This window comes from Cheilinus undulatus, linkage group 15 (genome assembly GCF_018320785.1).
Source record: "Cheilinus undulatus linkage group 15, ASM1832078v1, whole genome shotgun sequence".
Lineage (NCBI taxonomy): Eukaryota > Metazoa > Chordata > Actinopteri > Labriformes > Labridae > Cheilinus > Cheilinus undulatus.
The window spans coordinates 3,825,759-3,969,937 of record NC_054879.1 but is presented as its reverse complement, the minus strand read 5'-3'; positions in this window follow the sequence as shown (position 1 = coordinate 3,969,937).

Here is a 144,179-nt window from a genome sequence, read left to right as displayed (position 1 = left end):
ATTAAACCCTATGGATTAAGAATGGGATGTCACTTAAGTTCATATGCAAGTCAAGGCAGGTGAGTGAATACTTTTGGCAATATAGGGTAAGTCCACTGGGTCGAAATGTCTAACGCCATCCCTTACAATTCCTCTGTGGTATGTTAAGCAATGCATGTTGTTAAACGCTTGTTTAATAGTTTCTCCTCTATCTCTGATGTCCATCCAAACTTTATGCTGTTTATTTCTATTTGCTATCGTTGCCATGGCATAATTTTTGTTTACTTGCTCCTTCAGTCAGCTTGCTTCCTGATTGGCTATTGCTCCATACGATGCTTGTGTCTGCTCAGCTGTCCTCACACAAATCCCACTATAATGGTACAAGATAATCTTAAGTACCATCCAATAATCAGGCTTCTGCTGACGTTGGAAGAATTCAGCATGGAAATTCTCTTGGCAGAGAAATGACAGAGTAGGTAAGAAGGTGCTTTTAGAAACTAAGGAATGTTATCTAATAAGTATAGGACAGATAAATATTATCTTGGTTACATGCTAAACATGGAAAACTATGCATGAAAACGTTGAGCGCTGCAATCTGATCATTTCAAGCCTTTCACAGCTGCTGCCATCCATCTTAAGAAAGGCCGATATGAAATGTTCCAGCCAGCTCATGATTTATTTTTTAACTATGAGCTTATTAAAAAACACTGGACTCTCGTAAGATGTCCTCATTAAATATGCAGATCAATATGAAATATTCTCAGAATGGCATGGTTGCCCTTTTATGAATATGTGCTTGGATGCAAATATTTCAGTGATATTTGTTTCAAGCTAGAATAAATGGCATGCTTTTTGTCAAAGGGGAAGTAGCTGACATTTTCACACGTGGGCTAAAATTCATTTCTAGCCAGCGTATAAGCTCTGCAAACTCTGTCGATTGATCAAAGGTCAAGAAAGAGTCTGGTGTGGCCTGTTGGGTGTGATCACCCCAAATTTAATGGTCCGTGTTTGCAGCTGTCCGACATTACAGTACAGCAGTGGTTTACTACTTGGTTTTCCACCAACACCTTCTTAATAACAAAAAAATGTCAGAAAATATCCTACCACTACGATTTATTAAATGAAAACGTTGAATTTTGGACTTTAGAAAAAATATGAATTTTTAAAAAGGACGAAACAAACTCAGTATATCATCACAGAAGCCTTGGAAGGACATGCATGCGTATATGATTTTAATCCTTTTTCATAAAAACATGCACATTTCAGTTCCAAAATATCTCAAGAACCTTAGATATTATCACAGGAAATTAGCTTTGTCCTCCCAAGATGAGATAAATAAACCAAGATCTCTAAAACACCAACAAAATTTACTCATTACCACTGCAAAATGGACTGAAATAAAATATAGGCTACTGACCTGCTTAGGGCTTCTGTGCAACAGTTTCCTTTCTGGCATACATTTATGACCCACTTTTGGGTCCCCACTAATAGAGTACCATTCAGTAGACCACATTTTTCCCCTGGCATAATTAAGTACGTACGCTAAAGTTACTTTAAATGAAGATAGAACTGCAGAAGCTTGGCTGATCTCAATAAACCGTCATCTTCACAACCGTCTATAAGTTTCTATTACCTGTAAATGAAAGCAGCATAATTAAATCCCTGTGATATTGTGATGCTATGGCTTAAAATAAGTATAAAAAATATGAACAAAACCCAGTATTTTCTAATCATGTTAGCATGTGGAGTATAGAGATGACCTTTGTCACACATTCCCTGTTGGATTATCCCATTTTAAACCTTTGCCTCACACATAGCATCACAGTCCAATGTGATCTCTGACCCTAAAGATGTTAATATCATTCTCAGTGTTACTTGCTTGGAAGGCCAGGAATAAATTACTGTGATTCTCAAGGTCAGATAAAATACAGCTTTCCATATGAAACCCTCTAGAGTCCTTGATTCATCACCACTGGGAAATCTTTGAAAAATAGCCCAGAGGTCTTTGGCTGGTGACAGTCTCACAGAGTCCAAACCAAATGAAATGATGTCTTCCTGTGGTCTGATATCACTAAAAAAATGACTGCAAGACTTGGCTCATCTTTGCTTCTCTCAAGGCAGAGTCTCTGTTGTCTTAGTTTTCCTCGAGTCTTTGTTGAAAATCTCAGTGTGTTTCTTTTGAGTTTGAAACGTGATGATCAGACTGAGTGGGTTTGAGGTTTTGACCTTTTGTGTTGTCAAACTGTAAATTTGATTCTGATGAATAAAGAGACATTACATTAGCAAACTGTGAAGTCTTCATCAGTGTATTTATTTAGATGCCTAATTGTTTTGATATTCACATGTCCAACAGTGTCGTAAGAGCTGATAATGTAACGATGATGATGCATAATGTAAGAAAAAAATGTAATAACTGTTAGTGTAACAGAACGCTGAGCAGTTAATGTAACAACTGCATAATTTAAAGACCCTTTAAAGTGAAAATGAATCTGTATTTAGGTTTGTTGTTTGACAGGTCACTGTGTTATGAAGCCCTAAATCAAATTTCAGTCAAATAAAACATCTCTAAGTTTATAAAATAAAGCTTCTCCATTACTCCACTCAGAAGTAATAGAGTGGTGCAGGAATGAGTCCTAAAACGTGGAAGTAAGTTAGCATTTTAGCACTTCCGGTTCCCTCGTCTGAATGTAAAGTGCCAATCTGTGGGCTCGTGACATCATGAGCCCACAGATTGGCCACGCCCACATGAAACCAAGCCAGGAAAGAGTTGAAAGACTTTCTAACAGTCTCAATCCAGAATTCAGTGTCATATAGATCTCAGTAATTTCACATGTTTACAGCAACCATATTCCAACATATCTAGTGTGTTAAGACACAAGCCTTGGTTTTCACTTTACAGAGTCTTTAATAACGTATTAAACTTTGCATCTGATGTGACATTATGAAGAGGCAAAATATTTTTCTCCCAATAGTGTAATAATTTATTATAGAGTTTATAGAGTGAGTCAGTAATTTATGGATTAACATGGCTCATGGTAGCATGTTTCTTCAAACAATAAAGTATTTCTTTTTTATATAATTAATGGCATTAAGTGTGCTGGGCTGACCTATTATTATCCTCATCTTTTGTTGTATTTCTTGTATTTTATTATCACTGGTACTGCTGGGACATTGAGGACACTGTTTAGCTTTAATAAATCCCCTTTAATCCTGTTTGCAGACTTCTCTTCTTTCCTCAGTATTGTTTGTTAGTCCGGCACCTGTTTTACTTTCTCAGATGAGTGTGCATTTCTCCGTTGCATTGTTGTAACACATACCTCAGTATCAGCAACTGCAATTCAACTGCAATGCAAAAGCTTTCATTAACAACAGAAAGTAAGTGGATAAAACTGCTTTGTGTTACTCACTCATAAGAAACTGACATGTTAGTGTGGAGTGTGTACTTTTTAGCTTTGATTTCAGTTAATTCTCCATCCATCCATCTTTTTCTGCTTATCTGAGGTCAGGTCCCAGGAAGTAAGTCAACCCAGATGTCCAACTCCCCTGCAAAACTTTCCAGTTCCCCCGTGGGATTCCAAGGCACTCCCAGGCCAGATGGGATCCCTCCAGAGAGCTCTGGGTCTGCCCCGGGATCTCCTCCCAGTTGGATATGCCCAGTAGACCTCCACAGGGAGGCAACCAGCAGGCATCCTGACCAGATGCCTGAACCACCTCAACTGACCCCCTCTCGATGTAAATGAGCAGCGGCTCTTCTTCCACAATATCTGTCCCAACATTGATGTGTTTCATTGAAGGATGCCTCAGCGGCCATGGCGGCCCTTTGGATATGTCAATTTGAGAAAGGAAGTTGGTGTAACTCTCATATGAAACGTGATTTGCTTCACATTTCACTTACATGATCAGCGTTGAAGTTTCCACTCAGCCAGCTCTCACTGACTGATTAAAAGGTTTTTAGTGTTGTTGCCCCATGGTTGCTAAGATACTGCAGGGACTCGCCTTTTAAAAACCATAGCTGACAGGGAGACCACTCCACAGGTAGCCAAGAGGAGAAAGCTTCAGAGGAGTTATTTCAAAGTTTCTATGATATTTAAGTCCCAGTGTTTTTGTTCACAATCTTTAAATATTTTTTGCACTTATGATTTTCATTCCAAAGGTAATTCAATGAGATCCTTTATTTTATTAATATTCTTATTTTGCACTTTAAGTTTTGTATGTGTGCTGAAAGTGTTAACAGATTAAATAAAATTCTGTCAGTGCTAATGCTAATGCTAATGTTATCCATCTGATAACAATGCATGTCCTGTTCCTTATTTTATTTCTGGGAGCTTCTCCAGATCGCATTTTTTAAGGCATGGTGAGCTATAAAGAGCACCTTTGTGACACTAGATATCCCAAACACTAGATTCAATCTCAATACAGACTTTTACTAAATTCTCCTCTGGAATAGCTTTAATAATAAATGACACTTCAATCTATTGTTCCGAGGGTCCAAAGCTAATGTTGGTGCGTCAGTGTGTTTGCCTTCTCTCTCTCTCTCTCTTGCTCACTCACACACTCACCGTGACTGTTGGTGTGTGTGTGTGGGAGTCGATAAGATAAAGTATCCCTACATGCACTGAAATGGTTTATGTGAGGACTATGAAATTTAATCCTGGAGGCAACACAAAAAACTCTTTCTTAATCTTTGCTTCAATCCTACAGGGAAATATGCTGTTAAATGATGAACAGCAGTCAATACTATGCAGTTTTACGTTGCTTGATTTCTTATTCAAGAGGTAAAAATGTGTGGATAGGCGCGATGAGTCTTCCTGATCTTCTAACTGATAGAAAAATCTTTATTAGAACAAGTGTGCTGAAGATTTGTGCCAAAGGGCCAGATAGGTTTGGGTTTTTTCCTGCCTTAAAAACTTAAAGAATCATTCAGACACTTTATTTTGTATTTACTTGGGTTGTCTTTGTGAAATATAAAAACTGGTTTGATGATCCGAAACATTTAAGTGTGATAAATATGCAAAAAGTCAGGAATCAGGAAGGGGGCAAATATTTTTTCACGGCACTATATATGTCATCCTCTAGAAATCAGAGCTTAAGCCCTACATATGTGAGAAACACTGCTCTGTTGGCAGCTTAGTTTGGTTTTCTTTGTCAACAGAAATGGTTGTGGATGCACAGAGAAGCATATGAACCAGAAACAGTCTGAATAACAAGGGCATTATGTTGTATGCTTAAGGTCTGGTCCCACTGCTGTAACTGTGTTAAAGCATTATACCTAGAAAAAACAAACATTTAAAGGCTTTATTTTCATGTCAACCAAATTAACAATGGAAATTTAAATACCAACACGTTGTTTATCGGATCAAAAGGTAGAAGCACGGAAGTTGAGTTATTTTTGTCTGACTGCTGAGATCAGCTCTACACACGTGTATCTGTAGCTGGGTTTCCATTACACTTGGAAATGCACAAAATATAAATAGCGCAATAAAAAACTGGTAATGGAAACACCTGAATTTTGAAAAACCTCTAAAATATTATTAAAAAGTTTTTACGCTTTCATGAGGAGGTTTTTCAGGCGTTTCGATGTAGAAATAGATCGCAAAAGTGTAATGAAAACACTTTTTCCCCATTTACACGTCACGGGACGTGACGTACGATGTCACATGACCAGTCACTGCAAGACAGCATGGCACGGTACGTGTGGACAGAAGAGGAGACGAGACTTTTCTTAAAGGAATGATTTAACATTCTGGCAAATTCACCCATTGCCATAACTCCTATAGTCTTAGTAATAGGTTTGTTACCTTTAGTTGTCTGTGCAAGCTATTTTTAGATCCTCGCTGCCGAGTTGGGAGCTGCTGCCCTAACTCTATGGAGTCTTTCGGTATTCCGGCTTTCCCTCATCAAACTCATCAAATACACAATCCATCAATTCCAAAACGCTCTCATGGACAAGTTTTAACCTGCATATTCACCACGCTATGAAATAATCATGGAACATTATGAGACGGAGATGTTTTAAAGTTAAATGCAAAGCCAGAACTACATCCCAGATGCACTGTGTCACTCCGCCCAGTGGTTTACTCGGAAAGTAGTTCCGAGTATTTGCTTCATGTGTTGTAATGTTACATAATTATACGTTATTATTTCATAGCGTGGTGAATGTGCAGGTCACAACTTGTCCACAAGAGTGTTTTGGAGTTGTTGGATTGTGTATTTGATGAGTTTGATGAGGGAAAGCCGCAATACCGTAAGACTCCATAGAGTTGGCAAGGCAGCTCCACACTCAGCAGCGCTGATCTAAAAATAGCTTACACAGACAACTAAAGGTAACAAACCTATTAGTTAGACTATAGAGATTATGGCAATGGGCGAATTTGCCTAAATGTTGAAGTATCCCTTTAACATCATACTTACACCCTTATACGTGGCTTTTGCCATACATACGGTCTTTACCTCTGAACTAGCATCCGTTGCTTTCGTCTTTTGTTCAAAATTATCAAGGCCCCCACCGTAGATGTAACCAAAAACGTACCAACACGCAACAGGTTTGAGCGTCAAGCTTCCCTGCAGCAGATTCACACGAGATGAGATTTTACAGGAATTGCAAGGCCTATGCCCAAAACTCCCTTCAATGGAAATGCATTCAAAGTGAAATTGTACTTAATCGAAATTGAAGAATTATTGCTTTTATTTTGCAAAAAACTGTAATGGAAACCCAGCTTTAGTCTCTGAGTGACTGAGTGAATGAATGTTACTACTGTTAGAGTAATAGCATACAGCTGGGTTTGCTTGTACTGAAAGCTGTCAGTAATAGCTGCCTCCACTGCTGAAAATACCTCAGATATAGCTTTAGCATTGCATCTTTTTGACTAGAACTGGACCATGTTCCTGTATGAACTAAAGAAAAACAACAATCCTTATGCTTCTCATGTTGGGAAAAGTGTTTTCACTCTTCTGCTGTGTGTTTGATAGGGGAAGAGGGCTTCTTGTTGTGTGAATGCTTGTATTCAAGGCCTGCTAGTGGAGCAATTAGCCTTCAGATTAGCTACAGCTGCACTTTTGTCAGAGCTGCACAGCATTTCTTCTTTAAATCAAGCACAGAGGACATGCATGAGTATGTGCCTGTTCAGGGGGAAAGGGTTACTTGTAAGAATGGTTGTATTGAAGGCCTGCTAGTGGAGCGATTAGCTCCGACTAGCCTCAGTTTTGTCTGACTTGGACAAGGGTCTTTAAAGGGATACTTCAACATTTTGGCAAATTCGCCCATTGCCATAATTCCTATAGTCTTAGTAATAGGTTCGTTACCTTCAGTTGTCAGTGCAAGCTGTTTTTGATCGCCGCTGCTGAGTTTTGACCTGCTGTGCCAACTCATCGTAAGCAGACAATATTCCAGCTTTCCCTCATCAAACTCATCAAATACACAATCCGACAACTCCAAAACGCTCTCGTGGACAAGTTGTGACCTGTACATTCACCACGCTATGAAATAATAACGTATATGTATGTAACGTTACAACACATGAAGCAAATACTCGGAACTACTTCTTGAGTAAACCACTGGGCGGAGTGACACAGTGCAGTAGCCGTGTCTGGAGTGTAATTCTGGCTTTGCATTTAACTTTAAAACATCTCTGTCTCGTAATGTTCCATGTTTATTTCATAGCGTGGTGAATGTACAGGTCACAACTTGTCCACAAGAGCGTTTTGGAGTTGTTGGATTGTGTATTTGATGAGTTTTATGAGGGAAAGCCGGAATACCCTTTGGTGACTCAGTCTTCATATCTGGCACGGCTTCTTCAACAGGACAACAAAACAAGTCTATGAGGTCTCACTAATAGAATAATAAAGGAGAGGTCAAGGTCATATAGAGTTAATTCCATGCTGTATCAGGTGGTAAGGTATTATCAGTGATAAAGAACTGAGGGCTAAGCCCTCTCAGTTCTTTTTATTACAGCTGGGCATTCAGAAATCATTCTTGGCATATGATGACATTTACGATATGGCCCACAGGGATACTGAATATTCTAAGTTAAACCTTTGGCCAGCCTCTCCTGTGGATTCAGTGTGAAGCCCCAAATGAGATACAATGACAGTATTCCTGCCAACATTTTTACAGCGAATGTAGAGCTTTGTGTGAAACTGTGGCTGGATCAATACTACCTCTCCTAGGATTTCTTCCATTTTCAGATAACCTCATCCCAGCAGAGAGGGCACCCCCACCCAAGCACCAGATGTGAATGACAAGGAGGCAGAGCCTTTATTTAAAAAAAAAAGAAAAAAGAAAAGAAAGGCTTGGGTCTCTTTGGCGTGGTTACAAGACAAGAAAGGATTTATTTTTACATTTAACATGTCTAACCGCCCTACTTGTTTTTCATTGTTTCTCATTTGATTGTTAACAATCTTAAACATTTATCAGCAGGATGTTTTCTAGAATTATATCTAAAACAAACACTAGTTTAGCTCCAGAGATCCGTGCCCATATTTACGAACAGCACAGTTTATTTAAAATGTCCTTTTTTTGTACAGATAGCAATTACGATTTGCACACCATATTAATTAAATAAGTGGGCTTTTTGCTGCTTTTTTACTTTTTTTGGTGGTAGTGGGGGTTTGTGTGTGTGTGTGTGTGGGGGGGGGGGTATCATATTCCTTTCAAATTTGTTAAGTGACAAGTTTAATTTTTGAAAAATGTTTGTAAATTGCATGAAGGTCATTGTGTCTTTATTGTACAGAACCAGTACTGTACGAATATTCGCACCATTACACCCCTAGTGGAAAGTAACTTGTCACAGTTACTGAGATCACTAATTGAATGGTTTTTGTACACTTGAAATCAGTACTTTTAAATAAGGTTTAACCAGAATAGCTGTTTTTTTTTTTTTACAAAAGTACAATACTCTTGTACCTTTCCTCCTCTGTTGATTACACAGTAGCACACAGAGAATGATTCCACATCACAAAACAGTTAAACTGGAGCGTTGATTTCTCAGTGTGAAACTTTTCTGAGTTGATTTTAACTCTAAAGTTTAATTTAACTTTATTCTGAGTGAACTGGTCTGGAGTTTTTTGACAGTGGTGATCGACAAGCTTTAGTTCAACTTTGTAAAGAGTCAATTAAATAAGCTTCACCCACTTTGATTTCAAATCTGGGGGGAAATGTGGGGTGGAATTACCCATAATGCCTTTGGGCAGAGTATTCAGATGTGTTTTGATGTTATCTGTTGTACAGTGATCCGTTTGTGTTTTCTTTGCTCATATTTCTGATGTTTTTTGGTTTTTTTTTGATGTGAGACATATTTGCATCATGAGTGAAGTTATCCAGTGAGTTAGAGTTCCCATCTGACCTTGCAAAGCAGATAGATAAGCCCGTTTCCGTGATTCTCACTGGCAAATACAACTTGCAAAGCTCCCATCTGAACCGTCTGGGCCCGGTTAGAAAGTGACAGGACCAATCAGCATCGAGGGGCAGTGCATGGCGGAGTAATGACGTAAACGAGCAGCATCAAGAGGCTGGTGCAATTATGGTGGAAGACATTAGTGTGGATGCTGCTAAAGCGCCAATTTTATCAGAACTTGATGACATTTCTTCGTTATAATAAGAACAAAGAACAGCAGTGAGTTGACAAAAGTCATGTACTGACATGTCTAAAGTCACGATGATTCACATAACACAGTTCTCTATGGAGTTTACTCCTCTGTAGCGGCGCAACTCAATTAAGGGCTATCACCATCTACTGATAGTGACATCAGCAACAACCTCCAGAGGACAGGAGTGAAGGTATCACCATCTACTGTTAGTGACATCAGCAACGACCTCCAGAGGACAGGAGTGAAGGTATCACCATCAGCATCACTGTTAAAAGAAGACTTCATGAACAACAGTACAGAGGCTACACCAGAAGATGCTAACCACTCATTAGCAGGAAGAAGAGGAAGGCCAGGCTGGAATTAAAGATCTACTTATGATCTCAAACATACAAGCTCGTCTGTGAACCACAGTGGAGGTTATGTCATGGCTTGTGCTTGCGTGGCTTCTTCTGGGACGGGCTCATTAATCTTCACTGATGATGTAACACATGATTGAAACAGATATGAACTCAGAAGTCCACAGAAACATGCCGTCTGGCTATTTAAGGAAAGATTCAACCAAACTGATGGAGAGATTCTTCATCATGCAGTAAGATAATGAGCCAAAACACACTGGCAAAACAACAAAGGAGTTCATCAGGGGCAAGAAGTGGAAGGTTTTAGCCTGGCCAAGTCAATCTCCAGACTTAAACCTTAATTACTTTTTTACATAGGGCTAGATAGGTTTGGATTTTTTTTCCCCTTAATGACCACAAAACAGAGGTACTAACTGAACCGTGAGCGTCACACCTGTCTTCATTCGTACAGTAGATAGGAGTGCTGCTTTTCTGCAGCCAACAGAAGCCCTGCTACATACATGTAGTATGGGTGCTGCATTGAAACAGCCAGGGGTGCTGCTGTTATACAGTTAATAGAAGTACAGCATTTATATAATAATGAGGAATGTTGCTTTCATACCACCAAAGGCTGACTGCCTTTAAAGAGCCAGTCTGAGCACTTCATTCATACAGCCAATAGGAGCAATACAATAAGGCTGACAGGAAGTTCACTTTCAAAGAGCCAGTTAGACTCTAGAACAGCCTTAAAGTAGACACTAGAAATGCTGCTTTTGTACAGCCAATAGGAGTGCTGCATTCATATAGCAAAACAGTGCTGTGCCATAATTAAGCCAATACAAGAGCAGCCTACAGTTTTGGCATTATCACTCTCACTTATAAAATTTGAAATCAAATGCCTTGGGAAATCTATAACTAGAACATTTCACATTTTTGGTTCATTATTCTTTTCTAATGTGACCTGTGTGTGTTTCTGTGTGTGAAAGCTGTCAACCAAGATAAGATGTCCTTTAAATGAACCCACTCACACATGGCCTACTATCTCATCTAATGTAATCTCTATCAAAGGAAGGATGAAGGCTTCTAACGAGGGGCCTGCTCATCAATAACGAACCCTGTATTTGTTGCTTTATCTCAATTGCTCCCTCCTCCTGTTGCAAAATGAAGAGCTCAGCACACTCCATCAGCTGATGATCATTTAATGGCTGTGGTAACAAAGTCTTCATTACGGTTATGGTGGACTTCTGATAGAGATGGCTGACATTTCAATCTCACAGTGTGACCTCTCTATGTGAAGGTTAATGTCTGCCACATCCCCATGGCTCCTCTTGTGAACAGGAGACCTCACATAAAGTCATGTGTGGCTCACTCCCTGCCAAAACAGCTTTAGAAGAAATAGAGAAAAAGACGGCTCTTATTCCTGTAAATATGTCAGTGGTAATTCTGACAGCTATTTTGAATTTAGTCTTAGTCTTTAGATTAAAATGAATTTTAGTTTGGCCACATTTGATGTTGTAAGTGAGTGATGAGATAACATATTAAAACCCCCATCAGGTAGTAGCTGGGGTGGAGGTTGTTATGACTCAGTCATAATTTACTGTACTGTTTATTTAGTGTATTGTTGTTGTTGTAGTGGAGCGTAGTTTTTCCTCCCTCTCTGTGTCTGCGTGTGTCCTCTACTTTCTGCCGTGCTGCAGAAGTGGTGCTTTCTAATTGGATGGGAGCTGAATGCACGTAGAAGCCGCTGACTGGAGGAGAGCTGTTACACATGAAATTAAAATTGAAAAATAATGTTTTTTTAATGGCAAATATATTAGAAAGAAAGTCAAAATCATGATTTTAAAAGGTCAAAATATGAAATTAAAATTGAAAAATAGTGTTTTTTTAATGGCAAATAATTTTGAAAGAAAGTTTGGAGTTGAAAATATGAGGTAAAATACAAAGTAGTTTGTTTGAAAGGTCAAAATGTCACTTAAAAATTAGAATTATGAATCTTAAAGCTCAAAATATTATTTGAGAAGTCAAAATGATCCCTAATCCTAAGTTTGAGTCCTAATTGTGAGAAGCTAAATTGAAATTTTACTCCTTAATTTTTCAGATTTCGTGACTTTACAAGGATTTCTTAAATCATCAAGGATAAGTTCACATTTTCATACTTGAGGAAAATCTGCAGACCTCAGACTGATGGACCAGTTAGAACAGAAATATGAGGTCATCTTGCCGGCTGGATTTAACTGTTACACATGCCGGATTTGGCCCCCGGGCCTTGAGTTTGACACCTGTGCTATAGTAAGGCATGTAAGTGGCGCTGCCACAGAAATGCACCAGAGACAAAGAGGAAAATTACTGAGCAAGCTCAGCCACAACTTTTCTCTTACACCAAACTTTCTTCTGGCTGCCCTCTGTGATGGATCTGCGGACTTGTGGCACATGTTCTCCATGACCGTTTGTGGCTCATGGTGGTCGTAGAGGAGCAGAAGATTTGGCTGTCATATCTGTCACAATCAGGTCCTGTTGAACTTTGAACCATGTACTCATGGCTCTAGAAACATGGAGAGGGGGTACTGTCATCTATACAAGCCTTAAAGCCTCTGACAGCATCAACAATAGTAAACAATGCTGGTCTTCTTTGAACATTCTTTTTTGGCCATAGTTCAACTGCATGAGAAACTTTTACCTGACTTCAGTCAGTAATCATAATCATATGTGGGTGTTCCTGCAATCCTTTGTACCCTGTTTCACTTTTTCTGCTCTTGGGTCACCTCAGGAAGAGTCTTAAGAAAATCCAAAGTGCAAAACATCATTATGGCAGTTTTTGTTGGGGTTAAAGATTGAAATGAGTCCTGTTTGACCCCGCCATGACAAGTGTTAGAGAAGAAAAGGTCGTTGTTTCCTAGATCTAACCATGCTGATCGCACATAAAAGTAGCAGTCAATCTCTTTCTAAGCTTCAGTTGTGAAAAGCAAACTGCAGTCAACAATGAATCTCAGCCCTCTCACCTGCATGTCAATCAAACATGCCATCCTTGGAGCTTGGATTTTAAAGACCCAACTGAGGTGTTTGAAGCAAAAAAGAAGAGAAGAAAGCGCCTCTGAAGGTGAGACAATTATACGCTTCATTGGCTGATATGTTGGCAGGTTTATAATTGAAAAGCCTGATCACCTGTGCTGCGGAGCACATAGGCCACTTTTGGCTGATAACTTTACTTTGATCGTTGCTCGTTGTTGAAGTCTGATTATTTTCCTAAAGAGGTGTTAAGTGTCGTGTCTGTATCTGTAAGGTGCTGCATTTGTCACTGTCTTTTGATGGGAATGAATAAGTGTTAAAGTGACAGGCTGTGAAAGAAGAACGCAGAAGGCTACTGAATAAAATACACAAGAGCCTCAGTATTTACAGAGCAGGGGTGTCAGACTCAGTCACAGCAGGGGCCGGATTCTGAATTTAAGGCTCCGTCCACACGGAGACGAAAATGATATATTGCTGTTTCGTTTTGAAAAAGTTTTCCGTAAAGACTGAAGCATTTCAGGAACCACTGAAACAACTGAAAACGCTGTAGTGCGTATGCCAAGCCTGTATGTGGCGCTGTAACTCTGCCACGGAAATGCACCAAAGGAGAAGAAGAGCATCAGAGAAAACTGACACAAACTTTCTGCTAGTTGGCCTTCTGGTTGTTCTCTGCGTTGGATTTAAGAACATCTGGTGTATGCGTTTCACGGTGGTGATAAAGGAGCGTCAGATTTTTCTGTAAAAGCCATAACAAGCTCAGTAGCTTCTGCAGCACCAACACAACCCTGTAATCCGCCATTAATGTTTTGGTCGGACGCATGCAGGCGCCTTAAGGGAGATACGCTGTGTGTGACGTAATTGTTCCAAGAAAGATGTGGACAGCCGTCCACATGGAGACGAAACAGTAGTATTTACGGATTTATGCACTCTGGGACCCGTTTTCGAAAAGTATGGTTTACAGTCACCCGAAACCCGAAATTTCAGTGCGGATGAAACGCCAGTCCAACAAAAACTTTTGCGTATACACCTGAATTCGTTTCCGTGTGGACGGAGCTTAAGTGTAACCTGAGAGCCTAACAGGGTCAACATTTAACCATAAACTTTCAACCGCATTTTCAACAGTAATGAATTACTGATGTTAATGATTTGACAAAATAAAGTTTAAAGGCTCAAAATCTGAAATAAAAAGTCAACCTTATTAGTTCAGAAGGTCAAAACGAGAAATTGAAGGTCAAATAATGTTTCTAAAAGGAAAACATATGAGATAGAATGGCAAAATCTAGAGATCAAAAGGTCAAAATAGGAGATAAATTTGAAAATATAAGTTAAAAGGTAAAGATATGAGTTAAGATTTTAAACTGGGAGTTAAATGAATTTATTTATTTATTCATAATTTTTATTTTACAAGAAGTGAAATTGTGGTTTTGATCTCTTAAATTTAAATGGACATCATTTATAAATTATGTGGCTTATTTCTTGTCAAATGTTTAAAAATCCTCTCGTAACGGTAAAAACTACACTATAAGTGAACATTTTATCCTAATCTGGACACAGACTGCCCTATGACATGAGAGGTCGGCATGTTTGGTCTTGGTGCAGCACTAAAAGGCTCCAAAATTACGCACAGGCGCCACAGTTTCTGACGCGTGCTTGGAGGTCAGATAGAACGGACATGCAGAAGAAAGACTGTCGGATCCTCCTCTCGCTCTCTCTGGACTCTGAACTGATCCCAGACCAGGAGAAATAATCTCAGGGTGAGATCAGATATTGTGGACAACAGGTTGCTGTGTTTCAGACTGAATGTATTTTCATAATGAATATTCCAGCCCTAAGTTTAAATCAGTTTGCTGCTGTATGATCAATTCTTTCAGTTATTCTTATTAATAGGCAAAGAAGAGAACAGAGGGTGGCAGAGATCAGCAGATGACAAGAAGTAAACATTACACTGCTGATTAAACTGTCCTATGAATTATAGGACAGCTTTTTCTAACAGATCTAAATACAATGTTAACACTAATGTAAAACTTGTTTCCAGTCATTGTTATTAAATGTTCAATAAGAGCAGACCTGCATACATGAGATATGCATGAAGGAACAACGTGCAAAAACTTAGCAGGTTTTCAGAAAGGCGCCCACAGTTTATAAAGCAGCATCAAGGTTTATTATCCAAATATTTCAAAGCCTAAAAGCCCTTGGGCATTAGGCATTTCACAAAGCCCTGTGCAAGAAACTCAGTGGGAATGTTCTCCCACCTCTCTTTGGTCCATCCACAGTGACTCCTGCATGTCCATAGGGTGTCCACTGGATGGAAGCAAGTCTACCAATAACGCATCCATCAGCAGATTCACCAGTTTCCCCCTAGAAGTGCATCTCTAACCTTGCAGAGCAGATGGATTTGTCAGTCTGTCATCAGGCAAATCCATCTTGAAAAGCTCCTATCTACATCGTTCTGCCACATCAAACTTGTTTTGGACCAATCAGTGACATTTGAGGAGAAGGAAGTGGTAGCTATGGGCGGGGTTTATTTGAACCGAAGGCCAATAGCAATGGCTAATGCTAGTGTGTGGCAAGTGTAGTTTCTGTTTTGTCGAGTTTTCTCTCCTCTCCCTCCTGCAGAGCACGTGTGCATGGCAGGGGGCGTGGCTAGCTTCCCCTGCTACTCAGACATAAATGCCTGGTCTTCACTCCACTTCTCTGATGGGTAATTCTTTCCTGTTTTTGTAGTGCCATCACACTTTTCACTTCATGAAACTTTACGATACTGACCCACCTTTCTATTTGTTTTAGGCATACTGCTGGTGGCATCTTGCCAGTGTTTATTCTTAGAGTTTTGTCCTTGAGCTTGTACAAACTAGCCTGCTCCCTATCTCCACTGCCTTGTTTTCTATTGTCTTTTTGGAAATAACCTTTTCTTTCCTTGAGGGAGTCAGTCTACTGCCTTTGGATTTTGATTTACCAGAACCTAACACCAGCAATGCCACAGACAGTAATTTGTGCAATTAGTACAATTAGTGTTGAGTGCAACACAACAGTTTTCCAGAAGGCTGACATTTCTGTTCTGATTATATTTCAATAGTTTTTATTGTGTACAAATCATAGAATAAGCATTAAATATTGATTTCTTTAACACCAGAAGAGATGGTTTAGCATACATGATATTATACCAGATGGTATCACTTTTTGTTGTGTAGTGTGGTGAAATGTGCACCTGCATGCCCCTTCTTTATTTACTTGGTGTTCAACATTTTCTGTTTAAAACCTTTAACAGAACCAGAGGCTTCCATTTTTATGTGAAATCTATTGTAGAGAATATATTTTTGTATCTCAAATGATAAAATATTTGTATTTAAACCACTATTTTGTCCTTCAGTATTATGAAACTTTATCTATATCTAAACAAATCTCTGTCAGATCTTGCACGAGTCTTTAAAAGCATGGCCACAGCTTTTGGTTCAGGCAAAGAGAACTGCACAGACAAACCTGAATCCTGCATTCTCACCACGTAGTGTGAGAAAAGCAAATGCTGAATTCAGCCAAAAGATAGATTACACATAAGCTGCTGCCACACAAACATTACTGAACTGTTTTCTGTGTTGCTACATTTGGAGCAGGTCTGGTTTGAAGATGATCACTATACCATGACATCAGGATCAGACCTAACACACTCTAACAATAATCTCCATAAACGTGGCATATCTGCTGCTCTGAGAGAGCTGCCAAATTACTGTGAGATGCTCAGAGATCCTGTTCCCATTCAGCCCGTCAGATTGCTGAAATCCCTGCTCTGCTTGTGTGACACAGACTTAATGGAGGAGATCTCTCAATTTTGCAAAAGCACTGCCAGACTTTAAAACAGTGAGGTGATGTTTCCAGACTGAAAGGAGAACAGCAGCTTGTTGGTTTGCTGCTTTCAGGATATTTTCTACCGTGCACACACTTTATTTTTCTCATGTAAAGTCAGCAGCTCTGTCCACTGCCAATGAGTTTACTGCCCCCAAGTCAAGAAAGAACCAAAGTCAAAACCACTTGGGCCATGAAAGAGGAATAGTCAAGGAAGGCCTTTATGGAAATTACAAAGAAGCACACGATAGCCATGAGGACTGAACATGTGAGCTTTCTCTCAAGTGGGAGCATCAACAGATGGCAAACTGACTTCCAGCATCACGAGTGTGCCAAGCTCACCTTTCAGAAAAGAAAGAAGTGACTCCTTGTGGAGTAGCTGGATGCAGTTAAGGTCATTTACTTTCCGACTTTGTTCTTGGTTTGGAAATGTTTGTGTCCTTGACTTAAGATTGAATGATGCTTACATAAACAGCTACAAATCAGCCCATAATAGCATCAACCTTATTCATATATGTCCCGACAAACTGGTGCAGCATAATGGCACCAGACTTTGCTCTCAGTGGCCAGCTCCACATCAAAGAGTTCACAACATTAACCTGTAATTTTCTAGAAATTTAGCCTGGGGACCTACAAGTTGATTTCAAATATTTGATCTTTTTGGGTATAAAGCAGTGTTTCTCAAAGTGTGAACAAAGGCCCTCTGGGGGTCCCCGGAGGTGAATGAGGTAACAGAACTTGAGATTTTGTTCATTTTATTTTAAACCACATTTATTAAGAGAAATTCAACATATAATGTTGCGTACATTACTTTAGTTAAACCTGAAGTGATTTTTCTCAGTTGATTCTTTAAATGAGTTAAACTAGACTCATGTATTTGACCAGTGTGTATGAACTGTCTATTTAGTCCACTGATGATCACCCCTGTATATAATCATAGTGGTATTAGATTCACATTCTGGGCCCACTGGCATGCATGCAGTAAACCCAGCTGTGAGCTGGACTGTTATGAGTATGGAGAGGACTGTGATTGTCTCTGGGAGATCCTCCACTCCTCTGTCTCTGCTGGGATGTTCTGGGTTTCACCTTTATGCACACAGATGAAGAAGGTTTCCTGTCTCCTTTTTTTCTGGACTGTCTGTTAGGAGACAGCTGTGAAGAAGTCTGTAGGAGTGGACATTTGTGAAGGAGACAGACTTCTTCCTCTTTTTCTTATCTGCCAGTTGTTTTTTTGGAGACCCTCCTCATCAGCATTCATTCAAACTAAAAAAAATATATATATTTTTTTATATGTGTAAAAGGTAATAACATATTTATGTACAAAACACACCGAAATCAGGGGTGGAAAGTAACTAATTACATTTACTCAAGTTATTGTAATTGAGTAGTGCTTTTTTATTGAGTGATTCAAGAAAGAACAAAGATAAAAGTGTCTGCTAAATGACATTGAAACATGTGTAAGATGTCATGACGCTGATCTCACAAACACTGTAACACCGTGGAGGCAGGTGTTGTTCAGATTGAAGCATTTTATTGTTAGGGTGTTGTCAGTCTTTGCTTAGTGTCCCATAATCTAAGCAAGGATGAGAGATGCAGCCTTTTTCTTCAAACAGCCAAAGACCAGCGTCATCTTAACCGAACACCCATGATGACTGTAAAGAGAGAGCACAGGGGGGTTACTACTTAACTACTATTCATTCACTGACTGCCAGTCATAATCCAAGTCCAGACCCCAGATCTGAAATATTAGATGCTTCACTGTCCTGTGTATTAATAAATGCATGGAGCTGTCCATGGTGCTGAAGCGGCAAACACATCAGTGATTGTGCTTTCAGTCGCTCTGTGGTTCCTCTCTGGTCAGTCTCAGTCTGGATCTATTGTATCCTCTTATCTTTACACTATATTAACTATATTACACTGTACTGAAGGGCTGATATGGAGAGGGCAGTGGTGTTCTAAAGGTGAAATACTCAAAATAAGGCTGAACAATACTGGGGAAAAGGGCATTGTTATATCTATTTCCTGTCATGCACACTCATCTGCCCTCATATTAGGTACATTTGATCTACTGCTTATTTCAACACTCTAATCAGCCAATCACATGGCAGTGACCAGTGCATTTAAGCATGTTGGTGGCAGGAGACCACAACAGGTGCCAAACGTCCTTGTCAACTTTTAAAATTTATTTTGTAAGTTGTGTTAAATATTCTCCTGCAGCACATCAGGATTATAAGAAATTATCAGTGCCATTAGAGAATAAAAGTTTCAAGGAAAGCATTTGTTGGGTCACAGAGTTTGTTTATAAAGATGAACATTAGATAAGAAAATACTGTTGATGACGAAAATCATAACTGCAGAACATAACACACCCCAGGGGTTTGTTAATTGTACTATGTGATTCTGCAAATTATTTTCTGTTGCAGTTAATGTCTCTATAAATAATGATCTTTTATGAAGTAAAAATATGGCGTTAAATGCTATGTTTTGGTGGTTGATTTTTCAGGTTCATTTATGCTGTGGCATATTCAAGTTTAGAATAAAGCTGGTACAAAAAGTCATCTTAAAGTTAGGGATGCAACAGAGGACTCAACTGTCTTCTCTGTTGGACCAGCTAGTGCTGTTTGTTTGAGCCACAATCACATTTATGCCATGACAGGCAGGGTGTTTAGTGATAAAAAGTGAGTTTCATTTGCTCGTCCTACATGTAAACACTTCAGTCTTCGTAATGTTTAATTTTCTAAGTCCATTCTGCATTCAAGTTCCTGATATTGCTTTTCAAAATAAAAGTCTTCCAAGAAAATGAAAGAAGCAGATTGCTGTTCAACACAAGTCTCATTTAACTTAAGATTTTGCCTGGGTAAAGGCAGATTTTCCTTTCCACTGTAACTTTTCTAAATGTTGCTTAGTGCTGAGCTCCATCACCCACCCTCCACTTGGGGTCCCAGGGGGGCTGGTGCCTATCCCAGCTGTCACTGGGTGAGAGGTACACCCTGGACTGGTCGCCAGTCAATTGCAGGGCTGACGGACAGACAACCAGGCATGCTCACATTCACACCTATGGCCAATTTATAGTGCTCATTTCACCTAATGAGCATGTTTTTATGGAGGGAGGAAGCCGGAATACTCGGAGAGAACCAATGCATGCACGGGGAGAATGTGCAAACTCTGTACAGAAAAGCCCAGACCTGGGAGTGAATCAGGAACCTTTTTGATGTGAGGCAGCAGCGCTAACCGCTGCTCCACTGTGCAGCCTAGTGCTAAGGTTGGTGGATTAATGCTGGGTCTCAGTGAAGAATAGAACAAAGAGTCCAGTCTATTGCTGCTATCTTTACAAAGTGTCTCGAGATAACACTGGTTATGAATGGGCACTACACAAATATACTGCATTCTAAATTATTACGTAGGCATGATTCCAGGTAAACCAACGTTTGATTTTTAGTTTTCAATTACAGTTTTCAACTGTGCTGCTTCTCCTGTTGGTTTACATTACTTACATCAGTCTCAGGTTTGGTCATTAGTTTGTTAGGTGAGTCTAATTAAAGGTAAACTACTGTAGGAGGTTGTTCCACGTTATTTAGCAGGTCACAAGTTTCATATGCAATTTAGAGAAAAGAGATGTTTTTGCAGATGGAAAGCCTGAAATAGTGCAATATGTTGCAAGAGGTTTGAAAACCCTGGATATTTCAGAAAAAATGAAGAGAGCTGCTGCTGAAGTCCCAAGAACCTCTCAATGCAGGGTCCTCCAGAGGCTTGTTGATGTGTGTAAAGCTGTATTTCATACACCCTTAACTATGAGGAGAAACAACTGCAGTGGGCTCAGAAATACATGAATATGAAGACTAATTTTCAAACCATGGTCCAAATATGGATGGAGTTCTGGACGGTTGGTGGATGCCCACCATTGTGCCAACGAGGCTGCAAAGTCAGCGAGGAGGTGGTGGAGAGATGTTTTGGGCTGGAATTATAGGAAGTGTGTTGGTGAGCCCCTTTAAGGTGCCTGAAGGTGTGAAAATGACCTCAGCAAAATATAGGAGCTCCTCACTGCTCATTTCCTGCCGTGGTATAAAAAGAAGAACTGTGCCTTATGGTGTAAAATCACTTTCATGCAAGACAACGCACAATCCCATTCTGACAAAAATCCCACTGAGGCCTCGGCTGCTATGGGCATAAAGGGAGAAAAAGCCATGGTGTGGCGACCATCATCCCCTGACCTCAACCCTGCTGAGAACCTGTGGACCGTCCTATGAGGAAGCTCTATGAGGGTGGACGGAGGGCAGTTTACCTCCAGACAGCTCTGGGAGGCAACTTTGGCATGGTTAAAGGAAATACAGGCAGAAACTACACAGGGACTTACAAGTTCAGTGGTTGAGAGAGATATTAAGGAAGAATCAAAGAAGGGCTCCCATGTTACTATGTACAGTGGCTTGCTATAGTATTCACACCCCTTATAATTTTCCCCATTTCTCACTAACAGCCACAAACGTAAATATATTTTATTGGGATGTTGTGTGATAGACGGACATAAAGTGCACACCACACTTTTCAGATATGTATTTGTAAAAACATTTGACAGCCATGTATAATGCTCCTTTCACTGCACAATTATGCACCACTTTATGTTGATCTATCACATGAAATCCCAATTAAGTATATTTATGGTTGTGGTTGTAACATGAATAAATATGGAAAAGTTCAAGGGTTATGAACACTTTTGCAAGCCACTGTAACTGGATCTTTAAGAAGTTCTGATTGAAATAGCTTTGATATGAGAAAATCACCTCCTGCTATAAATTAGAACAGATTTTTGTTTTCAATCCTTTTGAAACTTTGAGTGTTATGAAATTATGTTTTGCATAATCATTTGGAACACTGCATTTTAAATTATTTTGCCATCATTGTTAATTTTGTTGAATAAAATCTAGATTACATTTCAGTTATTGATGAATGAAAAATCCTAGTGACTGCCGGTTATGTGGACTACTTAGGAAAAATAACCAGCAACAAAAAAATAATTTGAAATGGAGTGTAAAGATTGATCAATATCAAACATTACACTTTTTTATGGTTCCTTTTTCATCCACTAGTTCTGCAGTTTCTTTCAAAATAAAATCAGGTTTTTATCCACATAAGTGAAAACCTTTGACTGGGTTACTCATACGAGGTAAGTTACTAAACTGGTACTGATGAAAAGCACAACTCTTGTCACACTCAGTGCTCAAAAAATAGAATAAGAAATAAAAAACAGCCTTGAACAGTAAAAACTGTAAATGCAATGATAAATGTAATTATTCACTCTACAGCAGTTTTACTCAACGCTGCTCAACCAAAGAGCCAAACTGTTGAAAAACACATTTGAAAGAGCCACAATGTAAAAGGTGAAAAGTGGCAATTAAAAGAAGTTATAGGTGGCAAAAATGGTCGAAAAGCAGCAAACACTGGGAGAAAAGTGATGAAAAATGGATGGGAAGTGACGAATAAAGGGGTTAAAAGTGGAAAAAACGTTGCAAAAAATGAGTGAAAAGTGACTAAATGGGCAAAAATCAGAAAAAGGTTGGGAAAATGGGCAAAAAGTGGCATTTAATTGCAAAAGTGAGCATAATTGGGTAAAACATGGCACAAAGGGGCAAAGAATTGCAAAAAGCAGGATGAAAGTGTCAAAAAGGGGAGAAAAGTGAAAAAAATAACTGGAAAAAATAGGCTTAAAGTGGAAAAAATGGGTGAAAAGTGGGAAAAAAATGAGTAACAGCTGGCAAAAATGGTCCAATAGTAGCAAAAACATGGAGAAAAATCAGTGAAAAGTGACTAAAATGAGCAAAAAAAAAAAACAAAAACAAAAACAAAAAAAAAACAGAAAAAGGTGGGAAAAATGGGCAAAAGCAGGAAAGAGCAGCAAAACGGGAAATTAGTGGCATTTAATTGCAAAAGTCAGCTTAAATGGGCAAAAAAGGCAAGGGGGCAAAATTGATTAGATTAGATGAATTAGAGTTGCAAAAAATTGCAAATAAGGGCAATGGAAATATACAGACAAAAATAGAGATGACAATTACAGCCTACTGTGTAAGTGTGGGAAACAAACTGATTAATGTGACTCACAGTGGATCATTTCTGAGGTCAAATTTTCCTTTTAGAGGTTTTTGGGGGAAATAATATTTCAAATTAAGATACAAAGAGTGACAAATCATCACAAATGAGCCACACGTTGAGTATCACTGCTCTACAGTAAAACTTAAGGGTTAGCTGTGACTTAGCAGCATTAAGCTTGTTAAAAATGATCAGCTGTTTATAATAAAAGACTACATTGATTCTAAGAGTGTTTTCACTTTGAATTCATTGTCTGTGGACACAGTCCATGCAGTCATTATATATCCTTACAAGAGAAGAAAAGCAGTCAGATCATATTTGTTAATTCTATCAACTAGTTTTTGTAAAATTGACCTTTTCTTTCTTAATCATAAAACATTAAGTGCACAAAGACAACAGGGATTAGAAGTGACTGCCTTTTTGGTTTTCTTCTCATGAAGAATCAGGTTATGTTTTTATAGGTTTTGACAAATCTTTCCTACAGAGGTGGCGTTTGAATCTGGGGAAAGGTTCCCCTGGGAGCCCTAAAAAATATACCATATCTAAAGCAGGAGATGTTTGCAACATGACTGAGCATGAAATCCACAGAGACTTAGGGAAATCAGGAAATTAGTCCAGGACTCTACTCAAACAATGAAAGACGGAGAATTATTACAGTACACGTTTCTGCAGGAGAGTCCAGAATAACGTTGCTCAGGTAAATGGTCAAACATGCTCTAACAGTGAATGGGTTAGGTTTTAAAAGCATTATAAAAGTTAACATGACAAATGTAAACAACATGTAAACAGGATAAATGGTGTATGTTGTCTTTTCTGTGTTGATCGGCCTCCTCCACACATTAATATTGGAAAGGCCGTTTGACAAGTCTGGCTGAGTACAGCCCTCTGCAGTGATGAGCCATTCTCCAAACACAGGCAGGAAATGGATGAATCTGTTCATAGGGCTGTCCTCATATTGTAACACCATCTGCTCCATGGCAGACTGTCGAGGGGTTTGCCATCAATTTGAGTTTGCAGACCAGATTTTGCATCCAACCTTTAAATCTTACTCTGTTGCATCTTAGAGAGTCGTGTGTTCACACTGACACATTTAACACTGGTGTTAAGAGTTTCTGCTATGCACTGATGTGAAAAACAACATGAGAAAAGGAAGGTAGAGTGATTGTCTTTGCGTTAGATATCTACATCCATAGAGTTTCAGTGGCTTCATTATTTATTGCATACATTTTATTTTCCCTGAATTATTTGGAAAAAAGCAAGACGCGTTTAAAACTTACATAGCATTTCCTTGATGCAGGGTTATTATACAAAGCTCATTTTAAAAGTAAAAACCCTTTAGAGCAGCATGTTTGTTACCTATTGTGAGCTATTAAACACCCATTATTATACCTGAACTGAGCAGAGGTCATTTATCTCTCCTTTTATATTGAATTAAAAACAACCAGATAATAAATACCCACCACACCTTCCTATAAACATAATTTGTCAACAGGAAAAAGGAAAAGTTTCTGCATGCAGAGGGATAAATAAAAGCTCTGTTATTACAAGATTACACCAAACCTATCAATAGGTCGTCTGACCTCATCCTGGGAGGAAATACAGGGAGGATTTTAATGCTCAAAAACATCTCACACTCTCATTCCTTACTTTTACCAGCCCCAGTGGGTCATCACTCGCTTTGTCCAAGCAGCTTTGTCTTCCTGTTTCAGCTGTCTCACAGAAGTCTGCTGGTTGAACTAAAGCAAAGCCAACAGCAGAGGAGACAGATGAACTTTGTGGCAGAGATGGGACTGGAAAAGTCAAGTGGGTTTCAAAAGTGCCCAGGAACATGGCCAAAGGTTTTCAAGGACTGCTTCAATGTCATGATTTGAAACAAAGATAGATGCGTATCTGAAGCCTGAAACAAGGCACTGATGATTCAAGTCAGTCCTGCCGAGAAGGCTTAGAGACCGTTTAAAAAAAGAAAGTAAAAGAGAGAACTAAATGAGTGGGGTAGGGATGGAATGAACGTTGTTGAAGAAATCCAGTGAGCAAATTTGTCACAGACGTATCTAAGTAACATGTTACTCTCCAAGTCTCCATTATTATTCAGAAGATTGATCAATTTGATGATTGAAATATTCTTGCATGTAAATGAATGTATGGTACAGTGTATTCGTGTGCATTTGTGCTGTAAAAGATAAGATTGATGACGTTTGTGTTGAATATGTTATGTGTGGTGCTGTCCATGGTGCTGAATGACATCCGTCACTTCTGTCACCGCCATTGCTGCGGTGGACTCTCACCACTTAATCCATGCTTTCTAATGAAAGTTGACTTGTAAAGTGAACGTTTGGTCTTTGAAAAAAATGTGGGACTGTATTTAAAACAGATTCTAATCACACAGGAAGGCACAGATCTTTTTGGCTTGTAGGACAGCACAGACTTGTTTACATGAAGCTGGTTAGCATGCTCAGGGCTATCCAGGCTAAGAGCAGTGAAGACGTAACTTCAGATGGATTAACAAGAAGAGGACAACACTAAACTATCAACTGTGGGCATTTTTTTTCTTTCTTCAACTACTTCAAGAACCAGGGTGGTTGGATTTTAAAGTCCTGGAGTCATTTTGCTCGGCCGGCCACTTCTGGGAAGGTTCACCACTGTTCCCAGTTTTGTCCATTTGTGGATAATGACTCTGACTGTGGTTCACTGGCGTCCCAAAGCCTTGGAAATGTCTTTGTAACCTTTTCTAGACTGATAGGATTCAATCACTTTGTTCCTCATTTGTTCTTGAATTTCTTTGGATGGTTCTTTCTGAGATCTTGTAGCCCACTTCACTTTGTCTGACAGCTTCTATTTAAGGGATTTCTTCATTCAACACATCTGACGGTAATCAGGCCTGGGTGTGGTCAGTGAAACTGAACTCAGCTTTCCAAAAACTGTGGTTAATCACAGTTAACTCATGATTTAACAAGAGAGGCAATTACTTTTTCACACAGGGCCAGATAGGTTTGGATTTTTTCCCCCCTTGAAAATGAAATAATCTTTCAGACACTGCATTTTGTATTTACTTGGAATGTCTTTGTGAAATATAAAAAGTGATTTGATGATCCAAACGTTTCAGTGTGATAAATATGCATAAAAATCAGGAATCAGAAAGAGGGAAAATACTTCTTCATGGCACTGTAGTTCTATTTTAACCCTTGTTAAACCTTTATTAACCTTCTTTAATGTGACAAATTCACACGGCACGGCCCTCTACTTTTATATTATGTTGTATAAACTGTCTCAGATTGGCTGCATTCACTTCATGAAGTACTCATGGAAATAACCTCAGTACAAAATAGAAATCAGGTCAATTTATAAAGACTGTTTTATTTAATCAGTGATAAATGCTGATGGGCTTGACTGTTCTTTGGTCTTTATTTAAAAAAACATCAGCTGTGTTAATGACATCACAGGAGTACGGCTGTGAAACCCTTCCCTAAACAACTTGTTCCCTTAGATATTATTTTACTGTATGCTTAAGCTGCTGAAATTTAAAGTCTTCATTTCCCTTTGAGGTCAGAGGAAGGAGAACGGGGTAGTTTAGACTGTGATTATCACTAAATAAATGATTGTTATAGCCCAGCCTTGCTCTGTGTATTTATAAATGTTCCATTATGGCTTCAAACATTTCTATAAACATGATCTGTCAGCTGAGGATCTCTACTGACCGCAGTGAGCATCATCAAGATGTAGTTATTAAAAAAGACCACTATTTTCACCTGAAGTAACACTGTTTGCTGCTAACTGTCCTCTGATCTCTGTCAACAGCTCATCCTGGAGCAGCAGAGACTGCATACCCCCTGCATACACATGCATACCCTCCATAGGTGTAAGTGTAACATCGAAAAAAGGAAGTTTCTGTTTTTAACCCTTAGAGCTCACAGCTATGATTTTCACCATCAAGTCTCGTCTGGACTTTTTGTCTTTAAAAGCTTGTAAAACATCAACACTGTGGTGCACAGTCAAGCTCTATACATCCTTTTTTTCAGGACAACCTGGACTTTAAGAATACATCTACTACAGTAATGTCACTTGAATTTTTAAAAAGTTAAAGGCTAAAAATACAACAAAAAACTAATCGTAATTTGAAACTTTTTTTATCTATAACACACAGTGACTAAGCCTTTTCTCTGCACAGACTTGTTCTCCATCTCTCTGGGACACAACGCTGAAAAAAATTCACATTCTGTGACTAACGGTTTTCAAAATACATACATATATACAAAGAAAAAGTCCATGCAGGGTTTTTTTGTAGTTAGATTCATTTGTGCCATTCCTCAAAGCAGTAGACTGGTCGACTGTCCCTCCCACAATGCATTGTGGTAAACAACATGGCAATGCCCTGGACAAAAAGCTGAAGTAAATGATTGAAAATGGATAAAAAATGGATTGAAAGACGCTTATTATCAGATCTAACAATGTGGATTCAATCTGTAATGACCCCAAAAAGTCACTGAAGTTTGGGGCTCGCTAGAACGGCGTCCTTTAGGGCTACGGAGACATCAAGGGTAACAAACAAACAGGAAATTATGTTTCAAAAGTTAACAGCGTTTTTCATAAACTTGTCACTTCTTGTTATTTACGACAACACTGTCCTCAGAGACCCCAGAAAGTCAGCTAAGTTCTGGGCTCACTACAAAATGTTCCATAAAGGCCGGCTCACACTACACGAATTCAGCCAGATTTAAGCCCGACTGCAATGTCGCAGCCCGTCGTCAAAACTCAGGCCCGATTTTGAGAGTCGGGAACGACAGACGGTCTTGTAGTGTGACATAATGAACGACGCGTCCAAGACTCCTTACGATTCCTCACGACCACGATTCAACAAGACAAGCATGTCAGAAATTTTCGTACATCGTTGTCTAGTTTGATACCCTGACCTGACGTTAACAACGTGAATCCTGACGTCTACTAACAGGAGAACATTTGCTCCTTATCTTTGCATCATCATTTACAAGATTTACCACTTTTATCCCCTTTTATTCCCTAAAACTAATGTGTACATTTTATTTTATTTTATTTGTGTTATCACATGCATACCTTAAGTTGTATCTGAAGGAGAGCCAGTCCATATTGTCCTCCTTTTGATACATCCATACATCTTATCCATAATCCAATCCATAACTGTTTCTTTTTTTCCATTTTTTTTTTAGCAAAAAGACCAATCACACAGAGCGCTTCTGTTGTAGCGTGATTGACACTCTTTGGCCCGCCCCCCAACAACCTGTGAACTCGCACTTAGTCGAGGAGGCAGTGGTGACGTCAGCATACGCTGAGCAGTCCGGACCACTCTTGCAGTGTGGCCAGGCTGTTGGCCAAGAAGGGACAAGATTTTGGTCGCATGGTCTGACATGGTGCCATCGTGAACGACCAAATGAATCGTGTGGTCTGAGCCAGCCTTAAGAGCTACAAATGCATGCACAACATGATTAGAAATGCACAACAGAGAGATTTTAGACATAACAAAATTGTGTACGACCTACTGTTCAAACGTTACCAAGTGATTTATGAAGGGATGTGCCAGCAGCACGGATCCGTGCCTGGAGAGCTCTAAAGAATAACTGTAACTTGAATAAATCTAGTTGTGAGGATGAGAAATATGCATGCTTTTTCAGCAATATTGCATATCACTTCAATAACAGCTATTAAGTAAATGCTGGAAAACCTGCAGGCACAGTCGACTGTTTGCTTCAACAGTCGGTGACTAGTCGACCAAAACTGTCGTTAGTTGCATGCCTATTTTTGGGTTCACTTTCACCGACTCCCCCTCAGGGCAGTGGTGTATATTTGATCTTGTGGTAACATTCAGTTGTCTTTTCTTTCACACCTTACATCTTATTACCATCTATGTGATGATACAGCACAGTCACAAGTCAACAAGAGTTGAATTGAACGGTATGATTTCTGGATTTTTTTCTATCCTGGTTTCTGGTTGAGGCTCTGCTGGTAAAATTAATTGCACCGTCTCAGTTTCTTTTGACACGAGGAGGAATATTGTGAGTGGGAGCAATGGACTGTGTCATTTTAATGCCCAATTTCAGCTTGAGCTCAGACCTCCTGCCAAGCAAATCAATTGCTTTTTTACTGCTGGGCCTTTGTTGATGAATTATGTCAGACAGAAGAAGCAATAAGCTTTAATCAAGGCCACAGTGTGTTCATCTCTGACATATGAAGACAATTAGAAGTGTGTAGACAAAGTCTTAAGGTAAATGTAAGGCTGTAGAAATGGCCAGCCATAATACCAGAGTTACTCATCTGTTCCTCCACTGCACCAACATATAGCCAGCTTTTTTACCTATTCTTTTTAGGTACACTATCTTTGTCCGTTTCTATTTTGTTGTCAGTTGTGTTGTAAGTGCTATTAGTACTTAGACCAACCTATGAAAGGATTTAAAATCCATACTGCGTGTAAAAGCTCCACAGCATAGAAACAACAGATCAAATGGTCTTCACTTACTGTGGTATTGTTCTGTCCTGTTTTTCCTCATAGAGTTTATGATGCAACAACATCAATGCCTGCATAGTTAATGACATGACAAGAAAACTCTGACACATCAAACTGTGTTATTCAAGTTCTCTAATGAAATTAAACTGATCACATACTCCAGAGCTGACTTCCTGCTGTGCAACCACAGCCAGCTCAAACTTCACTCAGAATCTCTCATGTGTACAGTCAGCTTTAATTAGTCTGCCTATTTCTAAAGGAGGAGCAGCGATAGCGCTGTGATTTTTGTTTTACATCCTAACAGTGTCTCACTGGCCAGTGCAGATTTAGTGCAAAGTTGATGCGTTTCATTGTTTGGAAACTGGTTTAGCTCAGCAAGAGCTCATGCAGGTCATTCTAGTACTCTGACTCTTTTATTGTGAAGCCATGCTGTTGTAGCCCGTGTAAGGATGTGGCATTGCATTGTCTTGCTGAAGTAAGCAGGGATGCCCCTGAAAAAGACGTCTCTTAAAGGAGGCACATTTTGCTCCAAAACCTTTATGTAACTCAGTAATACTGGTACCTTCACTGATGTGTCGCCCATGATAACAGATGACGGCTTTTGAAATCTGCAATGATAACAACCTGGATGAGTCTGTTCCCTGTTAAGTCTGAGCAACACAATGGCTATTATTTCCAGAAATAATCTGAAATATGGACTCATCAGACCACAGAACACTTTTCTTCTTTAGCCAGTCCATCTCAAATCCATCCATCCATCTTTTTATTAATCCAAGCATCCATCCATGCACCCATCCATCCGCTCATCCAACAATCCATGCATCCATCCATCTAAGCATCCATCCATACATACATACATACATTCATCCATACATCCATCCATCCATCCATCCATCCATGCATCCATCCATCCAAGCATCCATCCATCCATCCATCCATCCATGCATCCATGCATTTTTTGGGGAAAAAGTACAAAAAACCTCTTTAATGTCAAAGTGAAAACATATTCCTAAAAGAAATGTCAATTAAATAAAAACATACAAGGTAAAATAAGTGGCTGCACAAGTATTCACCCCCTTTAAAGTGACTGATCTAATTCAATAGCGGTCCAGCCAACTGGAGTTAGTAGCCTCCAATGAGTGAAATGGGGATTACCTGAGTGCAGTGAATGTGTCTGGCACTTGTGTCTGGAAGAGAAAAGGTTATTGAAAAGGTATAAGTCAGAGGATGGAAAAAAAAACATCTTCAAAGTATTGAACATCCCCCAGAGTTCATGTAAAATCCATCATCAAGAAATGAAAGACTATGTCACATGTGTAAATCAGACTAGATCAGGCCGTCCTCACAAACTGAGTGAGCGTGCAAGAAGGAGACTAGTGAGAGAGGCCATTGAGACACCTATGACTACTCTGAAGGAGTTCCAAGCTTCAGCAGCTGAGATGGGAGAGACTCTGCAGACAACAACTGTTAACCAACAGTTGTTGTCTGCAGTCAAAGTTTTATAGGAGAGTGGCAAAGAGAAAGCCACTGTTGAAGAAAACTTAGATTCAGTCTGGACTAGAGTTCACCAAAAGGCATGAAGGAGACTCCATGGTCAAGAGGAAGAAAGTTCTTTGGTCTGATGAGACCAAAATGATACTTTCTGGTCATCAGACAAGATGTTGTCTTTGACAGATTTCCAACACTGCACATTGACACAAACACACCATACCCAGTGTGAGGCATGGTGGCAGCATCATGCTGTGGGGATGCTTCTTGACGGCCAGCCCCAGAAGGCTTAGGATAGAAGAGGAGGCAAGAGGATAAAATGAATGCAGCAAAATATAGGAAAATCCTGAAGGACAATCTTTTTCAGTCTGCAAGTGAACTTGGTCTTGGGAGAACATTAAAGGTCACATATTATGAAAAAATACACTTTTTCAGGCTTTTCTAACAAAAACATGCCCCTAGCCTGCCCACCGGAGTGTCTAGAAACTCTAGCTTGGGGTGGTGTGTGGTGGTAGCAATGGCTGCAATATATTTGACAACAGATATATAAATTCAACATATTTGTCATGTTATTTGTGTCTTTCTACTGTTTATACAAAGGAAAACTTTATGCATCAGCTCTTACAAGAAATCAAAATGGAGCCATGTAACACTTTAAAGGTTGTCAACGCAAATTATCAATTCTTAATGAAACTTCTAAAGTCTGCAGGAAGTCTCCTGGCAAAGAGGAGTCTAAGACCAGACAATATTGGGGTTCTTGGACTGCTTCATAAAGTTTTATCCCAATTATCAACTGAACTGGCCCAGGGAACATAAGTAGGCCTCATGACCACATTCCTAACACCTCACAACAGACCACTGTCTCTGTGTGTTGTGCAGTAATGGAGAAGTCTGGAATCCAGTTTTTCATTGCGCTGTAATATCAACACACATTTCTTGACAACACCATAGAAATGTTAACCTTTTAAAATGTTATTCTGAGTCATGAGATATTACCTCAGTGGAGGCCTTTCAGGAGTTTCATAACTGTCTAAATGACATCAGTGCTTTTACTTCATAAATCTGCTGATGTAACTCTGCTGAAAGAAGCTCTATTTCTACTGTTCAACCAATCAGCATGCAGATCTTACCAGGCCTAAGATCTGCACAGTAGAGCTGGACCAACTCCTTCCAAACAGGAGTGCCTTGTTGGTTTGGAAACACTGACCTTGAGACAATTTTCTCTTTTTCTGACACGACTGTGGACACAGGAACAAGTGGGAGCATATCAGTGTTCATTTTGACAGCTATTTTTAATTGTAGTCTCAGTCTTTAGATTAAATGTCTTCAAGCTTTAGTCACATTTTAGTCATTTCTAACCTTTACAGTTTTAGTCTAGTTTTAGTCAACAAAAACTCAAAATGTTTCTAGTCTAGTTTTAGTCCATAAAAAGTCCTCACATTTTAGTCTTTACTATCAGTTCAAGCATTTATTCTAAGTCTGTAGGCCATCCAAATGGGAGGCCCATGGAGGTCAGGAAATTCATGGTCAATCATAAAGTTAAGCTAAGATAACCATATTTGTTTTGTTTTTTTCTTACGTGAATAGTAACCAACCTTATAGAAACAACACATAATCTATTAATTTATTCATGCCATAGTATAAAACCTTCTTAAGACAGAATATAAATGGGTTAAATGTGGTAAAAATGTGTTGCAAATGCAGAATAAATGGTGGAAAGTGGCAAAAATGGATTATAAATTGTTAAAAGAGCCAAATAAAAAGGTAAAAAGGGGTTAGAAGTTGCAAAAAAGTGTAAGAAATGGTGAAATGCAGTTAAAATTGACAAAGATTGGCATAAAAGTGGTAAAACGGTTCAAAAAGTGAAAAAATGGGGCAGAATGGATAAAATGGAATTAAAGGGGGTAAAAAATAGGTTTCAACTGGCAAAAACTGGTTAAAGGGGAAAAAAAGATAACAGGCAAAATAGGTTGAAAGTGGCAAAAAATGGGTTAAAAGAGACGAAATGGGTTTTAAATGGCAAAAACTGCAGAAAAAGTGGTGTAAAATGGCAAAAACTGGTCAAAAGTGGTAAAAATGGCAGAAAAAGGGTAGAAAGTGCACAAAACTGATGAAATGTGGCAATTAAAAAACTGTATATCACACATTTGACCCTATTATAGCTTGAAACACTTTTTAGCTCCCAGTGAAGTAACTGTTAGCCAGGATAGCTAGCACCAATGCTGCTAATCCAGTACACATTAATGAAGTCAATAAAGCAGAACTGGGGAGGGTCCATTCTCTGGGTTTGTCAGGGGCCGGTCAAATATGTGGGTGGGCCGGATTTATTTTCCATCCTAAGTCTGGTCCCAAACCATGGTTGTGTGTTCTCTGGCAAACCTGGGGTCCCTGCTTTCTACAGCTGAGAGGCAGAAGAGCTACAGATGCATTGTTTTGTTAAGATTCACCCACAGTGATCCTGAATGTCCAACAAAAACTAAATTACATTTTAGTCTAGTTTCAGTCATCTCGACGAAAAAATAAACATACTTTTTTCCATGTTGGTCATCAGAGATCTGTTCATTGGCTAGCCTTAGTCTAGTCTTTCTGTCGACGAACATTTTCAGTCATAGTTTTAGTCAACAAATTTAACACGTGGGAGGAAGAGACAAAGATGCAGTGGGGCTCAGATCTCCATTTGTTTATGTTAATTCTTTTAATAGAAATCTTGTGAAAAATTTTCATGTAACAATAAAAAACTTGAGGAAAAAAGATCAACACCCTTGCAAGCAACACAATAACTACTTTATTGATGTAGTGAAGGGATGTTTTGATGAAATGACTGAAAATGCAAAAACAATGTATTCATAAATTAACATTCACAGGAGAATTGCTCACTGTGCAAATTTTTTTATGTATTTTTGATATTTTATGTGTTTATGATTAAATGAATCCTGTCTGCAATGCTTGTTTCAAGATCAACTGGCATGACTGCAGTCCTGACAGGTGCACTATGCAGACTAACCCCGGTTTGTCCTGTTGTCACCTGCAAAAGACAACAGCACACCTGCAAAAGAAGGACTTCAACCCTCTCCTCCTGGGACAGCTGTTATAGCTTTTATAAATTAAGCAACACACATTGTTGGGATTACCAGGGTTAAATTAAAGTGGACTTTTCTTTCCAACCTGCACCTCTGTTGTCCTCACAACAGTCAGCTAAGCCACCTTCTGTTTGTCCTCCTCACTGTCAGATCCACCTCCTGCTGTCTCTCCTCTCCATTCTCCTCCCCCTGGATTGTTAGTCAGCGCTTCCTTCTTCTCGTAACATAACCATTAAAAAAGATAATACTGTGCTTTCACAAAGTCAGCGACGCTGATGTGTTTCCACCACAGCTTATTTTGCTAACGTTTCTGAGCGTTGGTGAGTCATTGTATCATGCTGAGACAGCATTTTTTTCAGCGCTGTGCTAGGCCGAACACTGATGAGGCTTTCTCAATCTAACTATCGTTTTTCCCCTATCTCCAGTGTATCAACATTCATTATAATGCTTGGTCAGAACTCGAGGTCAAATACAGTTTATTTCCAAATAAGTAATTCTCCAAACTATAAACAGAGAAAAGTGTCACATCTCTGACCTCCTCTGAAATCATGACACCTGTATATCACGTTTATCTCCCGTGTATCAGAACCCAGCTGGGGATTCTCTGTTATTGATACTGGTGGAGTTCACCTGACAGCCATGATGTCACTAATGTGTGGTATTTCTGAGGGTTACATATAACCCCCTTGAAATTCTGATCTTTTAATCGCTTGGGGAACATCTAATCTCCCTGCCTCGTGATGCCAGAATAAGGACTGACAACAAATCGACTCTTCACCCATCGCTCAGTGCATTCAGAATAGCTGGACTCAGTACAAGCCATGTCCTGCAGGATGTTTGTTTCATGCAGCATTATTTTTCCTGAGATATAAATCTTTGATGCAGTGCTGTTTATCAAGTTATCCCAAAATCCTTTAACCCATGCAGCATAAATCCTGTCCATCATAGCCTGGATCAGTCCAATCAGATACGTTCTAGGCCTTGACCATATGCATCCATGTGTGCCACGTTCATCCACGCTGCACACTCTGAAGCCAATCTCACTCTCCAGTCAAGTGCGTGTGTTTCTACTGTATGCACAGTTGCTTGATCAGGCCAGTCCCAGATGTGCCACTCCACTCTGCTCTGCTGGAAATCTATCGAGTTACTGAGTCCAGCTGCTTGGGGCTGAGCTCAGAAATGGTTCCAGTAGAGTATGGAGCACTGTCAGAAGGAGCACACACAGAGCAAGGCACACACAGACGGATGCACTGTTGTCTCAATAGTAGGAATTTGTAAGCAGGAGTTAAATAATCATTTTTATCATAGCAACCCTAGAGAATGTATCGTAGGTCCTCTAAAGCTTGCCCACACACATAAAGATTTTTAAACTTATTTTTCCAGTGAAAGAGGCCCTACACATGGTGATGAACAATCACAGATTTCCCTGTTTTGTTCACATCATGTGTACAGGTACATCTCAAAAAATTCATGAAAAGTTCACTATTTTTTGTCACTTGTTTCAGAAAGTGAAACCCATATATTATGTAGACTCATTACATGTAGAGTGAAATATTTCAAGCCTTTATTTCTTGAAATGTTGATGATTATGGCTTACAGATAATGAAAACCCAAAAATTAGTGTCTCAGAAAATTAGAATATTACATAAGATCAATAAAAAAAGGATATTTTAAACAGAAATGTCAGGCTTCTGAAAAGTATGTTCATTTCTATTCGCTCAATACTTGGTTGGGCCTCCTTTTGCATGAATTACTGCATCAATGCGGCGTGGCATGGAGGTAGAAGCTGCAGTTGCTGAAAAATTCTTCGTTCCATTGATTTTATTTATAGTATCATGAATATATTTCAATCAGGAGAGACTGACTGATTTAAAGATAACATTTCATTTTACATATGTGATGATGAATTATATTTGTTAACATAGATGTGATACTGAATTGTTGTCAGAGTCTCTTTGGTGCTTGAACTCCACAAGGACATAGCGTGATCGAAGGGTGTCCGCCCTGAGTGGCGGATAGATCTATCCCCCTGTGGAGTCCAGACACTGGTGGTGGTGGTGACGGCTGAAGATGTCATCTTAGTCCATATGAATGTTGATGGACTTGTAGACTTGGCGGTGATGGGGGAGTGGGGGTCGCCCAGAACCACGCCATGAATGAACTGATGGAGGAGAAAGCCACATTTAAAAGGGCCAGCAGTGATATGATTGGCTAACAATGAGGCAGTGGAGCTGTGCCAAAATATAACCAAAATTATATAAAAAGGCCTAAATAAACAAATTAAAGACAAACTCCACAACCAAATCAGTGTAAGCGCCAGCTATAAAACATAGCAAGCAGTTAATATGTTAATGTTTTATGTTAATGTAACTAGTTTTTTATCACTCACCAGTTCCGTTAATTTCTGAATAGGAAATTGTTGCTCCTTGTGGCTCTCCGTTTTATGAACTGGTCTGCGATTGCATCCAGGTTCCTCTTCCTTGACAAAGTCTTGTGACAGTTCAGTAGCGCGACGTGGTTCAGTCGTGCTTGTTGACCACAGAGAGGTTTTCAGGCGCCGTAGGACGGAAAATGACCGCTCTGAACTGCATGAGTTACAGGGACAGTCAGTGCCAGTCTCAGAAGTTTGGTGACCTCTGGCAACATGGTCCTCAAGTGCTCTCCCTGATCCCCTTTTAGAAAGTCCACAACATCCTGGAAAGAAGTTAAGGAAACTCCGTGCTGTTTTGCAACATCCGTGCAAATATCACGATGCAGAGTGAGCCTGACTTCATCTAAATCATTCCCGTGGAACTGAATGATGTCTTGGCAGTGGCCTTTCCCAGTCACAAAATCCTCAACATCTTGCATGTATCTGAATACAGAAGGACTAAATCTGCAGTCCAGAGATGCTGATGCTACATCCATGATTTCGAAGTACTGTTTTTGGTACAGTTCTTCTGGTATCCTAAAGCTGTGCAGCAGCACATCTCCGTCTTCGAGCCGGCTGGGTGTTTTTTCTTGGACGAGGCAACACTGGGCTTTCTAACTTCAAGTCATGGGCTGCGGCAGTCGTGCTTTTCCAAAAGTCTTCGAATCCTTCACGAAGACCTTTAATGTCTCTTCTTACTGTCTCAATCATCTCCCTCGCACTCTGGATGTGCAACTTGCACTTTTGGAGAGCAGTGTTGACAGTTTCCAAGCGAGAGAAAAAAGTAAGCATGACTTTCAAAGATAAAAAAGTTCTGAATTTCTGCAGGTGTACGTACAGTCTGCTGGCTTTACCTCTGGCATCACTTTTTTCACTATACTGAGGTCCTCTAGAAAATCCATCAGCGCACTGTAGTTGGAGGCAATGGACTGTTAGGAGGCCGACTTTACAGTCCAGCGCGTCGGACACAGAGGCCTCAGAGAGGGTGCTTCTTTGCCTTGAAACTCGTGGAACCAGGCGAGGCGCTTTGGAGAATTTTGGATGAGGGTTATCAAGTCACAGATAAGTGCCGTGAAGTTGTGACATGCTGGGCTGTTTTGAGCAACATCATGCACAACCAAATTAACACTGTCCTCTACATTTCTGAATTGGCATTGAAAATCTAATCAGAACATCTTTTAACAGTTGATACAGGGCGTCTGCTGATGTTTTTGATGTCTCATAAAATCCAATGAAAGTTCCTCTGGCTCCAGATTTCAGCCACAAAACAGACACCTGCTCTCTGACTGAAATGTCAACTGTCTCATCCATTATCACAGAAAAAAACTCTGCAGACCTTATTTCTTCAATCAGTATTCTCAGCACATCACAGGCCATGATTTCACTTGTTGGCCACTTGTTCTCCTTAAGAGCGAGCCAGGAGTGTAACTCTGGGATATCTTGAGCATGTAAGTTTAACAGCTGGGTCAAGTTGGACTTCTCAGTGCTAGCTGCAGCGCAATACAGATTGGACTTTTCGTGGTTCTGAAATCTCTCCAGTCCTATGTGCCCAGCAACCACCATCAGTTTTCAGGTGCTTAGAACACACACACGACAACCTGGGGGTTGTGGCAACCCTTCTACCTGCCAGATGGGGCCCTCAGGTGCACTGCAAATTTGAAACTGCAAATTTAACACCCTCAGAGTTAAAATGAACACTCCACCAGGGTTTATATGGGAACCACTGATAGAGTGTTAAATTAACACTAGCAAAGTGTTAACTAACAACTCTTACAGTGTAAAATATTAACACTATCATAGCAAATCATCAGTATTGATTTAACCCCCATGGTGTTAAATTTAACACTATTCCTGAGTTTCCATAGGTTCCCTTGAAGGTGTTAAATTAATATTTCTCATAGTGTTAATTTTTAACACTCACAGTGGTGTTTTTGTACACATTGCAAAGTAATTTATATTCATTATAAATTGCCAGCTCACATCAAACTTCTCAGATAATGTGAGGTATCATAGGCAGGTACAGAGCAATAATGCACAGTATCTGTGTATGTCCTGAGTTTAAGATTTGCACTGCCACTTTCAGTTAGCAGATGTGACCGACTGAATAGACAGCTACACTCATGGTGCAGAAGTGTCTAACATAAAAAAAACAACAATAATTTACCAGAAACAGTTATAGCTGCACAACAGGCAAATCTAAACACAACTAAATACATCTAAAACTTCTAAAATTCATCTAAAATACATCTAAACACTCTGCACCAAGGCATGATGGGAAAACTCTGCCCCCCAGATTTGAAATAACAATGGGCAAGGCTGAGATCAGTTAACTCTCTTAAGAGTTAAATTAACACTGCACAGATCAACACTGTCAAATAACTCCAACCCTGAAGGCCATTTAACTCTGAATGGAGGTACAATTAAAATCAACACTGAAATTTTTAACACTGAGAATTCAACACTCCAGTTTTTGTTGTGTGGGCATACTCACCATTACACGCCTTACTTCAACCTCATATATATATAAACAAAGAGGGATAAAAAGAGTGTTAAAGAAATTAAATCACATTTTATTCCAATACAGTTCATAACTAGTAAATAATAAAATGTAAAACTTAAAAACACTTGCCCTACCCTAATGATATGACACATTTTTTTTCTGGTAGAATTTAGTTTCAGTTAAAATCAGACAGTCATCCAGGTCACAGGACATTTTTAAGGACAGTCAGTGTTTTATTATGGACATAAACTGAACATTCATTAAAGAAAAAGTCAAAAAAAAAAAAAGTAAAGAAAAAAGCTTTCTGGTGTTAACAGTTTTAAGGAGAAAAACTAGCATCACCTAAAACCTTTATCAGGAGGTCAGAGCAGGAAATGGTTTGACATTAGAGCACAAACTGCACAGAGATAGTTTCAGCCTGTTTATACTGCCCTCAACGTGTACTTGATGTTATTACCTTTACAATATACTAATTTTTCTGCCCCTCTAGAAAGGTCAGAGTGTTCATGATCAGAATGGTACCAGTCTGAGCCAGGAAACCCTGCTGTTATGCCTGTAATCCCTAATCTAGTTGGTAAGCAGATAAAGCAGGTTTCTTAATGAAAAATGTACCCTGTTGGATATACAGTAGAATTACATATATTTTTTCCTTTAATACATACGCACATTGGAAAGTTGGTGCTTGAAGCTCTGGAATGTTCTGTGTCTATATTTGTGAGTTAGATTTTATTAGATGCCTTTTTGAATGATTGAGTTGATAATTGATAGCTTCTTCATCGTTTATTTTTCTCCCTGTTTTAGATGGGCCACTAGTTTGCAGCATATATATAAATAAATGAATAAATAAATAAATAAATGTGTCATAATGCCCAGTTGGTAGTGCATATTTGACTGGGATTTGTTTTCTTGCCGTAGGAGATAAAAATTGGGCCTTCAGTGGATAACTCAGTTAATTTAATCTAGGAAAACAAATATGATCCCAAAACGCATGTAACAGAAAAAAAAATTAGCGTCCAATTATATTACTCATTTCCCATTAGTGTGTCTTACTAGAGGGCATGGGTGCATAAAACATAAATTATAGAGATTTCCTCAGTTTGGTTAAAGCCTGACCTCCCACACATCCCCTTGGTGCCTTGTTGCAGTAAAATTTGACAGCGCAGTGTGTTCATGGACCAGGATCAGTAACACATGACTGCTCTAACTGCTTAGAGCCCCCCGAGGACATCAAGTCTGGGGAACTGTATAGAAGTAGAAGTGTTTTGACTGGGAAGGCCAGGAAATGGGTCAGATGTTTGAGAAAAACAGCATCTGTGAATCTTGTTAGTGAACAGAAGCTCCCCTAAAACAGAAAAAACAAAAACAGCACATGCAAACTCACACCCTAGCACTGTAAGTATGTGGGCTGACTTACTTGATATGAATATCCCTGTTTTTAGTGTTTTTAGTGTTTATATTAGTGGTTAAAGAATAGGCACGACAAAATAGGCACATTTCAGGTGCTTCACTTATTCAGTTGTGTATGTGGTCTTTCAGGTTTGACTGAATTTTTTTAAAGATTTTACAACACACTTCATACAAATTTTATTATTATTATTATTATTATTATTATCATTATTATTATTATTATTATTATTACTCTTATTATTATTATTTTTATAAGCCATTATTGTTGGATAACATTACACTTTGCATTAGATGTTGCTTTTCACAGAGTAAAAAACTGTTTTCCCTCGGGTCAGGTATGGGAGAATATGCCAGTTCGGCACTCTGCTACGTCAACCTTAATCCTGCTCTGGCCCCCTGATGGCAGATGTCCAGGCCTCTGCCAGGTATCTCCCCAGCTGACTCCTTCACAACACATGTGGCGACCCCGGCATCTGGACCAGGCCACCCAGTCAGACTTGCCCACTGTACCCTAAAAAGATCCAGGCCTCACAAAGGTACAGTCAGACCAGGAGGACCAAGGACTGAAAGACTGATCCTCATGCTCAGATGTCAGGAACGCCACATTGTCTTGCTCAGTGAACCCATCGCTTTTATTTGTTTTCAGTTTTTCATTGGATCTCAATTTAAAGTCCCTGTAAAGTGATAAAAAAAAATTGTTTTAAGTTTGTTTTATGACAGGCCAGTGTGTTAGGAACCACCAGGCCAAATATCAGTCAGTAAAAACATCTCTAAATTTATCAAATTAAGCTTCAAAATCATGAAAATGAGGCAGCAAAATTTGCTTTAGAATGAATGAGTGTGAGGCCCATATTTTGAGTTTTGTGTAAAATTATATCAATTTTGTCCTTTTTCTTTAGATTTTTTGTGTTGCTCCAATGCACATAAAGCCAATAAACATGGTTGTACCAAAACATTTGTAATTGCAAGAATTTCTGGGAGAAATGGTGTATTTTCTGAAAAAAATTTCATGGGTGCCAATACTTTCATCCATGACTTTAGCATATAAAGTTGTCTGTAAGATCTGTTCTTTGCTGGAAATAAGTCCCATTGTGTAAAATGGTACAGCTCCACAACATTTTATATAATAACTATTAAATACTGTCAATCTGATATACAAAGTAAAGAGCTGTGAACAATAAACAGGAAAGGAATGAAGCAGCAGAACGTGCTGTATTCCCATAGCTGCTCAAATGGATCAAAATCGTGTCTAAAACATTTCCAGGTCAACAGTGCCAGACATTTGCATGTTAACATGCAGCCCCCCTGGGTAATGTGGGTATTTTCAGAAGTACAATGCATGCATGACAGTTTTTACATATGAGCTCTGAAGAATTAGCGTGCAGTTGGGCTCTAATGTGAGCTTATCTCGCCTGTTCTGATGGAACAGACTGATGTTCAACTGAAATACTTTGGTCTGAGTAAAGGGATGATGCCTGGGTGGAAGTGGAGAGACAGAGTCTTATGATTTTAATTGACATTTCCAGTATACTTCAGGTTGTAACTGCAGTATATGAAAAAGTGGAAGAAAATAAACAGGCGAGTCAGCAAGAAAAATTCTACTTGCAACGTCAGCATTAACTCGCCCATTTGTCTGCTCTAAGTAGCCCTGACAATTACCTGCTGTGTTTACACAGCGGCTCATCTGGAGAGTAAACAGGCTGATGGCTAAAGAGCCGGCAGGTTAGAGAACTTTTAATTTGGGTTAATGAATTAAGACGTTTGCTTTCTCACACACAACCCTCAGAGAAATATCCAGACTTTTTCAAGGATGCATGCTGGGAATAAAGACCCTGGTGAAAAGGGCTGTTTATTTTAAATGATGGTGGTTCAACACTAGAGCCACCGTATATACCTAAATCAGCCAACGGGTCAAATGTACCTGTCATTTAAGTGGCTTGATTTTCATAAATAGCACTGATCAAGGACTGTTAATTAACCACTAACACTGAACAGCTCATTAACCACAGAAAGCAAACTAGATCACTGTTAAAAGACGATCCATCACATAGAAATTGGACTGATTGCTAATCCCGAAACTTCCTCATCACTGGATTCTTCTTCATTAAAAGCACTGAGATTACCTTTTGACATTTAACAATGGTAAATGTCAAATGCCAAAAAGTTTGATTTTTATTTTAAATGACAGATGGTCCCTGAACTCTGAGATCCTGCCGACCAGTCCAGGGTGCCCCCCTGCCCCTCACCCACAGTCACCAAGTCATTGCAGTCTGTAGTCAGTGAAGTCTTTCTAAGGCATTCTACTAAAGGGATTTGTGGATCTTTGTGTTTGTCTTAAAGTCAGTGAACTTCTCAGACTGACAAAATCCCAACCTCTGAAAAAGTCTCACCTGTCCTGCAGCTTATCGACAATCCTCAAAAAAGTTTGTGATTTGTTTAATTTTTGAAAAAAAATGCAGAACACTGAACTACTGCAAAAAAGGATAAGTTTGGTGGAAACTACGACGTCAACTGGGAGAGCTCTCACCCAAGGAAGGTAAAGGTGGCTAACACCTTAGAGCAGGAGAGACCACCTCAGCTATCGAGTTAGTAAGAGAGGGGGAAAAGCCACCAACCACAGCAACGACAAGAAACAGTCTGCTACAAAAGGCCCAATCATGGGAAATGAGAGTCTATCTGGGAGGAAGACTGCAGTTCCCCTGGACTGTCCAGACAACCCTGAGGCCAGATGTGGTACTATGGTTAAAAGAGGCAAAGAAATCATCCTCATAAAACTTACAGTCCCATGGGAGGAAGGGTGTGAGCAGGCCTTTGAAAGGAAGAGAGCCAAATATCAAAACCTTCTGCACGACTGCAGGGAAAAACAATGGCAGGCGGGGCTGTTCCTGGTCGAGGTCAGCTTTAGAGGATTCAGTCAGTGTGGAGTATGCTCATAGCTGTTGGAGTGACAGGGAGGGAGAAAAAGACAGCAGCTCGCAGGATGGGGGAGGCAGCAGAAAGGGTCCACAGAAGAGAGGAGCTAAGCTGAAAACCAGGAGGAGGAGATGGGCACTGATTTAGCTGCCACTACTGGGAGGGTGTTGCGGTTCAGGGTCAAAACACCCAATGAACGGTGGATACCGCCTGATGACATCAACTCCTCCTGGCCAAGGCTGCATTCACCTAAGGTGAATGAAGAGGAGGCATCTTCAGATGTACTTAGAATCTGTAATCTTGCAAGGCAGATGGGTTTTTCAGACTCTGGCATCTCTGTCATCAGACTAATCCATCTTGAAAAGCTCCAATCCACAATGTTTATGCCGTACTGAGCACTGTTCGGACCAATCAGCTTCATTTGAGGAGAACAGGGTGGTAGCTGGGTGGGGTTTATTTGTTTCAAAGACATTTGCAATGGCAACCTTGGCTTTATCACTGCATCAATTTTACTAGAACTGACCACGTTTCTGTATGAAATAAGAATAAAAATAACACCAAAGGATATCATGATGTGAAGGTGTTTTCACTCTTCTGCAGACCTGCTTCAGCACGGGTTTGTGAGAGTTACGGGGGAAGGGTTAGTTGTTGTGAGTGGTTGTAAATGATGGCTGTTAGTGGAGTGATTAGCTCAGACGTAGCCACAGCAGCAGTTTTGTCAGAACTGGACAGCATTCCTTTATTAAACCAAGAGCAGAGCAACACTGAAAGCTTGTAATGGCAGAGAAGATGTTTCGCTCTTCTCCTGGTATACTATTTGCCATCATTATGGGTGGGGGTTGCTGATGTATCCAATGACTGCTGCTGTGTTAGCTCTCAGCTCAGATGTAGCTGTAGGAAAGCTGGAGTTTATAGGAACTGGTCCACGTATCTTTTTAAAACAAGAGCAAAAGGCCACAACGAAAGCTTGTTTTGGCAGAGAAGATGTGTTTTCACGTCTCCTGACTGGCCTTGACATCACTTCAATTTAGAGAAAAGCGGTAGCCTGTCAGCTTAACAGTAGCGCATGCACACAACGTCATTTTGTCTTGTCGCTCTGATTGGCCCGTCATGAATGTGACAGACTGAACGTACCTCCAATCACCTGTTGAGAATATTTTAAAATGTCCTTCCCTTCCCAAACCCTTTCCATGGTAGCTTTCCCAGATGAATGTGAGATAAATCCACACAATGGAGATATGAAACCGTCAACTAGCTCACTGATCATCAACTGGCGGCCCGGGGGCCACATCAGGTCCCCCAAAGCTTCCTGTCTGGCCCCTGAAAGATCATTAAATTCAAAAAAGGAGGAAAAGAAGATGTTTTGATTTTTATCCTTTAGCTTTAAATGTCTGCAACTGTTAAATCCATCTCACAAACAATTAACATTGAAATAGTTTGATCATATTTACAGAAATTTACTGTCATTATTAGTAGATATTTAAAAAAAGGGTCAAGGTTGGCAGAGGTGCTGCAAAAATGACCAGATAAAGTGATGAAAAGGGGTTAGAGAGTAGCAAAATGTGTGATAAGTAGCGTAATGGGTTGTGGAGTGGCACAAAGGGACAACAATTGGCTGAAAAAGTTGTGAAAAGAGGTTAAAATGTGGCCAAAAAAAAAGGGAGAAAAGGGAAAAAAGCAGCAAAAGGTATCAAAAATTGGTTAAAATGACAAAAATAGTGCATATATATATACAAAAAGGGATAAAACATGCAGGAAAAGTTGTTCAAAAGGGGTAAAATCGTGCAAAAATTGGGGAAAGAGGCAAAAGGTATCAAAAAGGGGTTAAAAGTGTGTTAAAATGGGTTAATATTGGTGCTAAATGACAACTGGGGAGGGCCCATTCTCCTGGCCTGTCTCCTCCTGCTGCATTATAGATAATAGGACAGATCCCACTGGTAATTCTGAAAAATGTCCTGTGTTTTGAAAGAAAATACAAACACCACTACAAAAATATTTCAGTCACATAAAATATGTATTTAATTTTTGTGTATTTGAAAGTCCGGCCCCCAGAGTTTCTGTTGAGACTAAATCTGGCCCTTATGCAAATAGACTTGATGACCCCTGATCTAGCGTGTCAGGTTAGGCTCATTCTGGGTCTTAGCAGAATTTATGTGGAACGCTGGGATCCTAATATTTGAACTATACACAGTGTGTCCAGGCCTTGTCATCTGGACCTAAATCAGAGCCTTTATGGGAGTCAGTCTTTGTGTTGTTGTAAATCTACTTCATACAGATGCATTTGACCATGCTGTGTGTTTCTGAAGCAGGTGACTGGATTCCTGTGTAATAATTCTTCCAGTTCCTCTAAAGAGATGGAAAAGAACACTTCAGTAAATATGACATGTCTGATTCTTTTTTAAAGTATGTGAACATTTTCTCGTGCTCTTCGTTATAAATCCAGTTGGCACTCCTGGCGAGTCACTGGTCCAGCATCTCATATAGATGATTGATCGTTGTGATGCAGTTTAGGATCAAAGCAATTGTGATTCTGCTGCCAAGAGGCAATAATATTCATCAGGATGGTTGATTGATTTCTCATTTTAACGCCCCAGTTCAGGTCTTCATCTCAAGGTAAAATTTTGTGGAGAGGTAAAACTATGGAGGAGAGCCAGGGCTGACATATCTGCACTCCTTCTGGGGGCAAAACATCATTTGTGTCATTACATTACTGCACATAATGGTTTTACTGACAAGCAGCTTAAAACCTGCCAGCAGAGATATGCAATATGTGCTTTTTTCCTTTTTTGTTACAGTAATAGTGTTTCAGCAAAATTAACTGGAACTTTGATGTCACAAATTCAACCTTTATTGCTTTATTTCAAAGAGGAACTTTGAAAATAAGTTCTCCTCGTTTCAAATGCTTTTATTTCCTTAAGACACTGAGGGCAAAACTACTATTCATGATTTATTACAAATCACACCTGTCAGGATCTGAAGCCTGCAGTGTTGGAAAAGGCATGTTAGACAGCTTAAAAGCTAATTACTCTCAGGATTTGTGACTTTAGTCATGTGGCTGCCCAAGCCTGCAGACCATTCTCTCTCTATTGCTTTCAGTACATTCACCTTCATACAAAAGCTTTAATTATGGCATCTAAGCCCTCTTCAATCAACACATTTGCAGGACAACCTGTAATTCTCCTGTCACTCTGTCTACATAATCAGGAACTTTTACAGTAGTAATGGTACGATTTGTGCTATAGCATCAGTTTCAGCCTGTTAACTGACATATTTTGGCTAACTGAATCATTTGGTGACGTTTACAGTATGTTGTATTAGCATCTTTCTTTGATGGGGAAGGCTGATGTGAGCTTTCAGCACTTTGTGTTAAAAAAGAGGTTGCAATTTTGTGAAAATATAGAAAACTGTATATCACTTATTTGGAGGTATCTGATTCCAAATCTACTCAAGTGTAAAATTTATGCAAATATAGTTGTTACACAGGGGAAAAAATAAAGACGAGTAAAAGATTCAGACCACAAGTCTTTTGCATATAAATAAGAAGGTCCGACAAAAAGAAACTTATTATAAGGAACAAGTATATCAAGAACCATGAAAATCATGTAATTGTGCTCACTTTGGTCGTAACAAACTGATTTCTGTTACAGCTTCATTTCTTTAACCCCATGACGTCTGAAAACTTCTGGGTTGTAAATTTCATAGATGAATTTGTTTATACAGCACCTTTCAAACAGGTTAAAGCACAGGTAGACAAGGTAGAGCTGGGCAGTTAATGGAAAAATAATTGAAGCCAACATTTAGAGCATCTAAGCGACGTAAACCTGCAGTATCAGTTATTTCATTTTTTTCCTCTTTTCTTGGAAAACTTTGACTTTTTAAGAAAAACATTTTCATTCCAGCTGATGTGTTTCAATGAAAAACCAGAAATTGTTGATCTGTGCCTGTTCCTTTCAGTTATTTAGTGTAAAATTAAACAAATGTTTACAGAACAAACAGAGTTGGAGGTTGGGGGTGGAATAATCGATCATTAATCATAATCGAGGTAAAAAAGTTCAATTAATCGTGATTTTTATTTTTGCCATAATCGCCAAACCCTAGCACAAGGTTAAAAAAAATAAATCACAAAATAAACAGATTAAGAAAAAGCAAGTTTAAATGTGGCAAAGCAGTGTTTTGATGTGTGAACAAGTCAAGAATTTGCACCAACACCTCCACCAGGGGACTTCTCCCCCAAATAAATAAATGATCAGTGGGCAGAGATCACGGACGAACTGTGAGTTCACGCAGGAATAGTATGTCAACGGAGGACTATTTTACCTTTTCGGGTTAATTTATCATCCTGTCTGGTATAAGTCCATGATATTATTGCTTCCACCATTGGGTGAGTACATTAGTTAAAAGTTTGCTTAAAGGATCTGTGGTTTTATGCAACATTTTTTGCCTCAGAATTTAACTTTTCCTTGTCAGTGGTGCCATTGTAGCTCTGTGACCCACTGACCTCTCGGTGACCCTTTGCTCTCTCCCCAGGATGAGACGTAATGTTATAGTGATGATTTACCATCAGGAGTCCGTGCATTGTGTTGTATTTTGAAAGAACAGGATATTCTACACTTGTGACTTCCTGTTTGGAGCTTTCTGATGGATGGGTATTGACACGGTTTGGCAGTGGCCAGTGCTGAAAATAGACCTGCAGTGTGTCTGGAACAAAGCGGAGCAAAGTGGTGCTCCAGGGACGTGCCACTGCCGGACTGGAGTGCCGGCTGTGGAAATGCTCAGATAGACTAGAGAGGGAGCGATGTGTTTAGTGTTACACCTATGCAGTGTTAAAACAGTAGTTCATTCACACGGTGCTGAGCAGTAAACCAACACTGTTGCTGAGTTCATTCCCAGCTGCTCTGTTGCCTACACTGCAAAACCCAGAGTGTTGAAATCTCAGTGTTTAACATTTCAGAGTTGATTTCAAGCCCCTAAGTGTGATTTTAAGTCCATCCAGAGTGAAAAGGCCTTCAGTGTTGGAGTTAGTTGACGGTGTTTATGCATTCAATGTTAGTTCAACTCTGAGTCAACTAATCCAAGTACTGCAGATTTAAAAGATCAACTCCCAGTTACTTTTAACTGAGCTCCAGCGTTTATTGGATGGTCTCACATGTACACTCAGACTGAGTTGATTTTAAGCCACACTGAGTTTATTCCAGTATTTGAATTTTCTGTGTACATGTGTGGAAGCAGCATGTTCCTCCTTGAAACATCAATGCATTAAACTAAATGAAACAATTACTGGTGATTTTACTTCTATGTTCATCTCTAATTTCCTGACTTTCAAAAAGGCTCCACTTCATTACCAATCTGTACAGACCGCCATTGATCTGACAGTGCAGATGCACAATACACACTTCAAACTCTTTTCCCATTGGCCTCTGCTGGTGCAGCCTGGGATTAGCAACTCTTCTGATGCTTTATTTTTGTATTCTTCATGTTTAAAATGTTCCACCAATGTAAATTTGTAGTTAGTCCGATGTTTGACAGACTGACTTAGAAAGCTTAGAAACTGAGACATTGTACCTGGTTATTTTCTGGCTAGATCTCAAACCACGACTGATCATAAGCTTTACATCTGCAGCACAATTTGAATACAATCCCTCATCTAGATACCGAAAGGCCATTCGTGGTTACGAGTTTGCTTAGAAGTTCACATTACCAAATCTGTAATGTTTAGGTTTTCTACATGTGGAACAGCCCTCCATTTCTGACGAACATTTTGGATATGGTGCAGTGCTCACCAAACTTCCATGGCTCTGTTCCCGTCCTCCTCCAGCATGTGACCCAGGGGGACTAGAAACCCATCCCATCCCCAAAGCTCCAAAATCAGATCCTAGAAGCTTCTGAAACTTGTATGCCGCCATAAAAATTTAGTACCAACGGCTCTTTGAAGCATGCTCCTAGCTAAAGGCTCCCTGACAGAGTTCTGAAATTACAAAAGTTGCTCAATGCGCTGTTTGAAGATATCGTCATGCAACCTGTGAGGCAGAAAGAGAGAAAATGAAAGAGGTGTGAGAGAGAGATGAAAAGTCAGATCAGGCTGTAGCGCAACATGGGACCAGTCTGGTCTGCCCCTTGAAAAAGAATAAGAAAGCCCTATCAACCTCCACCCGCATCTGTTCCGGAAAATTCATCCCCATGGCCTTTGTGATCTGGGGCTGATAACTGACACCGGGAAAAAGGAGAAGTGTTAGAAGAATTTAGGTCCCAAAATAGGATTTCTTGTTTTTCAAACTCAGAATATCACATCCAGACACTCCTGAGAGCCATCCCTGTTGTACCAATTAAGACTGATGGAGTCACAGATCATTCTGGGTTTAACATTTGTTATACACCTCTTGACTTCGTTGACACAGCATCCCGAGAGTGTTACAGAGGATAAATTTAAATATGAGTGTGGAAGTAAAAGTTCACTTTAAATGAAAAATGAACCCAACACTGACATCTTCTCAGAAAAGGAGATAAATAAGCTATTTAAGATGATGAAATGTCTTCAAAGGAGAAATACCCATTTATGAACAATATTGTATAACTTTCCAGCAGTTAAAGTTGTTCTGTTTACATTACCTTAAGTGGTAGGTGTATTTTATTTTATATATGTTTATCAAACCAGAACGAAGGTCATTATATTATTTCTCATTTGCTTTTGAGGTTTGTTTTGATTAGAGTTTCCCGATCTCCCAACTGTGTGTGAAGTGGACAGGGTTTGCTACAAAAGTAAATTTAATCCTTAGGTTTCATTTTCACTATATTGTTCATCAGGACTGGTATGCCTTGTCAGTTTACAACCTAACTAAGGTCTAACTACTTTTGTAACCATCAAGCAAATGCGCGGGCGTTTGTTGTATGTGTGTGCAATAAATGTAAAAGGAGAGACCTGAGTTGTATCCGCCGTACTTGTTCTGATAACCCTTCCAGAGGGGAGTTTGTTAAGCTATAGCAGGTAGCTTAGTAAAAGTCTGGACAAATATATATGATTGATACATTTACACTTAGAATTTGGTCAGACCTTAAAAGTTAAACTACCAGTGTATTAATGAACTGAAATGCATGGCTGTTGTTGTGATATATACTTCTATCATCATAAAACTGATACTTATCAATAGTCACATTGTTAATGCCCTCCATAATTTACAGCAAATATCTGAAATAAAAGTTGCTCTGTGTCAGCCTGAAAGCAAGGATTGTGAACAAGCAAATAAAGTTTGGATCAATAAAATCATAAAGGGAAGGATCAGAAACTGACAGCTACATTTAGCTTTAGTTAATCAACAGTTTATCAACATTTCAGTCATAAACCTGTCAGAATGAAGTTTTTATAAAGTATTCATCACAGATAACTATCTCTTATTCCAACAGAAATTAACTTTAAAGGGGCTCTATGCAAGATTTAGAAAAATATCAGTGTAGCGACACCGCTGGCCATTAGGTGAACTACAACAACATTGTGTTGCTCGTCCACGATGGCGTGCTCCTTGCTCATGAACGAGCCTCCGGTTTATCAGCTGATACACATCAATCAATCAATCAATCAAACTTTATTGATAAAGCACCTTTCAAACAAATTCAATTGCAGTTCAAAGTGCTTTCCAGGGTTGCACAAAAGTGACTGACAAAAAGGTAAAATGGTAAAAAGGTTTAGAGACTAATGCACACACAAGTACTTTACTAAAACAATTAAAAAGATGAAAGAAAAGAAAAGAGACAGAGATAAAAGACAAATCAGAAAAGGGAAGAATTTATGAAAGAAGAAACATTAAAATTTGCATAAAACAGTAAAGGTTGAAATAAAACAATGATAAAAGGTTTAACATCCCAAATAATTCAAAGCCTATAGAACTGGAAAATAAAACATAGATGATCATAACTAGAGTTAAATAAAAGCCTAAAAACCCTAAAATTAAGATTTAACATTTCTGTAAAAAACTGAACAAAAAAAAAGAAACAATGATTGTGATAATCTGCATAGTCATGAAAATTATAAAGTACGACATAAAAGCCAGACTGAATAAGTGTGTTTTTAGCTTGTGTTTAAAAATCTCAATATTCTCAGACCCTCTGGCGGGCTGTTCCACCGACTTGGAGCATAAAAACTGAACACATGCAGACCGAGGTGATTTACCAGCATCATGTATACAGAGGAGGTAAGTGAAGTAACACTTTAAAGTTCCAAGAACTAAAAATGAAAATGAATAAAGTATATCTGAACCTCTAGTGCGGACACCGTGCAAAATTAAATATTGGTTCATATGAGGCGATTAAAAGAGGGACGATATTTCTATGAATGAACAACTTCAGTACTTAGTGCAGCATTGACCAGTTTTATTGTCTTTTTATGTGTGTAATGTGTATTGAATGGGATGCGTTTTAGAGCAGAAGCTACAGGGCATACGTTGCTTAGCTCTGATAATGGTGCCTCGACTGCAGATATCAGATAGCTGACGTTATGTGTTGAAGGTATTTTACAAACTAAGTATCAAAACATAAACTCAGTAAGTTGAGTCCAGTGCCAAGAAGCAAGAAAAGAAGCAGTATTATCTGGAAAACACTAAATGAGCAACGTGACAATCTCTTTGTTTGGACAGCATCTTTGTAAGCAAGCTAACGTGATGTAGCATATGGTTTATACAACATAAAACACTACATTGTATTTCATGGTCTGGAGTGATGCCTTACCTTTTCAACAGAAAGACGGCCATCTCTGGATCGGTATTTATCCCGAGCGCCGAGCGTTGCTCCCTCCATTTCTCAAATGCTCCTGCGATATTTATCCTCAATTTCCCCCTGTGTCGGTCACACTCTCTTTTAGCTTGACGGGCTTCAGCAGATAAAACTATCTTAGTTTTTTTATGTTTTTACAGAGTTTGAGTGGGTGTTTGGGCTGAGCTAGCTGGTCATTTATTCGCTGAAGCAGCCTTCTCCATTCAACACGCCGTTGTCAGGTATAAAGAGAGCGAGGGGGTGCGCGCATTATGTAGTACCCGACGTCACTTATGTTGAGATTTTGTGTAAAATTCAGCCCCAAATTCTTCACTGAGAAATGACTCCACAGGCTCATACAGGCAAACAAGGCAGACATAAAGAGCCTCATTCTTCACATCATGATAAAGTGTGCACCATTATATACTCAAAAGCAGGAAGTTTTAAAGCAAATATCTTACATAGAGCCCCTTTAAATTGTTTAGCACTACTCAATCAAAAGCATTCTTATGCAAAGATGACATATCACTGGACTTTAACAGACTATATTACATAAATATAACAATTTAATAGGCTACGAAGATGGCGAGAAAGAGACAGAGAGAGAAAGGACAGATAGATTCAGAAATGACATAATGCACTGTGCTCTGTGTAACCCTTAGGTCTGTCAGTAACGTGGGCGGTGATTCAGTGGGTGCTGGGTATTAAAAGGACACGTCCCTGTGCTGTCCTTTCTCAAATCTTCACCCTTGATATTTCCATTACCGCCTGAAAATACAAAATATTATTTCATACAGTACAGCTGAGGTTTTTAATCGCGCTGCAATCTGACATCATACAACGGACCGCTGTCCAAGGTGCTGAAAGCACCTTGAACAGCTTAAAGGCCCAGCAAAGTGAAATCTAAAGTTTTTGTCTTAACACACTAAATATGTTGGAATATGGTTGCTGTAAATGTGTGAAAACACTGAGATCTACATGTGTCTGAATTCTGGATTGAGACTTTTAGAAAGTTTTTTCACCTCTGTCCTGGCAGGATTTATTTGAGCGGGGCCAATGTGTGGGCTCATGATGTCACAAACCCACATTGGGGAATAACCCCGCCCCTCTAACACTATAACATAAAATCACAGAGCAGTTCATCTCAGTCCAGTCTGTTGTTAGCTGATTGAAAGTTAACAGCCAGTAAATGCTGTTTTTCTGTCCATTGACAGGTAAATTTGTCAAATCTATCAGCCACAGTGGTCTATGGATCATTTAAAGCATCATAACAGAGATTTGAGCAAGAAAACTGACTATGGCTCTTCTTCTAAGGTCAACAAAAGGTCAAGGCAGGCAGGAAAATGAGCTGAAGCCAACCCCAATCTGAGTGGGCGTGGCTTCAGCTCATTCAACAGACACACCCACTCCATCCTGGAGCAGATTTTACTGCCTCATTTTTCATGATTTTGGAGCTTCAATTCATAAACTTAGAGATGTTTTAGTCGACTGAAATATGACCTAGAGGTTCATAACACAGTGATCTGTCATATAACAAACCTAAATACAGATTCATTTTCACTTTACAGGGTCTTTAAAGAGAGTTCTCAGCACACAGCTGGTATAATGACTCTATCTATATAAGAATTTTAAACTCTAATTTTTCCAAACAATCCTGAATCTGAAGCTTAAAGTAAATTTCATGTTGACCTATGTCAGGGGTCAGGATTGTTTTCTATCCAAAGAGCGAGTTTTACTTGTACCGCCCTCTCAAAATTGTGTCTGGAGCCATTAGCTCCTTAGTACCTCACAGTGAAGATAACACAGCCTACCAAGTTCACACCTACCGCCATGACTGACTGAGCTACAGTTTCTATCCATATATTGTTGGGCCTAGTTAGTGGGAGACTGCCTGGGAATACAAGCTGCTGTTAGCCGTGGGACATCTGTGGATCAGTGGAGAGAGTCAGTTATCTGAAAGTTGTGGGTTCGATCCCCAGCTCCTGCAGTCACAGGCCGATGTTACCTTGGTCAAGATTGACCCACTGCTTCATTGGGAGTGTGTAAATGTGTGTGTGTTTGACTGGCATAAGCTGATACTGATGGCCAGTTCTCCATAGCAACTCTCATCATCAGTGTGTGAATGCAGAGTGAATGGTGTGGAGTGCTATGAATGGAAGGTGTGACCTGCAGTACGATAGGGCTGAAGTCAGATGACTCACGCTTCTGATGGTACACACTTTACCAAATAACATAACTCTACAGTTAGTCATGTTTTTTTCCTCTTACTTAGCTTTGATTTCAGTTAATGTTGTATTTATGGATTTAAAATTACAATAAATACAACTGTGCACATATTAGATCAGTATAAGTGCAAATATCAACATCATTATTACAATTTCTTTGTTCACCCATACACACTCATAACTCAAATTTTGAGAGTTAATGCAGGATATTGTGGTAGAATAAAGCTCACCTTTAGCTGCCACCACCTCTGCTTCATCTCTTCCGCCTATCACGCTCTGCTGTCTCTCTGCATGGCATACAACCATGTAGTGGGAAAGACACGTACTGGCCTGGTGAATAAACAACAGAATCAATAATCACTGGGTCATGGGCTGCACTGAGAATACTCAGTCCTTCAGAAACACCAGTGCAATCACAATAATCCCTCAAAATGTCCTGGAGAGGATGGAGCACAACCAGCTGCTCACAGTGTCTCTATCACTCTCTCTAAGTGACAGCCGTCAGTCAGCTGTCTTCAGCGCTACCAACACATTTACACACATTCACAAACATCAATCATTCTATCTTTTACAACACACTTGTACACTGTGCATTACACAAAAGTGTTTAGACACCAAAAGCTTTTAACTACCTAGTTGCATCCACCTACAAATGTGGGTGCATGCTCTAATTTCTTATCCTGGTTGTTCATCTTGAATTAGCACCATTAAATTTGTCAATCTTCTAATTACCTCCACCAAGGGGGTTATGTGATCGGGTGGGTTTGTTAGTTTGTTAGTTAGTTTGTTAGCAACATAACTCAAAAAGTTGTGGATGGATTTTGATGAAATTTTCAGGAAATGGCATAAGGAAGAACTGATTAGAGTCTGGGAGTGATTCAGATCAATGTCTGGATTCAGAAATTTTTTAAAGGATTCTGTACTATTGGGAGATAGGGCTAATGGTGGAGCTCTGTGCTGTTACCACTGTACACCAGGAGATGGCGGACATGAGTAACTTCAATCCCAGCAGCATGTTTTTGGTGTTTTTCTATTCAAAGTTTTGGAGTTTATAGAGTTTGAAAGATGCACGCCTGGTCGAGGAGACAAGTCAAGCGTGACAGAGAGAAAGACAGCGAAATGTAACGAGAATACTCACAATGCTGGGAGGAATAGAGGAATATTCACCCTTTGCCATGACTTCCAGTCGTTCAGTGACACCATGCTTGAGACTGTCAGTGCATCTGTTGGCCCCAGCAGGCAATGCTTCCACCATGACAGTGCACCCATAGTGAAGCCGATGCTTTGCCTCACCATGTTTTCACCCCACCAGTGAGGGAGTAATTGGCGAGTGCCATGGTGGGGGGAACACAGGGATAGAACTGTAATTTTTTTAAAGGATTCTTCACTATTGGGAGATAGGGCAAATGGCGGAGGTCTGCACTCTCTGAGTGCTTTTCTAATTCATTTTGAGTGGAGCTTACCACTCCTGTAAATGACCTCATAAAAACTACAGAGCCCCCCCCCCCGCTTTCATCATCCTTTTTTTCATGCTGTCACTCTTTTCTAATCTAACTACTGTAATTGGTGGGTGGTTATCTATCTATTTATCTGTCTGTCTGAATTTAAATGCCACACCGTTGCTCAGATTGTCCTCAATGCCTCAAAATTGTTGCGCCTTGTTTTCTTGTATCGCAGTTTAAACAAATCACTAAGGGTTATTATTATTATTATTTTTTTAGTAAGGTCAATTTCCTTTAAAGATGGCATTATTTCCCCGATTTAGCTGTGGAATGGCTCACTCTGTGTTTACAGGTGAATTCTTTGAGATGTCTGCACACAGATGTGTGAAAAATGATTTAATCTAAAATCAAAGTCATTGTTTATGAGACGGTGTCTACAGTTTGTGCTCTTAAACTTTTCACAGAGTTAGTAGCGGCACCACAACGGCAGCTGTAGCCTTTGATGACTGCTGCACTCAGAAACTTCAGACCAGTGCAATGTCAGCATGAAGACCAGCATGCTTTCACTAATCTGTGGTGTCAAAGATTGTGATAGAGCCCACAGTCTATGAGGGGAACCCTTTAAAATAGATTTAAAACCTCCCTGATGGCCCATGTGTGCAAAATAGAAAAGGTCTGTGCGTCTGTCAGTGTGAATGTGCTGATACCCAGGGTCATTCTCATTTATCCAGTCGGTCAAAATGATGGGCAGACTGAAAAATTCAGTCAATACTGGAGATTTTTTGCTTAACATGACCCCTGGCACACGCAGGGAATGTTTTATACACACGCACAGAGAAAAATCAGAGTGTCAGTTTCACAAATAAGCAGAATCAACCTGAAAGAGAGGAGAATGATTCAAGCATGAGCACACAACTAAAGACTAGAGAGCAAGAAAACAGAAAATCTAAGGAGGAATCAAAAGGAGGCAGTCTTCAGCATAAAAGAGGGTTTAAATGGAAAGATTGAAAAAACTATGAGCCTAGGATCAATAAGTCATGCTCTCAAATGTTAAAATGCACTCTTGAGTTTTGCAACAGTAATGACTCCATACAAATGTAACAGTTTATCTGGCCCCCAAGGTTAGGGTCTGCTAGCCTTGAGGCACTTGCAGTCATTGATCTTCAGCCTGGCTGAGTGAGAGCATGAATGACCCAAACAACAGTCCCTTTACCATCCCTAAAGATGTGCAGTTGAATGAGCGGTGTCATGTTTGGTCTCACACACCAATTTCAGCCTCAGTGAAAAACAGTGACTTTTGGAAGGATCCAGAAAGAGAAGTCTTTCTGATATCATGAGTGCATCCCTTCACCAGAACATGCCAGTCACCTTCATTCAAGAGACAGAGATTCTATTAGATAATATTTGACCTGGACGGAGCTTTTACATTTAATTTTGCCATTATTTGCAGCAATATTTCCCTCTGCTTATAAATGAAGTAATGGACGAAAGTATTGGCAGCCCTGCATTTTCCAGAAAATACTCCATTTCACCCAGAAACTGTTGCAACTACAAATGTTTTTGGTATACACATGTTTATTTCCTTTATGTGCTTTGGAATAACACAAAAAGCAGAAGAAAAAAGCCAAAATTGACATGATTTTACACAAAATTAAAAAAAGGGCTGGAAAAAAATTGTTGGCACCCTCAACTTAATATTTGGTTGCACACCCTTGGGAAAAAATAACTGAAACCAATCGCTTTCTATAACCATCAACAAGCTTCCTACACCTCTCAACTGGAACTTTGGACCACTCTTCTTATGCAAACTGCTCCAGGTCTCTCAGATTTGAAGGGTTCCTTCTTGCAACAGCAGTTCTGAGATCTCTCCATAGGTGTTCAATGGGATTTAGATTCGGACTCATTGCTGGCTACTTCAGAACTCTCCAGCGTTTTGTCTCCAACCATTTCTTGGTGTTTTTTGAGGTGTGTTTGGGGTCATTGTCCTGCTGAAACACCCATGACCTCTGAGGCAGACCCAGCTTTCTGACACTAGGCCCTACATTACGGTTCAGAATCTTTTGATAGTCTCCAGATTTCATGATTCCTTGCACACAGTCAAGGCACCCAGCGCCAGAGGCAGCACAGCAACCCCAGAACATTCGCACAAGGGCCAGAAACTCTGGGGGCCAGATTTTCAAATACACAAAAATTGAATCAATATTTTGGGTTTGATTGAAATATTATTGTAGTGGTATTTGTATTTTTTTTTCAAAATGCAGGAAATGTTTAGGAATTACCAGTGAGATCTATCCCTACTATCTATGATGCAGCAGGCCACAAGGAGCCTGCAGAACTGGGCCCCTGAAAATCCCAGAGATGGGCCCACCACAGTTGTGATTTAGTACTAGTATTAACTCATTTTTGACACTTTTAATCCCTTTTTGCCTCTTTAACCAATTTTCGTTTTTTATTTTGTCATTCTGTAACCCATTTAAACCACTTTTCCTGCATGTTTTATCCCTATTTTGACACTTTTTTTCTATTTTTTTGCCACTTTTAAACACTTTTCATTACTTTTTTTTTTTTGTCGTTTGTAACCGATTTTTTAATACTCTTTTCCCCTTTTATCTCAATTTTTTTTTCCGCATATTAACCTCTTTTCATCCCGCTTTTTCTGCCAATTTTTGTCCCTGTTTGCCACTTATCACCCATTTTGCTACTCTACCCCCTTTTCACCATTTTATCTGGTCATTTTTTGCAACACTTCTGCCTATCTTAACCCTTTTTTAAATATCTTCTAATCATGACAGTAAATTTCAGAAAAAAACAGATCAAATGTTGAGTCATTCTAAAACTATTTCATTATTAATTGTTTGTGGGATGGATTTTACAGCTGCAGACATTTAAAGCCAGGGGATCCTCTTAAAACCAAAACATCTTCTTTTCCTCCTTTTCTGAATCTAATGATCTTCTGGGGGCCGGACAGGACACTTTGGGGGGCCTGATGTGGCCCCCGGGCCGCCAGTTGATGATCAGTGCTGTAAACAGTAGAATGACGTGCTTTTCAAAAAGCTCTACCTTAGTCTCATCTGTCCACAAAATGTTCTCCCAGAAGGATTGAGGCTTACTCAGGTACATTTTTGTAAACTCCAGTCTGGCTTTTTTATGCCTCTTTGTCAGCAGTGGGGTTCTCCTCAGTCTCCTGCCATAGCGCTTCATCTCATTCAGTTGACAACGTTTGGTCTGAGCTGACACTTTAGCACCAAAAGGGATGGATTTGACAGCTGCAGACATTTAAAGCTAAAGGATACTCCTACAACCAAAACATCTACTTTTCCTCCTATTCTGAGTTTAATGATCTTTCAGGGTCCAGACAGGAAGCTTTGGGGGGCCTGATGTGGCCCCCGGGGCCACCAGTTGATGATCACAACCAACAAAATGCAATTCCTCTATTACTAATCCTCTGCAGGCAAGTCCCCTACAGTTAAATATGGCCACCTTCTTGTGTGGTCATTAATACACATCTGAAGTTAAACTTTCATAAGGAAATATGCCAAACATTTCCCTACAAAATTCAAGCAAGGACCAAAGCATTCTTAAGAAATGAGTATTTTATTTCTTCTCTCTTTTTTACCCATGCCATATTTAACACGGGACCTTATCATGGCCGACACTCTTCTTCTGGCTGGCAACAAAATATGAAATCCAGTCATGCAAGGGTCACTGAAAAACATGTCACTCTTCATAGTCATGCATATTTTGGCTTTGGTATCCCTCTAATTGCAATTTCCTTTTAAGTTTGAGGATTCAAGGATGAAAGCCACACTCTGGAAATGCTTGGCTTAGATTTCAGGTGGAGTCATTTTATCTTTGGAGCAGTTGGTTATCTCTCTACCTTACACCCGCCTGGGAGGACAGCCTTTGAGGTTTACACCGTCCTTCGCAGATTTTATTGGGGTACTTTATGCTAATAGAGGGATGCAAATATGGGGTCTGACAACAATTTCTGTCACCGTCCTCCCAGGTGTTACTCAGACTTTATGACCCTAATCAAGATGGGTGTGTGTCAGTGTGTGTGAGCGAGAGAGAGAGAGGGAGAACGGGAGACAGATGCAGGGAGAGAGAGGGATTGTAATGGAATTAGGAGTGATTGAGTTCAGTGGCATGAACAATCCTAATCACCTCACATTTAAAAGACCCCTGAGTAATTGCCATGGTTTGCAGTTGTGCAGATGGATAAGCAGTACTGTCTCAGTGGGCTAAATGTCAAAGACACACAAAATCCCCCAGAGCATCACACCCACATCCTGTTCTTCCAGAAGGACACTGTCAAGGACAAACTATGAATTTACCAGTATAAAAGCTTAAGATACATTGTAGATTTAACACAAATACAAACAGATGTACCATTCTACGCTGATAATCCCTCCGTTACCTTCCAGAACCTGCGTACAGTCGTTTTCACTGGGTCATTGTCATTCACACTTGCTGCTGTCAAGAGACAGAAAGCTTAGCTGCATGTTGCCTTTTTGTTTATCAGAACTGGAGTGGAATTGAAAGTCTAGGTTGTGTATTATGTCCTGAATTTTTAACTTTAAAACACTCCCTTCTTTTTAAAAATGCAGCACATCTTCCTCTGCATACAAATGATGCCATGATCTAGATATTATTTCCACCTCCCATTTTCTCCTCTTTTTAGTACAACTTCCCTCTGACTTTTGATGCCTTGCTTTTAATTCAACTATGTATTACATCTAAACAGATTATTAATGTCTCTGTTATTTGAAAATAAGTGTCATATTAAGCCACATTATCTCAAAATAGCATTTAAAGGAGAACTTACTGGATGAGTTATTAGCATATAAAAGCTCTCTCTTCCCTTGTTATCCCAGCGAGCATGACTTGGGGCTCCTGAGGACAGACAGAGCTATGATACATAGAGGAATCAAAGCATAGCAGGGGGCCTGGACTTTTTAAACCACAGAACGTTTTTCTAAAAGAGGCAGTGTCTCAACACCAAAGCTGAAAAAACATCAGAGAGTAGCCAGCGTACAGACAAAACGGTCCCATAGTCTTTATCCAACATGCTGCTGCCTTTAAATGCAACTTATACCATGGTCTTGGTGAATACTCAATTCTGATTGGCTCTGGAAATTCCATTGGTGTCCATTAACTTCTGATATATGGACACCGTTCAAACTTCACAAGTAGTTCTGGTCAAAAAATCATCACACTGTTCCAAATTAAAACTCCATTAGGAGTAACTATAGCAACCTGAGACAGTCCTATTTTCTGAGCAGGGAGTACAGCGCTGCCAGCTTAAGGAGCCTGTGGACCAGCATCAATCGTGTCTTAACTGGCTTGAATAAAATTACAGACCCCAGGTTTAACTCTTTAAGCCCCAAAATGGCAAAATTGCAACAAGCAACATTGCTGAATTAAACAAGCTCCAGCTGCAAATATGGTGCCTAATGTTGTTACTACTTTACACCAGGAGATGGCGGACATGAGTAACTTCAATCCCAGCAGCATTTGTGGGCGTGTTTCTATTTAGAGTTTTGGAGAGAGAGAGTTTGAAGGCGCACCGCCGGTTGAGGAAACAAGGAAATGGTACAAGTGGTTGTAGTCGGTGAGTAAAAGAGAAGTGAGAATACTCACAATGCCAGGAGGAACAGAGAATTACTTACCCCTCTGACGATGACATTCAGTCGTCCGTGAGACCGAGACTGCTGGTGTGTCAGAGCCACTGCGACTCTCTGCGCCACGAGAGTCCACAAGCAGCACATACCGAAGCTGATGCTTTTCCTCACCATGGCCGGGGTGGGGACATAGTGGGGGTTGCAGGGGTGGTCAAAACACGAATATTTGCACTGGTGGCAGGAATAAAAAACACCCCGGAGGTAGGGGCAGACGTGGTAGAAGCCGTGGAGGTGGAGGCCGCCTGGTGACGTCAGAATATGCAAATTAGATAAGTGAATTTACTTCCATCACAAACTCTGGGTCATACTGAAGATTTTTTCTCATTTACAGTATGCCTTTATCTCTAACCACTTTTAAGCTTCTGCCTTTTGAAATCTTGATATTAAAATTAATATTTTCTTGAAAAAACTGTGGCAGCCAAATAATAATAATAATAATAATAACTTTATTTGTATAGCACTTTTAAAAACATGGGTTTACAAAGTGCTTTGACAAGTGCAGAAGCAAGTACAAAAACAAAGCAACAACCCAGACAAAAGACAGAAACAGAACGTGACATCTAGACAGATAATAATTCATCTACATCGATAAAGAGCGACAATATAGAACCAAACCTAGATGACCTGTGATGCCATGCAAACTAAGACATCACAGATGTCAATCAGAGTGCAGTCATGAACTGCACAGCTAAGACATCATGAACATCAGGATGCAGGCAAGACACAGACATCAGTACCATAAAATGATAGGAACCCAGGCAAAGCAGGAACCCAGCTACACAGGCTGAGACCGAGAGGACCAAAATTAAAGACATAAGAAATTAAAAGAGAAACAGTAAAATGTAAATAAGAGGGCAAAACAGATATTATAACAGGGTGAAACAAGCTCTAAAACTGTAAAAGCAGTAAAATTGATAAGTATTATAACAGAGGTAAACATAAGGGGAAGCAGTGAAGGAGAGATTAAGAGGAAATTAAACTAGAATATGTAAGAATCTGTGAGAGGATAAAAATTAGCGTGGATTACCTTTTCCAAATCTGTCTGGTGGAGAATTGGTTTTATTTTGGCAATTGTGCGTAAATGAAAAAAGCATGACTGTATAACTTTATTGATGTGTGTTGTGAAGGTGAGGTTGGAGTCAAATTCTACTCCTAGATTACGAGCTGTTGATTTAATGTTTGTGGACAAAGGACCAAGGCTGTTTGTGATTGTATTGGGAGAGTTTGGAATATTGAAAAGAATGATTTCGGATTTGGAATTATTGAGTTGTAGAAAGTTTTGTGCCATCCAGCAGTTAATATCATTTAGACAGTCAATGACAGCAGCTAGGCTTCTAGGATCCTCAGGTCTCAGGGGCAGGTATATCTGTGTGTCGTCTGCATAGCAGTGAAAGGAGACTTTATAATTCTTAATGATTTGACCGAGGGGCAGCATATAAATAGAAATAAAATGGGGCCTAAAACCGAACCTTGCGGTACACCACAGGTAAGGGTAGAGGTAGAGGAGGAGTGGTTACCTATGGTGACCGCATAGGTTCGCTCTAAAAGATAAGAATAAAACCAGCTAAGTGCAGTGTCCCTGATGCCCACCCAGTCTCTAAGACGTTCTATTAAAATAATGTGATCAATGGTATCAAAAGCTGCACTGAGATCTAAAAGAATTAAAATGGCTCCCTCCCCTCTATCTGCTGCTAAAAACAAATCATTGGTGACCTTGAGGAGGGCCGTCTCAGTGCTGTGACCTGCTCTAAAACCAGACTGGAATTTCTCAAAGAGGTTGTTGTGAGACATAAAAGATAAAAGCTGTGTAGAAACCACCTTCTCTAAAACTTTGGATAAAAATGGAAGTTTAGAAATAGGTCTAAAATTATTAAAATCAGAAGGGTCAAGGTTGGGTTTCTTTAAAAGAGGTTGGACCACAGCGTGTTTAAAAACAGAGGGAACCAAGCCTTCTGTCAAGGAACTATTAATTATTGATAAAATACTGGGCCCAACCGTGCTAAAAACCTCTTTGAGAAATTTGGTGGGGATAAAATCAAGACTGCACGTAGCTGTTTTCATGTGGGATAAAATTTCACCTAAAAAGGACAGGGTTACGGGCTCAAAACTACTAAAATAATTAGAAATGTCCCTACTTGTAAGTAAAATCTGGGCTGGGGGTCTAATGTTGTCCCTGATGTCCTTGACTTTGTTGTTAAAAGACACTAAAAACTTCTCGCAAGTCTCGTTAGAAGCATCAGTAAAGTGGGAAGGGGAGGGGGTGGTAATGGACTCTAAAACCTTAAATAAAACTCGTGGGTTAGAATGATTTACTAAAATTAAATTAGAATAAAATGCTGCCCTTGCATCTTTAACTGCCTTTTGATATCTCTTCATTGCATCTTTCCAGATATCGTTGTTGACTTGCAAACGTGTTTTCTTCCATTTCCTTTCTTTTCTTCTACAGTCTCTTTTTAAATCATTTATGGACTCTGTTACCCATGGCTGTGGAGCACTATTTGATTTCTTAACTTTAAAAGGGGCAACAGAGTCCAGGGCAGATTTACAGGTCTGATTAAAAAGAGAGACAAGCTCTTCTGTGTTAAAATCTGTGTTAAAGGCAGTTAAAGACGCAGAATCAAAAATCTCCCTAAACTTGCTAGCAGACTCTGAATTAAAAACCCTTCTGCAAACAGGCACACTTTCAGTAATAAAAGGCTGAGATAAAAACATTTTAAATAAAACTAATTTGTGGTCTGACACACAGGTATCCTTTATAATAAAATAGTAAGGCCACAGTAAATAACTAAATCAAGGGTGTGGCCCTTGGAGTGAGTGGGTTCCTGTATTGCCTGGGTGAGGTTAAAAGACTCTAAAAGGTCCATAAAATTAACAGTAAGAGACTGGCTGGGACAACAGACATGTATGTTAAAATCACCTAAAATAAGAATTTTATCATATTTAGAATTAAAATGTGATAAAAACTCTGAAAATTCATGAATAAAATCCTTGTTTGGTCGCGGAGGTCTATAGATGATTAAAATTAAAACAGGATGTTTTTGATTTACAATAAAACTAATATATTCAAAAGAGGTAAAATCACTGAATAAAACAGGAGAGCATTTAAAATCTTTTCTATAGATAACAGCAACCCCCCCTCCCCTGCCTGATAGGCGGGGCTTATGTAGGTGAGAGAAGTTGGGGGGGTTGCTTCTGTTAGTGACACACAGTCGCCAGGACCCAGCCAAGTCTCTGTGATGATAAAAAAGTCCAAGTTATTGTGATTTATAAAATCATGACAGATAAAAGATTTATTATTCAAAGATCTAATGTTTAAGAGCCCAAAGTATGTTGGATTGAGGGTGGGAGCAGTTGGTGGGAGTGTTTGAAACTGAATTTGGATAAGGTTGTCAGGGTTGAGGGGTTGATGGACTGGAATAGGGAATACAGGGCTATGGCTGCTGTCAGCAGAGGGCAACGGATTGTTAATTATTGGGATGGAAGAAAGGGAGGGAGAGAGGGTGATGGCAGGAATAGGTGGGTTTTTTAGCGAGTCAGATGGTCCGAGTCCAGTAGGGTGTATGTTACTGCTAAAAGTGGAACTATAGGCACTAGGACCGGGGGGACATCAGTCACTGACGGACTGGCTAACAGCTGCGGGCTTGTAGCGGTGAGAGGGAGCTGACGAGCGGGCGTGTAGGACGCCGAACTCCAGGTTCACGGAGAGCAGACGGCTACCGGCGCTGTTTAAGTGAAGCCCGTCAGCCCCGAATAGATGTCTCCTCTGCCACAGGGAGTCAAAGTGGTCAATAAAGCCCACGTTGTGGGAGCCACAGGCAGAGGAGAGCCAGGTGTTTACGCCCCACACCTCGGTCACAGGTGGGGGCGGGGCCAGAAATAAAAACACTTAAGTGGGAGTGAGAGACTGCACGAAAGAGGTGGAGGAAATCCTGTTTCAAAAGTTCAGACTGCTGTTTAGGAATGTCGTTGGTACCTACATGAATGATGAGACTGGTGACCTCTGGATAGGATTTTATGACGTCGGGGATTTTCTTTGTTATGTCCATGACGGTGGCTCCAGGGAAAGCCAGCGTAACCGCCCCCCTTATGCGCACGTTCCTCACGACTGAATCCCCGATGATGAGGGTAGAAGGAGGAGCTGGTTGATAGAGAGGAGGTGGGCGTGTGGTCGTTTCCCCGGTGAGGTGTCTGAATTTAATGGATCCTGACGGACTTTTCCGACTGCTCCTGTGGCTAACTGGGTGGGCCAAGTCGGAGTTTGGTAGGACTGGGAGCGGTGGAAACTGAAGTTTGTCCCGGATGTCGTAGTTGTCCTGGTGAGAGGAGGCGGTCTGGGCGGGTGGAGGCTGTGAAGAGGAAGATCCCTCCCGTGCAGGCCCAAGGTGAGGGAGCCCACCGGAGCGTCAGCTGACGGCCTCCGCGTGCAGCCTGAGACGGTGGGAGGAGGCGGACCTTTCCCGCTGTCTGCTCTGTCGTCCCTCGGAGGACCAGGCTGCCATCCGGCCATCAGCAATAGGATCGGTGTGTGCTGAGGGGACAGTAGCAGGGCTGCCAGATGACAACAAGGCCGCCGTGGATGGAGTAAAGGCGGCAGCAGCGGCAGCAGCAGCGGGTGGCACAGGGGCAGCGGCATCACTATCCGCATCCGAGGCATGTGTAGACCCTGAAGGGCAGCCCGCTGGGTCGCTGTTCAAGCCCGCCTCACCTTGATCACCCCTGGACTTCTCCTGCAGTGCAGTGAACTGGTTACTGAGGAGGAGCGGCGGGGGAGAACTCGACTGTTTCCTCTTGTTTTTCCCTCCTCGTACTACCACCTCCGTCCAGGAGTCCCGGGGATTAGGAGTCGAGCAGGAAGACGGTCGTGGGCGCACAGGGTCCCACAACATGGTATCCGAGATCTCCGTGTGGATGGCCAGTAGCCTTTTCAACTCGGAGGCTGCCATATCAATGTAACTTGACAGCATGAAGTCTTTCCTCTGCAGCTCCTCTGAAAGCCTCCTGATGTCTTCTCTCAGGTTAGTGACCTCCCTTTTAGTGCGTGATAGTGTCAGACAGCCCTCGCAGTGAATATTCTCCATTATTCAGGTGAGGTAGAGACTTGTTGCTAGGGTAAACAACAGTGTTGCTGAGGGTGGTAAGCCGCTCAGAGTCAAAGGCGTAAAAGGCTACAATCAAGACACTGTAGAAACAGCACTTTTGGAGCTAGGACTTGATATGCATTCAGGGTCCCTAGCGACTTAATTAAGAAGACAGAAGTGCCAAAGGGTTAAGACCAGTAACATAAGACGGTCTTATCTTCTATATCCAATGTACGTCTTGTTTCCAGGCTGACCTTAACACTGAGAGGTGAGTGTCGCAAAAAACTCACTTCCCTCCAGTTCTAACTGCTATAAACTATTATCAGAAGATTCAAATAACACAAACAAAAAAAAGAAGCCATTATTTCTTTGTAGAGCCAAAAGAAATGCTTCTGATAAACCGGCATTATAATATCTGATAAATATTGACATGTCAACCCACAGCCCGCTTTGGGAACCACTGGCTTAGACCTCCATTCAAAGTTTATCAAAAATCTCATCCTGACACTAACCACAATCAGGGTTATCCCAGTCTCCGTCATGCTCCCTAACTTTTTAGGATTAATATAAGATTAATCTTCTGTGAATGTTTCTGTCCTCACAGTGTAAAACATCAGAGTGATTCACATCCATCTGGAAAGCCTTCCATAGATGGTGTTTAGGAAATGGCAGAGCCTTTGGAAATAAAACTCTGAGGGTGACTGGATGAACGTTCTGCCTGTTACATCTTTACAGGCCAATCAGAGCAACAAAACATGTGACGTACCCATTTAGCGTGAGCCTATTAAATCCTCTGAGCTGCCCATGAATGTGTAGATATGAAGAGCCAAGTTTCTGGCATCTTCTGAAGCTATTTAAAAACATTCACGGTGAAGAATGGACTTTTTTGCCGGGTTAAACATAAACAATCTTCCATGGTAGCGTCTTCTTCTGTCTTGTCCTTGGTAGGTTTGTAAACCAGCTATACTGCCGCCTGCTGTAGCATACTGAGTACATATGCAAGTGGCTGGCTTTGCATCAAACTGCAAAGCCTGTCAGGTGAATTTGGCTCTGGGGGAAGATTTATTTATGTGGCGACATTATGTTATATATAAACCTCCTGACAAGACAGAGTAGATTACGCTGCATGTCACAATTACCCATCCTCCCACCCTGAAACACCAACTGCAGAGGATGCTATTTAAAAAACAAATCAGCATTTATTAAAGTCATTCATACATATTCACACACATCTGGCTATGTCACATGGAACGATTTGGGGCTTAGTAGCTTGCCAAAGGAGGCTTGGGCATTTGGACTGCAGGAGAGAGGACTGTATCGCCAACCTTCTAATTAAGAGACAACTAACTATGTTATTCATACTGCGATGGTTCTGTGCAAACTATTTATCATTTTGTTTCTGGCAGTGCACACACTATCTGCAGACTTATGGCATACTGTATCCAGGCTATTATCCAGACTGACGTCTAACAGGTTGGCTTCCTGAGATTCCTCTTCCTCTAATTGGCGAGACATCGCTTCAGCTGCATCCGACAATAAAAGGGTTAGAGAGCAGAGGGTTTGCCAGTGGGGAGCAATGATGTGAAAACAAGAGAAATTTGAGAATAACAGTGCAGTATGAGGTTGATGAGGCACGCATTAATCATTCTTCAGTTTCTCCAAGCATCTCCTATTCCTTCATAGAAAATCTGAACATTTTATATGATAGATAGTTTGCTCAAAATACTCCGACTGAAGTGTTTGCATGTCTGCCCATAATCAAAACTGCTGATACTGGTCAGCTTTATTTTTCTGTAATAAATTAACTGGTCAGAAAATAAAGACGTGATAAAAGTCTAATGGACATTGTTCCCAGCTATGAAGTGCTGGTAGATGAAGCCTCTGTGCTTATTAAACACAGTGACGTACACAGTTTTTACCTCAGGAAACTTAAAACTGGGGGTTGACTCTTCTGCTGATGCTAATTCTTGCTCACCTAAGCTGATGTTCAGGTTAAAAGGCCAACATATTTTCCCTTTCTCTTGACTTATCTTGCATGAATTAAAAAGACTTCCTGTCAGTGCATAATACACAGTTGTGCTGTGTTTGCATTTGTACACAGCGGCACTGTGGTTTATGCAGTATAAATTAAAAAGAAGGCGTTCTGAAGCAAAAGCAACACACTGCACACTAAAAGGTGTTCTTTGGGGTTTTGCAAAGCTTCATTGTGAGGGGAAATGTAAAAATGTCAGACTAAATTAAATGAAAAGGGAATGTTGTGTAACTAAACTTATAAATATTGATCAAATAAAGCAGGGGGACTAAATGTGAGCATCCTAAACACCTATTTTGAACTCATCAGGTATTCACTACTATGCCTCTGGCACTGAACTTTCCACTGCTTGTCTCTTTTGTTAAGCACAGGCTTAGCCTCCAAGTCTCTTTAAATTGCTTCCCTTGGTAAATTCATCATCCAGTGATTAGGGCCCAGTCCTGGATTTTGGTATGGTCATGATTATTTCACTGAACCTGACAACAAAGACTACTGCAACCTACAGTACATTTTAAAGGGGACATATTTTAACCTTTTGAAGACAAGTTTATATTGTTCTCAGAGTTCCCCTAAAATATGCCTGTGAAGTCTGTTGCTGAAAGAACACTCCAGTATTGGATTTTTGCATGTCTAAAACCCCTCTGTTTCAGCCCTGTTCAGAACGAGCTGTTTCTGGGTCTGTGTCTTTAAGGGTGCTTTCACGTCAGGCCCAGTTGTTTCGAACCGTGCCCCACTGGCTTGCTTTCACACTAGCAACATCCAACCGTGCCTGGGCATACTTGTGTATTTACTCGGTCTTAAACAGCAGGTGGTGGTATGCACGTAGCTGGTTTACAACCCCACAAAAGAGGAGAAAGAAGAAGAAGCTGCCATGGCAACCACTGGGGTCATGACCTGAGCAAAGATTTGTTTTTATTTTGACCTGGCAAAAAGTCCATCCTGCAGCCATGGATGATTTAAAAATCACCTTTTAAGATGTCAGCAACTTCGCTCTTCATATCTGCACATCTACTACAGCTCAGAGGATTAAATGGGCTCGTGTTGCACAGGCACAGCGGTTTTTCAGGTGACAGGAGACCTTTATTGCCTTTGCATCTCATCTCACTGACTCCAACTTGTGTTCCTCTGTAAGGTGATTCACAACAGACTGTTTATTGACTGGATTCTGATGATTTCCGCCCTTTATTGAGGAAAATGTGAAGTTTAGTTTTTACGCTGACGTCATAAAGCTGATATGACGCTCTGTCTCATCCAAACCGTGCCAGAGTCCACATGAATCACGCCAGAGACCACCTCCCTAAGTAGGCCCAGGTCCGGTGCCCGGGCGCGGTTCGTTTGCATTCACACTACCAAAATAAACCAGACTTTGGGCTCAAGTGCACTCGGATCTGGGACCGGGCCCCTAGTGTGAAAGCACCCTAAATGTCACTGAGCTGTCTGACTCTGCCCCTCTCAGGAAATGGATGTGGCTTAATTGATGTGGCTCTCTGAAGGTGGGGCTAACTCCCCACATGACACCATGAGGGGAAAATCTGACAACAGCTTGAAGGGGGGGGGTCTGGTACTGAAGGGGTTTGTGGACAGGCCAGGGTTGGTACTAGTATGTCCCCTTTAATACCAAAGACTAAGAGAAATTTGGCATAAACAGGGGTGTCCAAACTTTTTCCACTGAGGGCCTCATAAGGATGTTGGGGCTACTTTAATATCCATAAGTTGAGGTGTATGACATTAATGGAGTCAGAAGCAGAATAAAGGAGGAGCTGGGGTGGAGGAGGGTTATAAGAGCAGCTTGCAGAGAAAGTGAAAGAGCGTGGCCAGGCAAGAGCTGTTAAAATGATAGCATGAGGGCGATTGACCAATGGCGTGTTAAGAGCAAATCAGCTGACCGTCAGCTGAGAGAAGAGCTTGACTCTGGCCTGCCTGAATGCTTAACGCTTGATGTAATTGCTGACGAGGAAAATAGACAATGAGCTTGAGGTTTTTGGGGGTGCCACATTTGGCCCCTGGGCCATAGTTTGGACACCCCTGCTCTAAAACCCATCGCTTTATCATATCCTCTGTCTTCAAGGAATCTGTATTTAATAATCTGTAAACTGCAGATTTTGGATGCCATTTTGTACAAGACAAAAATACTGAGTAAAAGCTGGGTGAGAGCTCCAGTTATTAGTGTAATGCAGTTTAGAGCGACGTATAATAATCATGAGTATTCACAGTGTTTGAAGAATGATTACAAGATTACAGAGACATACTCAGATGTGCCAGTGATGCACCATTTACCTGTGGCCCTGACAGGAGTTCCCACTAACACACAAGCATGAAGTATTTATTTGCATTTCTGACATTTGTTTTGAAACTGTTTTAAGGCTTCTCGTATTTTCACAGGCGAAGCATTTAAATGAACAAACAGAAAAACTAAACTGGTTGGAGGCTTTGGTTTTTAATGACAGTCGGGGCTCAATTTTAGTATATTTCGGGAGGTTTCACTGTTCATTGAATGCTCTTATCAGAAAATTAAAAAATGAAAGCAGGGAGGTTGTTTTGAAGTTATAACAAAAGGCAGCATGATGAAAGCCAGCAGACATATTACCTGTATGGTTAAACTATTTAAAATGAGTTGTCAGGTTTCAGGACAGAGATAAAGATGCAGCGGAGTGCACTGATAACACGTGTTTGTTTACTCTTGCTTCAGGCCTCAGTGACTCAATCCCTGTTTTGCACCTTGGTGGTCTAAGGACAGCAGGCTGCGGGGATGCCACAGAGTCTAGCCATGTTTCATATCAGCTGATCGAGCACAGCTACAGTCGTAAAGCCTGCCCTGTAAGAATGATAAATTGAAGTGATACATGTGTGGTCTCACCCGTACAGCTCAGGAGTCTCTTGGGTGAATAACTCGATTCTGTTTGTGTGTTTTTGCTGAACCTATCTTCTCTCATGGGGAAAGTTGGGGTGCTGGGCTTAGTAGGCCTCTGGGAAGACATTATCGCCCACCCACCAATCCTTGGGGGTTGTAGATTCCTCTATCTCTGCCAGAGGGACTTGAATGTCATTTGTTATTTGTCATATTAGAATACATTTCCTTCTGCTGGTGTGGCTCTTTCTTCATTGTCTCCGTTTCTTATTCACGCTGCTGGATTACTAAAACTACACCTGTAGACCTTGATTAATAATTGATACATAGTATATAATGCTATGATGCATAATATATGATGCTGCTACATTTGTCATCTTCTACAGATCAGTTCAATGCCACTGACCGGTCTGTAGTTCATGCATAGTAGTTGGAGTCATGTCACTGAATAATTTAATCTGACTCTCTGTAGGTTGGATTTATTCTCTGGAGTTATTTGGCAGGAAGTGGCAGAATAATCTTGTGCAATATCCATTTTATTTTACAGAACATGCCGGTTCAGGGCCAAGCGAGACCAAATAGACCAGATCTCACTCATATAAAAAGATGGAATTTATTTTATTGTGTTTGCCTGAGGTGTTTTACCTACTTTTTCTGGTAATTAATAATCTGTGTTGTTTACTTTAATTTTCACCTTAATCATTTTATCATTATTTCCACCCACTGACTCACAGATCTAATGTTTATTTGACAAATAACTGCCCAGTCCTAAAGGTTTACTGGTCCAGATCCATACAAGAACTTAGGGTACCCGATCTGCCAAGAGCTGTACAACAATAAATTATAAATATATTGTTTTTACAAAAATGGTCCAGTTACCTCCAGGATTTCTGTCTGGTAAAGAAGCTTCTGGGACACAAACAGGGACGATGAGTGTTGGCCGTCTTTGACAAGGACAGCAGCTAACCAAGGACTACAGAACGAGCTGGAGGCTGCACACAGGAACAGCACATGGTGCAGAGGATCTGACTCTGGCAGTGATGCTTTATAAAACCATGATTCTACCAAACCAGCAGTAGCACGTTTATTCAGAGCAGCACAAAGAGAATGTAGAGAAAATATGAAGATAAAAACCAGACACAGTTCTGCTATTATTGCACAAAAGCTTGATAAATTTAAATTAAATTTACATTATACTAACTGTTAGTATTTATGGCACTAAATTTAGTGTTTCAGTGTTTTCCTCTGAAATAAATTAGTCATCTTACCTTGTGAAAAAAATTATTTTTTTTCAAATGAAAATTTCATATGATGTATAAATGTCTGATTCTACACTGTGTTCTCAATTATCATGCATAAACTGTGTCTGTTTATTTTTTCCTAAATAATCTACTCTGGTTCCAAGTGACAAATGATAGTCAGTATAATTTTCAAGTTTTAACAGTTAGAGCATATTTCAAAACAAATCAAACCAACCTCTCAATGATAACTATTTATTTTAATAAAAACTCAAAATGCACTGTTCCACATTATTATGCAGACACGGAAGTTTCAGGACATTTTATAGATTGGAAAGAACTGACAATGGTTATTTGTTGAATTTGCAGCATTAGGAGGTCATATTTACTGAAATCAAAGCTATTTCAATCAAAAACATCTTACAGGCCAAGCTCCATGTTAACATAGGAGCCCTTCTCTGATATCACCTTCACTATTCTTGCATCCATTGAACTTGTGAGTTTTTGGAGAGTTTCTGCTGGAATTTCTTTGCAGGATGTCAGAATATCCTCCCAGAGCTGCTGTTTTGATGTGAACTGCCTCCCACCCTCATAGATCTTTAGCTTGAGGATGCTCCAAAGGTTCTCAGTAGGGTTGAGGTCAGGGGAGGATGGGGGCCACACCATGAGTTTCTCTCCTTTTATGCCCATAGCAGCCAATGACACAGAGGTATTCTTTGCAGCATGAGATGGTTCATTGTCATGCATGAAGATCATTTTGCTACAGAAGGCACGGTTCTTCTTTTTGTACCATGGAAGAAAGTGGTCAGTCAGAAACTCTATATACTTTGCCGAGGTCATTTTCACACCTTCAGGGACCCTAAAGCGCCTACCAGCTCTCTTCCCATGATTCCGGCCCAAAACATGACTTCGCCCCCTCCTCTAGAATAATAAATCTGTGGCTTTTCTTTTACATCAGTGAACCGAGCCCGTAGTGAATCGTGACCTCTGTGAACCTAACACCCTCATTCATTGGGATTTTTCATTCCTCAACAATTTAATAGTATTCTGGATTTTATTTGACAGATTTACCAATGATTGCAATGGCTTTTTTTCTCAAAAGAACTTAAAATTCAGTGTTCCAAATTATTATGATGATCAGAATTTAAAATACTCAGTAGTTTCTAAAGGATTAAAAACAGAAATCTTTTTTTGCATTAGGAGGTAATTTTTCTCAAATCAGCACTATTTCAATCAAAAACATCTTTACAGATCCAGTTCCTTATTAACATAGGAGCCTTTCTTTGAGGTCCCCTTACCAACGCTCTCATCCACTGAACTTGTAAGTCCATGTTTAGTTTCTGGATTTTCTCTGCCAGACTTCATGAGATTTTTGAATTAAAAGGCCTGAATTAAATTCTTACAGAAATGAAATTGCAGCTTGAATAAGTGTATTTACTGTAATAATGTCGATAAACACAAATTTCACATTTGATACCTCAGAAAAAGCTGCTCATACCATCAGTCTCATTAGTCAGTGCTGTGCAGTTAAACCAGCCATCTTACTGAACTCATCATGAATATACAAAATATAAGAAATCAGAAATGAAAATATGCTAAAAGGCTGATATATTTATGTTACTCTGATATCAGTCTAACAACAAATTAATCATTTTATTCTACAATTAGAAATAAGAGTACTCAATGGAAATAATGGCACAGGTCTACCGGTATGTAGCGGGGTCTGACTTCAGCACTTTTATTCATAATGGAGTAATTTCATGGTATGGTGAAAGGGTTTAACCATCCCTTCAGTCTTCAGATCCCAGGAGAGCTACAGATTTAATGTCAGTGTTTTAGTTTTCTTTATGAAGTGGACTAACAGTCTAATTATGGTTATTAGCCTTTATTATGACACTTTACAGAGCTCACCCAGCCACTGCTGAGCTCTCCTCATGTTCATGATGTACCTGTCATACCCTGCGTCTCCTCCTCCACATGTAGCTGCAGCCGCATCAGACAGTCTCTAGCATGGAAAGCAGTCTTTAAAACTTTTGCACATCTTGACCAGCAGTTTTTTGGTTCTAATTTGACATGTATTTACCGATCATTTGCACGCTTAGGAGTCGTTTTCTCCGGACACTTTTGTCTAAGTTGAAGCAGAGTGGGGAGGGGAGGGGTGTAAACAGACCTTTAAGAGACGTGATTGGGCCAGTAAACTGTCATTATAAAGAAAACAACCAATGGGCCGCTGCCCCTGCTCTGTGGGCTGGTGCTTAAATAAATCATACTTGTCCAAAAGTATGACAATCTCTCATATGCCAGATTGCTAGTCCACTCCTGTCCACAGGTTCTCAGTAGGATTTTGACACCATCAGGCACCATAAAGGGATCTACCACCTCACTTCCTGATTCCAGCCCTAAACATCGCTCCATTACCTCCTAGCCGATGTCGCAGCCTTGTTGGGACTTGGTGGCCGTCCCCCAACCATCCAGAACTCCATCCTGCTGGACCATCCAGTGTAGCACGGCATTCATCAGTGAATTAAACTGTTTTGAAAGTCTTCATATATTTCGGAGCCGGCTGAAATAATTTCTCCTTGTGGTGGTTGGCTAAGGGTGGATGAAATACAATTTTACATACATCAGCAAGCCTCTGGAGGATCCTGCATCCAGAGGTTTTTGGGTCAGGAACCTCCAATACTAGAAAATGACTGAATTATTACCCCCAAATCCTCATATTATTGTAAATTTGAATGTTAAAATAAATAAAAAAAAGGCAAAAAAAAAAAAAACTTGAATACACAGGAGGTAGGTTATCGTTGGTGGAATAATTACAAAAAGCAATCTGACTGAAAATCATTCTAGAGGTGAATAAGGACCTGGAATGCCATTTTACAAACAGTTTGCATTCACTGCTAGTCAAAACCTCCCTACTGCAGAACGGCTTAGAAGAAAGTAGAAATGTCTTTTAATATTGCGCTGCAGTAATTGATGCATACATGTGGCTAACACCGTATTGTATGGCTGGTACAAATCACTTCAATTTAAACTGCTTGGTTATTGGTGGATTTCCATACACAGGCTTTAAAAATCTGTCCTAATGAAATATTTGTTGCCATGTTGGTCAAGTTAAAAAATAAATTGATGCTGTGATGTAGCTTTTTAGTAATTTCAAAGTAAGGAAAGAAATGTTTGATGCAATAAGAGTTTCTAACAGGTAATGCTGCATTCTGGATTTTTACACAACACATTACAGCTATTAAAAAAACAATATATATATATATATATATATATATATATATATATATATATATATATATATATATATATTCTAGTCTTTGTCCATATAACGGGGATTGCTGGCCAGGAAAGGAAGAACAGGCATCTAATCAGTGCATGTAAATTCCTCATAAATAGAGAGGAACCAGTAATATCAAGGAAAATTAGAGTGAATCATTAAAGGACATGAAAAAGTTTCATAATGTCCTCAGACAAAGTCAGCGTGAAAGAGCACAGCTGAGCAGAGGCAGGGGCAGACAGTCTGAGGAAAGTCTGATGAGCATTTGTTAGTAATTAAACACGCCTCTCTAATTTAGACTCACAAATAAGTAAATGAAGTTTTTGTAATTATAATTTTAATTATCAGCGCTGGTCTTTATCATAACAGACCACAACAGAGAGTACTGTCGAGACCGGCCCTCTTTGTTAAGTGTCTGGAGATATAATTTTGGTTATTAATTGGTGTGTGGAAACAAAAATTGATTGATTGATTTACTCGCTTTAGTGTTCGTGTGTTTTTGGTATTTATTTGTTTTTTTGTGTGTGTGGGAGTACGAGACTATGTGATGTTCAGTCATTGAACTACCACAAACCCGATGTAAATTATTTTCAAAGCGGTATTCAAACAGCTTAGAGAGCATTTTTATCATCCTTATCTTGTTTTCTTCCATTATTAGATGTCCTTATGTGAACAAAGACCAAACTTAAAGTATAAAGCAACAATTAAGCAAACTGATCCATGACCCATCCATCCATCGATCCATCCATCCATCCGTCCATCCGTCCATCCGTCCATCCATTCATCCATCCATTCATCCGTCCATCCATCCATCCATCCATCCATTCATCCGTCCATCCATCCATCCATTCATCCGTCCATCCATCCATCCATGACCCATCCATCCATCCGTCCTTCCATCCATCCATCCATCCATCCATCCATCCATCCGTCCATCCATCCATCCATCCATCCATTCATCCGTCCATCCATCCATCCATCCATCCATCCATGACCCATCCATCCATCCGTCCATCCATCCATCCGTCCATCCATCCATCCGTCCATCCATCCATCCATCCGTCCTTCCATCCATCCATCCATCCATCCGTCCATCCATCCATCCATCCATCCATCCATCCATCCGTCCATCCATCCGTCCATCCATCCATCCATCCATTCATCCATCCGTCCATCCATCCATCCATTCATCCGTCCATCCGTCCATCCGTCCATCCGTCCATCCATCCATCCGTCCGTCCATCCGTCCATCCATCCATCCATCCATCCGTCCATCCATCCATCCATTCATCCGTCCATCCGTCCATCCATCCATCCATTCATCCATCCGTCCATCCATCCATCCATCCATCCATCCATCCATCCATCCATTCATCCATCCATTCATCCATCCATCCGTCCATCCGTCCATCCGTCCATCCATCCATCCATTCATCCGTCCATCCATCCATCCATCCATCCATCCATGACCCATCCATCCATCCGTCCTTCCATCCATCCGTCCATCCATCCATCCATCCATCCATCCATTCATCCATCCATCCGTCCATCCGTCCATCCATCCATCCGTCCATCCATCCTTCCGTCCATCCATCCGTCCATCCATCCATCCATCCATCCATCCATCCGTCCATCCATCCATCCATCCATTCATCCGTCCATCCGTCCATCCGTCCATCCATCCATCCGTCCATCCATCCATCCGTCCATCCATCCATCCATCCATCCGTCCATCCATCCGTCCATCCATCTGTTTTCTAAACTGTTTATCTGGGGTTGTGAGAGGCTGGAGCCTATCCCAGCTGTCAGAGAATCAGTCATAGTTTTCCAGAACTAGAGGTGTGCCCAGCTAAGGATGTGCACCTGATTTTCAATGGAGTGTGGTCGTATTTAAAGATAGTAATAGTACAAAAAATTCATTGCAGTCAATGGTCATGTCAGATCCCAACACTCTGAAACTAAACACACTGGGGATTATGTACACAAATCACTCCCTCTCTAGTCAATCAGAGCAGCCTGCACTCCAGTCAAAAACGACAAAAGTCGAGTACCTACATGTCTATAGTCGCCATGTTTTGCGTTATTCCTCAGTAGCTGAGCACGCGCAGCTCGATAGCTGCTACATCACGTGTTTTGTTGCTCTGATTGGCCCGTAGAGAATGTTCATCCAGTCATACTCCAAGTTTTTTTCAAAGCTTCTGCCTTTTCCCAAACGTTTCCTATTGAAGCTTTCCCAGATGGATGTGTGAAACATCTGGCGTGTCAGGTTAGGCAGAGTGAGCGTATGTATTAAAAGGGGAAGTGACGTAATGGGGCACAGGGAAGGTCGGAAATTTTTTTTTTTTTTATGGCACCAGTTTCAAACCAGTATGCCCAAGACATTTTTTAAGCTATATCAAGGACAATTTTAGCAACGTGTGTGACAAATCAGACAGACACACGGTCATAGTAGTACGACAACCAAGTTCTGGCACAAGTTCATTTGACATTCAACATTAAAATCATGAGAGATTTTATTTTCACAGAGGTGGAATAAATTACGAACTATCAGTATTAATCCTTACATAACCCTCGTTGCCGTGTGAAAGACAAAGGTGTTACTTTTGGACAGGAGGGATTTTTGCCTGTACAGAGGATTTAAATCAGGCCCATTGATTCACTGTCATCATAATCTTACCCCAGCAACGGGCTAAGCTCCTATTACAACACATTTAAAGTTGTTTGTTCACTCAATGATTAGTCTTCTGGGTGCCAAATAACAGCTAGGGAATAAATGTTACTGAACACTTTGTTCAAAAATGAGGTGAAAGTTGTCTTAATGGTCAGTCTGGCTTTGTGTGGCATGTTCAAAGACTTTCCTGTACACAGTGGCGTCATGGTCTAAATATTAATGGCTCCTTTAAATGCAGGGAAATTCCATGATTCCACATTTATGCCTGGAAAAATGCCTCAGAGTGTTGGTTTTAAAAATTCTCTCTCCACTTCTTTAGAATATGCAAATATTCATATGTTCAATTATTTTCTTTAGTTTATAGACACAGACAAAACCGTCTCACATACAGTATTCTATAAAGCTTTAGAATACAGACACACAACTTAAATGTTTGCTGAATTATACAGTCTGGATGACTAAGAATAGCGAGCATGCACTTTATCTCCCGTAGCTTTGAAAAAGAACAGACTGTGATGAACCATAGCTGTGCTTTGTGATACGCCAAGCCTCAAATATTCCCCACTCACTCTGGATACACACACACACACACACACACACACACACCCTTTTTCAATCACACTGCATTCTTCATGAGAGCAGATCTGTCCCTTGTGGATGAAGCTCCCGCAGTGAGCTACAGGCTTCTTTCTCTGTTTAAAGACCATTAACGTGTCTCTCTCTTGTCTTCCCTCAATCCCCCCATCTCACTCCAGCACATTTCCTTCACAGTGTCACATCATATCTTAGTCAACATGATAAGACTCCAGATTATCTTCAATCATCCTGACCTCTCTTTGATTCCGGTCTTGTCCAGGATGGCGTGTAGGAGGAGAGGGGGCTGATGGGAAGCAAGCGGCGTCAAAGTAATCTGGTATGCGGCCTGAATGCATGAAGACAACACGCTTGCTCCATTACCCCTTCTGTCACATTCTGTTTCATATCTCAAAGTGATAGTGAGGCCGGTTTGGCTATGAGACATGTAAGATTATGCACTCTGCAGAGATGGACAAATAGAGCAGACAGATCTGTTATGCTTGGTTATCAGGAGGCTTGGGTCGTGTCAAAACATTGCCTCATCTGCTCATGAACTCCCAAAGACTAACGTTATTACTGCTTTTACCAGAGAATGTAGTGTTTAGATCATTATGGAGCACCTGCTGCTGCACTAGACACTGTTTCCCCAATCACTGGACTTCTGGTGCTGGTCCTGATAAATAAATCAATACCAAACGAGGGTCTTAACCCATCAGAGTCTGCATCCATTTCTCCTTATGGAAAAATTATGATGGGCATAACACGGACTTCACAGACCATGTATAACACATTTCTGGAATTTGTTGCAACCCGGGACTGAAGTTGGGCCAGCCAGAGTCAAGCTCAGCATACACTATATTACCCCAGTACCCTGAACGAAACCAGTAATTGTACCCATATGCAATAGGACGATCTCAGATCTTAAAGAAACAGAATGTATGCAATCTGCTAAAGCTGTTTTATCGTAGAATCAGCTCTGTTACTTCTCGCCCTATGCTCCAACACCCCCTCCCTTTCTGATCTCTGATGCAGCAGTGATTCATGGCTGGGAATGAAACTAAAACTTAAGACTTAGTCCTTAAGAAGATTTCTAACTTTGCTATGGAGCTGTGTTGTGGTTTCTAAGCAATCACCAGTGACCTCGCCCACTGGAAGCATGGCACAGCCCTGAACAGAGGGCAGAGATTACAGGAGAACTGTGAGTTCAGATTTTACCTTTTGGGGCTAATTTATCATCCTTTTCAGTATAAGTCCATGATATTATTGCTTCTGCCATTGCGTGAGTACATTAAGAAGTTAAAAGGTTAATGTTTGCTTAAAGGATCTGTGGTTTTATGTAAAATTCTTTGGCTAAATGTCCTCAAAAGTCAGAAGCTTTATGATCGACAGGTATTGGTGCGGTTTGGCAGCGGCCACCTCAGAAAATAGACCTGCAGTGTATCTCAAACAAAGAGGAGCGGAGTGGTGCTCCAGGCACGTGCCGCTGCTGGTCTGGAAATGCTTTGATAGACTAAAGGGAGTGATTTGCTCCGCAGTACAATTCCCAGCGCAGTAGCTGTATGTGGAAATTGGAGGTCAGTGTGCAAAAAGAAAAACCAAAGCAGATGAATAAGCCCGTTTCTGTGTTTCTCACTGGCTAATCCATCTTGCGAAGCTCCCGTCTGAACCATTTGGGCCTGGTTAGAAAGTGACAGGACCAATCAGCGACGAGGGGCAGTACTTTTAGACGCAGCGGAGTCGTGATATAAGCAAGCAGCAACAAGAGGCCGGTACAGTTATGGTGGAAGACATTAGCGTGGATGCTGCTAAAGCGCCAGTTTTATCAGAACTCAGCGACATTTCTTCATTAATGAAGAACAAAGAACAGCAGTGAGCTGTTTTCTTTTCAAAAATGACAAAAGTCGTGTACTGACATGTCGCCATGGTTCGTGTGATTCCTCTGTAGCTGCATATGTGCACCTCGGTGGCAGCTACATCACTTGTTTTGTTGCTCTGATTTGCCCGTAAAGATGTGACAGACAGACCGTTCATCCAATCACACTCTGAGTTTTTTTTCAAACCCTCTGCCCTTTTTCAAACACTTAGTATTGAAGGTTTTCCAGACATGTCAGGTTAGAAAAAGAACATTAATTTTCACCATCTTTATGAACTTTTTTGATGAGCTTTAAAGACAGCATCCTTTACTGTCTACTGAGGTTTGAACAGGGAAGAGCGATGAACCACAACACAGTCAGCGGAGGAAAGTGTTGCAGGAGCAGATACTGTTGTTGACTGTTCAAGCTGACGTTACAACCCTGAAAACAACAGGTTACCTGTTAGAGCTGTAGGAATTCTGTTTATAGTCCACATGCATTAAAATGAAAATCAGTGTGTTAAAATGTTCTTGATACACACATAAGAGGATACACAATCCTAATTTTAAAAAGGTGCAGAAATGCAGGAAAATAAGTGTTTGGTCCTTAAATATTGTAGGAGACTGTCAGAACTCCTGATGGTGCCAATTATAAAATTGTTAATTCTAAAATATTAAATGCATGGACGAACAGGTTGTCGCAGAAGAAAAATAAAAAACCTGACTCATAAACATAGAATTTGTGCCTTTGAAAAATGATATAGGGAAAGAGTTTTTATTCCGGTCATTAACCCACAAATTTGTCTTAAAAATGGAAATTAAAAAATAGTGATATATTTTTTTCCATATGGCCCGCCCCATGCATAAGGATAAATCAAATAAACTCATCGACGTTTGACCCATTTGACTTTGCCCCTGGTACTTTTAGTTAGCCTTGGTGTCATTTCTTGTGTAGTTTCTGACACCTTTGATTACAGTGACACTGAAAGTCAACAGCATGACAGCGCATACACTTATTCTAACTGAAAGTCAATCCTTATCCAATAAAACCTCATTCGTCTGACACTGTACATAATGAAATATTAAATATTAAATATTATTCCTCCTCCTACCTGCAGCAGTGACAGTGAACACCTAGAACAACAGTGGGAACACTACCTTATGTTCACAACATTAATCTGGGCTGCAGCATGGGCCAGAGCCACAGCTGTTCCAGAAAAGAGCTGCTCAGAGGGTGCTTTTAAGTTCAAGTAGGTGATTGGCTGCATTTTACAAATTAGATTACATTTCAATCCAATCACACTACTTAGGATAAACACTGTGGTATTTCTGCTCAGAAAGGTGATGCTTAGAAGTGGATTAGCATTATGATGAATGCATTTTCCTTGAACCTTGTTGTTTACTTCACATAAAGTAACAGGAATCACCAATTACTCAATAATTAAGATAATATGCTGTGGTTTTTTTGTGCCCCTCAGGCTGACTAAAAATTTCATGGCTGCTGTCAGGAAGTGTCAACAGAACTAGAAGATAAAGAATGAGACATGCTGTAACATCAAGACCTGGAAAAGGGTGAGGAACATCCTCATCCTCAGCTTTGATCTACTGGAAGCTTGAGAGACGACAAGTTGGCCTGCCAGTTAGAGTAGTATGTCACTACAGAGGGATGAAAAATAGCTGAAAAGATGCTGTGTAAGTGTCTGCACACTCCCCATGCATAAATTATTCTGACAGCAAATACTTCAAAAGATTGTTAAAGTGATTCTAGGATAGAGCTCGTCTTTTGAGAGCTTGAAAGAACAGGTACAGCTTCAAACAGAGGCAAAACCTCTAGAAAGTTCTCTATGCTACAGGGGCCATCATGGTTTTTTCTGCAGAGGGATGAAAGGAGAGCAGCAGGGTTTCGATCCAAACTCAGCACGCCACCAGAAGTTAAGCAGGCCATTCCTCCAAATCTCATGTCACTAAAGAGATTAATTGGCTTGAGTCTCTACAGAGTATTACTGATTGGCTCTAACAAACACAGAGGCCTTTATCTCATTGGTTCAGGCGCTGCCTTGGTTAGAATACACCCAGCGAGCAACAACCAGAATATCAACAAGGATTTCTACTTTAAAACTGAGATATTTTTAGACTGGATGTAAAAGCCCTTCTTGGTTTCTTTGTTCAGACAGCACAAATGTGATTATTACTTCAATGTGACATAAAACACATATAAGATAACATGTTCAGTTATGAGGTTAAACCAGAGTTCTTACATTTTAGATTTTTGTAATGGGATAGATATTGTCAGCTGTTATATACAGTACCAGGTGAGCTGAGATGATGATCAACGGGAAAGAAAAGGCTAAACATTAAGTTTTTTCAGTAAGTCACTTTTATTTGCTGTGTAAAACCATGCACCAGCTCTCCTGTAACACACTGCCTTTCTCTTGCCATACAATACAACAACACATGTGTTTGAAGTTGTTCTATCTTTGAGATGAGATGTTGCCGGACATTACATAATATGTGAGGTATTTCATATTGACAGAATACTTCCTGTAGCCAGCACTGGAACTGTAGCTAAAAGAGCTGCAGGTTTGAACTTGCAGTTATGCTCAAAGATTTGCTTTCCAACCCATAACTGACACAAAGACTCCCATTAGAAGTGAAATAACTAATTTCCTGTTGTTTACAGAGTGTTTTATAACATGGTTATCATATGATTATCCTGTTTACATTTAATAAATAATCACTGATAAGGATCACTTGGTCCCTTTGGTGTTCATAAGGAGCATGTCAAACTTTACATGATGGAGTAATGCAAAATGGAAATGGTAAAAAATGGTTCAACATATAACAGAGTCTAACAGCAGGATTGCAAATCTGAATGACATTTCAATCAGGAGAGACAATAGAAGCGTGATCATTCTTTTATTTAAAAAGAAAATTTTATTATAATATTTTATGAAGAATCGAGTGTCTTTGACGTAAGACTCCGTTGTGAAACCTGTCAGTCAAAAAGTGGTACAGGCCGTCAGATCAGGATAGGATACCCCCGGAGTCTTAACACTGGTGGTGGTGAGTGATTAGGAGGGGGACCAGAATCTTCTGAGGAGCTGAACTGACTTAAAGTCAAAAAGGACTCTGATGCTGCTGAAGAGTGAGGTGGAGACAGGGGTGGCGGAGGGATGCAGCGTTCAGCTGAGACAAAAGACTGCAGAGGGAGGCGAGCAAGTTTTAAAAAGACAGCGACATGATGATTGGACACACAGGAATTTTTGGCTGAGTCTGATTGGAAAATTGATTGAGTGAGTAGACGCCCTGTGGGGCTTAGGACTTAGTGTGGGCTCCAAGTTATGCCCTACTCATCTACCTTGCCCTAACTCTAACTGCTTAGTGACTTATGCCTAAACCTAACCCCCCTTCAGAGCTCTAGACTAAACACCTAACCTTAACCCTAGGACTGAAGATGGGCTCCAGGGTATACCCTACTACCTTGCCCTAACCCTAACCACTTAGTGGCTTACAAAATGTGGCGTTATTACATAATGAATTGAAAATGTATTTCATTATTACATAATGAGGCGTTATTACATAATGTGGCGCTACACGCCCATTAACAGCTGATCACCAGGTGGGAGTGAAAATGGCATAATGAATGAAAGGGAAAGATAGTCTTCCTGCTTGAACTTTCGCTGAGCTTCATACGTCTCACATCCATTCTGGCCACTCTTTTAAGTGTTTAGGACAAGTGTAGTGGGCATTTGCAGCTCCAGAGTGAACTCTTTACAGTAGCTGTTACTGTTTGCTTTGCAAAGCAGATGAATACCCCCGTTTCTGTGTTTCTCACTGGCGAATCCATCTTGCAAAGCTCCCGGCTGAATCGTTTGGGCCTGGTTAGAAGTGACAGGACCAATCAGTGACGAGGGGCAGTACCTTCGGGCGCGGTGGAGTTGTGACATAAGCAAACAGCAACAAGAGGCCGGTGCAGTTATGGTGGAAGAGATTAATTAGCGTGGATGCTGCTAAAGCATCAGTTGTTTTCTTTTTTCTACAGTCGTCATGGTTCGGTTACCCACTGGCTCATCCTACCCCACTCTCCCTTAAATGTTGATACAAATGAAACATTGCTAAAGAATAGGACTTTAACTAAGCAGCAGCACAGTCCAGTCTAAAACAGAACAATCCTGTTTTTCTGACTGCTTGTTAACATTTGTTATCGAAGGACACAGCCCAGTAAACAGCCTTAAAAGTTTGTTATAAACTTTGTTCCTTGCTGATGTTGGCTGAGTTAGCAGGAAGAAGAGGAGGAAAGTTTGCAGGGGATTCAGTGGCTCAAGTATGACAAGAATCTGGATGTGGGGGTTAAAAGTATAAGCTTACAGTGAAGGCATAAATAAAAACATAGGCCAAAGGAAAGGGAGTACAAAGTGAGCTCTATACAACTGCTCATTTTTTTCATTCACTGGCTTACAAACCCTAAACCTGAGTCATTGAAATGGCCAGAAAGGTGGTTATCAACATCATTTGTTCTGTAAAAAGTTGCTATGAAGGAGTGATTTGACTTTTCGGCACATTATTAATCAAGTGGTTTCTGATAGCCAGTATGCTGGAGAGGTGGTGAGTGCAAGATAAGCTACATGAAAAAAGGACAAACAAACAAACAAACAAAGTTTATCAGGAATGTCACTATTTTAAAGTAATATTTAGAGTTCAGAATCATGAAGATATTATTCAAAGAAAGAAGTTCACTTTGTGACAGACCTAGCGTTGCAGTAACCTGACACGCCAGACGGATCTGGGAAACCTTCCACAGACGGTGTTTGGGGTAGGGCACAGCCTTTGGAAAAAACTCGGAGGGTGATTGATGACCATGGCGACTGTAGACTTTTCTCATTTTTGAAAAGAAAACAACTCACTGCTGTTCTTTGTTCTTCTTTAACAAAGAAATGTTGTCAAGTTCTGGTAAAACTGGCGCTTTAGCAGCATCCACGCTCATCTCTTCCACCATAATTGCACCGGCCTCTTCTCGCTGCTTGCTTACGTCACGACTCCAAAAGTACTGCCCCTCAATGCTGATTGGTCCTGTCACTTTTTAACCACTGTTCAGACAGGAGCTTTGCAAGATGGATCCGCCAGTGAAAAACAAGGAAATGGGCGTATCCTTCTGCTTTGCAAGGTTACCACAGAGGTGTTCTATGAGCTTATTCATTTCCCTGTGAAGCGCTCTGGCCTCCTTCCTTGTAGCGGGTAGATGGGGGTCACCAGTAGCTCTGTTTTGCAGCAGTTGCAGAGCGTCTGCATAATAAGGGAATGATGACCAATGTGATGGGGACTTAGATGAGAAGTTGAGCAGTGAACAGAAACGTTAAAAAAAATTCAGTTCCTTCACATAAATTAAATTTATGAATCCCAGCCACCTAGTGTGTGTGCAGCAAAGAGTACCCCCTCCACTAGTGGTGAATCTTTTTGATCACTGACTGCACACCTTTAGACATTTTACCTGCATGTGTACTGTCTGCAACAGCTGGTGACATCAGTGGCCAAGTCTTCAACACACTTGAGACAGACTTGAGACTTGAGGACACTCTCATGGATGTCTCCAACTAGAGACATAAAACACATACCAAGGGTAAACTGGTCAATATGAGTACACCATTAGCTTAAATTCTTCACACATATTTACCACTGTGAGGGGGTCTTTTGACCAACACTTCCACATCTTTAAATGTTTGCTTTCAGGGATTGATTGAGCACGTTTATGAGATCAGAGAAAAGCTTAATTTCCATTTTCAATATCTCATAATTCTTTGCAGTGGAAAAGGAAGTCCACACCGAGCCGTACACATGATGACAGCCACAAGCCTCTGTAGAGCCTTGATCCTCTAAGCACACTCTCCTCACACTCGGCGCATCAATCCACTTCCTTTCTCCAGTCTCTCTCTGCCTTTATGTCATCTGTCTCTCTTTTCTTTTCTTCTTGACTGGTACAGCATCAAAATGTTCCCAGTGTCTCGTGTCTCACTAGTGATCGTCTGTCAAAGCAACATTTCTTTACAAGCCACTGGCTCTCTCTGAAGTTGGCACTCTGGATCTAAGCTCGCCTCGTCTGGTGCATTTAATAAATGTTTAAATTAGTCAATTGATGTCAATTGATTAAAAAATTAATCAAGTTAATCACATTCTTATGCTGTGATTAATCATGATTAACCATGGCATTTCTTTAGTTTTAGTAAGTTTTAGATTTTTGAATGTTCTTATTATCAAGTGTTTATTTTCATTATTTTAACTTTATATACAGCACTTTGAAAGCGTTTTTTTACAAAAAAATTATTATTATTAATATTATTATTAATATTATTATCTATAGATTACCATTTAAAATGCTACCATTTACTTGTATTTTTGGTTGGGATAAATTAGTACCAGTATGGTGTTTAAATGAAGAAATATTAAACAAACTAGAGTTTTTAAACCTATCTGTTGTTTGTAAATCAGAGTGTCTTCATTCACTGACTAATAATATTTATAACCTGCAGTAGAGTCCAGCAGACAAACTCATCAGGTAGAAAATAACTCGTGCTGTAGAGTGAGTGATCAGGTGTGCTGTTGCCCTGAGGTAGCTGAAGTAGCTGACTGATGTCCAGTGGTCTCTCGTCAGTGTAATAAATGTAGCTCGGGCCGGCTGCTCTGCTTTAGTTGCCTTTTTAGCTGTCATACTGTTCATGGATTCTTGTGACAGTAGTTCTCGTAGGTGTTCTGTGGTCAGTCATCTGAGGCGACGTGGATGACGTCCTGAAGCCCCTTGTCGTCAGCGATGTTGATGGTCTGCAGTCTCTGGCGACCTGTTAGCGATCGCATTAGTTAGCTTAGATGTTGTCGTTTTGGGGACAAATCCAGGTCTGCTGGACTGTGCTGGTGTAGCTTGGCGTTATGGCTTGGTCCCGTGTTGTTGTTAGCGTCTTTGCTAGCATTAGCAACATTGGCTATCATGGCTTGATCTTGTGTTTTGTTAGCGTCTTTGCTAACATTAGCAATGATGCGTTTTGCCCTGCGGTGGTACTTGAGACTCGTACTTCGGTGTAAAGACAGTTCATCAGTATGCAGTATGTACACATGACTTTTGTTTCATCCAGACTTCCATTAGGCAGCTTTTTAAACCCAAATTTGCCATGAAGCAGACCTGGTCTGTCTCCTCACTCACCACTGCTGGCTGACCTGTCTTTAACCTTTTCACCCCGGGGATGTAAACATCCACGTAGGTGGACTGGAGGAAGTTGTGGTCAAACTTAGTCATATGATTAAATTGCGTTATTATTTTTTTTCCACATTAAGCTTTCCGCATTAATTACAAGCTTTAACAGGTTTATATTAACAGTCCTAGTTTAGATATACGGTTGATTTTTAATCCTGTAAACATCTAATAAAATCTAGAGAAAAAAACATTTAAGGTCATTACACTGAATGGACTTCAGTTTCACATCAACAGTATAAAGAAACAGAGTGTAATAAAAGGTTGCAGATTTAACCTTGGGTTTCAGTGGGTATGAAATGACTAGTCTGCTTTTCACTGGTCCTCTTGGACTACCAGGTCTCTGTTTCAAAGCGTTTGTTCACTGTCTGAAATGCGATTCAGATTGCCCCGCTTTGGCAAGGACACACTAGCTGTGGAGATGAGGTTGTACACCTCTATCAGGAAAATCTTTAAAAATTGAAAACATTTATTTATTTATTTACACTTCTCAAATTCCACTGGGAACCAGTGAACAGGGATCAGCCAGTTTGGTACCACTGGATTTGATCATATGATGGAGTGCACATTTATTTTTAAAGATATCTGTTGATGGGAGAGTTTTTGTTAGTTGCAGTTTTGGTAATTATTTATTGCCTGGTTATGTTTTCAGCAAAGGAAGAAACAATCCAGGGGAGCAAAATCGAAACGCCACAAAAAACACAGAACTTGAGGATGTATTCAGAAAAGAAAAGACAACTTTATAAAAAAAAAGAGGCTACAGCAGCAAATCTCCAAGTCTGTAAACTATTCTACAATTGAACTTTTTAGATCAGAATAAAGAAAACCTCAGTAACTACATGAAGACTTTATCACTGCCATAAAGTGAAAATATCAAATTTTAGTTTGGGCAACTATTCTTTTAAAGAGTTTAGGCCGTGTGTAGTGGGCATGTGCAGCTCCAGGGTCAACTTTTCACAGTTATTCAGTTGGTGAAACAAAATTAATGCCAGAGCCGGTCAAGAGAAAAGCAAAAACATATTTTCTGCCAAAAAACAGCATTCATTGTGATTCTTTGCTCTTCTTCTAAAGAACGGTGGTCCAGCTCTGATAAAACTTGCTGTGGCTATCCAAGCTAACCAGCAGCCATCCTGCTGAATAAAATCTGCCCATAACCATTGCAAACATATGCTGACACTGATCAGGAGAAGAGCAGAAAAAAGAAATGTGCTCTAATGCTGAGAAAAACTTTTACCACAGCACTGACCATCAACTGGCGGCCCGGGGGCCACATCAGGCCCCCCAAAGCTTCCTGTCCGGCCCCCAAAAGATCATTAAATTCATAAAAGGAGGAAAAGAAAATGTTGTGGTTTTAAGAGTATCCTTTGGCTCTACATGTCTGCAGCTGTAAAATCCATCCCACAAACAAGTAACATTAAAATAGTTTTAGAATGACTTAACATTTGTTCTGTTTTTACAAAAATTCACTGTCATAACTAGTAGATATTTAAAAAGGGGTCAAGGTTGGCAGAGGTGCTGCAAAAATGACCAGATAAAGTGATGAAAAGGGGTTAGAGAGTAGCAAAAATGAGTGATAAGTGGTCAGCTGGGGTGTGGAGTGGCACAAAAGGACAAAAATTGGCTGAAAAAGTTGTAAAAAGAGGTTAAAATGTGCAAAAAAATGGTAAAAGAGGAAAAAAGGGTCAAATGGTATCAAAATTGGTTACAAATGACAAAAAATAGTGCAGAAAAGTAATGAAACAGGTAAAAAAAATGTGGCAAAAGTAAAAGAAAAAGTTGCAAAAATGGATAAAAGAGTGGCCCAAAGAGGATAATACATGCAGGAAAAGTGGTTTAAATGGGTTAAGGAATGGCAAAAAATGGGTTGAAGAGGCAAAAAGTATCAAAAAAGGTTAAAAAGTGGCAAAAATAGAAGAAAAGTCGCAAAAATGGGTAAAAGAATGCACAAAGGGGGTAAAACATGCAGGAAAAGTGGTTCAAAAGGGTAAAATCTTACAAAAATTGGGTTAAGAGGCAAAAAGGGGCAAAAAGGGTCAAAAAGGGGTTAAAAGTGTGTTAGAATGGGTTAATATTGGTGCTAAATGATAATTTGGGAGGGCCCATTCTCTTGGATTTTCAGGGGTCTGGCCAACTCTTTTATCAGGCCTGTCTCCTTGTAGCCTGCTGCATTATAGATAATAGGGATAAATCTCACTGGCAATGCTGAAAAATGTTCTGTGTTTTGAAAGAAAATACAAATACAACTACAAAAATGTTTCAGTCACACACACAAAAAAAAATATTTAATGTTTGTGTATTTGAAAGTCTGGCCCCAGAGTTTCTGTTGAGACTAAATCTGGCCTTTGTGCAAATAGACTTGATGACCCCTGCACTACTGAGCTCAGCCCTGTGTTGCCTACCACCTCGCTCTCTGATGACGCTGACTGGGCTGGTCTGTTCTCAAACTGCTCTCAGTGATTTCAGATTGGAGCTGCAGAATGGATCTACCTGATGACGGGCATGGAATCTGGCCAGTCCATTGGCTTTGCAATGTTAGCCTTAAGGGTATGAATTTTGGTGCAGGATTGCAAGAAACTCACAAAATGATTAATTCCCTTAAATTTTGCACAAGCTTGCAGTGCAACTAAGCCTCTTCTTGAAACACAAAAGCATCATAATTTTGGTCAGTTTCTTGACCAGATTAAAACTCGTCAATATATTTAAGCCTCTGACCCCAACCCACCTGAGGCCCCCCTCATACGAAGAACCATTAACATGAATTTCAGACCCTGTTATCAGATATATCAGAAGGATATTGACTAGGGCTGGGAGTCTTTTGTTCCCAAAGACAATTCAATTCAAATCTCAATTCACAGCCTATGATAGAATTCACTGATTAGTCATTGAGAGTTTGAAGTTTCTTTGAGCTTATTATAAGAGAGACTAAATCCCAGGTCTCCTGTGCAAACATTATGAAATTACATTAAGGAATGTTTTCATCACACACCTGCCCAGGTGTCTCATTTTGACCACTGGGAAATAAATATTCAAACCAGTTTCTACTGGAACATAAATCTAATAAATAAATTAACCCTATGAATAAAATAGGTTCTGGTCATGGTGAAAATTGAAGACTTCTCTGAGTTTTAACTAAGAAGTGTTAAATGTTTAGGTCTGTTTGTTCTAAGTTTAGTGTTAGCATCTTAGCTAAACTTTAGCTCTGCTGTCTCATCAGGTGAGATTTATGAGCTGCCATTGTAGATGAAATTTAGAGGAGTCCTTTCTTCATATTAAGTCCACACTTACGATTTCTGAAGTTTTAACTGTAAGACGTTGCTGGGATGAACAATTCCAACTACCTAGCAATTACCTACGGCAAACACTTGTTTAAAGGTGAAAGGTCACCGCGGGTCATGTGAGATTAAAGATGCTAAGCCAGAGCATGGCTGAACGGGCTATGATAAGATGCAACAGAGGCTCATTTTTACCTTTCCAAGCACTAAGGACCGATGCACTCAGACCTTTGACCTTAAGATCAGTTAACCAATCCAGATCGGTTTATCTTTACACCTCTGTACATTTGATCTGACATGCAGTATTGTCCCATGGGTCAAATCTACCAAAAATCTGCTGCAGAAGAAGAAATTCCTCCTCTGAACCTCTGTTGTAAACACACCGCGGTCACTAAACTCTAGCTGGGTTTCCATTACAGTTTTTCGCAAAATAAAAGCGATATTTCTTAAATTTCAATTAAGTATAATTTCACTTTGAATGCGTTTCCATTGAAGGGAGTTTTGGGCATAGGTCTTGCAATTCTCATAAAATCTCATCTCACGTAAATCTGCTGCAGGGAAGCTTGACGCTCATAACCTGTTGCGTGTTGGTACGTTTTTGGTTACATCTATGGTGGGTGCCTTGATAATTTTAAACAAAAGACGAAGGCAACGGATGATAGTTCAGAGGTAAAGTCCGTATGTATGGCAAAAGCCACGTATAAGGGTAGAAGTATGATGTTAGGAAAAGTCTCGTCTCTCCTTCTGTCTACACGTACCGCACCATGTTGTCTTGGAGTGACTGGTCACGTGACACCGTACGTCACATCCCGTGACGTGTAAATGCGGAAAAAGTGATTCCATTGCACTTTTGCGATATATTTCTATATCGACACACCTGAAAAACCTCCTCATGAAAGCGTAAAAACTTTTTAGCAATATTTTATGGGTTTTTTTTGGAATTCAGGTGTTTCCATTACCAGTTTTTTATTGCGCTATTTAGATTTTGCACATTTCCAAGTGTAATGGAAACCCAGCTACTGTCAGATCCCTAATTTTTTTCGTGAAAATATTGGATTGTTCTGCTCTCTCGTGTCTTTAACTTATAATTCTCAGCTCTTTTAAACATTGAGGAAAAAGTTGTCTCAGCAACAGATCTGTTTAGTTTTGCTCCTGCCATGTTTCCGTCCTCTCCAGAAATCTTCATGTCACGTGGGACAAACATGCTCAGTAAGACAAAAATCACACCTAACAGAAGTTCTTTCATAGATGCTAATATGAGCTAACCTGGCACGCCAGATGGGTGCGTTTCACACATCCATCTGGAAAACCACTCGTAGACAGCATTTTAGAGGACAGAGCCTTTGAAAAAATGGAGGGTGACTGGATGAACGTTGCCCATCACACCTTTATGGGCCAATCAGAGCAACAAAACACGTGACGTAGCCGCCAGCAAGCTGCACCCCTGCCAAAGGAGTAAACTCCATATAGAACTGCATAACGCGAAACATGGCGACTGTAGACATGTCAGTACACGACTTTTGTCGTTTTTGAAAAGAAAACAACTCACTGCTGTTCTTTGTTCTCCCTTTAACGAAGAAATGTCATCAAGTTCTGATAAAACGGCGCTTTAGCAGCATCCACGTTAATCTCTTCTACCATAATTGCACCAACCTCTTGTTGATGACTCCACCGCTCCCGTATGTACTGCCGCTTACTCCTGATTGGTCCTGTTACTCTCTAACTGGGCCCAAATAGTTGAGGTGGGAGCTTTGCAAGATGGATTTGCCAGTGAGAAACATGGCAACAGGCGCATCCATCTGCTTTGCAAGGTTAGATCCGAACGACTATCGGCATAAACCACCACTCTAGATCAGAATGAAATTTCTTTACGAATGAGCCCATCCCAGCCTGGAGAGTAAAAGTGACATATTTATTGGAGGCCAATTCTCCGTAGCAGCCACTGCCATCAGTGAATGAATGTGTGAGTGAATGGGTAGATGTGACCTGCAGTGTAAAAGCACTTTGAGTAGTCAGACAACTAGAAAAGCACTATACAAGCCCAAGTCCATTTATCCATACAAGCTCAGAAAACCTCAAATACAAATATTAGATTCTGCTGAATATTTTATATTCCACAGCAATGTCTCATTTCTAACAAGAGCACTGAGGCAATCGTTCACGCCATTAAATGCAGGTGTTTGAACCCTGTTTACTTGTGACTGGCAAATTCCTCTTTGCCTCTGTTCTTTAATGAAACACTAAACAATGATGCCATGAAGGCTATGGTCTGGTTCAGTCAGCTCCTGTGTTCATGAGCACCCTTGATGGGAGTCATACTTTTTGTGAAGTGGGCTAATCGTATTCAGTACTAGGCTTTCTGTTACTTTTATGGCTCCAGAATTCACTTTAACCAAAATTGTGTGAAATTTGTAAAAGCCTAATGTCAACACCAGTACTTCTGCCGTCCACTCTAGCAATGTCATGCTAGTCACATGTTTGCAGAAGGTCAAAACATGCTTAAAAAAACTCTGTATGAATAAAACCATTTATGCATGCAGATAATTACCCAGCTGCTCTTGTCTGCAGTAAGTAGGAGTAGTAGCTGTCTTCCAGTTAAACAAAAAAGAAGACATTTTATCAGTGATCTCAGATCAGAGTTAAGTCAACAGCTGCAGCAGTTAATGATATATTTCTGTTTTGGTACATGAAGTATGTATCTGTCAGTCGGTGTGCATTGATAAAAGTTTTTCTCCAGAGCAAGATAAAGTTCAAGCAGAAGTGATGTCCTGCTGAGTTTATTCCTCTATTTTGTTCAGCCTAGTTTTCAGAATGCATGCCAGAGTTGCTGTGCAAAATGATCCAAAAATTGTTGTAAACAAACACCAGTGTCTACACGCCCCCAGTTATCAGGCTCACCCCCTCAGTGTTCACCAGAGATTTTATTCTCCTCCACTCCCGTGCATGTTATTTTAAATGTCTGTGCTTTTTTTATGAACTTTTATTTCACTGGAATAACACCGTGTACTGCAACAATACAATTGTTGTGCCGTTCTCCCTAATTAAGAAGCAACCTCAGCAGTACGTCTCTTGAAATCAATATACAGAGACAGGGACCTTCAGAGATCAGGAGAAGGAGGGCAGATTTATGCAGTAAGAATAATTTTATCAAACCAAAAAAAAAAAAAAAAAAAGATAAAATAACGTCAAATGTTTACTCAGATCAGACCTGAATGTCCAACAGGACTAACCAACCCTCCTAAGCAGAACAAGATGCATTCACAATTTAGCCAAATTGATCTACTTGATCTTTACATGCAGCACATTTACTCTGATTAGGCTAATTTTCTAACTATTAGTCTTCACCTCATGAAAACTGAACGTCAATGAGCCAAAATTTGCCAGAGTCCCAGAAAGCCAAAAGCTGGTCTCACGCAACGGCCAGCCCAGTAGGAACTTCACTGAACCACGGTTGTTAAAGCTCCAGCTGGTCCAAAAAGCTGCAGCCCTGAGCCAAACCAGCCAAGACCAGCAGAGGAAACCAAAACAGCATGCAGAGGATTTAGCGTCGGGGGGTTGAATGCCATAGAGGTCTGTGGTTTTTAAAATCAAAGAGTGTCTGTAGGGAGTCCACACACCTGCTTACTTGTCAGCCTGGATAATTGTGTTGTCTAAATGAATCCCTGCAGTAGAGAGTCTGCACTCACAAGCAGCTTCCATGCCATTCATGCAGTCCTGCAAATTCAAGTTGTTCCATAAAACCTGGCAAGAAGATGTGATGAGATTTTTCTCAGAGGAGGGTTATGTTCTGTCCAGTGTTAATTTTAGAAGCTGTTCTTACTTTTAGTCTTGGTTTTAGTCTTTAAATGAAATGCGTTTTAGTTTTAGTCACATTTTAGTCAATTCTATCCTTTTTAGTTTTAGTCCAGTTTTAGTCAACGAAAACTCAAAACATTTTAGCGTAGTTTTAGTCCATAAAAAGTCCTCACATTTTAATCTTTACTTTGAGTCCAAGCATTTATTTTCTTGCCTAAATCTGGTACCAAATCATGGTAGTGTGTTCTCTGTACCCTGCTAAATCTGGGGTCCCTGCTTTCTACAGCTGAGAGGCAGAATAGATACAGCTGTATTGTTTTAATATCACAGATTTTGACTGTCAGACGAAAACTAAATTACATTTTAGTCTAGTTTTACTCATCTTGATGAAAACTTAACTTAGTTTTTGTCAGTTTTAGTCATCACAGATGTATTTTTGTTAGTTTTAGTCTAGTTTTTGTCATGGAGAAAAAGGCTTAGTCGTGGTTATAGTCGACGAAATTAGCACTGGTTCTGTAATGACATTCTTCTGTTGTTGATAGTGTTGATAGCAACAGAACGTGAGTGTTCAGGCTGCCTCTGTCAACCACTCCCATCTTGTCACATCACATACCTTATATGTTGGATCTATTCAATGTGAGGTCTTGTTTTCTGCTAAATGCTAATGGTATAAATCTACAGACTAGCAGGCAGCGGTTTCAGGACCGCAGACTGGGCCGTCGAACAAGGACACATGTATTCTATGCAATAGAGAACTGCAATCAAACAAGATGCAGCAGTTTCAGGCAGACCGCAGGTTCAAGACCTGTGTTTTTTTGTTTTTTGAGCAATGCAATCAAACAAGTTGCTGGAATTGGCACGACTTTAATAAGCAGGAATTCAGAGTTAACTCGAAGTACTTTTTGTAATGTTTTAAGTGTTTTCTTCTCATTTGCTCCTCATTAGGAGCTAAAATAAAGATAATATGAGCGATTTCGACTCGAGTGATGATAATGTTCTGTTTACTGTGGATAAGAGAGGATATTTGTATGAGCCGGAGTACACAGAACAATAACATATACAGATGGAGAGTCAGGGGGCTGAAAGAGAGAGCAGAGAAACTTCATTTGAAAGTTTTGAGCAGGAGAGATCCTGAGCATGGGTTTGCATTTTCCACACCTACACAGACCAGCAACTTGAGATCTCAGAGTTTTTTTTTTGGGAGAAATGAAGAGAGCTTTGTACATCTTCGACACAGGGTACAGGCGGGACAACATACTTTCTTGATGCATTTTTATGTAAAACTCGTTACACAACGTGGATAAAATGGTCACATCTACAGCCACTCTGCCGCAGACCTCTCTGAGCTCATAATAACCACAGGATCAGCTTTCACAGAAATCACTGGAGGCTAATGCTACTAGTATAGCAAAGTACCTCATACCACCCAACTTCAAAAACCCTTAAATATCCCTTTGAGAAATGGATCCTGTAAGAGACGGCACACATATTTAACTCGGGTAGTTGCACTTTTTTGTCTGTGTGAGCTCAGAGGGCAGGGCTAAGTGATAGGATATTAAAGTAAAAGCAAATAATGTGATGTCAATAATACCTCCGGCTCTTTTTAAAGTTATCTTTAAAGTGCATCAGCCCCCAGGAAATGGCAGTGTACCAGAATACCAGCCATGTCCTCTATATATGCACTAAAATCTTCATACCAAATTAATGTCCTGCTGTATATTTATCATGTCAATAAATAAGAGGCAACGACAACACTAGGATATCTTCATTCAGTGACAGTTCTGGTTTCCTCTCCTAACACAGTCATCAATAAACGGAGTAAATATGAAAAGGCTGCTTGGTTCTATTCTGTCTCTTCTGAGATGATGATGATGTCTGTGTTGCCTCTTTCTCATCCCAGCAAAGTGAGATTAAAAAATGTTCAATCCCAATACGGCCTTCTTCTCTGGGGAGAAATCCTAGTGGAAGCTCATTCCCCAGAGTGTCTGGATGTTAGGAACTTCACCCTTAGATATGCTATCACAGGCTGTCTGTGCCCTCCATCAGCACACATCCACCCTGCTGCCTGACTCCAGCTCTCTTCATTCTCTGCCTCAGTGATGGGAAGCAGCATCAATACTGTTTTCAGCCCACACTGCATTGAGGGATGGCCTTTTCTCCCTGAAACTGATTGACGATTCCTCAAAAAATTGAAAAGTGAAACTCTAAACTGTTTCAAATAGAAGTCAACGAGAGTTTCCATTCTCCGTGGAATAGGTTATTTCCTTAAGATGTGAACAGAGGAGAAAATGGCTGCAATGCAACAAAGTATTACGTATACAGTAGTTGAAATAAAAACAGTGCAATCACACATAGGGGAGAGTGGGGTGAGTTGTGCCAGTTTTTACTAAAGTGACTTTAAAGTGAGGCCATAATGCCTCCAACTTAAGTATGTACATATATTTCAGGATGTGGAGCATCCCTGGGAACAATAACTTTGGATCTGAAATAAACTGTTCAAGAAACATAGCTTTTGGAAAAAAGTGGTCTCCTGGCACAACTTGCCCCAGGTGCGGGGTAGGTTGTGCCTTTGGGGAGAATACACTGGGGTAAATTGTGCCAGTGATTATTGAAGTAAAACAGAACATTTTAATCTCATAAACTGTAATCCTATAATAAAAGCAAGACAAATTCAATACAAAATTACTCATTTAAGGTTTGTTTAGATATTTTCACCCTATTAAACTAATGGCATAAGTCACATTTTCTAGTTTTTGGGACAACACAAAAACCTAAATACACATTATGATATTTGTGAATCATTTCAGGCAACAAGGCTTTGGCAATAGATGCCTGCTGACATACATAGGACGCTGTCTGTCAATTATGTAACATATACAAATAAAGTGATTTAGGCCTGTTTCTGAACATCCCATTGTGACTTAGGCTACTTAAAAACTGAATAAAACTGCTCTTTAATGACAGTGCAAACTCAAAACTGAAATCAGTGATGGCAGAACCATATTAACAGATGAGAAGACAGTGGGGCTATAAAAGCCACGCTCAAAAAGATGAACTAGATGAATTGTACACTTTATAAAAATGTATTATGTTACGATTACTTAATGCGTCCATTGGGTTAAATATTTTATCCTAATGAAGCCAATGTAAATCTGTGACGAGTCCCCTGTAAAATATATTCATGTGTTTTTGACATTCAGTATCCAAGTTAGCTCAAAGAGGGCTGAAATACTTCTAAGGATTTTTACACTTTTACTTTTACACGATCGTATCAGGTAGTTTCTACATAATAAATTAACATTTGAACTTGATTAGATCCTGCTGAATTAGTATTAAATGCAGTGACTTCAAAATTGCCGGCAACTTACCTTTGTTCTCCTGAGGTTCCACCATCCCCCACGGCACTGTGGAGAGCAGCTACACCTGCAGCCAATTCCTAATCAACGGATCCTTCAAGAAGCTGCCTCTTTCTCTCCACGGTGCCAGAGTTTTGCAGTCTACTCACTAGTGGTAACTCCTGCACTCGGTTCTCTTACTGAGTATCTACTCTCGTGAATATTACTAGTGATTATTTTGTGAACTGTTACTTACCTGTGTCTCTTGCCTTCCAGTGCCTCACTCCTCACTCACCTGCCGTCCAGCTCAGCACTCTCTCTCCCACGAAGATCACCGCACTCTGGACCTCGGATTCCCCCCCTTTCCCCTGCTCCTGATCAATAAATTGTTAAACCTTTTCATCCGTCTCTGCATTCTGGGTCCACTACAACCATCACACATAACATATATTTTGTTTGGCGCCAGGCTCCGACTTAATCACTCCAACAAATTTTACATACAGAATTTCAGGAGTGATAATATAACAGCTTGAACCCCCAGTCAGAGCCAACAGGTAGATGCTGGGGTGGAGGAGGGTTGCAAGCAAGAGCACAGCGTTAATCCAGGCGCAGTTTTCTGAGATTTTCCCATCCCCAGAAATTTTTTTTTAGATAATAAAACTATTTTGATTGGATTTTAAAGATTTTAAAGATATTATCACTATGTGTCTGTTACTATTTCTGCCTGCCAACCCCTGTGAAATAACACCAGAAAAGATTTTCAGATTACAGCTGTATATCAGAGAAAACTTAAACACTCTTACACTTAAACAATCTCGAAAGAAAATTGGAACTGTATGCAGACACTTTTCAGAAAACATTTGCCACAGATGTACAAAGAAGATCGGTTTGAAATGACTTTGAGATACATCTTTATTGGCTTGTATAATCAGAACTGCTGAAAGTATTATTATTAAAGGGGAGAGAGTGGGGGAAGACATGCACCAAACAGCACCTAGACTGGGAATTGATCCACAGACAAGTGCGTTATAGGGTCTGTATATGGGCACCTACCCACTGAGCTTAACCGGTGTCTGTCTTTATCAACTTTTATCAAGCACAATCTGAAGTATTTGTTGAAACTTAATGACAAGATACTTAGGATTGGCTTTTGGGCAGTAAGCACAAACATTGACATTTTTAAAGCAGAAAACTTCATGCCTTTGCATCACCTTTCTTCTCCATTCTGATGCTCACTTTGACATTAAGCAGATCATCTTAACAGAACCTTAATGCACTCGTAGCTAGCATTTGATCAGCTGATAGAAAAGTGCATACTGAGCAACTGGACAGCTATACTTAATGAAGCCATCGGTAGGTTTGTACAATCTAATGTAGCTGATAATGACATTCTGTTTTTAAGTCATAAAACACCCAACCATTTTCTTTTAACAAGTTTAATAGTTAAATAAAAATAACAAGAAAGTCAGATATCTTACCAGGCCACTCCTGCAGCACAAGCAGCGTGTGGAAGCTTGGCGCTTTCTTTCCGTACGGCACGGCGACAGTCCCAGTGTCTGGAGGTGAACGGGTACAACACACTGAAACAAAAAACAACGTTTCAGAATACAAGAGTACAAAAATGTCAAATCAAAACTTCCTACTAAGTCAATACATGAATATTTGAAAAAAATCAAAATTGTAAATATCATCCATTAGTATTACTTCAACTTTACTAGGATGTCCCCATCTGTGATAATCATGATTCCAACAAAAATGGTATACAGGCCATTTTTTAACCTTTTATATCAACATCATTAGGGCATATCAGTTAGATCAATAGTAGCTAATAATGCATCTTATGAAGATCTGATGTGTCAAAATTAATTGTGCATTTATTTAAATAAATATCATGATTAAAAAGGATAATTACAGTGTATGTGTATTAAGAGGATACCTATTTTTTTTTTTTTTTTTCTTTAGAAAAAAATGCGCATTTTTTGGGATTGAAAAAGTTGAATATTTACAAGAAAGCAAACTCAGAATTGGTGAAAGGTTACAAGCTGATGCAAATGATGGTGATGGTGAAGTGGTGGCAGTTCAGCTGTAGATGGAGGCAGATGCTGCTGCTGTGTTATGGATTTTAGCTATTAAAAATGATCTCTAGGCTACAACTGTAGGTTTCAGATTGCAGATGAGGCATTGGCTGCTGATTTTTTGCAGAGGCTGTAGGAAAATGCAGGGCAGCTTAAGTTTACAGATCTTTGAGAGGAGATAGCAGCTCACATTGATGGTAAAGCTGTTTTCTGAGGGTACTGGAGAGTTGGAGAGATTGCAGCTGGAAGCATTGGCTGTAGTTTCAGAGACTTGAGTTGGAGGCATCACCTAAGCTACCTACTGCAGGAAGAGACGGCATCTCACATTGTTTTTAGCAGGTGCAGTTGTGTGCTTTTGTTTCGAGAAGGTCTGGACTGGAGCCCTTGGATCAAGTTAGAGGTAGAAGTTGATGCTGTAGTTGGAGGCACTTGTTGAAATTGTAACCCACAGAAAACGGATCACTTTCCAACATGCAGATGGAGGCACTGAGTTTTTGCATGTTGCTTTCGAAAGGTGAGACTGCAGGTGGAGGTAGTACTTCACATCTTTTGTCAAGGCTGCAGTTGGATATATGGGCTTAAACTGCAGCTGGAGTTGCTACAGTTTGCTTTTAGAAACTGTTGAAGCAGTTTTTCTTTGTTGTGCAGGTTAAGGTTTTTTGTGGTGCCCATAGTGCTTTTGGTTTAGGCTGAAGGTGAAGCTAGCTTGCTTGCGACAGCTGCAAATGGAGGAGTGTTTGTAAGTGTTTAGTTCAGATGGCTGCAGCTTTTGGTCAGGCTCAGGTTGGTGCACAGCAGTGGCTATGAACTGCCAGTGGAGTGGCTGCAGTTTTCTGGCAAAGGCTCGGTTAAAGGCACTAGAGGCAGCTTTCATTTATGATGCAACGTCAGAAGTACATTAAAGCTGAGGGTTCTAGCTGAGGTTTTGTACTGCAGGAGTGGGCACTGTTGTAGTCTTAAGTTGGAGGTAGTGGTGGCTGCTGGTGTAGAGGAGATGTTCTGGTTGATCCTTGGAGAACTTCTTTGTGCCACAAACTGCTGGTGAAGGCAGTTGCAGTTTGCTGATAGAATCTTAACACTACTGTTAAAGGAAGTTTCCAATATTCCTTATATTTCTGATGATTCATAGATGTTCTGTTAAGCTAATCGAAGGTCCCAGGTCAGGATGTAAGGTCAGGAGCGGAGACTCTAGGCGTCTCTCCTCTTCTCCTGGGTTGATAGTCTAAACTCACATTCTTGAGTTAAATAAAATGCTGTTTGTTCCTTTAGTCAAGGATTGTTTCCTCACAGCCTGTGTGTTTGTGAACCTTAGACAGAGACAGTCTGGCTCCAGTGTGTCAGAGTCTGTGGATCATATTTTGAGTTATGATAAAGATTAAGGTCACCAAAGCATAAGAGTGGGAACTACTTTGGGCTTCGTTGGAAATCTGGCTTTAACCGCTTACTGTATTGATGTCACTGTTTCTCCTCAGCTGAGACTGAGTAAACAGCTCAACTTAAGTCATCTCGTCTCTCATGTCTTTCTCTCACCTCAGTTTTTGGAGTATTTATGAAATATTTCTTTATCAACTACTTTGATTTAATTTAAAAAATATTTAACTCCCCATCAGAGGACAAATAATTTTAACTATTTAAAAAGTTATTGCTTAATGTTACTTTTCTAGATGATACTACTCTGATTTAATTTTAAAAATATTTAACTTCATATTTTATATCTTTTACTAATTTGCCAGCCACCACCCCTCCTCATCTGAGGACAAATAATTTTAACTATTTAAAGATTATTGCTTAATGTTACTTTTTTTTTTGATGATAAAACTACTTTGACTTAATTTAAAAAATATTTAACTACATATTTTATATCTGTTACTATGTTTTCCCAGCACCACCCCACCTCATTGGAGGACAAATGATTTTAATCTATTTAAGAATTATTGCTTAATGTTACTTTTTTAAGATAATAATACTCTTTTGATTTAATTTTAAAAATATTTAACTTCATATTTTTTTTCAGATCAGGATAAAGTGCGCACCATTATATACTCAAAAGTGGGACGTTTTAAAGCATAAATCTTACATAGAGCCCCTTTAAAAAGCCGTTTTTTACACTAGAAATAAACTGGTTTACATCCTGGTTCAACAAACCAAACGTGTCTCATTAGCTGGTGTCTTATTTTGCTCTCACTGTATGGGGGGGAATTTTTTTGTACCACGATCATTTGGATGATATTTAGGATAAACCTCACTTCACGGTGATTGGTGCGTCTCGTTTGATTGACAGATAGCTCGGCAGGCAGAGGCTCCATTTCCGTCAACCGGAATGCTAGCTAGCTAGCTAGCTGACAGGAAGTCGCACTTGGTGGACGGGCAGTTAGGTTGATCCAAAGTTTGGTTGAGACTGTGATTTCAATATAGAAGCCTCCGTGAATTGGCTTCAAGTCCGCCTATTGTAAGCAGACGACTGGCGTCACACGGGGTTTGTCCAATTCTTTCTACAGTCTATGGTTTTGATGTATTTAGGCGTGTTTAGCTGCATATAGATGTTACCTGTTGTACAGTGATCACTGCTGGGTTTCCTTTGCTTATGTTTCTGGTGAATTGTTGTTTTTGATGTTAAACATTTCTGCACCGTGAGTGAAGCTGTCTGATAAATTGGTCACGTGCTGACTGTGCTTAGATTGACTCAGAGTGTGTTTCAGCTCTGTGTTTCTGTCCCTTGATTGAATAAGACACCTCAGTGTCATAAGCTATGTTCACACTGCTGGCCTTAATGCCCAATTCTCGTCTCATCCATTTGATTTGTTTGTGTTCCTCTGCACACTATAGTCACCTTTCAAAAGATCAGGTAAGTATTTGATTTAGAACCACAAATGAAAGTGGCCTGAATTTTATTCTAAAAGGTCAGATTCAGTGAGTCTTGTGCTTTTCATACTGTCAGAAAAAAATCAGATACGAGTCACATGTGAGCAAAAAAATCTGATTCAATGTCACTTTAAACTGCAGAGTGAACGTAGCCATAGTTTGATGTGAAGCATCAATCTTTGAATGTAAACTAAGTAAAACAGATTTTGGAGGCTACAGCGTGATTTGGAGCAGTAAAACAATCGCGTTGACACCACACACACGAGGATTATTCAGACAAACAGTCGTTTGCAGCGAGGCTCCTCTCAGTATACCTCCCATGATCGTTGGGGAGGCAAATCTTGCCCCAAATCGGGCTTAAAATCCTGTAGTGTGTGGTGGCCTAAGTTAAATGCATTGTTGGCTGAATGTGATGATACAATGTAAATTTTTTAGACCTGATTTAAATGTGTTCTTTCAGCAAATGATAATTGTGCTGAGCCAATGTAAAATCTTTGTGTTGGGCCAACACAGTATGCTGGTCTTCACTGACTGTTTTACATTGCCTCAGCACAATTGTTTCCTGTTGAAAGAAAACGTTTGAAAGAGGTGGGACAATTTTCCATAATTGTATTAATCAGTCATTAGTCATTTTGTGTTGGTGATCTAAGTGCAAAGTCACTGTTGTGCCACTTAGCCTGTGGCAAAAAACCCCAAAGAAAACGCATGAGTGTGCTTAGCTGTGGGCGTTTTAGTGCCTGTATACCATCAGTGCAAACTCTTTAGTGTTAGTTACAAAAGAGGAGAAATTAATGGGTGCAAATCTTCAGCTAAACTCAGCTCACTGCACAAAAATCTTAGTGAATCTGCCCCTAAGAGTCTACAATGTCTTTGTCATCAGCTGAAACTGGGTTTTTATTTCAGGATCAAATCCTGTCTTTCTTTTGAGTCTACCCTGAAAGAAATAAAACATTTTTTTTTTTGTTCCACAACTTAATATCGTTTTACATTTGTAAAGATGACCAGTCTCCTTCAGGTGAAAAAACATAAAACATGTTATAAAGGACTGTGGGCGGCACATAGGCACAGGAGTCTGGCTGTTACCACACAGTAAGAGGGTTGCTGGTTCACTTCCCGTTCAGGGCCTTTCTGTGCGGAGTTTGCACGTTCTCCCATGCAGGCGTTCGTTCTCTCCGGGAACTCCAGCTTCCTCCCACCTCCAAAAACAAGAGCATTAGGTTAATTGATGACTCTAAATGGGCTCTATGCATGAACTGCTTCCACATTTGGCATTAGACCGCTCCCACACTTCCAGTCCGGAGAAGAGAAAGGCGTATGATGGCAAATTCGTTGCGGTTTACTCGCTGTTTTCATGAGTTGCCTGAGCTGACTGTCAATGACGAGTTAAATTTAGCAGAAGATGTACATTGCAGCACGCAGCAACAATGTCCAGAAGTGCTTTTAACCTGTTTTGAAACATCATTTTAGCATGTTTGGATGCCAAGCGATGATGGTAGAGTAAACACAAACAACAATCGAAACAAAAAAAAACAACGAAACGGACAAATTAAGGCAGTATAGGAGGATTTAGATTCTGTTTTGGCTTAGCACGTATTGTTGGGTGGAAGTTGTGAACTGGTCTTATTTTCCACTGGGAATACGCCACCCCCTGCCGTGCATAGAGCCCATTGGCCGTAGGTGTGAGTGTGAGCGTGCAGGGTGTCCATTTCAAGTTCAAATGAGTGGAATATTTATATTGGGTGATAAATGAAACATTTATTTTAAGTTTAGGACAATTTAAAATAATTAGGTTTGCTCAACCTTCAAACGTAGTTTCTATGAAGTTAAAAAAATACAGATTTATCTGATTTTTCTAAAAATTAACTGATTCAATTAAAATGTTTCATGTGATTGATTACTTCATTTTTTTTTAAGTGCAACCAATGTTTATTTTTTTCAGTGTAAGAAAAGACTGGTTGCTGCCACTTTCATGTCAGTGTTGAACTATGGAGATGTTTTGTACATGCATGCTTCGTCTACGTGCTCTGGACACCGTGTATCATGGAGCTTTGAGGTTCATCACAAAAGCCCTCACTCATCACTGTTTTTTGTATGAACGTGTGGGTTGGTCTTCTTTGTCTTCACGTAGACTTAGACACTGGTGTATTCTTATCCATAAAGCTATTCTTGGTCTCCTTACCTTCCTACCTTCTGACCTACATCAGTCCAAAGACCTCTAGAACTTATAATCTCCCATCTCAGGATCTTTTCTTACCGTCTGTCCCCAGGGTCAGAACTGAACTGGGAGAGAAGGCCTTTAAATTTGCTGCTCCCTTTGCCTGGAACGACTTACAGAAAGCCCTAAAACTTAGTGCACTGGTCTCATCTGAAGCTTTTAAGAGGAGGTTGGTTGACTTGGAGGCAGTCAGATTTGTCTGCAAATGTTTTGAATGATGTGTTTGATGGTAGCTGGTTTGAGCAATTACCCGTTGCTTTCTCTTTCAGTGTTCTGTTGTTTGACATTTTACTTGTATGTTTACTCGTTCTTTGTCTGTAACTTTGACTGTGCTGCTGTTTTCTTGGCTAGGACCCTCTTGAAAAGAGATTTTTAGTCTCAGTGAGGTTGTTCTCCTGGTTAAATAAAGGTTAAATAAAATAAAAATAAATAAAATTAGCCATTAGACTGCTTTGTAAAAATCCAACTCATCAATCATTTTTTTGCAGAAATGCTCCCACAGATCTTCTCTAATAATCTGATATATAACTGAAGATTAACTCTTGTTGGGTTATATTTAACTACATGGACATAATGTATCCAATTTTAAAAGTATCTTAAAATATCTGATGTTTAATGTTCCACAAATTAACAACTTTATGATGTTTGAGGAGAAACTTATCTTGGAAACAATGAAAGATAAAAGGAGTCAGTAGGAAGTACATTTCTCACTTTGCAAAAGCACAGGGAGATCAGGACATCAAAGTCATGCATAAAACCTGATTTAAGCTTTAATCTGCTCTGTGATGAAAAGAAAGTGATCTGCTGCTGTAATCTAACCAGAGAAGTTTGGTCTCTCATCGCTCAGTGAAGTTCAGATTTCTCAGCAGGTGAAATGAACTGAAGGACTGAGGTAAACAGAACAGGAGTCCCAGAGTGATACATTAAGACTATGATGACAAGCCTGGCTGGAAGTCCTTGGACGTTTGTCCTCTTATGACATTTCTGAGTGAAATAATATTTTCTATTGTATTATTGTGCATTTGTCTATTACAGTGTCATTCGTACTGCTCCAGGAGTAAACAGATGTCTTACCAAGGACACCAGAGAAGAGCTATAGCTGCTGTACATGTTCCATTACCTGAAATGACACTCTGTCCCAGCATTTGTGTCCCATTGACTTTGAGGCATCGTGTGGTAAACAAACATGATGTGGAACCAAATGGAACCATTAGAACAAGCTGTTTTACAATTGGGCAGATGTTGCTTGTTAGTTTCATTCAGTTTGAATGATCCACAACAAATTGTGTGAAACAGCTGTCTCTTACTATGTACAAGCTTTTTATTATGTTTTTGCAGATGCTTTTTACTTGTAGGTTACTTCATGGTTGATGGTACATGATGGTAATTGGATAGATTTCATCAAATTTGTAACTGGGCTGCTGGAAGACCTCCAAAATATCTTTCTAGACTTCAATCAGGGAGTGAGGAAAACATGACCTCAACCACAATGGCAGTATGAGCAGAGCTGGCCCACATGAGGAATATACACGTTTAACACGGGATCTTACTAAAGATACTCTATTTTTCATTTATAATCCAGATATCGTCTGTGGATGATAACTAAGACAGCACATTAACTACACTGCGTTCCAAATTATCATGCAAATTGGATTTTAGTGTCATAAACTTTCAATGTTTTGTTTTCCAATGAAGCTCATGGATGGTTTTGTGTCTCAGGGCTCTTTGGATCACTAAAATCAATCTCAGACACCTGTGATCATTAGTTTGCCAGGGGAGCCCAATTAAGGGAAAACTACTTCCACATTATTAAACAGGCCACAGGTTTCAGCAATATGGGAAAGAAAAAAGATCTCTGCTGCTGAAAAGCATTAAATAGTGTAATGCCTTGAACAGGGTATGAAAACATTAGATATTTCTGGAAACATTAAGCGTGATCATCATACTGTGAATACATTTGTGGCTGATTCAGAGCACAGACGGGTTTGTGCAGATATTTGCATAATGAGGAAGGTTTCTGCCAGAAAAATTCATCAGATTAAGAGAGCAGCTGCTAAAATGCCATTACAAAGCAGCAAACAGGTATTTGAAGCTGCTAGTGCCTCTGGAGTCCCACCAACCTCAAGGTTTAGGATCCTCCAGAGACTTGCAGTCGTGCATAAACCTGCTATTCAGTCCTCCCTAACCAATGCTCACAAGCAGAAATGGTTGCAGTGGGCCTAGAAATACATGAAGGCTCATTTTCAAACAGTCTCATTTACTGATGAGTGTCATGTAACCCTGGATGGTCCAGATGGAGGAGTAGAGGATGGTCGGTGGATGGCCACCATGTCCCAACAAGGCTGCAACGTCAGCAAGGAGGAGGTGGAGTCATGTTCTGGGCCGGAATCATGGGGAGAGACCTGGTAGGCCCCTTTAGGGTCCCTGAAGGTGTGAAAATGACCTCGGCAAAGTATAAAGAGTTTTTGACTGACCACTTTCTTCCATGGTACAAAAAGAAGAACCATGCCTTCCGTAGAAAAATTGTCTTTATGCATGACAATGCACCATCTCATGCTGCAAAGAATACCTCTGTGTCATTGGCTGCTATGGGCATAAAAGGAGAGAATCTCATGGTGTGGCCCCCATCCTCCCCTGACCTCAACCCTACTGAGAACCTTTGGAGCATCCTCAAGCTAAAGATCTATGAGGGTGGGAGGCAGTTCACATCAAAACAGCGGCTCTGGGAGGATATTCTGACATCCTGCAAAGAATTTCAAGCACAAACTCTAATTGGAGACTCGTTATCAGTGATCTGCTGACTGTGAGGTTGAGATCAACCACACATGGGACTACAGGTTTACTGAGCAAGACAGTGTGGCGTTCTCAGTATCTGAGCATGCAGATGAAAGGCCGTCTTTTGGTCCTGTCTTGATACACTCTTACTAAACTCTTGTGAGGTCTGGATGTTGACCGATGGCCTGAGGTGCTGGCTGGACTCCTTTGTGACAACTTCTCTTCAGTGCATGTTTGGGTATCTCTGGAAAGACCGTGTCTGCTGCTGACGTGCTCATGAGAGCGGGGATGGGGTGGGAGAGCTGCTTGATACGGAAACGGCAGCTGCACTTTGACAGGCACCTGGTGTGCTTTCCCAGGCCTGATCAAGACACCAGGGGTGACCCTGTGCGTGTTGGAAGGAGCAGCTGGAGGAGAGATGGGGCATGAGCATTCCCCTTTTTCTTGGAACAACCTGCAGGCTGATTTTAAACTGCAAGACTTGGTGACTATGACTGTTTTTAAACTCTTAGTAAAAACTCAATCCAAACTCTCTGAATGCCACGGTTTCCACTGATGATTATTATTGTTGTTAACATCCACTGTGTACTGAGGTTGAGTGTATGGTTGTTGAAACTGTGTACTGCTGCCAGTCTTCATCAGGTCTCCCTTGAAAAGAGATCTCTGATCTCAGTGGAACTAACCTGCCTAAATAAAGATTAGATAAACAGAATAAAAATGGGTCTGGTGCAGGCAGGGAGGATGTCCATCAGGAGCCCAGTGCAGCACAGGACAGGAAAGTGCCGAACCAGCATGTGCTCCCATATCTAACCTGACCTGACAATAAATCTACGTCTTCGGTGTATATGTGGTTGAGGCAGGGTTGTGGCTGAAGAGAAAGCTTTAACCATCACTGTCCAGTACTTGTTGCTTCACATCAGAGGCCATGTCTGAGAAGCAGTGCTGCTGGTATCTGACGGTGGGATCACAGTCAGCCTGGCAGCTGCTTCTCCCATCATTACCAAACACATATCCTTAGCAGCAGGAAGGAGTCATGTTTCACCATGTTGTGCTCTGTCTTCACCATGTATACAACCTACAGTGCAGTGAAAAAGTATTTGCCCCCTCCCTGATTCCTGCCTTTTTTGCATATTTACCACACTTAAACATTCGGATCATCAAACCAATTTTTATATTTCACAAAGACAACCACTGTAAATACCAAATGCAATGTCTGAATGATTATTTAAGTTTTTTGATATGATAAGTTAACTGTGATTAACCACAGGTTTTGGAAAACTGACTCCAGTTTCACTGGCCACACCCAGGCCTAAATTACTCCCAGATTTGCTGATTAAAGAAATGAATTAAATAGAAGCTGTCAGACAAAGTGAAGTAGGCTACAAGATCTCAGAAAGAAACACATCATGCCACGATCCAAAGAAATTTAAGAACAAATGAGAAACAAAGTGATTGAAATCTATCAGTCTGGAAAAGGTTACAAAGACATTTCCAAGGCTTTGGGACTCCAGCAAACCACAGTCAGAGCCATTATCCACAAATGGAGAAAACTGGGAACAGTGTGAACCTTCCTAGGAGTGGTGGGCCGACCAAAATGACTCCAAGAGTGCAACGAAGACTCATCCAGGAGGTCACAAAAGAACCCAGAACCACATCCAAAGACCTGCAGGCCTCACTGGCTTCAGTTAAGGTTAGAGTTCATGACTCAACCATAAGAAAGACACTGGGCAAAAATGGAATCATGGGAGAGTTCCAAGGCCAAAACCACTGCTGACAAAAAAGAACACAAAGTCTCGACTCACATTTGCCAAGAAACATCCTGATGATCCCAAAGACTTTTGGAGAAATATTCTGTGGACTGACGAGACAAAAGTGGAACTTTTTGGAAGGTTTGAGTCCCGTTACATCAGGTGTAAAAATAACACACATTTGATAAAAAGAACATCATGCCAACAGTCAAACATGGTGGTGGTAGCGTGATGGTCTGGGGCTGCTTTGCTGCTTCAGGACCTGGACCACTTGCTGTGATTGATGCAACAATGAATTCTGCTGTCTACCAGAAAATCCTGAAGGCCAACGTCCGGCCATCAGTTCATGACCTCAAGCTCAAGCGCTCTTGGGTTATACAGCAGGACAATGACCGGAAACATACCAGCAAGTCCACCTCTGAATGGTTCAAGAAAAACAAAATTAAGGTTTTGGAGTGGCCCAGTCAGAGTTCAGACTAAAATCCAACTGAGATGCTGTGGTGTGACCTTAAACATGCAGTTAAAACAATTCTGTGAAGAAGAGTGGGCCAAAATCCCTCCACAGTGATGAGAAACACTCATCACCAGTTATCACAAACACTTGATTTTAGTTATTGCTCCAAAGGGTGGAACAACCACTTATTAGGTTCAGGGGGCAATTACCTTTTCACACAGGGCCAGATAGGTTTGGATTTTTTCCCCTCTTAAAAACTTAAATAATCATTCAGACACTGCATTTTGTATTTACTTGGATTGTCTTTGTAAAATATAAAAATTGGTTTGATGATCCGAAACATTTAAGTGTGATAAACATGCAAAAAAGTCAGGATTCAGAGAGGGGGCAAATACTTTTTCATGGCACTGTATGATGCCTCAGTTGCCTTGGTATTTAGTGCTAAATGTCTCAGTTGCATTTGTCTTTGACCATAATTCTTTTAGCTTCCTGTGATTAGAGTTACTTTGACTCATGCTGCCATGCAAGCTCCTCTGTGAATTACACTGAATCATTAGGAGTCATCAGTGAACATCCAACCTTTTTAATACTCCTGGTCGTACTTACTGTAGTAGCAGCTCTCTAGTAAAATCCATTTTGCCTTACTCATTGCTGAAGTTTGCTGAGCAGATCACTGTTTGATCACTGTTGGTTTAGAGCAATGGTTTCAAACTTTATTTACCAAAGTCACAGCAGAGATAAAAAAGAAAACTTACAGGCACACCATCGGCTTTTTGCCATGTAAATTAAAAGCACTGCAATCACAAATAAAACCTGCAGTGCCCCTTGGATTGCTTTTTGAAGGAAAGTTGCAGTTTTTCTGTTTTTTACTACAAGTGTTTGGATTAAACCCATTTTTTCTCCTCATGAAACCGCCTCTTCACCAGATGAACTGAGCAAATATAGGAGAACATTTCCAAAGAGCACCTGAATATGAGCAGAGACCCAGCAGTGCTTCTTCTTTCTTGTCTTCAAGCACATGTCTACAGTATTTCCATTCAATATGGCCTCTCTGATTTTCATTCTGGTATCTTCAAATTCTCAGATTCTCAAGGCACACCAGTTTGCTAAACCGTTTAAGAGCCACTGGTTTAGAGGGATTTATTTGCGAGATGTTGTCTGTTTAATATCATGATTTTAAACAGGCAAAATATTACTGAGCTGGATATGAATTCAAGAGCAAAAACAAGAGCTGTTGGATTCTGTGTGGAAGTAATGATGTCCAAATGTCATGCAGACTGAGGATTCACTGCAGGAGAAATTGTGAGAGAAAAAATAAAAATTCAAAATCACTTGTTGCTGTTTTTATTTCTTCTCAATATTAACTCTTGTTTTGTGTCGTAGCAGACACACAAAGCTCTGTCAGTGTTTTGCATAATCTCTTTTTCTTAATTTGTGCGTCTTGAGGGATTGAGGATTGTTTTACTGCCATAATACCAATGAAGGGAAAGGTACAGAAGGGCAAATATTTATGTCCCAGTAAAACAGTTTTAGCACCCCTTCTCCCCCACTGTTAATGTGACACACCACATGTACTGGGCAGGTGAGTGAGTCATCAATACATGAACATATTTTTCTGTTTGTACTGTAGGCCTGCTATTTTGTCTATTTTAAAAAAGAATTTCTCCTTTCTCACAGTTTTATAAAGCAAAAACTGACACAATGAACTGCACAAGGATAGGATTCAGTTGCAGACCAGATGGGGTGTTCAAAAAGGCAGGCGTTTATTACAGTCCAAGGTTCGGTACACAAAAAGGCAGAGCAATAAGGGCAAACTAATCCAGGAGAGTGAGGCTAAAGGCAAAGTCCAGAAACACAGACAGAGATTCACTAGTGCGCTAACACAAGAAAAAAAGGCTGGGACGAGGTCACATGGGGGAGAACGCTACCAACTGGCAACATTTTCTTTTTCTTGTAATACTTTATTGCTGGCTTTAACATGCATGTTATTAAGTTTCATCAGTCATTTCTTTCATCCTGCCATATTTATACACTTTTTTACATATTAAAGTGAAAAGAGGGGGAAAATTAAAGGTAAACAGAGGATGCACACAAAGTAATACAACAAAAAACAAACCAGATAATAAAAAGAAGAAAAAACTTACATTTTAATTCATTTATTCGCATTGCTTTTTTCTGTTCCATCTCTAAAGTCCATCTAATTTGACCCATTTACTCCAAACAAACTGGCAACATGAGGGGTCACATACTGGGATTAAATACACAGACAATCAGGACCGACGAGACGCAGGTGAGGGTAGTCAGGAGAGGAGCAGACACATGAGGCGGGAAACAGGAGGAGAAGGATCTGGAAGACACAGACAAGGGTAAGTAAGCTACAAAATAAAACAGGACATGATCAAAAACACAAGGAAAAATAAGCACATGACCTAGGTAGCTTGACCAACTGTGTCAAAAACTCTTAAAGGTCATATATTTTACCCCTTTAAGACAAGTTTATATTGTTCTCCGAGGTCCCAAAGACATGACTGTGAAGTTTGTTGCTGGAAAAACACTCTAGTGTTGGATTTTTGCATGTCTAAAAACTCCTCTGTTTCAGCCCTGCTCAGAACAAGCTGTCTGTGTCTGTGACTTTAAATGTTATTGAGCATTCTGACTGACTCCGCCCCTGACCACGCCCCTCTCGGGAAGTGGATGTGGCTTAATGGATGTGGCTCTCCTGATCCTCCTCTCAGCTGCCAGCTGAGAGGAGGATCAGAAGAGGAGGGCGGATCCCTCTTCCAAGCAGGGAGGGCCAACTGAACCTGGGGGCGGGGCTAACTCCCCACATGACATCATGAGGAAAAAAATCTGAGAATGGCTTATTTTAGCACATATTTTCTGAGGGGGGGGGGGTCTGATTCTTGAGGAGATGGTGGACAGGCCAGGGGCACATATTCTTGTGAGAAAAGTCTGGAAAAGTGTATTTTGCCTAATACGTGACCTTTAATGGTATTCCATTATCCACTTGTATCAGATTGAATAAGACAGAATTATTCTGTATTTTATGAATTCTGTGAGCCAAAACGTATCCAGTTAAGATTCAAATCAAAAAGTGCTGAAAAGGAGAGATCCACAGCTCTATCAGATCTGATTGTTGGTTGAATTTTATTTATATTGGCTTAGACTCTCCTAGATTCTCATATTTACTTTTACCTGTGTGATTTACTCCTTTATAGTCGTATTGAATAAGCACTTACTCCATCTCTGCTTTATTTGCACACACAAAAAGAACCCAATGAAGCACAGCCATCTCATCTCAATAGCAGACAACAGGCAGATATAGATTTTTGATGATGATGTTCTATTTTGTGAAGATGCTTTTTTAATAAACTGAACCTAACAATGACTGCACCTGCTTTGGACTGCCTGGCTGGTTGGGAAAAAGAGTGAATAACTGTGAATCTTTGATTGCTTCTCTGAGTGAAAGAAAAGAAATGGGACAAACTCCTTTGACAGAATGAGTAAACAAATAGCTGAAAATTAAAGTGTCCATTTCAGGATAAAATAACATGCTACTGCAGTAATGGGGACAGGAGGATTGTGTTTGGACTCTGTCAGGGTAATTTCTTCCTTTATTGGTTTTATGTTAGGACACAGACAATGTAAAAAGAATTACCTGTTTGTTTTTCAGCCAGATAATGCCTGATTCATTTTATCAAGGGATGCATGTAGGCCTGTGTTTTTAAATAAATGAAAGGAGCAGAAAAGAACCTAGTTTAATAAAATGCTATACTGCAGATAACACACACAACAACAGAAAGTGTTTTCTGGCCGATCTCGCACAATAGTGTTGTCCAGTGCCACCATGAAAGCTTGATTTGTTATTTTTCTTTAATAAAGTTCCATCTATATGGACTTGATCTCAGTTTATGACACCAGATCGCTCTGAACATTTCTCTTCTCCTGTCACTTTGATGCCAAAAGCAGAGCAGTGCCAAAAGGAGCCTTTTAGGCCTCCAGCCTCATTCAGCTCTCCTGCAAGTTAAGGGCAAAACACTCCTGCTCATAAATCCACCGTTTACAGACTAATATAGTTTTTTATTTAGTTCTGTGCATTAAAAGCATTTTTATCACTTCAGTTTGAAAAGATCCACAGCGGTCTTAGTCCCATGATGGCAGATGAGAGACGAGCACTAGCAACCTTACTTGGCATGTGGTTTTATTTGATCAGTAGTACTCTGTACACCTGAACCACGTACAACTTAAAGTCTATTTTAATCCAATTCATCCCTGTGTTCTACAAAGTGAAGGCATCCTAACTGGAACAACTATGGTTATCCAGCCAAGCTGAAACATCACTCACTTCTGTTTTTCTTGGTGTAATTTTAGATTGCAGTAATGTAATGCAACAAAATGGAAATTATTGTAATAGCTAGTCAACAACTTGTAGCAGATATTCTCATAGAGTGAGAGGGATGAGGGTGGAGTTTTAATGAGCTTGAGAAAATGCTGCCAGTTTTTTGAGTCACTGGCAGAAGTCTACTTGTAATCATCTATAAAACCGTCATGAAGCTCAAAACAAGCTGACAGCCTTCTGCAGTGTGAAAGCTGAATATATTTGTCATTTCTTTATTAAGCTTTAGGCATCTATACTTCTATGTGACAAGCAGTATAGCTCATACTCATTCATGGAAGGACTTGGGTTACTGTTTGATTAGAAACTTAAATTGCATTTAAAAAAGGGAGTAAAGTAAGAAAGTGAGGGGCTGTTCTCATGACTGTTGTCATGATTATGGAGTTTTGTTACAGATGAGATTATTTCTGAGTGTCTCAGTCTGTAAGTCTGTTCTCATCTAATTACTAGATTATTTATGAGCATCATAAACCCATCACCATGGTAACGTGGAGTCAAAATCTTAAATACTTGGTGTTTTGTTCGCAAGAAACACTTTGCAAGAAATGCAACATCAGTTCTGTGCTTGTACAGCTGAGAAAAAACATGATGGCTCACTGAAAAGCTTCTAGCATTATAAGCTCTGGAAAAAAAAGGAGAGGGGTCTGACTGCAGACTCTCACAGACCGTTCATCTGAGACACTGTTCAACTCGGAAAGGAAGTGCCAGTACAACGTATATCCAGTTTTAGATTTCTTTATAAAATACATCTTTGTTCATAAACAAAGTCTGGCAGTTACATTCCTGATATAACCAGACTACAGAATAAGAATCATAAATGAAACAGAAAAAGGTCAGAGGTCGGAAAATTAATTTATGTTGAAAACGGTTTCAGAAGGAGTTTAGCGAGTGGTGGCTCGCTTACGCTTTGTAGCTTTATCCAAAGTCAACACAGCTACGCTAGCTACATATTAACTTTCCTACATAGGTCAATGTAGCTAAGTTAGCTTTAGCAAATGTAGCTCAAGTTAACATAGCTACTTCAATAGCTTACATTGCTGCTTTGTGAGTTTAGTATTAGCTCTATTATCTATAACTAAGTTAGCTTTAGCAGTGGGAGCTTTAGCAATGTAGCTCAAGTTAACATAGCTACTTCAATAGCTTACATTGCTGCTTTGTGAGTTTAGTATTAGCTCTATTATCTATAACTAAGTTAGCTTTAGCAGTGGGAGCTTTAGCAGATGTAGGTAAAGCTAACTCTTTTTTTCTATTCAACCACTAAAAATAGTTAAATACCTAAACATTGTAACATGCTTGCCACATTTCCTCCTTCCTCTGATTCATGTGTTTATTTTCAGTATAATTCAGCATTCGTCATCTTAACTAGCTGACACAAACAAGCTGGAAATACCAGCGTTACAACCCACATAAACAAGACAAACATGTGGAACTAACACAGACTGCTAAGGAGGGAATCATAGAAAAGAATCTGGAGTTACAGCTAAACAACGTAGTGAAAGATTATACCTTTTTTAAAAAAGATTTTTTTTAAGTAAAGACAACAGATTTTTGTGTTTTTATGTTTTAGTTTAAGTTATAATGGCAACAGTATTTTTGGGCTAACCTTGTTTTTTCTAAAAACAGTAAAAATGATGATAATCATTAATGTTAATGCTATATCCTCTGCTGAGGACTTTCTTCATGGTCTCATACCATGAGCTCATACTTGTGAGTTTGAAATAAAAACTGAAGGGTCCCTATTTGGAGGATTGAGAATATGGCCACCCTACCAGGGGAAAGACACTTAACCCCTATCTGATCTCACTGTTACATCGGTGGCGTGTAAATGTGTGTGGATGAGATTTGGAGCTAGCTTAAACTGATGGCCAAGTCTCCATAGCAACCTCAGCCATCAGTGTGTGAATGTGGAGTGAATGGTGGTGTGAACTGGACTGTGACCTGTGATGTAAACCCTTAGAGCTGTCAGATGACTAGAAAAGTGCTATACAAGCTCAAGTCCTTTTACTATTTAGCCCAGTTATCTACGTAGCTTACGTAGCTAACAGAGCTACGTAAGCTACCCTGGCTGCATTAGAATGTTTTCACGGAGAACAAGCTTTTTTCCCTGTAAGCGGACTGTTTACTCAGCTCTATTAAACATTATGTTATGAGGTCTTGCAGGTCAAGGTTTAGACTCTTAACTTTTAACTTTATCCTAATGTTACCTAAACACTTACCCTAAAGCAGTGACACTCCACGTGTGGCTCTTGAGCCACATGTGGCTCTTTTATGTCTTAATTTGAAATATTATTCCCCAGAAAACCTTAAAAAATGAAAACTTTGAGCTCAGAAATTATCCATTGCAAGTCACATTAATCAGTTTGTTTCCCACACTTACACAGTTGGCCTTAACTGTCAACCTGTTTTTTAGTCTGTATATTTTCATTGCCCTTTTTTAAATATTTTTGCCACTTTTAATCCATTTTTACTGCTTCAAGCCCACTTTTCTCACTTCCTTTTTGCCAGTTATCCAGGTTTTGCTCCCTTTTTTCCCAGTTTTTTACTCTTTTATCCTGGTTTTTGCTATTTTTGCCACTTTTTTTGCCACTCTTTACTGCTTTTTGCCAATTTTCCCACCTATTGCTACTTTTTGCCCATTTAGTCACTTTTCATTCATTTTTGTCAAATTTTTGCCACTTTTTGACCATTTTTGCCACACGTAACTCATTATTGTGTCACTTCTTATCCAAATGTTGCCAGTTTTCTGCCCTTTTTCTCCACATTTTTGTCACTTTTCACCCAATTTTTGGCACTTTATGCCTACTTTGCCCATTTTCACCCTTTTTTGCCACTTTTTGACCATTTTCCCCTCTTTAACTTATTTCATTGCCACTTTAAACCATTTCTACTACTTTTCACCACTTAGATTGAGGCTCTTTCAAAGGTATTTTTCAACAGTTTGGCTCTTTGGTTGAGCAGGGTTGAGTTACGCTGCCCCAGAAATGAACAGTTTGCAGCCAGTCTTGCAAAAAACTATAATCAGCGCTGCCAGACTTAAAAAATGTAAAAAAGTTCTTTACCTTGGGCTAATATGTGAACTTTACTGTGGAAAATAGAGTTAACGTGTGGCATCCTTACTGATATGGAAAATGTATGATGGCCATGAATGGAAATAAATATTTAACAGGAATAAAACTCCAGAGGCTACCCAATTTCCCCAAAACAGTTTTGGACTGGAGCTTCAGATTTGATGTCTTTTGTAAAGCCTGCATGATAATGTGCCATGAAATAAAACCTAGCAACTGAAGAGCGGTGGATAATTTCTGCCAACTGCTGGGCTAACCTGGAGCTTATAATAAGATTAATTTGAATTTTTTATTTGACTAATGTGAAGGTAAATGTGCGCCCATGCTGGTGAAATGACGTTTGAATCCTCTGAGTAATCTACACACACATATGTGCTTCTCTCTGGGGATTCTTGTGTCCTTTACATTCATGCTGCAGACGTAAGCATGAGCTTGATGTTAAGTTTTACAAAACAGCTGAAATCCTTCCTTATTCAAAGACTATTCACTTGAAAAGTGTTTAAGCAGAGCAACAGCTAACCTAATGCAACATCAGGGGGACACTGATGAGCTGATCCGAGACCCAGCCACCTCAACCGTCAAGATGGCCAATTATTCAAAGCTCTCAGTCCTCCAACGTGTCCTCAGGACTGTAACATTACACCGGGATCCAGCACCAATCAGGATCTTCCTCAAGCTGGCCACAAGTAGAAGGGACAATTAGATCTCAAGGGATGTGCTCTGCTCACAGATACATAATGACATGAAGGGTTCGGGGTGTGCTCACTGAGGGCGCTGGCTGCACAACTCAAACAGCCCAGCGGCTTAGAAGAGTGAGAAAAAACACAGGAGGAAAAAAGCAATTCATTAAAAAATCTGTGTTTTTGAGAAAAATATCACAATACCAAAAGAAATAATCATTTTCAAGTTACTTCGGTTGCTTTTAATTGTAATTTTGTAAACTGCCCACAGTTGAGTTTTACTGACACACTGAAAGTTCTCAGTCATTAACAGCCCACATAATGGAGGCCAGAATCGATCTGGAGTCCTCTGAAGATGTAATCCCTTCTTATCCTAAGCTCTAATCAATAAAACAAGCATGTGTGCTTTTGGTTCAACTCAAATCTACAGCTATTTATGTTTATGTGACATAGTTTACATGGTTGGAATTGACTCTTCAGAAACTAAACATTTCAGCCTCTTTACCTCGTTCATGTTCGACTGGATCCTCCGCTTACTGACGCTGTAGTTTACATTTAAAGGTAAACCGCTGCAGGGATTTAAGACTAGCTATTCTGGTTACAGTCTTTCTGAAGAGCAGGCCTGATTACAGACTTGGCTGGGCCCCTGAAAAACCCCAGAGTGGGCCCTCCCCAGCTGTGATATATTTATGATAATAATGCGTGTTGAATCAGCAGCATTGGTGCTAACAGTTCACTCATTCTAGAGCTGCTTTTATTGGGTTTTAATTTTCAAATTACTTTTTCATGCCACTTTTTAAAACCCTTTTCACATAGTTCTCCCTCATTTTTTCCATATTTGTTCCAAATTTTAACCATTTTGACTCTTTTACCCACTTCTTGCTGCCTTTTTACCTGCCCTTTATTTATTTATTTATTTATTTATTTTTATTTCAACCATTTTCATCTGTTTTTGACCACCTGGTACCCATTTTAGACCTTGTGTCTGCCCAATTTTTTCTCTTCTTTATCCCAGTTTTGTCTTTAAAATCCATATTTGCTTCTTTGAACCATTTTTTTGCCACTTTCACCAATTTTTGCCCTATTTATTTTTGACCTATGGCCTAGTCCCGCCCTAAAACACGATGAGCCAATCACAGTGTGTATAGCCACTCCAATACACTCGGACATCTGCTGCCTGGACGTCCATTTAAATGAATGGGAGAAAGTCAGTTTTCATCGAGTTTTATGAGTTTTTTTTTTGTTTGTTTTTTGAGATTTTAAGTTTTAAAATGGTCAAACGGTGTTCATGGGATACATGCGACTCCAACACAAGGTATCCTGAGAGGCTGGGTGACGGAGTGTGTTTTTTACCCGTTCCTAAGCCACATCTAAACCGAGAAAAGTGTGTTCTTTGGATAAAAGTTTTACGGTAGACCACAACATCAACTCAACGTGGATAGAATTAACAACATCTGTTCTAAGGTAAGCCAACATCGTATTTGAGGCAACATATTGTCACTTTTCTGGAAAGAAATATAAAGTTATCTTTAACATCTCTAATGTTAGCTTAAGTTAGCTTAACATTAGCTCCTAGCTGCATTGTTCGTTGTGTCATGTTGTTTGTTGGGAGTTCGTTGGCCTATTAATGATCTAGTTTTTATTCTTTGGTGATCAACATCATTGTTAGCTGTTGTCCAAAGGGCTCTAGTTAAACTAATGTTAACTTCTGGAACTTAGCTTCATTAACTCATCTGTAATAGCCGAGATAACAACAGTTGGCAGACGTTATGCTGAATGATTCAGTGTAAATACTGTAGCACCAAACCAAGAGACACTCTTGGTAAAGATGGTAAAAATGCCGTTATATTTTTCTCTTAGTCTGAGCCAAAAACCTGAACTTCAGTGGCACTTTGATGCTGATCCTCTATCTTGTGGTCTGAGATTGTGATGGCAACGAGATGCGGGGTATCACATTTGCACTGGGGCCTTTAAATTTTGGCTAGTAACTGAAGCTTTTTATCGACCTTCTCGACAATAAAATGATTAATATATCCCTCCAATGCATAGTTTAGACCCTTTTGGTGACTTCTAGATGATATTTGATCTTTCTGTCTCCAAAAGTCATCAGTGGCCTCCAGTGAAATGTCTCCTACTGTGACACCTGCAAAAGCATTTGTCAGTGAATGTTCATTGTTTGTCCTGGTGAGTGGAGGGGGTGTGGCTTAGTCATAGGTCAATTGTGACTTCCTGTTTGGAGCTTTCTGATCGACGCGTATTGAAGCTGTTTGGCAGCGACCGTCACTGAAAATAGACCTGCAGCGTATCTCGAACAAAGCGGAGCAAATTGGCGCACCGGGCACGCGCTGCCGGTCTGGAACGCCAGCTATGGAAATGCTCTGATAGACAAGAGAGGGAGCGATGTGCTCTGGTGGATCACTTTATGTGGAAATTGGAGGTAAGTTTTATCAGAACTTGACGACATTTGTTTGTTAAAAGAACAAAGAACAGCAGTGAGTTGTTTTCTTTTCAAAAACAACAGAAGTCATATACTGACATGTCTACAGTTGCCATGGTTCCCATTATGCAGTTCTCATGAGTTTACTCCTCCATGGTGGTTATGTTCTGTATTTTGTTGCTCTGATTGGCCCATAAACCTGTGACAGACAGAACGTTCATCCAATCACCCTCCAAGTGTTTTTATAAAGGCTCCGCCCTTTCCCAAACGCTGTCTATGGAAGGTTTAACAGACAGCCGTGTGAACAAATCCATCTATCAGGTTACCTCTTATCTATTATTGCTGCTTTTTGATGCCTTTTTAATATCTTAGTGACCTTTTGACACTTTTTTGCCCATTTTTTCCTTCTGTAACCCATTTTTGCTACTTTTCACTTTTTACTGCCATTTTAAACTCATAATTTTTTTCTGTCCATTTTTGAGCCCATTGCTTTTCTAACCACATTTTTGCCATTTTTATCCAGTTGTTGACTCTTTAAATTTTGTAACTATTGCCACTCTTCACCTTTTTTCTGCTATTTTTTTGCCACTATGCAAACAATTCTTTTTCCTCTTTTTCATTAAAGTTATATCAGTTCCTTCTTCTTTCCTCTCTGGTACCCTGATGTTTTTGCACGTCGTGGCTTAGACAATGCTTTCCAAGAGGTTTAGTCAGTGTGCCCATGCAAACATTACCAAAACACAGTAATTCTGATATACAACTACAGCAAAAATTAATAAAATGTATATTTTGTTCAGTGATAACAGTGGTGATTATTCAAGTAAGATATGGAAAATAGTTATCACAAACTAATTTTACAGTGGATCATGATCTTCCTAAACCGCATAGGCCCCCCAATTGTCTGGGCCCAGGAAGCTCTCCACTTTATCCCCCCTTATGGGCGGCCTGCTAAGGAGGAAAGATACGCTATATTGCCAAAAGTATTCACTCATCTGCCTGGACTTGCAAGTGAACTTAAGTGACATCCCATTCTTTTTTTTTAAAGATTTATTTTTTGATAGGACAGTGGATAGAGTCGGAAACAGGGGAGAGATATGCAGGAAATAGTGCCACAGGCCGGATTTGAACCCGGGTCGCCTGTGTATATGGCATGCGCCTTAACCACTCGACTACCGGCATGCCAAGTGACATCCCATTCTTAATCCATAGGGTTTAATATGACGTCAGTCCATCTGTTGCAGCTATAACAGCTTCAACTCTTCTGGGAAGGCTTTCCACAAGGTTTAGGAGTGTGTTTATGGGAATTTTTGACCACTCTTCCATATGCGCATTTGTGAGATCACACACTGGTGTTGGACGAAAAGGCCTGGCTCTCAGTCTCCACTCTATTTCATCCCAAAGGTGTTCTATGGGGTTGAGGTCAGGACTCTGTGCAGGCCAGTCAAGTTGATCCACACCAAACTCTCTCATCCATGTCTTTATGGACCTTGCTTTGTGCACTGGTGCACAGTCATGTTGGAACAGGAAGGGGCCATCCCCAAACTGTTCCCAAAAAGTTGGGAGCATGAAATTGTCCAAAATCTCTTGGTACACTGAAGCATTCAGAGTTCCTTTCACTGGAACTAAGGGGCCAAGCCCAGCTCCTGAAAAACAAGCCCACACCATAATCCCCCCTCCACCAAACTTTACACTTGGCACAATGCAGTCAGACAAGTACTGTTCTCCTGGCAACCACCAAACCCAGACTGGTCCATCAGATTGCCAGATGGAGAAGCACAATTCGTCACTCCAGAGAACGCGTCTCCACTGCTCTAGAGTCCAGTGGTGGCGTGCTTTACACCACTGCATCCAACGCTTTGCGTTGCACTTGGTGATGTATGGCTTGGATGCAGCTGCTTGGCCATGGAAACCCATTCCATGAAGCTCTCTACCACTGTTCTTGAGCTAATCTGAAGGCCACATGAAGTTTGGAGGTCTGTAGCAATTGACTCTGCAGAAAGTTGGCCACCTCTGTGCACTATGTGCCTCAGCATCCACTGACCACGCTCCGTCATTTTACGTGGCCTACCACTTGGTGGCTGAGTTGCTGTCATTCCCAATCACTTCCACTTTGTTATAATACCACTGACAGTTGACTTTGGGATATTTAGGGGCGAGGAATTTTCACCACTGGACTCGTTGCACAGGTGGCATCCTATCACAGTACCACGCTGGAATTCACTGAGCTCCTGAGAGCGACCCATTCTTTCACAAATGTTTGTAGAAACAGTCTGCATGCCTAGGTGCTTGATTTTATACACCTGTGGCCATGGAAGTGATTGGAACACCTGATTTCAATTATTTGGATGGGTGAGTGAATACTTTTGGCAATACGGTGTATCAAATTAGAGTAGTAACAGGTACGAGTGAACAGAAGGTTGTCACCAAATTAAAGAATTTAATCTAACAAACACAAAACCTCAGTAATTCCAGATGCAAGCTGTAGCAGAAATCAGACAGCTCTGTGTGCTGGTGCATGGCTTACCTCACACTCAACCTGCAGAGATCTCATTGGAGAGATAGTTAGGGACAGAGCACACACTTCTCAGAAGGAGAGATAAAACTTTTTTGTTCTCTTTTAATAACAGCTGGCAGACAGCTCAGCCACTGTTTCCAACTTAAGTCAGCCATATTGTTTTTTAAAGTGGTTGGCGTTCCCTCAGTGAGTCAGGCTTCAATTACCTGATTTGTCAGAAAGCTATTTTTGTTAAAAGTATTCAAACACTGTCTCTTTGCTTCCATGTAATGGGGTTTTGCAGTGTGCAGCATGATTACTGATTTCAAATGTTAAACTTGAATTCAAATATTAAAAGTCAAAATCAATCAATAAAAATGCATTTATAAATGTCAGCATATGTCTATGTACATTTGCTCCTCCTCTAATAAATACATTCCTGTTTAACTATAATTTTCCATGCTGCTGAAGAATGTAGCTCTTTTGCTTCCTGCAGCTTTGTTCTTTCCTCCTCTGGTTTAGTTTCTCTTATTTTTCACAAGGTTGCAGTGCTGAAGGCAGTGTGATTTTCGCTGGCAAAGCACAGTGATTGGCACCGGATGGGTAAGTCCAGCCTGAGGCGGTCCAGCGTTGCTGGATATCAATCACTGCTGATAAATAGCCCTCTCCCCTGAAAACAAACGTTCCCCCTCTTACCACTGATTTAGACGAATCAGCCAGAGGACATCAATATGCAGTTGGTCTGTCTGACTGTACACACGTCAAAATACACCTGTTAGCTGTCTTTGACTACAAGATACACGTCGTTTATGAGGCAGGTTAGCTTAAATTAAACAGCACAATTACATATTTACCTACATGAAAAGCACACCTTTGTGACAGTCTGTCATTTCCTACACATATTAAACAACAAATATAAATTTCTCATGAGTGTATGACTGCCTCTGACGTGTCCCATTTTCTCCTACATCACACTCTGAGGCTCTTCTCGCAGTAGAAAGGCTGAAAGGGTGACATCTAAATAGGTAATTATCTTGCTTGTGTAAAAAAAGAGAGGGAGAGAGAAGCAGACAGAAGGTCCTCGTGAGCAGCCTAAAATCAAGCCCACTCCTTAGCACAGGAATATTAATTGCTGTTTCACCTTGTCTCTTATGCCTTTATTGGAGCCCCGTGTTTTTCCAAACAAGCTAAATGAGGGCAGCTTTCTCCCCTCCCACATTCAGCTATTGATTGTTTGATTAACAGGGTAGCGTGTGAGAGGGCTTTATCTTGCGCATTATTAATTGAGTCCCCAAACCGACAAAGAATGCTGATTTATTCCTGCTACCATACCAGTCATTTTCCTGTGTGTGTGTGTTTAGAGTAGTACACAGGCAGACTGGGTGCCCTATACTTATCCTTGCTCTTAGCCAACTGAACACACAGCTGTTTCTGGTGACTTGCTGCCCCCATTTGGCCAAACCAGTGAAAAATAACAAATGAATGAGGAAGCACTCATGATGAGATGGCATTGTACAAACATCACCTTAAAGTCAATTTACAGTAAACTCATGTTAAAATAGTCCATGGGGAGTTATTAAAAACATAAACATGTACCACAGTCATTCAAATGTAGCATCTGTATGTGAGTGTTATAGAAATTTACAAGTTCTAGTTTAGAATTAAGAAAAAAATCATAGTTATTAGTGCTGCCATGACCGTTAATGATCAATTTATTCTATTTCTTAATCAGTAATAACATTGAGTTGATGATTTATTTACATCTGTAAAAAAATGACAGTAGATGTTTGTATTAATTCAGCTTTATATCAACCTGATCAGGTCTTCTTCATCTCAGGCATGCTCCAAAACTGATGAGGGCTGAATTCCTTTTAGCTGCTGTAGTTTTAGGACCCTCGGAGTCTCTATGGTATTTTTTATTGAGGTCATAGAAAATCACTTTTTTTAAATCAATGTTATTGGTTAAATCTGTGCTTGTCATATTAACAGACTCGCCCACAGAAGTGGCTTGAGAACCCCAGAGAAAGGGCCCTCCTCAGATGTGATTCATTGGTGAGGTCAATGTCCGAAACCCTTTTCATCGCTTTTTCCATCCATTACTGTCAATTATTTTTGACATTTTTCACCCACTTTTGCTCCTCTTCAGGAACTTTTTTTTTTTTACCACTTTTATCACCTTTTTTCCCCTTTTTCAAAAATTTTTGCCACTTTTTTTTTTTTTACCACTTTTTGCCTATATGTGCAATTTTGAAAAATATTTCTGCCATTTTTTGCCATTTTCTGACCCTTTTTGCTCCTTTCCACAATTATTCTTTTGTTTTCCAAAAGTCTTTTATTATTCTCTAATACTTTATGCATCCTGACATTTGTGCATTGTAGTTATGAAGTCTGACATTACTTCCCTTATCATTGAGTTTGATCTGCCCATCCACATTATTTACATCACTAATAAAAATGTAATTTTTAAAAAGTAAATATTAAACAACAGCATAAATAAATGAAATTCATTTTTGTTGCCCTGGTGAGAGCGGTCACCATTAAGGTAAAAACATAAATATTGTTGTCACACCATGATTTTGCTGACCTCCATGGCCCCTCAGTTTGGCCCTTTACACTTCATCAGATTTATCCTAAATTTGGTGTTCAAATTTTCTTTACAAAACTCCAAATGTTTGGGAACGGTGGCTCACAGAAGTTTGGTTTCTGCTCATGGCACAGGGAGGTCTTGTCACTATAATACAAAGAGTCCTAAGTAGTCCAGTTTTAACCTTTAATATCATAGTCTCTGTCTAATCTCCATCAACAGATTCTATGTAGAAATGTATGATTTTAGCATTGGGGTCTGGTAGTCAGCATAAGAAGCGCTCTGCTTTCCATTTCTAATACATTTGTAGTCTTGGCTGTATTGAACAGTTCTGGTGTAGACAGTAGAGGCACTCCATGTGGACAGAAAAAGCAAGGTCGAATATGAACCATGCTGTTGACATACTGGCTCCAATCTGAGGCAATTTAAGGATGATTTACTTGTCTCTATAAACAGATATCTGTAGAAAAGTGCAGCTGACAATCCATTATAGATCAAATATTTCAACAAGAGCCACTAACCAACCTGACACCATGTCGTTAAAGGCCCTAGACTCCCACACAGGTGTGACTGAGGCCATGATTGGTCTGTTTGACTGGCAGCTCCACTACCCTATTACTTTGGTAGAGCTTGTTTTGGTAGGAGGACATGACCTGTTTTCATTTCTGTTGGTTCCAGTCACACATTTTTACCATAACTCTGCCTATTTTCAGTCTCTCCACGTCTAATTAGGTAGAGTGATTAAAACACTTGTGTGGGTGTACAGAGGCTTTTTGTAAAAGCCGACTAGTGTTTAGATTTCCCTTCAAGCTGAGGCACATCAGAACTGGTCGATAGAACTTTGATTCAACAAACAAGCATTTTAAAGTTTTCCTGTCTTCTTGAAGACAGACCCTGACTTTTTACTTCAAAAATCTCTGTAATGATATTATTTCAGCAAAATTAATTCCCATTAGCTGCAAGTAATTGCCAAAGATAGTTTCTTTTAAAGGGTGAGCTGAGCTGGAGAGATATAGCTAATATAACCTGTAGTCTACTGTTGAACTGAACCAAGCAGGTGAACAGGTACTCAGGGCAAGGGCGGATCCAGGATGGAATAGGACCATGCAGGAAACCCCTGAAAGCCTGTTTTAGACTGGCTGTGTTTTACTGCGTTCATGTACAGCGCTCTCACACTGGGTGCCAGTTTGGTGCCACATATCCCTGCTGTCACGGCTCTGTCATTCCTCATACACGATAGTGCCAAAAGTATTCACTCACCCATCCAAATTATTGAAATCAGGTGTTCCAATCACTTCCATGGCCACAGGTGTATAAAATCAAACACCTAGGCATGCAGACTGTTTTTCTCAGGATCTCAGTGAATTCCAGTGTGGTACTGTGATAGGATGCCACCTGTGCAACAAGTCCAGTGGTGAAATTTCTTCACTCCTAAATATTCCACAGTCAACTGTCAGTGGTATTATAACAAAGTGAAAGTGACTGGGAATGACAGCAACTCAGCCACCAAGTGGTAGGCCACGTAAAATGATGGAGGGGGGTCAGCGGATGTTTATGCGTATACTGTGCAGAGGTCGCCAACTTTCTGCAGAGTCAATCACTGCAGACCTCCAAACTTCATGTGGCCTTCAGATTAGCTCAAGAACAGTGGTAGAGAGCTTCATGGAATGGGTTTCCATGGCCGAGCAGCTGCATCCAAGCCATACATCACCAAATGCAATGCAAAGCGTCAGATGCAGTGGTGTAAAGCACGCCGCCACTGGACTCTAGAGCAGTGGAGACGCATTCTCTGGAGTGACGAATTGCGCTTCTCCATCTAGCAATCTAATGAACAAGTCTGGGTTTGGCCAAGTGTAAAGTTGGGTGGAGGGGAGATTATGGTGTGGACTTGTTTTTCAGGAGCTGGGCTTGGCCCCTTAGTTCCAGTCAAAGGAACTCTGAATGCTTCAGCATACCAAGAGATTTTGGACAATTCCATGCTCCCAACTTTGTGGGAACAGTTTGGGGATGGCCCCTTCCTGTTCCAACATGACTGTGCACCAGTGCACAAAGCAAGGTCCATAAAGACATGGATGAGAGAGTTTGGTGTGGAGTAACTTGACTGGCCTGCACAGAGTCCTGACCTCAACCCCATAGAACACCTTTGGGATGAATTAGACTGAGAGCCAGGCCTTCTCGTCCAACATCAGTGTGTGATCCCCCAAATGCGCATATGGAAGAATGGTGAAAAATTCGCTGCCATATTGTCAGATTGTCCCAGAATGCATTGTGATTAGATTGTGACAACCAATGGTAGGCTGTTCCATCATCACATCATGCTTTGTTGGACAGCACATGTGCACAGACTTAAAAACTGAAGAAGAGAGCCTGACTGACTCATAATAGAGAGAAAAAGACACAGAGAGGCCGTGACGTGTCCCTCAGAGTCCCTGTAGACAGGAAATGCTTTGGATAATGACTCAAATTACCAAAAGTGCAAAGACTTTTTTGTAAAATGTGAATATTTTAAAGACTTTTGGTCACAGAAAGGTTATTTTTTAAATTCTTTGGTCCTAAAGAGAGTGGAGAACAAGTTTGTGCAAAAAGACCCCTTAGTCATTCATGTTTACTGTGTTTGATAGATAAAAATCTTTGAGTATTATTTTCTGATTAGTGTTTTTCTTTTGTTTTTATAGTCCCATAACTTTTGTTTGACATTACTGTAGCACAAATATTCTTAAAGCCTGGGTTGTCCTGAAGAAAAGGATGTTTAGGGCTTGACTAGGAATCACAGGGTTGATGTTTTACAAGTTTTATAAAACAAAAAGTCCAGGGGAGACATAACAATAACTAGGTCTCAGAGGGCTTAGCTGTGATTGGCTGTGCTATATTAGAGGTAAGATTTATATTCAATCCCTTTTCTGGGCTGTGAGGACCCTTGTAGCTCTCTTTGCATGCTGTCATGTTGTGGATTTTGCTGCTTTGTTCTGCCATTTTTAAAGACACTTCCAGAGTTGGGCCAGTCCAGTCAAAAACATCTGGCTACACCCCTGAAACAGGGATGTAAAGGACTCAGATAGGATTGCATCTACCTTACAGATGTCGAAAAATCAACATCTTAACCTAGAAGCATGAATCTGCTATCAGACAGTGACAAACAGCTTTTCCAGAGTGGCCCATGCATTCTGTATGAAGCGCCATCTAGTGATAAGAGCCAGCCTTGTGTGGCGTTCTCTGGTTGGTTAACATCCATCTCTCTTTGTGCACTCGCTTCATGTTGTGCCTGAAACACGTGGCATTTAAAGACACTTTGACCGAAACAAAAGATCTTTACTGGTGCACATATCCAACATACACAAGGAGCAAGGGTCTGCTCCATTCTGTTTGCATTATTCTTTGATTTGTTACTGTTTTTCTTCGGATGTTGGCCACTGAGGACGTAGCAACAACCCCCACAGATTCACCATCTCAGTTTGTGAATGTGCAGAAAAGCAGATGCTCTTTATTGATCACACATCAGATCTAATTTCTCTCACTGCCAGAGTGTCAGATTTGCCCGAGGTCAGACCACCTCACCCTCTGGCTTAGTGTGGTCCAGGTCTCGTGACTGACTGGTACTGATCTATCCTCTTGGTTTCTCCCTGCAGCCTTGGTAAAATAGCCCTCAGTGGCTGGCTGCTGCTCCTATACGGACCTAATGGAGGTGGGGCAGCTGGAGATGGATTTCCTCTGTCATTCTTCACTCGAGCATGCCAGAGTCTATTGAAGAGATGGGCCTTGTTTGAGTCCATGCCTCTAATTAGCCACATAGGCTTTTGTCTTGTTCAGAGAGCAATTACACTGCCGCTAAACCACCGCTGTAGAGCTCAGGAAGAAAATAACTAACACTTTCATCTTGGACGGCATATTGTCATGAAGCTCAGAAGGAATGTGAGCTGAGGATTTATTTTTTAAAGCTTGCAACTGATCATAAAATGGGCACATCTGATATTAATCAATCAACTATTTCCACACAGTAGATATAATGTGAAATTAAATTAAATAAAAACATTCATCCACCTGTTTCTTTAAGATACGATGGAACAAAAGAGTATTGTTTCAATGTTTGCTGTCCAAGTTTTGCAGAGGTGGGAGGCAGCCAGGATCAGTACACAGGAAAAGATACAACAGTCTGACTAAATGGCAGGATGTCTGCATGTTTTCTAGCTGTTTGTTGGAGCTTTGTAACATCCAGTTTGGATTTCTGTCATGAAGGATGGCAAAAGTTAAAATGTTTAACTTTGTCTAGTCTTCTATTGTGACAGTTGCCAGTATTCACTGCTTCACACTCTTGATTTAGTACATACAAATTTTCTGCTTTTTCACCAATAATCCATGAGAAAGCAGCAGCACTTGGGTTGAAGTACCATCTGGCAATTCAGGGTACAGCCAAATTTTTGTGAAACAAATAGACATCACAGCTCCAGACATTTAGCTGGCAGCTCTACGAAGCAGGCAGGACACCCCTTCCCAAATCCAGGAGGCTAGCAAGATGCTGGGTAGAGAAGGCCCATATGGATGTGTGCTTATTCCCAGAAGATGCACCTCAGTTTTCCCTTGAAGCAGAGATGGTCTTAACTTGTTCTTTGTGTGGACTTGGAGCAGACGTGGCAGTGCTCACCGTGCCCTAGCATGCATGAGCCCCAAAGTCCAGTTTGTTTGACCGTTGTTCTTCCTCTGTGCAATGAGACTAATGCTGTTATACAATTTTCCAGAGTCTTTCTCCTTCACTGTCCTCCTTCTACATCAACATACCGCTGCATTCACTGATCAAAGCAGTGCTGTAGGTCTTCTTCTGTCTCAGAACCTCTGTGGTTCCTTCTTAACTTAAGAAACTGTTCCTTTGAGCACAGATTTGATCTGAACAGGTCCCACGGTGCTAGATCAGGTGACTAAGGAGGGTGATCAAGCACTGTGATTTGTTCTTGGTCCAGAAAAGTCTTTATCGAGAGCTCAGTGTGAGCTGGAGTGTTGTCTTGATGAAGAATGAAACCATTTTTACACAGTTGTGCTCTCTTTCTTCTGACTTTTCTCTCCGTTTTTCTAGAATCAGTTTGTAATAGTGTTGATCCATCATTGACCCTTCTACACCGCGTTCCAAATTATTATGCAAATGATATTTTTCTCAGATTTTCCTAAATAGTCGATGCAAATGAGTCGGTGTAATTTTCAAGTCATCAACCATTAGAGCATATTTAAATTTTGTTAAACAAACCTCCCAATGATAACGATTTTCTTTCAAAAGTAAAAAAATCAAAATGCACTGTTCCACATTATTATGCACAACAGAGTTTTAAAACACTTTATAGGTTGTACAAACACCAGTTTCAACTCAATAATAGCTTGCCAAATGAAGTAACTGTTAGCCAGGATGCTAGCACCAATGCTACAGATCCAACACATATACACTGATCATCAATAAATCACAACTGGGGAGGGCCCATACTCTGGGGGGTTTTCAGGGGCCCAGCCAGATCCCCAAGGCACACCTTGACATGCCTGTGCCTTGCCTCACCATTTGAGAACCACCATGCTGGGCTTAAGAGGTTAAATCTTTAGTTCCATTCAAACACATGCATGTGACATACAGTGTTCCCCATATACCAAACTAATGCACCAACAGATTCAGCTGCTGTTGGTTCAATTTCAAGTAAAATCTCTGGCTAATGTGTTGCTCAACTTTTAAGCTAACCATTTTCCAGTACCTTATCAAAAACACGTGCGAAGAATAACCAGTATTAGATAAAATACTTGCTCTAAATGCTCAGATCTAGCAGAGCTTAGAGACGTGTAACTTGGTCCATCCAGAGATCCACACCCAGCAGTCTGTGACTTTGAGATCTATGTTCTGTGCATTAGCAGCGTGAGCGTTCACCAGAGAAATGCCAGAGAAGTGGGTCTCAGATGATAAAGAGCCGCCTCTTTCCCCAGGCGTCTATTTCTCCAGAGACACATCATCTTCCTGATAGTTCGGAGGCTGAGCTTCGGCCCCACGACAGATGACAGAGAGAAACGCCCAGCTCCTCCGCCTTTGTCTGGATCAGGAGGGCAGAGCGCTGCATCTAGCTTTATTTATCTTACAGATGTCTCTATCTGTAGATGCTGCTGTTTGACTTTACAGCTGCATGACTGAGCGGGTGTAGAACTGATCTAATCTCCACACTCTTCCTCTCTGTCACTTGTAATTTTTTCCTCACAGACGCTTAAAATTCATAAAGCCTCCTCCCATTAGTTCCAAAACAGGTATTTTCTCTACACTTGCCATTTCTCATAGAACATGCTGCTCATCACATTTGATCTGGTTTGCATTGAGCTTCTTTTCTATTAAAAGATAACTCCAAGTGTTTCATTGTTTTTTATCAAACATGATTCTTGCATTTCTAATTAAGCAACACAGGGGCTTGTTAAAGAGAGAAAATCAAACACAGATAGACTAGAGGTAATTAGAACCTTTACCTTGTCTGCATAAAACATCCCACATTCCCCAAATAGTTGTTTCTCCTGGTTGCCCTGATGTTTTTGTTTATCTTTTCTTGCCTCCTATGGAGACTGACCTATATGGAGAAGAAATGTCAAGCAAAAAGCAGAGAACAGATGAGAGAAACAACACAGGGAGAAGACAAAAGCAGACCAAAGCCTGTACTTGGATTCACTCATGCAGCAAATAGAAAGAAAAAATAAGATCCACTCTTTCTCTGTTCCCGGGAGAGGTCACCTCTTTTCACAGCTGCGTGGTAAAAGTGGTCGGTGAGACATGCCACGTTCTTCTGCTGGTTGTTAACCAGATCAAAGTCTAATTACAACAAGAGAGAATATTTAGAGCACTGCATTAAACAGATAAGGTTTCCAAACTGGGATTGTGTTTAACCCATTTATATTACAATAAGTACAGCAGTCCAACCACACCCCAGGCTTACAGAGCCAAGGTAGAGACCAAAGCTTCTGATGTAGGAGCAAAATCTGACATTTAAAACTGGAATTGGAAATGGAAAATTTGCATTTAAAAGATATTTAAGAAAATGTCAGCATATTATCATTCCAAGTCATCTAACTTTATCCTGGCCCTTATGTTTTCATATGAAAGCACAAAGTGCTCTAGAGCATCTGCATGAGCCACAGAGCGCTGAAAGATTTTTAATGCAGACCAATCCATGACAATGCAGGCATCAGAGTGCTTTAACATACATTATATTGCCAAAAGTATTCACTCACCTGCCTTGACTCGCATATGAACTTAAGTGACATCCCATTCTTAATCCATAGGGTTTAATATGATGTCGGTCCATCCTCTGCAGCTATAACAGCTTCAACTCTTCTGGGAAGGCTTTCCACAAGGCTTAGGGGTGTGTTTATGGGAATTTTTGACCATTCTTTTAGAAGCGCAGTTGTGAGGTCACACACTGATGTTGGACCAGAAGGCCTGGCTCTCAGTCTCTGCTCTAATTCATCCCAAAGGTGTTCTATCAGGTTGAGGTCAGGACTCTGTGCAGGCCAGTCAAGTTGATCCACACCAAACTCTCTCATCCATGTCTTTATGGACCTTGCTTTGTGCACCAGCACAGATTCAGAGTTCCTTTGACTGGAACTAAGGGGCCAAGCCCAGCTCCTGAAAAACAAGTCCACACAATAATCTCCCCTCCACCAAACTTTACACTTGGCACAATGCAGTCAGACAAGTACCATTCTCCTGGCAACCGTCAAACCCAGACTGGTCCATCAGATTGCCAGATGGAGAAGCGCAATTCGTCACTCCAGAGAACGCATCTCCACAGCGCTAGAGTCCAGTGGCGGCGTGCTTTACACCACTGCATCTGACGCTTTGCATTGCACTTGGTGATGTATGGCTTGGATGCAGCTGCTCGGCCATGGAAACCCATTCCATAAGGCTCTCTACACACTGTTCTTGAGCTAATCTGAAGGCCACATGAAGTTTGGAGGTCTGTAGCGATTGACTCTGCAGAAAGTTGGCGACCTCTGCGCACTATGCGCCTCAGCATCCACTGACCCGACTCTGTCGTTTTACGTTGCCCACCACTTGCACAAATGTTTGTAGAAACAGTCTGCATGCCTAGGTGCTTGATTTTATACACCTGTGGCCATGGAAGTGATTGGAACACCTGATTTCAATTATTTGGATGGGCGAGTGAATACTTTTGGCAATATAGTGTGTCTGGACAGACCATTTTACATTTATGTTCAGGGACGTCATGCCTGCCAAAATTATGGGGTCAAAGTTAAAGCAGACACAGACTGCATGATTGTTGTAGATGTAAATCAGTAAATGCAATCAGTTTAAATTGAATAAATGAAACAAAGGGGTCTGTAGGCGTCGGCCAAAAAGAGCAAAAGAAGAGTGGTGGACGTGGCTGACCCATATGGGCCATCAGACCAGCCACCACCCCAACTAAAACTGCATAACCAATATAAACTAACTATCAAGGATTAAAAGGAAACTATGAGAAAACAGCACTACTGGCAAACTACAGCCTAAACAAAAACAACAAAACCCGGGCGGGGGGGCTCAAAGGAAAGAGAGAACCACTGGTGTAAGGGTATAGATGTAAGACTTGAGATTTAACTGAAGCCTACAGTGAAAGAATCTCGGCTGGTACAACACCTTAGATGTTAGTAGAGCTAAAACTCTGTTTAGTAAGAACTGATGTTCAAGCTTGGCTTTGTCTGAACTTACACATAGCTGGTGCAACACACAGCAGATTCATATCTAGCATGTAAGGTCATTATTATGTCAGGGCACTCAAGGGAGGGTTACAAATAAAGCAGATTGAATAATGCAGTTATTGTGAGAGCACAGAGACACTGACTCATGTTCTGATGAGATGGAAATCTTCACTGCACTAATGGTGTTGATCATCTTGCCCCACTTCTTATTTTACCCCCACCCCCACCCCCCGCTTTCTTTATCCACTTTTCTCTCTGAGTATTTTTGTCTGTCTTAATTATTTTGAAGCAGATGAAAAGAAAAAGCCCCATTCTTAAAGGACTTGTTGCTTATGTATTCTGAATGAGTAAAAACATGGTGAAAAGACGATGCCTGTCACCTCTGTGTATTATATACAAAAGTTTTGCTTTGGTCATAAAATCACATTGATCATAATATATATTTTTTATAATTATTTATTATTATTGTCCACAATAGTTCTACCACGACTTAAATCTAACACACAGCATGTCATCAGCTACTCACAAGTACACCTTTCTCTAATGGGATTATCTACTGCTGGGACGTGTGGCTATTCTAATCTTAGTAACATAATTCAGACCCCAAAATATCAGCCATGCATGCATTAAGTCTGACTTGGGACCAGCCATGACTGTAAAGGAGGAGGCATTTGATGAAGACTCTGATAGTTTGGGTTTGTAGAAGTGGATTCCCTCTGTTGGAAATAATCGGTCCTCCTAACTGACCCATGACTGACTCTGTTTCCTTTAAAAGGCTTATTTTAGCAAAAACAAATTTGTGCATACCTCCATAATCTCCATGGAACAGGTGAGTTAACTGGTGTTAATTCTAATAAGCCACACAGTGCAAACTTAGGCCGGCCACACACTAAAGGTTTTTAGGCAAGATTTGACCCCACGACAATTGTGGGGGCATATACCGACTGGAGCCTCATCACAAACCATTATTTGTCCGAGTAATCTGCATGTTTGTGGTGTCAGCACGGTTAATTTACTGCTCCACATCACATAGTAGCCTCCCAGACCCTGAATCATTAATATCAAATATGTTTTATATTTAAGAGTCTAGGTCTAAGTGCCGCTGACAGAGTGCCCACAACAACCAATGAGAACGAGAACACCAGACAGCGTCACCAGACGGGTCATACGCACTTTCACTGCTCACAACCATAAACACAACTGTACCTTAATTCCCGCCAGGATTTTGTCCTGAATCTTTCCCTTGTTTCATGATTTTTGCTAACCTTGTAAAGCAGATGGATGCGCCTGTTTCCTTGTTTCTCACTGGTGAATCCAAAAGCTCCCATCTGAACCTTTTGGGCCTGGTTAGAAAGTGACTGGACCAATCAGCGACGAGGGGCAGTACTTTCAGGCGCAGCGGAGTCGTTGACGTAAACAAGCAGCAGCAAGAGGTCGGTGCGATTGGCTGAAGAGCTTAGCATGGATGCTGCTAAAACGCCAGTTTTATCAGAACTTGACGACATTTCTTCGTTTAAAGAAGAACTAAGAACAGCAGTGAGTTGTTTTCTTTCAAAAATGACAAAAGTCGAGTACTTACATGTCTTTAGTCGCCATGTTTTGCGTTATTCATCAGTAGCAGATCGATAGTGGCTACGTCACATGTTTTGTTGCTCTGATTGGCCTGTAAAGATGTGACAGACAGAACGTTCATCTGATCATACTCTGAGCTTTTTTCAAAGCCTCTCCCTTTTCTCAAACATTTCCTATTGAAGCTTTCCCAGATGGATGTGTGAAACACATCCATCTGGTATGTCAGGTTAGACTTCTGCTGCACCTGTGGCACATGCCAGGACAGCCTGTTGTGGAGACACAACAAGACGGTATTAACAGACTAGGAATGGGACCAATCCGATCCAATATCGGTATCGGTCACACGTGACTTTAACCTTCGACAGCCCACATACTACTTTATTTCCATTTACTACTTTGGAAAAAATGTCATACCGCGGTCTTCCTACTGTATGCTAACAGGTTAGCCGTTAGTCACCGCCGTCTTTCTTATTGTTTATATCTGGTGAAGGGTCAGAGAGGAAGGCTGTGGCCATTAACTGAAGCTACAGCGGTCTCTAGTGGCGGGAGGTTCATTAAAGACAGTATAGACAGGGATTTATAACTCACACTCAGTTGTTGTTAATGTTTTTTGGATAATGCTGATATTTGTTTTTTAGTAGTAGTTCAAATAAATTTGTTTGGAAAACATTTAAATTCAATTCATTTTTGTATTTTTGTTTTTTTTTTGTTTTTTTTGTTTTTTTTTGCTTTTTAATAAGAGGAGCTGGATGGTTTACTACAGCCTCATGTAACCTCACACATTATACCAACAGCAATAATAACTGTAAAAAAAAAATACACACACACACACACACCCACACACACCCACACACACACACACACATATATATATATATATATATATATCTGAATCAGTATCGATATTGGCACATATTTATCGGTATCTGATTGGAACTGAAAAAAGTGGATCAGTGCATCCCTACGACAGACATTCGTGTCTGTCTTTTTTCTGAAGTCACGCGAGGTCGTAGGCAGGTCGTCAGGTGTGTGGTCTCCAGTGATCTGACAATCTGGCTGAGGCTGTCTAGTGTGTGCCTTCAGAGGATTAAAGATGAAAATCTTTGGAAATTGTCCTGAAGTCTGTGGTCTCCCACAGTTTTAAAATCGTTCCAGATTAAAAAATCGCCTGGTGTGTGGCCGGCCTTAATCAACATTCAACCACAGATAGTGCTGCTAACACACCCTCTGCAGAGGACTGTGAGACAGAAAACGGTGAGCCATGTTCTTTTCAACACTGTTAGGATGGAAAGGACACATGAAAAGGAAATGTTTATTGGAGTTTTTTGTGTTTATTCATTCACTTTTTACTGAAAGAGTTCTTTTTTGTTGTTGTGGGTTGGATTGGAATGATGGCGAGCTAAGAAGGGACGACCAGAGAGAGCCATGATCCTCACCTACATCAATAACGCCACAAGCCTGATCCTGAACGTTTGTTTGTTATATTACAAGACTTAAAAAGGCATTTTTATTTGTGGGTATTTTTCCTTCTGATTAATTTAAATCAAGTGGTTTTAGTTTTACTGTAACTCTAACCTGTCAACCAAAGGGATCATTATACGGGATGGCCCAAACAGACCAGGAGAGGGTCAAATTAGACATTCAATACAGGTTTTTAATAATAGGAATACTGCAGTAAAGTAATGGGAACAGTGTAAGTGCAAGTCCCTAGCATCAGGCAGTTCTCCTCAACAATACAGGGAAATGTGAGATAGCACAACAACCCTGAAATGTAAACTCAGCAGCTTTCATTAATGAAACATACATACAGATGGAACAGGAGTACAGAGGAGCTAAAAGTATCATGCACTGGAACCCCCAGCCAAGCTAAGGTCCTCACCTAAAAAGTAAAAACAACATCCTGTTTTTTAAAGTCAGGTCCACATATAGAGGCTTCAGGTACCACAGAGGAGCTTGCCTTCTTTTTTCAGTTTAATGTGGAAGGTAGAGGTTTCTCCTTTCAGTTTGCATGTAAACCACTCGTATCCCCCGAGTTCCTCCACTCCAGAGGCAAATATAGGAGAAAAAAATAGCCAGCCCATTTTTTAGAGACCCAAGAAAACTGAACAAATACACTGACTCTGTTATTTGGCTGTTCACAACCAGAAGGTCTCTGGTTTGCTTCCCAGTCGGGGCCTTTCTGTGTGGAGTTTGCATGTTCTCCCATGCATGTGTGGGTTCTCTCTGGGTACTTCAAGTTCCTCCCACCGCCAAAAACATGGTTGCTCTAACAATGACACCTCAACAGCAAGTTAGGCTGCCCTTTGGGGCACTAGCTGGCATTCCCACAGGAAGTTCCCTCTGTGCTGGCATTGGGCTTTGTGAGGTCACTGCAGGTGGTAGTCATGAGACACGATACAGAGCACCCATGTATCCAACCCTAAGGCTAACCAGGGTCAATGCTGGGTCTTCGGACCCTGAGGGACAGATCCTCCCATCTACCCAGAGCCCCTAAACGCCTGATCAGGTTCCTCTTTAAGTCTTTTGCAGTGGTGACTGTCTGGAGCCTGCTGCAACAAAAAAAAAAAGCTGCATGGGGTCTGGCCAGGGAAGGTGTGAGATAACCAGCGCGTTGTCAAACAAAAGGAATGCACACACAAAATCTGTTTCTTCTGTCCTGCCATAGTTCTGGTAATCCTGGGCATGCCTCATATCCACCCACAAATCACAAGCAATGCGCCAACTTGATTACAATTATCAGAGGGAGAGAGAGGGATGTCTGCTGTGACAGACATTGCATGTGCCCAGTACAAACACTGGGAACAGACCAACTGGGTTGGAACAGAGTAGGAGTGTCTGAGCATGTAGGTAAGGATCTGCTCCTATCTCCATTCCATCCATCCATCCATCCATCCATCCATCCATGCATCCATCCATCTTCTTCCGCTTGTCCGAGGTTGGGTCGCGGGGGCAGCAGCCTAAGCAGGGAAGCCCAGACTTCCCTCTCCCCAGCCACTTCATCCAGCTCTTCCCGGGGATCCCAAGGCGTTCCCAGGCCAGCCGAGCGACATAGTCTCTCTAGCGTGTCCTGGGTCTTCCCCGGAGCCTCCTCCCAGTGGGACCTGCCCAGAACACCTCATCAGGGAGGCGTCCAGGAGGCATCCGGACCAGACGCCTGAACCACCTCAACTGGAAGATATCCTTTAAGACTGTTTGATTTTCCACATATTTTTCTCCTACAGCTTTAATTTCCGGTGGATTTTCTCAGAAAGTGCAGCGCTTCCTGCAGCGCTACAGGAAAAAGATATCCTTTTCAGAACGATATTTCTATTTCCACATTCTTAATTTTATCTGCTTCTTGAAGTGATTTATCTTTTTTAACCTCAACATGGAAGCTTCAATCATGTCTCCTCCATTAGCTGAGCACTGATGTGCAGCTGATGGAGGAGGAGACAGGAGGGTCTACAGGCTGAAGTTTCTGTGTTAAAAAAAGAAAAAAGATAAAGTCTAAATCATTTACAAGAAACAGATGTATTTGGAAAAAAGGGGAAATAGAAATATTCTGAAAAGACTCCAGCTTTGCTCATTAGCAGCGCTGCGCTTTCTGAGAAATTAAGGCTGTAGCTTAATTTGTCCGTGGAAAATCAGTTATACTCAGCGGATATCTGCGTTATAAGAAGACTGATCTTGCAAAGCAGTTTTTGTATAAATATGAGCCGTGGATCTTCTCTGCCGCGGTATGATGGCGATGACAGTGATTATCGTGATGATCGATAAAAAGGTAGATGTAATCATTTCCAAAATAGCATGTGTCCCCTTTTCTAAATCCAGCTGTCTGTGACAACCTGAATCAGAGGTAACTACTTCAGACGGCTCGGTTCAGAGTGCTGTGACACTCGCTTGACAGCTGACTGTAGCTGTAGTGTGCATGTACGTTTTCAGAAAGTGTCGTTTTTCCCACTGAGGCGGAGGTATTTTGAAAATCTTTCACTCCAGAGCCCAAATTGTTCCATTTTCAGCCACCAAAACGCCATTCTCATGCAAACAGACAGCCAAAACGCCACAAAACTTTTGCGTTTTCACCTGAAAACGTGTAAATGTGTACGTTGTGTAAACACGGCCTTAAGCTCCCTTTTGCTGGAACAGCATGAGCCCCCCTAAATGTATCAGCCCACGACACCATGAGCAATACATTGGTAAGGGAGCCGTGCCACAACAAGTTGATACTTACTTCAGCTGAGACATATTCTGTTCTGTTCTGTTAACGTCCTCCCTTAACAGGGCTCCCATTGGAAGCTGGAGCTCATGACACCACCAGCAATATGCTAATAATGGGATAACAGCTGCCATTCTGGCCTCTCACAAAGCACCGTAAGTGTGAGGCCACCAGAAACAAGCAGACATGGATGATGTAAGCAGACAGACATACAGTCTTAAACAGGACCAATCTCTGTACTCGGCTTATTTAAAAAAGTATCACCAACAGATGTATTGTTGGAGGATTTTTCATTCTAGTCTCTTGAACCACAATGAAACTCAATGAAATATTTTTACTTTTAAAGCATTTTATCCATTATCGAATCACACTGGAACATATGGCTTGGTTTACCTGTGGATTTAGTTCTTTTAGCCTTTCAAACCTTGAAATACTTTATTTTATACTAGTTGTATGATTCTGAATTCAAACTTTTGTCAAAGCTCAGATCAACAGGCAGGTGCTGCAATAAGGCAGAACAGTGTGAACTGTTTTTGCTGAAACTGCCAGACAAGTTTCAATGAACCATCAGCAGCAATAACCACAACAAGCTACATGATATCAATGGATGCACTCAGCATCTTCTGGAGGGCGTTCAGATAAAACCGTGGCTGCCTCTGCACACATAAGGAGAGTTTCCTTTAACACTGAAGTCTAAACCTCTAAATGGGCACAGAAAAGATCCCTACAGTTCATTTACTTGTGTCTTGGTTTTGTTTGCCGGCAGTTACATTCTGGATTCACTGCCATGAACCAATTATCACATGCAAATTAATAAGATCTGGTATAGGATTATCTTGTGAATAAAACATGGGAAATGACAGACTAATTGGCTTTGACACTTGCATCCTACAAAATGGAGAGGAATTTTTCTGTAGTGTAAAACAAATTCAGCATTATCTTCAACATGAAAACAACATGTATCAGTTACAGAATAGGTCAGTGCTATCACATTAAACATTCACTTACACATTTTCTGGGAAGGTCAGGCCTTGTAGTGTTTATTCAGTCAATTTTCATCACACTTGAAAAATCAAGCATTACCAAAAACTACAGGCACAGATTCAAGCATACAGCTGTGTTCAGACATCGCTCACTTTAATGCCACCAGTCTGACAGCAGAGCCAGCAGAACAGCTGAACCAGACTCTGCAGAACAACACAAGTTTCTTTCAAGACTGATCAAATGCTGACACATGAGCACAGCATTGCATCTGTTTAGCATGCTAAGGACTGACAACAGGAACGATTTTCAATAGCAAGCAGTAAAAGCCTCCCCATGATAAATGTTTTTATTTGTCTAAGATTCAAACTCAGGCAGGCGTTTTTTATCTCTACACTATCCAGAAAAATCTACCATGAGGCTGTCTCCAGTTAAAACAACAACAACAACAACAACAATAATGATAATAATAGTCACAATAATAGAAATAATGATAATGATAAAAATAATGGTAACAATAACAATAATAATAATAATAAGAAGAAGAAGAAGAATGATATTAATGATAATAATAATAATAAAACTAATAGACATAATAATAATGATAAAATAGAAATAATAATAATACAATAGTATTAATTACTATAATAATAATAATAATAATAATAATAATAATAATAATAATAATACAATAACACTAAAAATAAAATAAAAATAATAGAGGTTATTTCTTTTTTTTTCTCAGGAATGATTTTGGCATTGACAAAGTTCCTCTCCTTAGTCAGCCACGTTCCCTCTTTTGCATCAAAAGTAAATAAATAAATAAACAATATTTAGGATTGGTAATTGGAACATAAAAGGTGCCCAGAGTGCATGAAATAGCATCAGAATAGAGTTTGGTATGGGGATGGAACCCTGGACTTTACTTTAAATTCAACCCCTTAAAAAGCCTGACCCTTTTATATCAAGAAAGTTTTTATTCAGGTAGATCTATACTAAATAAAAACTGGATCACTGCACAGCATTTACTTAATAGTTCTTACGTTGTAGTGAGCATTTTTCATTTATGTCTCTGAGAGTGCTTTCACACAATTGTTGGGCAGTTAATGGAAAATTAGATTAAATCACATTACAGCCTGCTGCGATTTTCAAATCACAGAAACTGCGACATTTCGTTAACCTTTAATTTGTGTCAAAATGCCACTTTAATTGTTTTTTTTCAGCAGATGTAATGCATTACATATGCAATCATTCAAGTGTCATTTTTTAAGAATAGTCTTTAAAAAAAAATCCTACTTTTTCATTTTTGTACTTTTTTCTTCTTAAATATGAGGATAGTAAAATTTATCACCCCCAACAGTTCATATCCAATTTGCAATTTGAGTCAAAATCATCACATTTAGATATTTTTCAGAGCTGTTCAGCCCTTGTTTAATCTGATAATGTGTTAATTTGTGACACAGAATGATTATTATTTGTGTTCATTGGAAAAAACATAAGATGAATCCCATATCAAATCACAATACTGATGGGGAAAAAAACACAATTAGATCATTTTCCCAAATCGATACTTCACACTAGGCCCAGTTTTCGTCGCCCCCCCCGGCCGCTGGCTTGCTTTCACACTACCAACCTTGATCCATGCCTGGGCCTCTTGTGTATGAACTCAGTCTGAAACAGCGGGTGGCGGTACGCAGGTAGCTGGTTTACAAACCCCCCAAGAAGGAGAGAGGAAGGAGCTACCATGGCAACCACTCAGGGCATGACCTGAACAAAGACTGTTTGTGTTTTAACCCGGCAAAAAGAGCATCCTGCTACCACCGGTGATTTAAAGGAAACATATTATGCAAAAAACACTTTTTCAGGCTTTTCTAACAAAAAACCCTTTCTCTACTTTTCAGAAAATATGTGCTGAAAACAAGCCATTTACAGATTTTCCCCTCATGATGTCATGTGGGGACTTAGCCCCGCCCCCAGGTTCACTTGGAGGGCCAAGCTGCCAGCTGAGATGAGGCTCAAGAGAGCCACATCCATTTCCCAAGAGGGGCGTGGTCAGGGGTGGAGTCAGACGTCTCATTAACATTTAAAGACACAGAAACAGCTCATTCTGAGCAGGGCTCAAACAGATACTACCAATACTTAAGTGTTTTTACAGCAACAAACTTCACAGGCATGTTTTGGGGACCTCTGAGACTAATATAAACTTGTCTTAAAGGGTAAAATATGTCCCCTTTAAAATCACTTTTTGAGATGCCAGCAACGTCGCTCTTTGAATCTACACATCTACTACAGCTCAGAGGATTGAACGCACCCGCGCTGCACAGATACAGCAGTTTATGGGGTGACAGGAGACTTTTACTGCCATTGCATCTCCTCTGGCTGACTCCAACTTGTGTTCATCCATAAGGTGAGTCATAACAGAGCATTTGTTGACTTGAGTCTGATGATTTCTGCCTTTTATCGAGGAAAAATGTGAACAAACTGCTGCGCTGTGGAAGGAAGTTAAGATTTTACACTGACATCACATAGCTGATAGGATACTCGGTCTCTTA